At 35.4% G+C, this 144,179-nt stretch overlaps 8 protein-coding genes across 14 annotated transcripts in view; 5 read left to right on the top strand and 3 right to left on the bottom strand.

The window, feature by feature from the left end:
• The first annotated feature begins 13,581 nt into the window (after nt 1–13,581).
• LOC127813727 (5-amino-6-(5-phospho-D-ribitylamino)uracil phosphatase, chloroplastic) lies at nt 13,582–15,700 on the top strand. 2 transcript variants are annotated; one of them, XM_052354849.1, is made up of 2 exons: nt 13,582–13,749; nt 14,083–15,700. In XM_052354849.1, the coding sequence occupies exon 2, from the start codon at nt 14,323–14,325 to the stop codon at nt 15,475–15,477; it is 1,155 nt and encodes a 384-aa protein (XP_052210809.1). In that variant the 5' UTR covers nt 13,582–13,749; nt 14,083–14,322; the 3' UTR covers nt 15,478–15,700. The 2 variants fall into 2 exon arrangements, with proteins under 2 accessions (XP_052210809.1, XP_052210810.1); XM_052354850.1 differs by having other exon boundaries at nt 13,583–13,749; nt 14,086–15,700.
• An 18,086-nt stretch (nt 15,701–33,786) lies between these two features.
• LOC127813130 (glutamate--cysteine ligase, chloroplastic) lies at nt 33,787–44,243 on the top strand. Its single transcript, XM_052353910.1, has 16 exons — nt 33,787–33,964; nt 34,759–35,099; nt 36,507–36,657; nt 36,901–37,008; nt 38,157–38,249; nt 39,541–39,624; nt 39,760–39,828; nt 39,906–39,976; nt 40,059–40,127; nt 40,595–40,688; nt 40,837–40,926; nt 41,018–41,098; nt 41,445–41,537; nt 41,965–42,045; nt 42,139–42,208; nt 43,906–44,243. The coding sequence occupies exons 2-16, from the start codon at nt 34,768–34,770 to the stop codon at nt 43,992–43,994; spliced, it is 1,575 nt and encodes a 524-aa protein (XP_052209870.1). The 5' UTR covers nt 33,787–33,964; nt 34,759–34,767; the 3' UTR covers nt 43,995–44,243.
• An 8,080-nt stretch (nt 44,244–52,323) lies between these two features.
• LOC127813131 (tubulin beta chain-like) lies at nt 52,324–55,819 on the top strand. Its single transcript, XM_052353911.1, has 3 exons — nt 52,324–53,428; nt 53,538–53,807; nt 54,866–55,819. Exons 1-3 carry the CDS (start codon nt 53,035–53,037, stop codon nt 55,546–55,548), a joined length of 1,347 nt encoding a protein of 448 aa, XP_052209871.1. The 5' UTR covers nt 52,324–53,034; the 3' UTR covers nt 55,549–55,819.
• A 2,884-nt stretch (nt 55,820–58,703) lies between these two features.
• Nucleotides 58,704–104,097, top strand: LOC127813129 (lysine-specific demethylase JMJ17). 4 transcript variants are annotated; one of them, XM_052353907.1, is made up of 33 exons: nt 58,707–60,268; nt 63,831–63,888; nt 65,807–65,929; nt 71,264–71,321; nt 71,424–71,560; nt 72,046–72,204; nt 72,310–72,396; nt 72,907–73,089; nt 79,558–79,710; nt 79,806–79,997; nt 80,090–80,161; nt 80,332–80,427; nt 81,457–81,543; nt 81,634–81,750; nt 81,869–82,076; nt 82,185–82,249; nt 84,475–84,533; nt 84,632–84,763; nt 84,841–85,000; nt 85,077–85,412; nt 88,323–88,502; nt 88,627–88,688; nt 90,220–90,298; nt 91,857–91,919; nt 92,764–92,897; nt 93,114–93,234; nt 93,318–93,391; nt 101,535–101,679; nt 101,941–102,090; nt 102,750–102,845; nt 102,968–103,063; nt 103,143–103,339; nt 103,697–104,097. In XM_052353907.1, the coding sequence occupies exons 1-33, from the start codon at nt 59,712–59,714 to the stop codon at nt 103,953–103,955; spliced, it is 4,695 nt and encodes a 1,564-aa protein (XP_052209867.1). In that variant the 5' UTR covers nt 58,707–59,711; the 3' UTR covers nt 103,956–104,097. The 4 variants fall into 4 exon arrangements, with proteins under 4 accessions (XP_052209869.1, XP_052209868.1, XP_052209867.1 ...); XM_052353906.1 differs by having other exon boundaries at nt 58,708–60,268; nt 91,817–91,966; XM_052353908.1 differs by lacking the exon at nt 101,941–102,090 and having other exon boundaries at nt 58,706–60,268; nt 91,817–91,966.
• Nucleotides 104,098–106,408: 2,311 nt separating this feature from the next.
• Nucleotides 106,409–113,860, top strand: LOC127813528 (AT-hook motif nuclear-localized protein 5). Its single transcript, XM_052354538.1, has 5 exons — nt 106,409–107,263; nt 108,045–108,112; nt 108,863–108,994; nt 112,758–112,919; nt 113,217–113,860. Exons 1-5 carry the CDS (start codon nt 106,834–106,836, stop codon nt 113,445–113,447), a joined length of 1,023 nt encoding a protein of 340 aa, XP_052210498.1. The 5' UTR covers nt 106,409–106,833; the 3' UTR covers nt 113,448–113,860.
• Nucleotides 113,861–118,213: 4,353 nt separating this feature from the next.
• On the bottom strand, nt 118,214–126,864 carry LOC127813748 (probable glutathione peroxidase 8). The gene is made up of 6 exons (XM_052354881.1): nt 126,698–126,864; nt 120,690–120,766; nt 120,352–120,413; nt 119,911–120,029; nt 118,592–118,759; nt 118,214–118,465 (listed from the first exon to the last, which is right to left on the bottom strand). Exons 1-6 carry the CDS (start codon nt 126,746–126,748, stop codon nt 118,433–118,435), a joined length of 510 nt encoding a protein of 169 aa, XP_052210841.1. The 5' UTR covers nt 126,749–126,864; the 3' UTR covers nt 118,214–118,432.
• A 14,801-nt stretch (nt 126,865–141,665) lies between these two features.
• LOC127813195 (xyloglucan-specific galacturonosyltransferase 1-like) lies at nt 141,666–143,620 on the bottom strand. The gene has a single exon (XM_052354011.1). The coding sequence runs from the start codon at nt 143,441–143,443 to the stop codon at nt 141,794–141,796; it is 1,650 nt and encodes a 549-aa protein (XP_052209971.1). The 5' UTR covers nt 143,444–143,620; the 3' UTR covers nt 141,666–141,793.
• Nucleotides 143,621–143,973: 353 nt separating this feature from the next.
• LOC127813332 (FT-interacting protein 3) overlaps nt 143,974–144,179 on the bottom strand; it is a 4,742-nt gene continuing 4,536 nt past the window's right edge. For all 3 annotated transcript variants that reach the window (XM_052354260.1, XM_052354259.1, XM_052354261.1), the window contains one exon: nt 143,974–144,179. This exon is cut by the window's right edge. The gene's annotated coding sequence lies outside the window, so the exon portion shown is untranslated.

Genomic DNA, 144,179 nt, shown 5'->3' with positions numbered 1-144,179 from the left:
TTTAAGTTTTATTTGATTAAAAAAAATTAGTCGAGAACAATGTTTGTCAGTTATTACTCAACTAAACATTTTCTTACTAGATTAAAATAATAATTATTCTATTAAAATCATACATTAATTGATTAATTTTAAGTTACAACAAATTTTGTTAGGTTTGACATGATTAAAAATAAAAAATTTGTCAAGTATAATAAATATACTCAAAACTAATTATTTTATTAATGTATTTATAAATAAATATACTCAAAATTATAAATAATTTTATTAATACATTTATAAGTAAACTTATTCACGAGCTGCTATTCGAACTAGCTCGCAAACTTATAATCGAGCCAGCTCATGAGTCGCTATTCGAACCAGCTAGCCAGCTTATTGAACTGAACTTTGCTGAGCTCATTAATAAATCGAGGTTCAAATTTAAGTTCAATCTCGATTCATTTACCTTAACGAACGAACCTGAATGAACTTTTATCGAACTGAGTATCGAACCGAGCCCAAACGGCTTGGCTCATTTGCGTTCCTATGAATAGGGTTGCAATCGAGCCAAGCTTGGCAAATTTGAGCTCGAGCTCGATTAACATAGTCCAAACTCGAGTTCAAATTTGTGTATGTTGGCCATACCTTAGAGTAAAAGAGGCGAGGCATCATGCCGACGGCGAGAGGCGAGATGACGCACCAATGGTGAGAAATGCGAGGTGATGGTAGAGATGGAGGATGCAGCGGCGAGGCGAGTCAACAGCGACGATGGGTCTCTATCTAGCTGCTCCAAACCTTCAACAAGCCATTCCTTCGCAAATCTGCAATTATAAATGCTACTTATATCTTCTAGGGTTTACAACATAAACACTATTTATATCATATAAATTATAAATTATATTTTCATGATAATATTATTTTTATATATTAATATAATATTGTATAAATCATAATACTCTCATTTAAAATTAATAATAATTTATAATGATGATTATAATTATTATTAATTTTTAATATAATTATTATGAACTATTATTGATTTTAAATAGAATTATTATAAAATTTAAAGTGTCATGCCAATTAATAAATTTTTTTGTAGATAAAATATTTAAAATATGTATTTAATGATATTTGTAATGATTAATTTTTTAAAATTTAATATAATGTTAGTCGAATAAATTAAGTATTATTTGAGTGAGTAATATATACAGTTATTCGAATAAGTAAAGATACTCGAGTAAATTATAATTTTACTTGATTAATATTTATTTTTAATTGATTAATGGAATAAGTATAGAAACTTGTCATTTTAATATAGATTTATTATTTATTTAAATGTTATAGTTACTCAACTAATGCATAACTTAATCGATTAACTATTTAGTTAATCAATTAATATTATTACATTACGTATTCGAGTAAAACAAGTATATAATCAATTAATCTTTTAAATGTTTAGGTCTTACTTGATTAAAAAAAAAATCAGTTGAGTATAATATTTGTTAATTGTAACTTAACTAAACATTTTCTTACTTGATTAAAACTATAATTACTCTATTAAACTCATACATTAGTTGATTAATTTTTAAGTCACGACATATCTTATTATCAATACATCATATTAATGATATTATTATAATAACTAGTGTCAAACCCGTGCGATGCACGGAAGATGTAATTAAAATAGATTTATAAATTTAAAAATACAAAATTAAACTTGTTATTTTAAATAATCATAACAGAATCGATAAATGTATTTTTTTATTTTAATACTCAACATTTTATCAAAATTAAAGTTTAATTAATTATTCACTATTTAATGTGCTAATAGATAACGTTTTTAAATCAATATACCGCCATTCAATGTGCTAAAGAATAATTAACACATTAAGTAGATTGTCACATTTTTTCACTTGTCATTTCATAAGATTCTTGACACTTAACATTATATTTGTCAATGATCTCTCCAATTATATCTTTAATAAAAATAAAAAAATTGTCAATTATAAATACATAAATAATTATATAATAAACTTTATACTTATCAAATAATTCATGTTCGTCAAGTTCAACTACACTCAAAATATTAGCAAATGACTTAAAGATAAAATTTTGTATTAAAAAACTTTCATCTGTAGCATCTACAACAGTAGTATTTGATATTAAGTTTAGTTTGTACTTGTGATTTGTAGTTTTATATTTCATATTGTTGTATCTAAGTATAAAATTGGACATAAAACATAATTGTCCATCACAAATCAATATTTTGAAAGATCAAACCAACTAACGCTTGATTGTTGTATGAATCATTTCACCTTATAAATTTGATTGTAAAATCTATATAAATAATTAACAATAAATTTATTAGGGAAAAAAAATATGTTCATCCATAAAAATCATCTCAATGGGAATGTTATAAGTTTTTTCCCTATCTTCAAAGCATAAAATCTTCCAAAGTCTCACAACTCGAATATTTAACGTCCATATTTTGAAAAGTTACTTTAAGAAGGCTTTTATTAAATTATACAGTATTATATAAAATGAAAAATCTTGATATAAACATCCTATTTATACGCAAAAGCTATTACATTTGAACAACAAATCATTAAATATTTACATTAAAATAAATGTAGTGATTAATTAATTATTAAAGTAAAATAATTTATTATATTATATATTTATTTATAAATTATAATTATAAATATAAATTAAAACTCCTAAACGTAAGAAAGTAAGTTTTTCAATGCTAATTAAAAATTCTCTTAAAATTTTTAATTTATGCAATGATAACAAAACATTGAAAATATGGATTTTAACTTATTTTTATTTCACAATGCATTAATTTTCTTCCATGGTATTGAAAATATGATATATTAGATCTTAATTAGTATTGAAAAATTCATGCATTATTCTTGAATATGTGATATCTTAAATCTTAATTAGTATTGAAAAACTCATGCATTAAATTAAATGTAATAATTAATTAATTATTAAAGTAAATTTATTTATTATATTATATATTTATTTATAAATTTATAATAAATATAAATATAAATTAAAACTCCTAAATGTGAGGAAGCGTGGGTTTTCCAATGCTAATTAAAAATTCTCTTAAAATTTTTAATTTTTTATCTTAAAATTTAATTTTTGCAATGATAACAAAACTTTAAAAATATAGATTTTGACTTATTTTTCTTTTACTATGCATTAATTGTAAGCACCCCCACCCGGATATCCCAGCCGCCCGGACTACCCGAACGGGAGCGCCTACGGAAGGAGAAAAGAATGAGACACCAGACAAAGACCACCCCGGCATGCATACACAAAAAATAAGAACAGCGGAAGCAAAGGTCAAGACATGCATGCACTATGGGTACCCCGCTAACACAGCGGTCACAACATAAGTAAAAGAATACAAACTCCTGTGCCGACATACACAAGACTCGAGAAAACACCCGGCACAGTACGAAATAATAGAGTAAATTCTACTTAGACATCAGAGTGGATAGGGATTGACGAGACTGCCTGTACACCACACCGACTCTGCCGCAAAAGCTGACTCCCTTGCTCGGACCTACGCTGGCACTACCTGGAATGATGGAAAGCAAAGTGAGTCGAGAGACTCAGCAAGCATAAAGAAGAAAAGGCTGAAGGCTACACAAAACCAGAAATCTCACCCCAGAATAAACCCCCAGGTACACACAAGCCATGAGACGCTACAACACAACAGCTCAACAGCATAACAAAATAAAAGCACATACCGGTCCTTGGGGCCCACATAAGACACTTGGCACCCAAGTCCCATACCAACCTGCCGCTGCCCTGAAAGGCAACAAATGTCTCCACAAACCTGCGCGCGCTGTCCCAGGCCGGTACTCCCGTCACCTGTATCCGTCGGTACTCCCGACAACCGAGCCATAGGCTCCCTCGGAACGGTACTCCCGTCCGAGAACTAAATACTACTAGTATCCATGCAATGCACATAGAAATGCAATGGCGTAATGAGCATCAACGTGATACAAGGCGCCCATACATCCAGGCATCAGGTCATGCTCCGCCCACATAGTAAACCACACGCCATGCATATGCTCGCGGTGGATGCAACCTAACCAAACTAGAATGTTCGTGTCCAAGCATACTCAATAAATGAATATCCCAGCATGCATCCCGTACCCATGTGCATATCAAATCATGAACAGTAATACAAGATATCTAATCATGCAGTAAATCACATACCGGTAGAGCTAGTCAGTAGTGCCCGGCACCGGTCAACGGCCAGTGACTAGGGGTGTCCACCCGACGGTCCACATCAGGGTCGTACCATAGTCTACCCCAACGTCACCAACAACCGACCCCTGCCCCACTGCTCAATAGCTCTAACCGAACCATAAATAAATCTGAGAAAAACTATAAGTAAACCCGCACGACTAGGAACCTAGTTCCCCAACTGGGTTCAGCATCATTCCGAAAGGAATGGGGGCGGTACAAACCCCCTTAGGCTCACAACGAATAAAATTATAGAAACCTCAGATTTAATTTAAATTAAAACAAATGAATAATAGTTCAACCAATAAGGCAATGTGCCGAATTAAAGTAAGGGAAGTGATAAAATACAGGAAATCACGGGGTCTTCCACGGGAATTAAAGATCAGGAAGAGAGGGTTAAGAGCTTGCCTTTACACGGCCGTTTCTTCTCTTTCTTGCACTCCCGCTGCGAAGTAAAACGTTCGCTGGCAATAAATAAAATCGCAGCTTAATTAAATAAATCTACCGTGTAATATAAATAATTTAACCGTCTAAAATCCCTCGTAAGCGCACCACAATTAATATCTCAACGAGTCTCATATTTATTTTAAATTAAATCACGCTAATAAAGCCAGCTTAATAAATTAAATTTAAATCAAACGACTCCAAATTCCATAATTAATAAACGAGTCGAAACAGACGAAGGAAGGGTATAAAATACGATAAATCACAGGGTTTCTCACGGGAATTAAAGAATACGAGGAAAGCATTAGGAACTTGCCTGAAATCAGCTGATTTCGACCTCACTCGAGCTCCCGATGCAAATTAAATCATTTCCTAGCAAATAACACAACCGGGACTCAAATTAATTAATTTTAATCGCGTAAAATTTATAATTAAAACATAACATGCTCCTATTAATTTTTACCCACGTACCTGGTCACTTTCCATGCCGACAAAATCCCAAAATCGCCCCATTTATATTATTTTCTTTTCTTTCCTTTTTCTTTTCTTTTCTCTTCTTCTTCTCATCTTCTTCTTCTTCTTCTTCTTCTTCTTCTTCTCCACGCCCACTGCTCCTGCAACTTCTTCTTCTCCTTTCCTTTCCTTCTTCTTCTTCTTCTTTTCTTCTTCTTTTTCCTTTCTTCTTCTTCTTCTTTCTCTTCTTCCTTTCTTCTTCTCCCTTCCTTCTTCTTCTTCCGCGCTGCCTCCCCTGCACCTGCGCGCGTTGCAGCCATGGCCGACGCTGCCCCAGCCGCTGCCTCGGCTAGCTCCGCCCTCGCCGCTCGCCTCTGGCCGGACACCGGCTGCCACCGCGCCTGGCTTCCTCCACCGCGCCTGCTGCAACCGCCATAGCCGTCGCTGCTGGTTGCTCGGCTGCCATGACCGAGCGAAGCTTGGCCAGCTTCCATGGCCGCCGCTCCCTCTCTCCCTCTCGGCTGAGCTCTCTTTCTCACTCTCTCGGTCTTGATCTCTCCCCCTCAATCTCTCCCTCAGCCGAGCCCTCTCACTTCCTGCTCACTCTCTGCTCCCCCTAATCTCTATCTCTCACTCTCTGCTCCTCTGTTCTTCTCTGTTTTCATTTGACAGAAAAGTGGCCACTTTGCTTAACCCCTACGCACACGCGCACAGCCACAAAATTTTAACAAATTAATTAATTTTAATTAATTAATTAAATTTAATTTCAGTAAATTTAGTTTACACTTTTATTATTTTTATTATTTTTTTTGGGATATTACATTAATTTTATTCCATAGTCTTGAAAATGTAATATCTTACATCATAATTAGTATCGAAAAACCCATGCATTAGTATTGAAAATATGATATATAGATTTTGATTTCTTCCATATTCTTAAAAATGTGATATCTTAAATATTAATTAGCATTGAAAAACCCAAGGTATCATATTTTTAAAACTATAATATACTTATTAAATTAAAATTAATAATTAATTAATCACTACATTTGATTTGATGCAAGTTTTTGAAGGAAAAAAATTCACTATTGATTGCCACTTGACAAAATACTTTGGCTGACTATCCTATTTTAATATATTATATAGGATATATAGGATTTAAAGATAATATTTTATACGAATAAACGATTTTCTATGATTTTATTAAAAGTTTAAGTTGTCTATTCATATTTCACATAAATAATATTTAATTTTGATTGATTGAGGAGATGACGTGACATAAAATATTTATTTTTGATTAATTAATAGTATTGGAAAACCCTTGCAAATTTAATACAAATTTTAGAGACAAAAAATAGTTTGGTAGATTATTTTTTGGAGGGAAAAAATATTTGTAAACTATTATAATTTATTTAATATACTATATAAAAAAATATAAGATTTTATACAAATGGACGATTTTTTATAACTTAATTAATAGTTTAAGTTGTCTATTCATATTTATCAAAAATAATATTTATTTTTGATTGATTGAGGGATTAATTGATGAGAATATATGATATAAAATATTTATTTTTGATTAATTAATAGCATTGGAAAACCCATGTAAATTTAATGCAAATTTTAGAGGCAATTTTTTGGAGGAAAACTATATGTAGGAAGTTTGCTACTTTATATATTAAGATAATTGTAGGAATTTAAAATATTAATTATTAATTATCTAATTAATAATGATAATGAATAATTAATATAATTGCATAGAAGTTGCCCAAATGATTATCCCAAAATGTATGACTGTTTGGAAGTCTGAATGTCACATTGAAAGCTAAATGATGTCTCATTTTAATAACAGTATAAATTTAAAATATTAATTGTCTGATTATTCTAGCTGATTAATAATGATAGTGAATATTTAATGTAATGGTATAGAAGCTACATCTAGCTAATTAGTGATTATCCCCAAAAAATTACGTATACCTTTTAAATGAAGTGTTATTTTAAATAATAACAATAGAAAATTTAAATATTAATTTTTTTTCTTGAAAAAGAAAAAAATCAATAAAAAACAAAAGAGCAAAAAAAAATAAAAATTGTGAAGGTACTGGGCGTGAGAGTTATGGCTGTGTTTACTTTTCTAGTGCTTTAGCTTCATATGGAGCATACTTTTGTTATGTTTTCATTTTAATAACAATAGAAATTTAAAAAATTAATTATTTAATTAATAATGAGAGTGAATAATTAATTTAATTGCATAAAAACTGTAATTAAATTAATTTTATTTGATTATCCCAAAATGTGTGACTCTTAAAAAGTGTGAAGGTCATATTAAAAAGTAAATAATGTCTTATTTTAATAACAACATAAATTTAAAATATTAATTGTCTAATTATTCTTTCTAATTAATAATGGTAGTGAATAATTAATGTAATAGCATAGAAACTGCTATTACATTAATTATTATTCTAGCTGATTAGTGATTATTCCAAAAAAAATATGTATACCTTTTAAATACTAATTTATTTCTTAAAAAGAAAAAAAAAAACTGATTTTAGGCGGGAAAGTTTTGTGCAGCTACTCTTCTACTTTAATATATATTAAGATGTAAAGTTTGATAAATTTATGTTAACTAATATTTTTATAAAATTATAAATAAATTTATTAATGTATTCATAAACAAGCTATTCACGAGCTACTCAGGAACCAATAATTGAGTCTACTCTCGAACCTCTAAACGTTCTAACTCGTGAAAGTCTAATCGAACCAACTTGCTAGCCTTTATTCAAGCTAGCTTGTGAGCTACTGATCTAAGTTTTACTGAGTTGAAATTCGGTACGTTTACAAATTAGGTTTTAAGATCAAGTTCAAACTCAACCAAATCTTAAGAGCCTATGCCTAGGACCCCCAAAAAGATAGGGGCTCCAAACAAATTTCAGAAACTGTCGGCCTTGCTGCCCAGAAAAAAAACACTTGCCACTGACAATTGACTAATTAATCGTCAACCCCCATAAATGGGGCCCCAAAGAATTTGCAAAGGTCATCAGCGGCCAGCCTTGCCCATAAGTAAGCCACCAATAGCCAACCAGTCGACCACCCAAGAGCTAAGACCAGGAAGAGGCGGAGCAGACAAAGAAATGGTGAGACACCAACTAGACTGGATGAGACCTTTGGATTTTCTTTACAACACTACCTCAACAACACCTTTGGATTCATGGATTCGAAAAATCCAACCATTTGATCTTTGATCCGATTGCATTTTCACACTAAAAGTGGCCTAGAACTAGAATGAGTTAAGTATTTCAGTTTTATTAGCAACTTTTACAACAAAATCCATTGATATATATATATACATGTGTGTGTATATACGGGCATTTGGGTATTTGGCCGGAAAGTTTAATCTAGATCTACGAAGATTCGGCCATTGGATCTTGCTGGTTTTTGGATATGTTGGTCGTTGGGAGTAAGAGTGTCGGGTGGTTGCATCTGATCGCCAGAGACCACTGGCTGTAGTGGTTTGTGGCGATTGATAGTGCGTTTTTCGTTTTGGTCGAAAACTTAAAAGCCAGGTCTATAAAAATTCGACCATCAAATCTTGTTAGTTTTTGGATATGTTGGTCATTGGGAATAAAAATATCGGAGGGTTGCCTTTGATTGCTAGAAACCACGGGCTACATTGGTCCATGGTAACTGGTAGTGCGTTTTTCATTTTGGCAAAAAACTTAAAAGCCATATCCATGAAGATCTAGGTGTCAAATCTTACTAGTTTTTGGATATGTTAGTCGTTGGTGGTAAGAGTGTCGAGTGGTTGACTCTAATAACTAGAAACCACCGACCGCAATAGCATGTGGCCATTAGCAGTGTGCTTGTCGTTTAACTATATCACATGAAATATTAAGTAATTTGACTATATTATCAATCAACAAATATTTACTTGACAAATTAGAATATAAAAATTTAACTATACAAAAAAAATAAGACAAATAAATTTTTAATAATTATTATTATTATTTTTAAAAAAATTCCCTAAATTAGCTATCACATAGGACGTCACACTCCCTTGAGTTGACGCTGAGCTTAGTTCGCTTAACCAACAAACTTTTAACAAATTGAATACCAAATAACTCACGAACAGCTCGGATTATTTGCAACTCTACCATTTACAGTTGGATCTACCCTGACGGTTCAAATTAACGGTCGGGTCAGAAGCCAACCAACGGGTTAGGGTTAACTTACCTGCAGGGTGCACAGAAGTTTGATATTTTGTAGCCTCAACAAGCCACAATTCTGCCACGTAAACGACTTAGATTCCAGAAAGTGGCAGAGCCACGTGGATTGGGCAAAGAAGAATCTTGCTTTGGCTTTGGCTGGCTGCCTAAAAATGCGGAAGAAATTGAATAATTGGCAGCCGATTCCACGTTGGGGCCCGTCTTCTGTTGGAACTGCCTGTGGTTGCGTCTACCGTTGTCACTTTCTCTAACCGCACGAGGGAACACAAGATAAGAGTAAAATTTTAATTAAATCGAAATAAATGAATATAAATTGATAATTTAATTTAGTTTAATTTATAAAATGATTTGAATTAGTCTTTAATTTTGGGTTTTTTTATTATTTTAGTTTAATTTAATTTTTAATTAAAATAATTAAACTGATCGACATATAAAAAATACTATTATTTTTTATCAAATTAAGAATTAGAGAATTGAGATATTCGATTTAAGAAGAAACTGTTTAAAAGAAGGCAAGGACGAGTTCTTGATCAACCCCGACTCTTTTCCTCCCTCTTTGCCTTTGGTCCTCTACCTTCTAATTTTGATTGATCGATCGTCGACAACAACATTGTCTATCTCGTCGTTTGCCTCTACCAACGCCTTCTTCGATTTTCGTTTCGTTTCCTCCATCTTGCCTTGACTCACCGCTAGAAACCCATGCGACTCATCATGACACTAGCCATCATCTACGATGCTCATTGCCATAATTGACAATCATTTTTTTTGTCTTCTTTTGTTTTTTTATCTTTTTCCTTTACAACTTACAATCGTCGACTAACCCAACCTAGCCTTTGCAACTGAATGCTGATAAACTTTCATCTACAAGTCATCTTTTTCATCCGCGCCTAGCTTCAATTGTCAAACATATGTGAGTTTGTAATTCTTGTATTCAGTTTTAATTATTTAATTAAGGAATTTCAATTATTTTAGTATGGATTTTTAGTTAACCGAATTGATCTTCTTTTTTTTTGATTTGAGCAACTATGTGATCAATTTGGTTCCATTTTTGAAAAATGCTCTATCTATTTGGTTTGAAAAATTTGTTACCGAATTGACCAAATGCTCACCCCTAATTACAACATTACATAATTTTTAATTATTTAATATAATTTTAAATTAATTAACAAATTATTACTATTCATCTCGTCACAATTTTTTGCTACAAATAAAGTTTCAACAAAAAATTCAAGTGAACATAATTCGTTATTGATATTAGCAAGTTCTAAGACTTGTTCAATGCGAATTTCTTAAAGGCAACACATTAAACAAATAAATAAAATTTGACAAAGTGTGTGGCTCTATAAAGTTTTGTTTGCATGAATTTCATGTTGGAATCACGGAATGACCTTTTTAATGTGAAATAGCGATGTAGATGTAACATATCGAGTCATTTTTTAAAACACATCGAGTCAACCCTAAAGTCATCCTAAACCCATTACATACCTTATCCAAGTATGTGATTAATATCAAGACAATATTAAAATAAGAATGGTTTATAATATCGAATTAAGACATCTATACTTAGGATTGAAACATAAAAAAGTAGAAATTAAAAAAAACAATTAACTCAACTTGGTAAGTTTGATCTTGTGTTAAGATAAATTCAACTACATATGTATTAAAAACAAGGTATGTGATAAAGTTATAAACTTTTTAGCTTGACTTATGTTACCGGCCCAAACTCAACTTAAGTATCTTAATAAGTTAGATAAGTTTAGTTTTCAAGATATAGGTCGAGTGGTTGGACAAACGATATATTCGATTCACATCAATGGATCATAAATTCGATCATTACCTTACGTAATAAGACATCTGCAATTTACCTCATCTGTCAAAATCGAGGACGAGGGCACGAAAATGGTCATCCCAAATTAAATGAGTTTAGATATCTTACTAAATAATTATAATTGAAGTTCAACTTGACTTATCTAATCTACAAAATATATTTATATAATCAAATCCACTTCACCCATATTATTTTATCTCAATTCCAAACAGGGTATAAAATCAATTATTACCTTTTTTATTTTTAACTAAAAAATAAGAAATTAATTAAGGTCACCTTTTTAGGACTCTTAGGTAAATGGGTAGGGCACCAATGCCTTTCTTTACTTGTTAATGTCCCCCACTTTGGTTCTTCTAATTGGATGGCAGCCCTAAAAGATGCTATGGTTTGTACATTTATTATGCATAAAATCTCATGGAAGAATAACTGTCATTAAATAACATTATTTTGATATATTTATTTCTAAGTTGGTAATAGAATATATTCGAGTTCACAATTAAAGTTTTGTCCAATTATTTAGTAATGTGGACAAGAAAGACGTAATTGTGTTCTGCAAAAGATATTGTTATTAATGATGGACGATATCAATAATCAAAATTTATCTCAATATAAGTATTTGCATGAGATGGCGGATTGACAATTTTGATTTTTACCATAATTTTTGGTAACGTTTACCATAAATCTGTCTTTAACTCAAAATTCTTAATTTTTACCATAATTTGTTTGCGAAATTTTATTTGAATGCATTATGAAATATATATATATTTTAGATTGAATAATTATTTTTTATACTTTTCTATTTTAAATATTATATTTAACAAAAGATTCATGTATTTTTTTATTTATGATTTTTTTTGCATTTTCTTTTTTTACTTTTTTGAAAAATGTATTTTTTTTGTTTCTGTTTTATATCGTTTCCATTTTCGTACGGCCTAGACTATTGTTAATTTTTAAATAATACTATTATAAATTTATGTATAATACGTTTATTTTTATAAATTAACTACATTTATTTGTGAATATAACACCATTTAACTCAAAAATTTAGAGGAAGTAGACGAAATAACGTCTAGATTCATCATTGTCTAGATTCACCATTAAGGCTGTTCTAAACTATGTGGTTAGAAAAGTAAATTTGTTGCCTTGTAATTATTAATAATAAAAAATGCATGTTTGACTTGCCCTATGTAATGACTTTTTTTTTCAGAATTATATAGTTTTGTTTTTAACATCCTTAATTAAATTATATAAAATTACACTTAATTAAAAAAATCATATGATGAAAAAAAAAAATCACCAATCGAAAATCATTTTCGATCGACAACTCTTCCAATTTTCTTCTTCTTTTGTCTCTATATCACTAAAGCATAAGTCATCGCACATGGGTTTGATTTAGATTTAAAACAAATTCAAATAAGCTCAATTCTCAAATCCATTATATTGAGAAAAAAAAAAAAGAGACAAGAAAGAGAGGAAGAATTAGACATTATTATGGGTTCATTATGTCGAATCAAACCTTCGCTGTCACTCATTATTGATTAAAATCGAAATCAAATTGATCCCAAATATTGGGTTCAATGAGAATGCCAAAGCCCACATGGATTCAATCTAAAATAAATTTCATACCAAACAAACAAAGTTGTGGTAAATATTATGGGCATTGATATATTTTATATAATGTGAAAAATATAATTGATGGGAGATCTCATATTTATTAAAATAATATTATATTTTTTATAAGAATTAATCATAACTCGATACGTGTCTCGTCAATTGGTAGGTGTCACGTGATATACTCTTCTCTATTTTATTAGAGAAATTGTTCACATATCAGATAATCCTTAACCCAATCTGAGAAGCTATGTATGGTTATCGTTGGAATCTCACTCAGAACTTATAGAAGATAATTTCATCAAGAATTTCACTCGTCTGTTAAAGTATTAGACTATATAAACAATATAATTTTCAGAAGATAGATACGGATACAGTTTTACTTATTATTCTAATGTTCGATCTTTTAATACCGAGTATTAACTTGATTATTGAAGTTCACATGGAAAAACAAAAACTTCACTTTTACAAGGATTTTTAACATTTTGTGATTTGAATTCTAATTCTTTAGCAACATTAATAATATATAATATGAATGACATATTAAACAACACATTATATATACATATACAAATATTATATAATATACTCTTAATATTACACGGTACAAGAACATAGATTGGGGAAGAAGCCAAAAAAGATAGAAACTTTGAGAGATAAATGAAAGGCCCAAAAAAGCAATTAGGGGCAGCCATGGATGAGGAGGAGGAGGAAGCATTGCCAATGACGTCACTACATGTGGACACGTGTACCTGTGGCCGGTGGCTTTTCCTGCAAAACGTGACCGTAAAGGAATGACCCTTCTCTCGCGCTCTCTCTCTATGAACCACAAAAAAATTCAGTCCAAACAAACAAGAATCGAATATCTATTCTCTCCAATCTATTCAGCTTTACAAATTTGCTGTCCCAATCTTCAATCAGCGCTTGGTTCAGGGTTCCCCCCCAAAGGTTATTCCTCTTCACGCTTATTCTTCCTCTTCTCTCTTTAGAAAACGCGTCTATTTTCCCCTTTCTTAGCTCCCCTCTGATGCCATGATTGTCTGGAATTTGGCGCCTATTTGCTGTTATCTTGTTGGTTTTTTGCCCTTTTGATTGAATTTGCTTGTTCTGGGTTTAGGCATTTAGAGGGTTTCGATTAGGGCTTCTATTTATTGGCGTCTTTGGTCTATGGCTTAGCTTAATTTGGGGGTTGAGCTTATACTTTGATGGGTATTGAATAAAGTTTGGGTTCTTTCTTCCAGAAAAATTGGTTCCTTATTCTCTCCCCTTTTGTTTGTTCAGCAGTGTTGTTGGAGGAAGAGGGTCTCTCTACTATCTTGGATTAGGCCTAGATTGGGTCCATTTGGTGGTTGACTTCAATAATTAGGGTTTTGAATCCCTGTTTGGTTAGGATTGGGAGATACTTGTCGCGTTCAATCTGGGTGGTTTTGTGGGGGGATCCATTCAAAGTTTTGGTCCACTCAAGAAGGGTTGCTTTCCAAGGTAGAGATCTGTTTGGAATAAGCTGTTTTAGTGGTAAAGATGGTGGAATCCATTGCTGCAACATCCTTTTTGGGGCACCGACCTGTATTTGGAGGGCACAATTCCAAGGAAATCTCAATTAGGAGGAGGCTATTCGATGTGCCCCAGACCCCTGTAACACAATTTTTTGGTAAAAAGGTGCTCTGTACACCGCAGCCCCCTCCTCCTTCGAGATTGAGAAGTGATAGTATGGCAGTTCTGTTGATTAAGGCTCAAGCAATGGAACTGACAAAGGAGGCCTATTCACCTCGAGAAGGAGATAGAATAACTAGGGATTTTGGGTATCAGATTGATACTGGTGTAGATAAAAAACCTGGGTTATGGCCACCAGAGAATAAGGCAGATAACCCCTCGCTACACAACCCGTTACTCAGACAAGAAAGGATGGGTAGTGGGTGGTTAGGTGCCATCTTTGAATGGGAAGGAGTTTTAATTGAAGACAATCCTCATATTGAGAAGCAAGCCTGGCTTGCTCTTTCGCAGGAAGAAGGAAAATCTCCTCCCCCAGCTTTTCTACTTCGTAGAATAGAAGGTATGAAGAACGAGCAGGCTATTTCTGAAGTCCTCTGCTGGTCAAGAGACCCAGCTCAGGTGAGAAGAATGGCTTCTAGGAAGGAGGAGATTTACCAAGCTTTACACGGTGGGATATACAGATTTCGGTCTGGATCGCAGGAGTTTGTGAATGTCCTGATGAATTACAAGATACCTATGGCATTGGTTTCAACTCGGCCAAGAAAAATTATTGAAACTGCAATTGGAGTTATTGGAATTGAAGGGGTCTTTACCGTTGTTGTAGGAGCAGAGGACGCCCATCGAGGGAAGCCTGATCCTGAGATGTTCATGTATGCAGCTCAGCTTCTAAAATTCATACCTGAGCGATGTATTGTGTTTGGAAACTCAAACCAGACGGTGGAGGCTGCTCACGATGCACGGATGAAATGCGTGGCTGTTGCTAGCAAGCACCCCATGTATGAACTTAGTGCTGCAGACTTGGTGGTGAGGCACCTAGATGAGCTTTCTGTAGTTGATCTGAAGAACCTTGCTGACATTGAATTGTCCGAGTTCGGATCTGTTGAGCCGGAGCTGGAGATGGAGAAGGAAGAGGATGAGCCCTATCCCTCCTCATCTGTGGCCGTTGATGATGATTTCTGGTAATGTCTCCTCAAATGTACAGTATTTATGCTTCATGCATTAATCTAATTCTTTGTGATGAAAATTAAGTCTATCAGCTATCCTGTGTATAAGAAATAGGTAACATTCAAAAAAGTACAAAAAGAAAATGAAATGGTGGCCTACAACTGACCATCTCAATATCATGTGTATGTTCTATCTGTGCTACTATATATAAATGTATATTTGGGACTTGCTTGCGCGTTTTCTTCTTCTTCTTCTTCTTCTCATTTGATTTGATCCGGTATATAGAAATATACTTAGGTAGCTGGAAATCCTGATGATTGTTATTTGCTGATTTGCATTAGATCCATGAGAGTGAACCTAGCACATAATAACGTAGCTGAATTTGATCAGGATTAAGGCTTGATACATTGTTGTTGTCGTTGGCTTGTCGGTCAGTGATAATGTAGTGTTGACCTATCGCTGCGAACATGACAGTTAGTACGAGTCTCACAAATTTGCTTCTATGAAGTAAAATGAAAAAACATACACCACTGTGATTGGAAGGTATTACTGAGATTTCTGCATTCTTGAAGTGAGTTTCATGCATTGTCATAGATGTTCAACCTGCTTCTCCTCCTTGTACTTGTGAGATGACACTAGGATCTTGAAGCCGATCATAATAAGGCTGTTCTTTTATGATTGAGAAGCCACAATTTTGAGTCATGGAAACTGTTTTTTCTCAAAGTTAATGGTAAGTCTATTTACAAAAGCAACCATTACCGGACCCTTATATACTTCCAGATCCTATACTTCCCATAATAAGGTTACTGAGATATCTGCATTCTTGAAGTGAGTTTCATGCATTGTCATAGTTGTACTTGAGACTCTTTGTACTTGAGAGATGACCCCAGGATCTTGAAGCCGACCATAATAAGGCTGTTCTTTTATGATTGAGAAGCCACCATTACCCGACCCTTTCAGAGGGGGGGATACTTTTTTTTTTTTTTTTTAAGTGAAATGGTTTTTTTGTTTGTAACTCGTTATAAGTTCGTCAAATGTTATCGATGTCTCGAGCAAATAAAGAGCTATTTTAGCCTTTGTTTTGAATTTTTTTTTTTTTGAGAAACTAGTTAAAAAAGTTTGTAACAATGAAATTCAAACTCGATGGGGTTTAAATCTTTTGGTAATGTTGAAACATGGTAGAGATACGTATCGGATATTGATGAAATGGAAAATTTTCAAAATATAGATGAGAAGCTAACAATACATTATTTATATTATACAAAATATCATTTCCTTGTTGTGTGTGTATATATATATATATTTATCAAATGTCAATTTTTAAAACTCACATCAACTTAGCTAATTTATCAAATATTTTTTTATAATTAAATTCACCTTTCTAATCCGACTTTACCTCAATACACTAAACTCAACTCACATTGTCTTGCTCCTCGATGGGCATTAGGTATCACGACTCCTACAAGGGCTAAACTTTTGTCCCACAATATAGTTTTTGACAATCAAATAAGTGTTCGAAAAAAAGTTAGAATAAATACTGAAGGGCTTCTACGAAGAAAAAATGTTAAAAAATCGTTCAATCATCCCTTAAAATTATTAAATGAGATTCTCAACAATTAAATGAGATTTTTAGCATAATCATTTCTCAAAATTGTCAAACAAAATTCTCAACAATATCCGTCTTCAAGATTTTCGAGTTGTAGATTAAAATATCTTATTTGTGAATCTTCTTCCAATAATAAAAAAATACATAAATCTCTCATTACATTGTAATAAACAAACAAGAAGATGAGACATACTAATGATTGATCATTACTTCATTAACAATCATGAATTAAAATATAATTAAAATGATATGATTCACCCACTACATTATTATAGACAACTTATTGTTACTTTATTACTAAATTATTTTGGAGATTATATTAAAAAAATCGCATTGACTACTCAATGGGAATAAAGGCACATGTCAAAAGTTTTTTTTTTATAATTTTAAAATGAATTTTTTATTAGGTATTATAAGATTCCCGGTCAAAAATTTTTCTCTAATTGTTTGTTAGTTTTTTTTTTTTCTTTCATGTTCTTGAGTTGGGTATGTTTATAAAGAGAGTAAAGAGCTTATTTTTAATTAGCAAATTTTGATATTTCTATACTCATGTCGTTAAATTAATATACGTTATAAGATAATATAATTTAATTAAAAATATATCCAAAATTAAATTCCAAGTGCAGATTTATTAGTATAATTTATCTCACTTATTTGATTATTTAAACCTCAATTAACCTGAATTCAACCTTGAATTTCTTTTAATATATCCAAAATTGATTATTTAAACCTCAATTATTTTTCATCATGAGCCACATGATGTAAATCCTGTCACCGGCTTATCATATAATATTTTTTGCGATAAAGTTGTGAGCCACAGAATACTTTTTCAATCACGACTTTTTTACGGAATATTTTTTGCGATAAGACCATAAGTCATAGAAAATAATTCTTACCAACCCGTCAACTTACCACATAATATATATATATATATATGCAACCTGATATAACAATACAACAAATAATATAATATACATATATGCGCGTATATATACAACCATTGCACACGGTAGCCTTAGAAATTAATCCTTCAAGTTCTTCCAATTCCATCCTCTCCGTGCGTAACCAACGCTGGAAGCTCCCACCAGTCTTCTCAGGCTTCTCAATTCCTAAACAATATATTAATATAACTAGTGGTGAACTGTGTGATATACGCGGGAGAGTTTAATTTAAAAATAAAAGATTAAATTTATTATTTTAAATAATTTTAATAAAATTAATAATTATAATTTTTTTTTAATACTAAGTTTTTTTTTATCAAAATTTAAATTTAATTCATTATTTTCTATTCAATATGCTGATAGAGAATACTCTTAATTCAATGTATCGCTATTCTGTTGTGGAAACTTTACAAAACAGTGAGTCAGTATTCAATCGAAATCAAACTAAAACAACTGAATGTAAGAACAAATCAAGGCAGAAAAATAAACTCCATGTTTCGGCAATAATAGTAGTCACAAAAACTGCTCCAAGGCTCAGATATGGGCTCGTTCAATCACCACTTAAGTAACAACCAACGAATAGGGACACCAAGCCACAAAAGCAACCCACACGCCCAAGGATTCGAAACCCCCCTTCAAATTGAAAGCCCAAAAAAGACCCCAACACCTCTCGGTCGAACTCAACCGAAGTACTTTCCCACCCCAATCGATCAAAGCCACACCAAGTAGGTCACCGCCAAGGTAGATCAATCACCAAGATGAAGGGTCAAAAGCACAAAGCTAAGAGATAAACTTCCTCAAAAAGGAAGACCTTAACCTCGGATATGTAGAGGTTTCAAACGACAGTGAAGGACTGCATTTCGCACACAAGGAAATGCGACTAAACACATGGAAGGATGGATTAACCACAGAAGGCAAAAAGATCCCATCACAATCGGTTGAACAAGGAAGGAGGGAGAGAACAATCGGCCACGAAGGAAACAAGAGAGAAAGGATCGACCGCCACATAGGGACAAGATGGGCTAAGGAACGGGCTCAGGCTTGGGCTTGCTCCCTTTCTCTTGAGCAAATGGGCCAAGGCCCATTTCTTCTCCAAAACGAGGGTTAAGGGCTTATGACCCAACTTCTATAAATGGGTTGCCAGTAAGTGGGTTGAACCGTTGTTTCAATCCCGGGTTGAAGCCTATAAAACTAACCCGAACCATCATCATCGCCTTGGACCTCATTAGGAAACACAAACCCAACACATTCAATATGTTAAAGAATAAATGTAAAGATCCAAAAAAAAAAATGAATTAATTTAATTAAATTATATATATAATAATTAATTAAATAAAAAAATGAAAAATATAAAAAGAAAAGGGGGAGGCACTCGGCAGCCCCCCCCCCAAAAAAAAACAGAATCAACTCTCTCTCTTTCTCTCTCTTTTATTTTCTCTCTTGCTCCCTCTCGGATTTTCTTCGATTCCAAGCGATCCGGCAGTTTGATCTTCGATCCGACTTCATTTTTACCGTTAAAGTGCCCCCGATCTACAAGAAGGTAAGTATTTTGACTTCATCTTTTCTGTTTTTCTTGTTGTTTTCGTGGAATGTGGGTTGAGACGCGATGGGGCTTTTTGGCCGAATGTTTGAGGTTAGATCTATGAAGATCCAACCGTTGGATTTTTGTGATTTTTGGATATGATGGTCGGTTTGCTTGAGGGAGTTGGGTGGCGGTCTTGGATTGCCGGAAATCGCCGGCCACGGTGGCCGGCGACGTTGGCAGTATTTTGTCCCATTTTGGCCGAGAGTTTGACTCTAGATCTACAAAGATCTAGCCGTCCGATCTTTCTCATTTTTGGGTATGTTACTCTCCTTGGTGTTGCGCACCTCGGGGTAGTCTCCGATCGTCGAAAAATGGCCGGCGGCCGACGAACGGCAATGGCCAGATTTCGCCCCTATTTTGGCCAAAAATTAATTCTCGTATCTATTAAGATCTGACCATCCGATGGGTTTCATTTTAAGATATGTTGTTATTCGTGGCGAGGTCTTCGTATCGGTATATTGATCGGTCGTTTTTGGCCGGCCGGCGGTGGTCGCTGGCAGTGGTAATTTGCTGGGAAGGAAAAGAAAGAAAAGAAAAGGAAAGAAAGAAAAGAAAAGAAAAGAAAAAAAGAATAAAAGGAAAGAAAATAAAAAAAATAAAATATAAGGAAAAAGGAAATGAGGGCTTTTGGGGTTGGGCATGTTGGGTTAGGTTTTGGCCTAGGATGGCGGGGCCCGATTGGGTTTTAGGATGGCCCAATGTGTTGGGCATGACTGACCCAGTTGTGGCAGCCCTTGGGCTAGCCCACTCGGCTTGTTCTCCCTTGTCGCTTGTCTGTGGACCTAGGATGACTTGGTTAGGTTGGTCTTACTCAGGATATCGAGGTTGGTCTAATTTGGGTTCTCTTTAGGTCTCCTAGAATTGGCGATATGATTGGCGAGTCATTTTGTTGATCGGAGTTCTAAGGACGAAGCCCTATTAGATGACTCGAGATCGAGTAAGACTGACCCCGAGTGCGTTCTAGGCTAGCCTATGATGACGACGTGGGTTTATTTCGAATCCTGATTTCTGATGGATTCCTTTTATTTTGAGGCTAGAATATTGCAATTTATTCCTTTTAAACCATTTATTAAATTATTAATTAATTATTAAGTTTTTAAGAAAATTTATCAATTTAGTTATAAATATAAATTTATGTATGTATTTTTGATAAAGGAGGAAGTTAGATAAAAAAATATATTATCTATATTAAAAGAAAACTAGTTTATGGATAAATATATATATAGATATATTATGATATTGCCGCCTATAAGTGGGTGTGTAGTTCCACGATACACTTACGCGTAGCATGCAAGGCGAGGCATGATGACGTAGACGATAGCTTAGCTCGACGAATTCCATGACGTCAGATTTGAATATTGCGCGGGCCAAGGTATAAAATAATCAATTCAGGGTGTTAGGTAATGGTTAGGGTTTTCGGTAATTTCATTTCATCGTTATTCTTATTACCTAAATGTGACCACCCCATTCTATTTATTGTAGGATCAGATTTTCAGGATTTTGTTCGATTTTCTCCCTAGACTCAGACTTGAGTCATCGTTTTCCAGGCGAGTAGACAGGATATGTTATGTTTACCATATTTTTATGCACGTATATAAATTGTTCTATGCATATCTTGTAAATGATTTCTATATGCGAATCATTGAAAATATTCTCTTTTAAATGTTCCTAAATTGCATGAAATGTTTTCATCCTACTAGGAGAGACATAACAGAAATATACCCTAACTGAATTCTTATCTTGAGCATGTGAAGTATATGATGATATGGTGTATTTTAGGTACCACTTAAATTGATAAATGGTTATGACTTGTGCATAAAATAGGGTATCATTTGCATTATTATTAGAGGACTATCTAGTAGATTCCCTGGTGACTCATAGCAGGAAAAGATCATGGTACTGTGAGGCTTGGCATGCCAATGCCATGAGAGACACGGATAGTATGTTTTAGCACTGCTATCACGTGGGCCTTTATGATGATATTGTGTGATGATGATGTATGTGCCGATATATATACTTGTGTGCATGTGTATATAAGCGTTAGGCCAGTTTCTACTAGTGTGTCCTCAGAATCAGTGCATGCATCTCATACAAAAGTATAGGGGACTTAGGTGGTTAAGGAACAACTTATGGGGGTTGTCTTTAGGCACCTATTTTTCCTACACTATGTTTTCCTTGAAACCTCAAATTATTTAAACTTATGGTTCATATTTCCACTGTTTATACTGTTATTATGTTGTTATACTCATGATGATCATCGTAGCATTTTATTGTATACTCTCCTAGTGGGCATGACATACTTTATACTCGCGAGTCCACAAGACTCACCTCGTTTTATTAAAAATATTTTCAGGGAATTCTCCTTTTGATTATTGGTCCAACAGATCTTCTGGTATGATATCATACCCTCTTTTTTATTTCGGATGTATTATAGGATGCTCTGTGAAGACATACACGTGTTGTAGAGTCTGATGTTTTGTCTTTTGTTTTTGTTGGCACACAATTGTGCCAAGGGCCCGAGGTACGGGAACAGATATGTATTTATGACAGCAGTGTGATAGATATTTTGTACAGCTGCTGTATATGGAATATTGAGATATTATGTTAGAAGGTGAATTGGTATTTTATTCAGGTTCTATATCTTGTTAGTAGTATCGTTTTATTCAAATCAAGCTAGAGAAGAGGCTTACTAGTCCATTGTGGGGCCGTTGGGCCTAGGGATTAGTGCCGGTCATGACATATCAGATTTTGGGTCGTGACAATTAACATATTAAATATGTCACTTGACAAAATATTTATAAATTTTTTTATTATTATATTATATTATATTTAGAAATAAATATTATAAAATTTATAATATATCCACTCAAAGACGTTCGTTATTTTTTATTTATTATATTATAAATATAAATTAAAATTTTTAAATATGAGTAAGAATAAGTTTTTCAATAATAACAAAACTTTAAAAATATGAAGTTTGATTTCTTCCATAGTCTTAAAAATATGATTTCTTAAATATTAATTAGCATTGAAAAATCCAAGCATTTGCTGACTGCACTCCCACCCTGCAATTAAAACACAAAACAAAACACAATAAAAATTTTATATTTTTTTCTTTGTTTAGGTGAGAGGTTTATACTCGTCGGTGTACGAGTGCAGTTGTAGTCCAAATTTAAATTTATATTTTCTGAATGAGTCCAGGTCGTCCACTGAGAGATTTATTTATGGCAAAATAAAAAGAATGTCACACAAGCACACACGCATTTGGATAAATTGGCAACAAGGTTTTTTATGGTTTTTTAAACAACAGATACTAGGAAATAAATTAAGGCAGTAATTGAAATAAATACTTTAAGTGAGAATATAAAATTGGATAGTACTTGAGTTAAGACAATTTCAGTGCCAACCCGTTGATTCCCAAATTTTAGCATAAAAGATTAGCAACATTAATTTAATTTCAGATATGAGGGTTTGTTATTAAATGCAATTAGAGATGATGATAGTTCTAGGTTAAGCAATCCCCATACATGACATGCGGGATTCTAATTTAAGCAACCACCATAAATTCAATTGCAATTAATACACAAAAGAACTAAATTAATCATCCGGGTTTGGGTATGATAGCGTTTCCAGTTCTAGTAACTCTCATACATGGCATGAAAGCTCTAAGTTAGGCTTACGCTCCAATCCAAACCTAGTGATTTCTCAATAATTAAGATACACTCATACTGAAATTTAAATTAATGTTACTTATTTAAAGCGCAGCTTTCTTTGGGAATCATTGGCGTTGGACACTGTCCTTGCCTTAACCCAATATTAGATTTAGCTACTCATTTCCATTTAAAAGTTAATTGACATGAATTTAAACGACGTAATTTAAATAACAGAATTTAAATGTTACTTATTTAAAGCGCAGCTTTCTTTGGGAATCATTGGCGTTGGACACTGTCCTTGCCTTAACCCAAGATTAGATTTAGCTACTCATTTCCATTTAAAAGTTAATTGACATGAATTTAAACGACGTAATTTAAATAACAGAATTTAAATGACAAGAAATTTTAAAGGCATAAACTAACCGTCAATTTAGGCGGTGGATAATTAAATAACAAGAATTAAAATTGCAGAAATTTAAAGGCACAAATTAACCGGCCATTTAGGCGGTGAATAATAAAGTAATAATAAATGACATAAGAATTTAAAAGAAGAAATGAAGGAAGTAAGATCACAAGAGAGAATACTAAAGAAAAGGGGAAAGAACAAGAACAATTCTCAAAGAGAGAATTATAAGGAAACAACTAAACTTTGATTCAAGAATAATAATCACACTTACAAATGCAATCAAGTGATCTATTTATAGGCCACAAGATGCAATATAAACCACATAATTTCAATTATTCAACTAGACATAATTATATCTAATGGGCACTCACACACTTAAAGTTAAATGGATTTTAGCTATAATACACACCTAATATTAAATGGATTTTAGCTAAAATACATACCTAATAAAGCATTCATAAAGTTAAATGGATTTTAGCTATAATATCCACCTAATAGTTAAATGGATTTTAGCTAAAAAACACACCTAATAAAGCTCTCACATAAAAAATAAAAATAGATTTCTATAAATTGGTTTTTAATCTTCATTAGGATTAAAAATAATCCTTGGACCTTCTCCAAATAATATCTTCCATGGGTTGCTCAAATTGGGCCTTAATTCTTCATGGGCTTGAATTCTTCATGGACTTTAATTTTTCATGGGCTTGATTTTTTCATGGACTTGAATTCTTCATGGGCTTGATTTTTCTATGGGTTTGATTTCTTCATGGACTTGAATTCTTTATGGGCTTGATTTTTCCATGGGTTTGATTTCTTCATGGACTTTAAGTCTTCATGGGCTTGAATTCTTCATGCCTAAAAAAATAAAAATAATTTAATGTTATTAATAAATTATATATTATATATGTATTACACATGGCACATATATATATATATTATATTATATTATATATATATTACATGCATGCATATAATGATGTATATGTATTATATATAATTTTATATATTATTATTATTATTATTAAATTTTACTTTAAAATTTCATTTCATTCATTTTTCAATTTAAACTTGCATATAACCATAAAATATATATTAATATCTAATTTAAACTATTTTTAAGATCAAAAGAAGGGTATAATTATAACAAAATTTTTATAAAATTAACCACTAATCATTTGCCAAGCTTAAATAATTTTTTATGAATTTGATAAGATATCACATTTTCAAAATTATAATATAATTATTAAAGTAAAATTAAAAATTAATTAATCACTACCTTTGATTTAATTCAACTTTTTGAGGGAAAAAATTCACCATTTATTGACATTTGCCAAAATACTTTGCTTGACTATTCTATTTTAATATTATATATAGAGAGAGAATAAATATGTAAAGATAAGATTTTAAATAAATGGACAATTTTTTATGACTTAATTAAAAGTTCAAGTTGTCTATTAATATTTCTAAGAAAATTCATGCAAATTTAATACAAATTTCAGAGGCAAAAACAGCTTGGCAAATTTTTTGAGGGAAAAAAAATTTGTAAACTATTATACTTTAATATAATATATTATATATTATTATATTATATAAAGATAGGATTTTATTTAATGAACAATTTTCTGTGACTTAATCAATACTTTAAGTGTCTATTCATATTCCTCATAAATAATATTTATTTTTTATTGATTGATGAATTAATTAAATATTTAATATTTACAAAATAATATATTGGAAAACCCGTTATTAGAATTGAAAAATCTATGTATTTAAAATTCATTATTAATTTTATAGTAATTAGTATTTATTATTTCAAAATAATTGAAAATTTAAATTATTAATACAATAAGTACTAAATGCAAATTATTAATACAAGTTTTGGGGGAAAATATTTTTTTCAGACTATCCCATTTTTATATATATAAAGATATTATATATTATTATATTATATAAAGATAAGATTTTATTTAATAGACAATTTTTTGTAACTTAATTAATACTTTAAGTGTTTATTCATATTCCTCATAAATATTATTTATTCTTGATTGATTGACGAATTAATTAAATATTTAATATTCACACAATAATGTATTGAAAAAACCCGTGATTAGAATTGAAAAACTCGTATGTTTAAAATTTATTATTAATTTTACAATAAGTAGTACTTATTATTTCAAAGCAATTGAAAAATTTTAATTATTAATGCGAATTACTAAATGCAAATTATTAATACAAGTTTTGGGGGGAATTTATTTTTTTCAGACTATCATACTTATATATATAAAGATATTATCATGTGTTATTACTTGAAATTATCGTTCTTGTGTGGTCTCCCATCACTTGTGCTATTGATTTCGACAAATGAGATAAATTGCAGGTGGAATCTTTACCTTACTGTGTAGAACAAGGAGTTGAACCGTGACCTATTGGTACGAATTTCAATTTATCATGATCCAATCATTTGACTTATTCTCTAAGATTATCATGTGTTATTACTATATTATTATATGTTGACATAATGTACATATTATTTATTTATATGTGTGTTGGAACCTACACAGTGCATTCTTCTAATTCCCTTCTTGATATTAATATAATATTTAATATGTTATTATTATAATATATATCATATATATATATTAAAGTTGGCAAATAGGTTGGGTAGCTTATGTGTAACGGCCCGCCTCCCGGAGCCCCCGAGTACCAAGAGGATCCGTGAGAGGGTCATTACTAAAATGATACCGAACAACACACAACTACAACTCATGAAAAAAATCCTTATTAAAATCATATTCTTTTATCATTTCACACCTCATAATCATTTTTACAAAATCATCCATTACTTGGGCCCACCTGAGCTTACATAACATACGACAAACTTCGAAAACGTAAACATTAACCTTATCAAAGACTCGATGACCGCCAGGATCTAGTTTTGAGAGAGCTCTGCACTTGCTACCATGACTTGACGACCTGGACCCAAATCCCGATGAACGCACCTGCGATCTCAGGATATGCTGACCTAGAATGATGTAAAACAAACATGAGTCGCGAGACTTAGCAAGCTCTAGAAAGAAAGGCTGAGGGTTTAGGATATGACTCTTTCCATAACACTCCATGCAATTCATGCCAATGCAATCACGCCATGTCATGAGCTATACGTACCTTACTTCTACATGCATAACATAAAATTAACTACACATAAGGAACCAGGGGCCCACATAAGTCAAACATTGGCACCCGGGTCCCACATACAAACATGTTGTAACCGAACATAGGCTACCATATCATCATTCTCTTAGACCAGCCTTTTCCTGACATGGTCGGCTTTTCCTGACATTCAACATTTGTCTTTTCCTGATACTTGTTACATACTTTTCCTGATTCCCATCATATTTCCATATGTTCATCATGTCATACATCACATAATCATACTTCCCTCGGGCCAATCCCGAGCTAACATCTAAGCCGAGCCGAAGCTCACATGAGTCGATACTCCCGACACCTGGCACGGTACTCCCGTCCAGAATAACAGTAACTTTAGAACCATGCAATGCAACACATAAAAAATGCAAGGACTTCTGTAGCATAAACATGATGACAATGCCCCCATAAACCAAGCATCAGGCCTTGCTACGCCCACACATAAGAATTCACACATGCAGCATGCTCTAAATGCATATGCTTACCTAGGGTACCCAAATTGGCTCTTAGACCAACCGGGTCATGCAAATGCTCATACAACCCATCACATACAAAGCATGTCCCCACGTGAATGCAACACAGCCCTTTGTAGCACACACATCATGAAATGCACAAACCAAGGCGGGAATCTGGAGTACCAGCTCTTCTGGCCGTTTAGCGCTTATCGTAACAACCGATGACTAGCGCCCATACATCCAGCCATCAACTGCCACGACCCACGGTCAACAGTCAGTGGCTTTGTATCCATACCCTTAGACACACTTACTGACCCTATTAACTTTAGATTCTCTAAACTTAACATTACACAACATTTCTCCATAACTTTTCATGTACATAATCACATAGCATCATGACATCATTCTCATTCTTCCTTATTCATAGAAAACCATCTCAACATACATAATAAACTCTTTAACACATTTTCCTAATTCTGACCATAACCAATTTCTCTAAGAACCTAACCCCAACGAGTTCGGCATCATTCCCAAGGAAAGCGGAGCGATACGAAGCTCCGTGACGGTTGAAATAAAAGACGCCATGACATCCTTACTTAGCTTATCTCATTAACAATAAACTCATTAATAAAATAAAAGTCATAAAATGGTTACTATGCGGATTATTATTATTTGTGCGTAGAACCGAGTCACGGTGAGGAAGGGTTTAGAGTACAAGAAACCTCAAAGACTTTCACGGGAAATAAATAGCGTGAGAAGAGGGTTAAGAGCTTGCCTGAAAATGGTTGATTTCAGCCTTTATTGTGCTCCCGATGCGAATTAACTCATTTCCTAACAAATAACACAACTGGAACGTAAATTAATTATTTCTAATCGCGCAAAATTTATAATTTACACATATCACGCTTCTACAAATTTTTACCCACATACCTGATCACTTCCTATGCCAAAAATTTTAAAATCCTTTTATTTTTCATTATTTCCTTTTCTTTCCTCTCTTTTCTTTTCTTTCTTTCCTTCATTTTCTTCTTCTTCTTTCTTCCTTTCTTCTCCTCTTCCCCGCGCCCGCTGCTCCCTGCGCGCTACTTCTTCCTCCTCCTTTCCTTCTTCTCCTCCCTTTCTTCTTCTTCCTCTTCCTCTTCTTCTTCTTCTTCTTCTTTCTTTCCTTCCCCGCGCGCTGCTCTTCCCACCTTGCTGCCCAAGCTTATCTCATTTGCACACAACTCAATGGCATTAAAGCCATAAAAAGACATGGCCAAGACAAGGCCACGCCATGCATACACACATATAAATATATATATATATTAAGTAATTAATTTAATTTAAGTTAATTTGATTTACTTTCTTATTATTACTATTATTATTATTGTTATTACTATATTTTATTTTATTATTTTCATAACTACTTTCAATTAATTTAATTAATCACCTTAATTTCCTATTTCTTTAAAATATCATAAATAAATATTTCTCAAAAATTCTTAAATATTCTAAGATATCCACAACATCCAAATTAATTATTTTTACTTGTTTCCAAATTTTTGAGATGCTACATTATGGGCCCTGCCAGTCGGCTCGCCTCCCAACCTAACCCGGCCTGACCCGATACTATAGCAAATAGGTCAGGCTGGGCTAGTGCTTTGTGGCTCGCGGCTTGGCCCGACCCACTTAAAAATGGGGGTGGTAACCAAAATTAGGGTTGTCTACCAAAATGGCTCGACTCGACTATTTTATTAAAGGCCGTGTCGGGCCCCTATTTTTCATTGCCCAACCCAACTCACCTTCCTCGTGGGCCAGATTCGGCCCAGCCCATGAAATGAGTGGGCCAGACGGGAGACGGGTCGACTTGCCCATTTTCCAACTCTAATACATATGCATACATTTATGCACGACCACCCCATTCCAAATCACTTTCTTATTTTGGATGATTGTCCTTGCATGGCCTTCGGTACTTGTGCCTTTGAGTACGTCAGGAAAGGTAAATCGCAAGTTGGATCTTTGGCCTTTGCGTATGACAATGATCGAACTGTCAAATCACTTTCTTACTTTATTTTTATTATTATTTAATACATCACATATTACACATTAACTATTATATTAATATTTTTTTCACTAACTATAAACATTTAACACAGATGTGATTCCCTTTTTAATCGGAATTGAAAACAAAACTTAACTAACTCGATTTTTATTCGCTTGGGTTAGTTTGTTTTTGTATATGAACTAATTCAATTTTAGATTAATTTTATAAATCCAATGGAGATCAATTTGATTTTGGGTTAGTGTCAAACCTGAACCAAAGCCACCCAAAACTCACTAATCGATTAAATTGAATTGATAAGAAAAATTGAACCGAACCGAATAAATGCAAAAAAATCAAAAAAATCAATAAAAAATACACAAAATTAAAGAAAATGACGTCATTTTATAAATATTAAAATAAAATCATTTTAAAGTTTGGTCAATTTGATTAGTTCAATTATTTCAACCAAAAATCGAACCGACAACCAAATTTTTGAGAAAAATTAATTGAACCAAATCAATCTTATGTAAGAAAAAAATTTAACTGAACCGACAAGTTCGATGTTCGATTGATTCAATTTGGTTAGTTTTGGTAAATCCAACTTTTGCTCTCACCTAACAACCCATAAATACACCTACAAAATACTTTTAGATAGTTTTGTTAACCAATATATAGGGTGAAAAATGTCAAATATAGGAAGTATTCTAGATATTTGTTATTTTTAACATGTTTGTTAAATTTATCTGATGATCATTGAAAAAAAAGTCATGTGACTTCTTATATTGATTTTTCAATATATGGTTATCTCTGTCCCCCTCAGATAAGCATATTTTGATATTTACAAATAAGAAAAAAATGACATTTGTGTTCTCTAATGTATTTCAAAAAATTTAACAAACAGTTTGATAAAAATATTAAAATATTTTCCCATCTTATTTTAATTATTCATATTTTGGTTCGGAAAGCATTTCGACATTATCTTGATACTCTCTTATTTTACTTATTTTAACAAAAACTACTGCAGTGGTAGAATATATGTGGAAATGACATTATAGCTAAAAATAAAAACAGTTGAACATAATGGTAAACATTTGTATAAAGAAAAATATGTACCCTTTCCAATGTTTATTTATATTAAATTTTCTAAAAAACTATAATCTCTTATCATCATTCAACTAATTTTTAGGTGTTAAAAGAATGAATGTTATGTATAATTATTTAATAATTTAATTAGATATGATGTGATGGTAATCCATAATTAAAATTAATAACAAAATTTGACGTTATTTTAATTTGGAAGTAGTGCTAAGACTAAGGTGGTGTTCTTTTCGTGTTTCAGTTTTAAATTTATTTTCAGTTTTATGTTTTGAGCTTCTATTTTGAAATTTTTGAAAACGCGTTCTTTTTATCATTCTGAAAAATTGTTTGTCAAAATAAAAAACTAAAAAACGCGTTTGTTTTGTTATTTTAAAAAATTGTTTTTATAATATTTTATTCAATAAATTTGATTCAAAGTAAATTGTAAATATTTATTAATATATTATAAATTTAATTAAAGGACTTTAAACTATAATACAAGAGATATCTAATAATAGAATAACAAAAAAAATCCAAAAATCTTAGAAATATCAACTTTAAACATTAAAATCTATGACATACTTTAAATATTTATTAATAAATTATAAATTACAAAATAACATAACATTAATTGATCATAGGTGTAATTGAAAAATCTTAGAAATATCTTTAAAAAAATTAATATAAAAAAACCATATTACAAATTGAATTTAATATTCAAATAAAATAAAACAAAACAAAACAAAAAAAATTGCATAAGGGTCTGCGATGGGGGCGCTCTACGGCGGTGGTGGCGAAAGCGGTAGACAGTAGTGGTGGCAAAAATGATCGCAGGGGTGATGGCGATGGTGGTGGCAGTGGCTGGCCAAAAGAGAAGATAGGAGAATGAGACGGGGGGTGATCGACGACGAACGCAATGCAAGGGTTTGCGATGGGGGCAGTCGACGACGGTGGCGGCGGCGTAAGCGATCGACGGCGGTGATGGCAATGGCGGTGGGATGCCATAAGAGAAGATAAGAGGAATGAGACAGAGGGCGATCGACGGCAGTGGTTGCAGTGGCGGTGGCGGAAGCAGTTGCCAACGATGATGGCGATGGCTGTGGCGGTCGACAGTCAGAAGAAAATAGAGGAGAAATAGGAGAAGATAGGAAAAAGATGAGAGATGTGGGTCTGTGCAGTGGGGGCGCAACTGTTTTTCGTATTTTTGAGTTTTCAGTGTGTTTTCGCTAAAAACACTCAAAATAACATTTTTTTTTTTGTTAACAAAATTTTCAATTGTTTTCAAAAATGCATTTTTGAAAATAACAAATAAAACACGTTTTCAATGTTTTGAAAAATTAAAAACTAAAAACACGCTAAAAATGACAAAGAGAATAGGTCTTAAATAATTTGATTCAAACTAAATTAGATTGGCCTTAGATTAGATTGGTGACTATATTGGACCAAGATTTGGATTCTTAAAATTTTTGGACTAATTCGATCCGATCGTGAATATTTGTTTTTCTATTTTTCAATATAAAATCTTTGAAAAATATGAATATATTATATGCATATAATAGGAGAGTAAACTCATAGTAGTTAAATTTCAATAAATATATTTTTAATTGTAATTTTTTTTATTAATTAATAAAATATTACAAAATATGATATATTTATTATCAATTAATAAATTTATTTCGAAACTAAAAACGATGCGCTTTGTCCAAAACAAGGTGGATTTATTAAAATTTAAGACAAGGGTCAGCATTATACATAATATATATTTAAATTTATAAAATTTAATATACTATATATTATTAATAAATAAAAATATAATATTCATTACAATCAAATTTTAAAATTAATTAAATCTTATAAGAACTAAAATTTGAAAACCCATTTCAAATTTTGATCTCATTCAATCAAAATTTAGACACCCAATTCAAAATTTCAATCAAATAATGAGGCGGTTACTGCTCCATTCAATGTACCATTCAAAGTTCAATTTCAAGCTTCTCTCTCTCTGCCCCAATCATGTCTTATTCATACTTTCTTATTTCGTAGTTATGATAATTGGTGTTCATGGACAAAAGTTCACTACAAAACAAAATAAAAAGAATTTTTTTTTTAAAGATCAAAGTATTATTTTGGACTAAAAATGTTATACGAAAAATTAAACGCCTCTTGTATATGCAAAATGTCTTCGAGAGATTATCCGAAGAAATTGAGAGATCATTATAGTCTCTTTGGGACTTTTAACCAAGTTCCGGGAAGTTGTAACGTCACGGATCTTGTCTAGTAAATTTCTCATTTTTTGAAAGAGGTCCTGAATAAATAACAAATAAGATAACTTGTATGAGAATTTAATTAAAAAAAATATATTATCCATAATAATCATAAATTTTATGTTTCTCTATAAATAAATATATTAGTATTCAGAGGAATGCTATGTTGCCCATTGGCGGGCAACATAACATTTGCCTGCTAACGAGGGGGGCGTGGGCCCATGCACGTGATCACTGTTAGTATTCATTCTAAAAATATGATACACTTATAATACCCATTTTAATATTGCATTCAAGTCTTCATTGAAATTTAGTATATAACTTAAGCATCAGAGTGTTTGTGTGGGAACTGTTATGTGCCATTTAATCACTCCAATGGTTAAGTTAAACACTAAATTTCACCGAATACTTGAATGCAGTATTAAAATTAGTATCAAAGGCGTGCTATTTTTTGAATGAGAGCTTATCTATTTATTGAGGAGCAAACGCTTTCTGATAAGTATCATTGGTATTTTGATATCCACTCATAAATAATGTCTTATCATTTTCACAACTCTAAGAAAGATTTTCGGATGCCAAGGTTATCCTATTTGCGCTTTATTCCCAACTCCTCTCCCCAAAAAAGATAAAATTTACGAGATAAATCTTGGATTTAGAGTTTGATTATAGTCTATTGTCTCTCCTGGAGACGTCTCTCGAATATATTCAATTTTTTGGATATTATTTTTAGTCCAAAATGATATACCGAGCTTTTAAACTTTTTTATCTTTAAGTGAACTTTTTACTTATGAAACATTAATTTGAGTTCGAGTACATGTACATTTAGAGATAAAATTTAAATTTTGTATTAAAATTATTTACTTAATAATAAAGAATTAAAACTAATTTTCAAAAATATGGAAGTACTTTTTACGATTAATTCAAATATTAAAATTTGGGAATAATAGTTAGGGCCGCCACAGAAACAAATTCCATTACAACACTTCGAATCTCCAGATCATTGCTGACGTGTGAGCACCAGGGATAGGGACCACAGCGGAAAAGTTTGGATAGGGCCACACTTTATAATCCCTCGATTCGCACAACGCCACCTCTCTCTATTTCTCACATCAGCGGCGAAGGCAAGCACACAGAAGGGAAGTGTGAAGAAGAAGAAGAAGGGGTTGAATCTTTCTCTCCCTCTCTCTCTGCACATTGATTTCTTCCATTTCTGGAGGAGAAAGTAAGGCTGAAGAGAAAGGCGCAGTCGACGCCGAACAAAAGCGCCGAACCCTAAAATTCTTGCGCTCAGGTCAGGTGGCGCATTCGTCGAATACGCGTGTTTGTTTATGGCTTTGAGTGCATGTTAATGTTGATGGCCTTCTGATTTTCGAGTGTTTCTGGACGCTCTATTGGTTTTTGTTTGGTTCCCGATAGTGTTAGCTCCGTTAGATAGATCTAGTCTGCAGTAGATTGGGATAACCTACCACGTGGCTTTGTTCTTATGATGATAAATTAGATTTGTTGCTCATCAGCCAGGCGACGAATGATTAGGGACGTATCTGGGAGTGGAAGGTGTGGGAGTGAAATGAAACAGAAAAGAGAGGAGGGAAATTGGTGGAAAAGAGAATTGAGGCAAGATAAATTATATATATATATATATTTATTTATTTATATTTTGTTTGAGCTTGGAAAATGAGAAGTAAGTGAATAGATTGTTGGTAATTGCGAGCAAGTTAAATTTTTGATTGCTTATTGGAAGTCCTAGTTCCCAACAAATATAGTGCAAATCGGTTGGGGATTTTAAAATTTCTGGGTAATTGGAAAAGGTTCGGAAGGTAAGTTAATGGCTGGGGAGTTCATGTTATTGTTTTATTTACTATAGATCTGGTTTAAGATTGATTTGGTGGTTTATCTCGCTACACTAATCATTTGATGTGGATCAAAGTTAAAGCCAGACTCACGGAGAATGAGTTCTGTGAGCGTTCTGTTAATGTTATCATGGATTGCTGAAAAGAGTTGTCAACTTTATTTGTTCATGAACTGACTGGCTAGTTTTGGGTAACTTTATTTTGTAACTGAGAAGTTGCATGTATGACTTTGCAGGGGCGCATCATGGCGCTTCTGTCCCAGGTGGATCCATCTTGCTATATCATTTCCAAGAATTTAAGATGTAAAACAAGTTATGATACTGTTTTCAGCAAAGGAAACATTATGGAGTCCTCCAAAATAAAGGGAGCTTTCATAAGTTTTCCGTCCTTTCCATCCAATTCTAGAAAATCAATACAAAGGTTTCATTTATACGGTGCGGGTTACAAAGGGAGATACAATACCATTGTTGCAGCAAGTCCTCCTACAGATGATGCTGTTGTTGTTACAGAGCCACTGACAAAAGAAGATCTCGTGGCATACCTTGCTTCTGGGTGCAAGTCTAAGGAGAAATGGAGGTCCAACTTCTGGCTCTTGTTTGTACTTAGGTTTCTGTGGCATCTCTTGTTAATAATTTATGTGCAGATACTTGCATGTTTTGTTTGTTTATCTTATCTTGTAGCAAATCGCTCGTGCAGTTAATTTGATTATATTCTTGATTAGCATCATTTAAACTCTAAATTGCAACAATAAGTACATGGTGGGTTCATCTTAGTGGATTCTGTATGTTTTACTTTTTAATTATTTGAATTGTTGCTCATGAGACCATTGTGAGAGTTATTGTGTCTGCCTTTTCATTTCAAACGTCTCATTGCTGATAAGTAGGTTATTTTGTCGGTATTGTAATCTTGTTTTCATTTCAAGCATCTCATTGTTGGTAAATAGGCTACTTTGTCGGTATTGTAATATTGTTATTCATTTCAAGCGTCTCATTGCTGATAAGTTGGTTGTTTTGTCGGTGTTGTAATCTCATTGATCATTTCAAACATCTCATCACTGATAAGTAGGTTATTTTGTCGGTTCTTGTCATTAATTTTAATAGACAGACAAAATTCAATTCCTTTCCACTTTAATACAATTGAAATGTATTTTGGATGCATTGGCTGTCAAACTCTTGGGTGTTTCAGTATTGCCATTGACTTAGCCTTGAATTCTGCTGGTTTTGTCAAGTTTATGACTTTATGTTTCTTTTGCTCTGGCTCCTAAATTTCAATTTTATTGTTTTGTTGTACAAAACAAATCCATAATTTGTTTGCTGTTATGAGCTAAAAATTTCCCGCTACCCAGTGTTTTTAGAGGCTCTTAGCGCACTCAAGCGCAAAGGCCTTCTAGAGCTTATGCGTGAGGGGCAAAGTGCAAGCGCATACTCAATTGGAAAGGCACATATATGTTAGAAAAATTAAAGAGTTAATATAAAACTACTAAATTACTAGATAATATTGTCAAGCTGAAAATTATTGCTAAAAGAGAATAAAAGAGGGCTTTCAATTACTAGATAATATTGTCAAGATAAAAAATCTTGCTAAAGAGAATAAAAGAGGGCTTTTAATTCATTTTCATTGATTTAGTCAGGATTAAGAAAGTCATTTTCATCATTACCGTTATAATGCTCCTCATCTTCCCCATCAAAGCCATCTAATTGACAACTTCAACCAAAACTGGCCATGAATTAGAAGTTGAAGCTGGTGTTCCAGTTGTTGCTTTGCCTCATTTGCTTCTAATATTTTCTAGACTAGCTATACTAGGAACAGCACCCCATGTCGAAAAGTCATTGCCAAATACTGGATCAGTTTCTTCTACACGATAATTGCGCTTTGCGCATAAGCGCACTTTTAATAATACTGTCTCAGTCTTCTTTAAATTGTTAATTTTTGTTCTTTTGGCAAGTCTGTTAACTTTTAAACTTAATCATGTTCCTTTTGCAGAATAGGTACAGAACATGAAAAGTTTGGCTTTGAGATAGAAACTTTAAGGCCTATGAAGTATGAACAGATAGCAGAGCTACTTAATGGTATTGCTGAAAGATTTGAATGGGAAAAAGTAATGGAGGGTGACCATATTATTGGACTCAAACAGGTAAATCTTCTATCATTTTTTAATTTCTGAAATGGGAGAATAAAAATTTGAGTTATCTGAATTCATGGCAAGTTTTGACCTTGTATGGTTTATACTTTATTAAGGATGATATGCTTGACATCAGACCAATAAACATTTTCCATTTTGGTTCTCATGGAATGCCTTCTCTTTGAAGTAGAATACAATAATCTGCTTTTTTCTTTTGGTGTATCTTGAAGGGGACTTCATATTAATCTTCTGCAGGGAAAGCAAAGCATATCACTAGAACCTGGAGGGCAGTTTGAGCTCAGTGGTGCCCCTTTAGAGACATTACATCAAACCTGTGCTGAGGTTAATTCACACCTGTACCAGGTTTGTGTAAAATGTTTAATTTGACATAGATGGAGATACGTAGTTATTTCATTATGAAATGTTCGATCAAGCTATGCTAGAGTTATGCCATTCTCGATCATATATGATCACCTTTTTAGGTACATAAATTACGGATGACTGACAGGTCTGATTCGTAGTTTTGTTTCCATGTTGTACAAGTTAGTTTCACAATATCACAATGTGATGGAAAATGACCATGTTGATTCTCACCATTCACTGCTATCTGACGAAATTTTCCCATATGAAGATGGTGGTTGAACTTTATCTCATCATTCTCTCGCAAGAGGGGGATGTATTAGGAAGGGCATTTGACGTAAAATTCTGCCACAATGTTCTTTCTCATGGATTTGCATTGTCAATGCGACTTTTAGAAGTCAATTGATATTTTGAATGTCATGCCACTGACCCTAACTTGGTTAGGATAAGGCGCAGTTGGTGATGATGAGGCAGGTCTGATTCTAAGTCTTATGTATGACAATAAGGACTTTTGGTAGATACTAGATTCATATTGCACTTGATATGGAGGAAGACTAAAGTATTATAGTTGAGATTTAGGACACAATCATATATGAATGTATATAATCATATGTTCTTGGGGAAAATGTTTTAGGATTTGTTCATTAGTCAAGATGCAATGCCATGTACAAGCCTGGATGTTTGGGCCCTGATATTTGTCTCGAGGCTTTTTGCATGTGGAAATTTTCTGAACAAATTGAAGTTCGAAGTGAGTGGCTAGTGCTGGAAAGGATACAGATGCCTGTCAGCATTCACTTACCAAATTTGACCCTAAATATCAAGGTCCATATTCCAGTTTTGAGTAGGTTGTTCACCCTACTCACTACTGTTAAAAAATGCTGGACTTTTGTCACATGTTTCAGATTTGTAAGAATCACGCTTAGTAGCTGTTTTTCTTCTTTTATTGTTCTATTTTCAAGTTGATCATTGAAATTTGTTGTTCTTGTTCAGAAAACAAGTTTTTTTTTTTTTTCTTCTTGTTTTATGATAATGCTCTCCCACTCTCTTCTTTCCAATTATTAAGGAATGCATGTACTAATTTGCTCGAGATAAAAATTTGTAATAAATCCTGTAGAAGTCAATGCTTGACTTTATATTATATTGGTAATCAGGTCAAAGCTGTTGCAGAGGAAATGGGAATTGGATTCTTAGGAATTGGTTTCCAGCCCAAATGGGGCCTAAAGGACATACCTATAATGCCCAAGGTATTATCTATTCCACCTTAAATCTATTGGATTGAGTTGGATATACATGCGAATCTATTAGGTGACTTTGATCAGTGGAGTTGGTATATGTTCTCATATATTTCACAGATTGAAAGTTTGATATATTTAGAAGCAGTGGAAACAGAACTCTGGCGCAACTTATGAATTTTGATGGACTTTGTAGTTTGGGCTGCCAAATTCAATTACTTCCTCTTATTATATCTACTCTTCAAAGCATTTTCTGCTCTGTATTAGTCATTTTTTTCGAAGGATGCTTGTAGAGAAATTTGAAAATGAGACACACATCACTCAGCACAAATTTTCCCTTTCTGTTTTATCATTGTCAAATGTTTGATGCTACAGCACTTGCTTCACCCCCTTTTTATAATGAGTTTGGTGCTAGAGAATATTTGCCACCTATATTTATATGGAGGCTTGCACTAGTTTGAATTTATTTGTTGTTTACCACTCAATTCTTTTAAGATTCTCTAAGAAGGGTATCGCTGGAGTCATATGCACCATTTGAAAATTATAAGTGCTATTCTCTACTAGAAATTTGAGTACATTTTTTGTTCAGATAAGGAGGCTGTGCTTTTATTTATTTATTTTATATTTATTGAAGCAAGAAATAGAGGAGAAAGATAACTTAGAAGAGTGACACACTATCTTCCAAGCTTTCTTCCTTGAGAAAAGAGAGGGAGAAGAAAAACTCTTCTATATCCTTTCAAAGATTACTCCCTTCAAGAGGATCTTGTAAAAATTATTCACCTTCAGATGCAACCCATTTCCTGATAATGGACTTCTTGTAAGGCTTGTAAAATAATGAAACTTATCTTAGCCATTATGTTTTAATCAGTGATCTGAGAACTGAACCGGACTGGATGAACCGAGAACAGGCTAGAAAACTGGTCTGGCTCAGGGCATAAAACCAGACAATTTACTTGCCAAACCACAGTTGAACCAGTGAACTGGCCAAACCGGGTCAGTTCACCAGCTTAGGGCATTTTCTAAAATTTCCGCATTGATCGTTTAAACTCTCGGATTATATCCCTACATTAGGAATGCCATCAGACTTCGGTTTCTTCACCATTTGCTTATATGTTCATTTTGATTATTAGATGTTTATTGAATTCCCATATTTTTTCTTCCCTACAAAACATATTTTGTTTACTGCTTGATCTGTTAGTTACATACTTGAAATAATGTAGCCTTCTTGTACTGTTAATCCATCGTGAGTTGCGACTATTTGAAGACTTCAATTACATCCACCCTAACAGAAATCTTGGCTCAGGGAAGATATGAGATTATGAGGAATTACATGCCCAAAGTTGGTTCCCTTGGACTTGATATGATGTTTCGGACGTGCACTGTTCAGGTGTGAGAAATGTCATATTTATTTATATTTCAGTCAGCTCATTCGAAGGTTGTTAAGGCAGTAAACATGTGACATGTAAATCTATGATTCATGCTCTAAATGACATGGATTTAATGTCATCTTTTGCTTAAATAGGTCAATTTGGACTTCAGTTCTGAAGCTGACATGATCAGAAAATTTCGTGCTGGTCTTGCTTTGCAACCTGTATGAAACTCGCTCCTTATTCTTCTTATTAGAGTTTCTTTCTGTCTGGATCCTAACCAGCCTAATACATGAAACAGATTGCAACGGCGCTCTTTTCTAATTCACCTTTCACTGAAGGAAAGCCGAATGGTTATCTTAGTATGAGAAGGTTTCTACAAATTACCATATACTTTTTATGTTTTCTACTATTTCAATAAGTTTGATGTATCACACCTTGAATGTTTCACCAGCCACATTTGGACAGATACAGATAACAACCGAGCTGGCATGCTCCCCTTTGTTTTTGATGACTCCTTCAGGTAAGTTCATGTATTCTTTAGCTGAATGCATCCAAAGAATATATATGTGCTAATATTTTCTAAGTTCTCTTGTAAAATGGTTTTCTAACATTTGGATGATGAATAACAAAAAACATATCTAGACATGCTGGACAAATTATTATATGAACGAATGCAACTTTTTTCTTCTCTTTATAGTTTATAAGGTATCTTTTGGTTCATGAGCAGTATTTGGATGTATAGATATTTTAGAAACATAAATGTCTATCTAGTTTATGTCTAGGAAAGAAGAAATTTGCATAAAAAGTCATATTACTCTTGCATAAAATTTTAGGTTCATTAATTTCTTACGGACCAGAATCTCATGGCTTTTAGGTTGATTTTTCTTCAGTACTGTAGTCAGATTTTTAATGCCGTTTTTGTTTCTCCCTAGTTCATATAATTTGATTGATGTAATGATAATCCCCGTTGTCTTTTTCTGGGCACAGTTTTGAGCAGTATGTAGATTATGCACTTGATGTGCCAATGTATTTTGTCTATCGGAAAAAGCAGTACATTGATTGTTCTGGGATGTCCTTCAGGGTAACCATCTATCCTTTTTAGGTTCTTTTCTGTCTTAAGGCTTCTTTATGGCTTTCTTGGCTTTGCTTCCATCTATTTTCTTCCTTGATTTTTTGTCTCATGTCTAGTTTATTTTATATTTGATGTTTTTCATATGATATTGGTGCAGGACTTTCTGGCAGGAAAGCTTCCACCACTTCCGGGTGAATTGCCAACCCTCAATGATTGGGAAAATCATTTGACAACAATATTCCCTGAGGTTTGAGCTTCTTTTTGGAGTTTAATTGTAGAAAAGTTTTTTTTTGTCTGTTATTGCTTGCTAAAAGTCATACTGCACTTATTCCACTCAGGTCAGGTTAAAGAGATACTTGGAGATGAGAGGTGCTGATGGGGGGCCTTGGAGGAGGTTATGTGCATTGCCTGCATTTTGGGTATCTTGTCTCTCTGATCTCTGTATATATAGTCAACCAATTTATGCCAAACTGTCTGGGGAGAATAAGCATTACCCTTTGAGGATTCTCTTTGATTAGGCCATGATACACCTTTGTTTCTGTTTCTATTCACGTTTGAGTAACTTTTGCTGATTACATAGGAAAACAGATAATGAAATACATTGATTTATGACTACCTTTTGCAAGTTTCCTGCCACTTCATTTGTAGATTGTCAGTCTTATGTGATAATTGATGCCTGTGTTTGTTAGTTTCTATTGGTAATATAATTTAATTGATTTCCTATTTCAGATATAGTTATTTATGGCATGGAATTTCAAATTTTAGGTGGGTATATTGTATGACGAGGTCTCTCTGCAAAATGTGATAGACATGACATCTGATTGGACCCCTGAAGAAAGACAGATGCTGAGAAATAAGGTAAGATTTTAAATGAACATATGGCAGTGCTAACTTATGACTAATCTTCCCTTTATGTACTTTTAGTAGTTGGTAGATAAAATAGAATTCCCTATCACAAACTGACATCAGCCTTTATTTTGATATTTTATTTATTGTTGGCTTGTGCAAACTTCTAGTTAAATGTTCTATTTGTTTGTTAAAACAACTGACCGCAAAGACATTTATAAGGGACAAATCAGCTATTTGTTTCTATATGCTTGTTCAGCCATTTTCACTTGCCAACATATATATAATTAGTCAGCTAGTTAATTGCTATTTGTTGGTCCAATAATTTAACGTTTTTGAAAGATAATCTCTGGATTGAATTAATACTTAGCTTACATTCTTGTATAGAATCTTGTTATCGATCAAGATAAGAAAACTAATCCCAAAAAATATATGATAGGTGCCAAGGAGTGGTCTTAAGACGCCATTTCGAGATGGATTTCTGAGGCATGTAGCAGAAGATGTAATAAAATTCGCAAAGGTAATTCAATTAAATTTCTTGTACTGTTGTCTTCATTGCTGATCATGATGTTGATGATATGAAAAATTTATGATTTTCTGCGTTCTTTTGTAGGATGGCTTGGAAAGGAGAGGCTTCAAGGAAATGGGATTTTTGAATGAAGTGGCCGAAGTGGTTAGAACAGGTAGCTCATCTAGTTCTCATGTTTTTACCAGTTCTTCTTTCACTTATTTCTATGCATGTTGTGACCATGAGGCAACAGGAAGCTGTCAATCATTCATTTGTTGAGGTCTAAGATGTGGCCTGAACTGATGCACTAGATCTGTTATTTCATTCTCAGATTAAGAAATGGGCACCAGATGTGTGCTTTTGGTAACCAGTGGTGTTGCTATATGCTATAGTGACTCAGTTGAAACTGTTATATAACTATAAGTAGTCATATAATGATATTCTAGTGGTAGTGATATTTTGATGATTATATATATAAATAAGAGTAAAATGTAATGTGAACATTATAATGTTAATAATAATAAATTAGTTTTAGAATCACTACATTTTTATATATCATTAAATTCTATTATCAATATCATTAATTATTATGGTATATTGCATTATTGTCAACGCCATGGATATTATATTAGTAGTGTTAACAATATTTCTATTAATATTTTAATTGATAAGGTGATAGTGATACTACATAATGTAAAATATCAAGAAGTTATTGTAGTATTGATTTTATAGTATTAATAGCAATGGTAGTACAGGAACTCATTTTTCAAATAATAAAAATATTATTTTGAAAACAAGAGGAACACTTTTTTCTTGGGTGATACTCTCCACATGACATCTGGAGCATTTTTTAGCATGATGTCCCCATTTTGGAACACCTGGGTCTTACTCCAGCATATTATGCTCTTGCAGTGGCTTTGATAAACCTGCAAATTTTCACTGCTTGTCTAATGCACTCTGGCTCCATTGGCTTGAGATTATTAGTAACCTGACTCTTTAAAACTAGCCTTGCCAAAGAAATTGCTATTTCAACCGGATTCACTATCTGAACCCCATAGGTGAAGGGCCGAGGGGGCCCAGAGAGATGGGGATAATGTTTGTGCCTAGTCTTTATGATGGTCTTCCAGAGTTCTGCTCATATATTTTAGTAGGGTTTTGTCAATTGTTTCAGTCAAAACAGAAGTTTTATTGAACTATGAGACCAGTTTTGAACTTCGTTACAGGACATGGAATGTTGGGTAGTTCAAATACCAAATGTGCAAGATGCGACTGTAACTAAGTTTGAGAATGTTTGATGAATATGTGGCTATACAAGAAAAAACAAAACTAAAAACATGATAATATAAATTAAAAACAATTGAAAAAGTAACTTGTTTAAAAAGCAAAGATAACAGAGGAAATTTGAAGTTATTTTGAAATAAGAAATCTTATTTAGTGTATATTAATGAGTTAAACCTCAAAACTACAGGGTTCTTTTAGTTCAAAACCTTAAAGAACCTTTTGGTGCCTATGAGGTAGCTCTTCAAAAAGAGATCTCAGGAATGTTTGCCTATAAAGCCACCTATATTCAGTGCCTAAAATGGTAAATAATCGGATTTCTTGTCAAATGAGAAAAATCTGATATGAGACATAATTACTAATTAAAACAAAACAATTGCTTAGTTGGCTTTTCCCACATAGTGGGATAAAGGCTGGATATGTTGTTTGTTGTTGTTTAATTGCTTAGTTGGCTTTTAGGTAGACGACTGGCATACTAGGATCATGTAGCAGTTCTCACTCAATGGGATTAAAGCTTAGTGGTGGTGGTTTCTGGGTTATGATTGCACCGAATTCCCTATTAATCTTTCTTTTCTTATTTGTATTTTTCCACAGGCGTAACACCTGCAGAGAAGCTTTTGGAGATGTACCATGGGAAGTGGGGACAATCCGTAGACCCTGTTTTTCAGGAGCTTCTATATTGAGGTGATTTGCATATCTTGGTGCAAGTCACCAATATAGTCTTCTGTTTTGTAATCTCCTCCTTATGTTGGCTGTAATTTAAGTTGGTTTCATCCTCAACTGAATAGATTCAAGGCCCATGACTACCATTTTAGTGGGATAAAACTATGATCTGTCTGCTTGGATGAAGCTTTTCATGCAACTCTATGTAATGTACAATGTATGAGGTGAATTAGTAACTATCAAAATCTTGCAAGTTAACCCAAAGTTAACTCCCACACTCTCTTTTAACACTCGTAGAACTAGGCCATTATTGTTCCAAGGCGTTTGCATTGAATTCCTTTGTTTGAAACATTTGACTGTTTAGCTACATGTTGGAATTGCAGTGGTCAACATCTTGGTACAGTGAGGCATTTGGAGCCTTCCAACTCCAGTTCATTATCATGCAATCTCTTGAAGGTATTTTCCATAACACCATAAACATATGAAGTGAGGATATGTTTTGTTCAGTTGTGTTGCTTTTGTTGTAGTTTTTCTATATCTCTAAGTCCGTACCCAAGGCCATGAGGTTCACAATGTGTGGATGTGCTGTCCTTATCCAAAATAGGTGGCTAGTTTTCCTGTCAGCCAGTGTTCTAAAACTTGGCCTAGGCGCTAGGCGAACACAGACCGCCGCGATTATGGCCTAATCGGCCCCCTTAGGCACTGGCCCGGCTAATCGGTACCGGGCGGCTGCCTAGTCGCGTGAACCGCTTGGCCGATTAGGGTTTTTGTTACCCCTTATCTCTCTTGCACACCACCGCCGATTGTCTCTTGTCGAGTCGTAGTCGCCGCTTGCCCTTTTTGTCAAAGCCTCTCTCGTCACACGCTGCTGCCGTCTCTTGCGGAGTCGCCGTCGCCGTTTTCCATTTCTAGTAGCCTCTTCGTCTCATTGCCACTGCCATCAACCTTCATTTCATTTTGTTTTCCGCTCTCTCTCGTCTTCCTCACTCCTCATCCTGTGGTAAGCAATAAGCAAGAATGCTTGCCTGTTTTTTTGTTATTTAATTTATTATTTATGTTAATATTTATTAATGTGTGAATTTGTTATTTAAATATTTATTATTATTTTAAATATTTTAATATTTGTAACTTGTGAGCAAACAAGTTAAATGTTATTTATATTTTAATATTTGTTAATGTTATTTAATATTTATAACAACTTCTTGTTGCATCTTGCTATTGTTGGCTCTTAGCAAACAATAATTTATTTTCTCAAGTTTAATTTCATTATTTCACTTGTTGTTTCAACTTTAATTTACTTAAAAATAACATCAAAATGTTTAAAAATAAAAATAAAAACAAGTTTTTTAAGCCCTGCCTAGACGTTAGGCCCCAGTCGGGCACTCGACTAGCGCCTAACGTGTTTTAGAACACTACTACCAGCAAAAGCTAAGAATTGTATGATGTGGTCTCTTGTATATGTTGCCAAGGGAGTAGTTTGTAGGCATTGCCTAGTGTTGTGACATTTTAATTGAAGGAGTGACTGGTGGAGGAAAAATTTTTAGATTTCTGAAATTATTAGGTTGAGAATTTATATTTTCATGTTTGGTATAATTGTTTTAAAAAAGAATCATGAAACAATAGCATTCTAGGATTTATTTTTAATTAATTTTTTCACAAAAATATTTTTATGGGAGAGTTGGGAATCTTGGATTTTTATAAATCAGGAAAAGTTTTTAACAAATAAAAAGATTAAAACACTTCTTATTCTCTTATAACTCCATTGTTATTTCACAATTATTTTTATCATAGTTTCCTTTTTATTGTGCTCTTCACATGTCGAAGTTTTCACAACTTACTTTGTATATATATATTTTTTAGAAATAATTAAAGTTAATATTTATATAAACATATATATTATATATATACACATATAATGCGTAAAAAAATGATATTTTTTGACTTCTTAAAGACATTGTGGATCTTAATATTTTATATGTTAGAAGGAATTTATTATTTTTAAACAAAAATCAAATAGGAGTATTTTTGAAAAAGGAACATAATTTTTAAAAAATGATGTATTTAAATCAAACATAAGAGTTAAAAGAATATTTAAAATTTCTTAAAATGTTTAAAGCTAATCAAACGTAAAGTTGTATAAAATTTGAAAATTAAATATTTTTAAAAACATTCTCATAAAATTATAAATCTTAAAAATAAAAAAAAAATTATTGTATCAATCATTCGTAAAGGATAAATTTCATATATCACCTTTGAAATCTGCCTGAATTGCATTGAGCATCCTTGTGTTTTTAAAAATAACATTAACATTTCTTGAGGTTAATTATCTCGTGGCGCATAACTTCGTGTTTTCAAAAGTAGTTCATTTTGTAAAAATTTTCAAAATACTCTTCCTTATATTGTATGATGATATGATCTCTTGTAATGTTGTTTATATATTAATTTCAAATACTCAATTTTGAGTATTTTTTTTTAAGGAATCAACAGCATTCTTTATAAATTATTAACAATTTTTTTAAATTATAAATGAAAATATTTATAATTTTGAAAAAATAGTTTGTTTATAATTTAAGAAGAAATGTTATTAATTTGAAGAAATTCTTATAATTTTGTAAGTGTTAAAATTGAGCTTGCAAATAGAATTATTGTATAAGTTATGTTAACCATTGAGTTACAGATAATGGTTAAAAGTATAACAAATGTATTTTATTTTTAGATAAAGTATAGTTATTCCACCTTATTTTTAACTCAAAAATAATTAATAAAATATAATATTTTTATCATCAATCAATATGAGTGTTATTGATTGTTTTGACTCTTGTTGTTGCTTGATTATAATAAATATTTTTTTTTATTTTTTGTGAAAGGCTGTCTTGTTAAAGTATGCGTGTGACCCTGTATTGCATGACTTGGTGATGTGAGTGTGTCTTGGTGGCAAGGGAGTCTCATCAGGACTTATGTCTCTTAGATACACGGAGATTGTAATTTTTAATATGGTATGTGAGAGTCTGAAAATGTCGTAAGAGTGAGTCATCTAAACTAAATGACTCCCAAAATGACAAATGAGTCTCGGGATGATGAATGACCTTTTAAGAAAGAAAAAAGTAAGTTAGGGGCGAGAGTGAGATCACTAAGAAATTCTTTGATACTTAAGTCAATTTTAGCCCAAAAATAAATCAGAACTCAAATGAGATAGTTAACATACCTAAATTAGGATGCAACCCTCCCATTTATAAAGGAGGAGGCGGGCATCTGGGAGGTGTCTTTGGAGTTAACTTGGCCCAGGAGTTTGAGGCCTCCAGATAGGGTCTCTTGGTGAAGTGTGGAGAGAGGCTCCCGGGAGTGATTCGATCGTGTAGTCATTGGGCCATGGCTTGGCTTGCACACACTCGAACACCCAAATTGGCCATATATATGCCAACACCTCACTCACTCAATTGTCGGCCACCAATGATTCCAATTGATTAATCAACTCCACAACTCCAATTAATTGATTTTCAGGGCCATCATCACTTGCTTCTCACAGCCATGCTTACTTCCACTTACTCCAATTTCTGGCCTTCACGTGCATCTCTCAACTGTTGCTTTGCCTTCATTTCTTTCATATTAATTATTAATATATGTATATATCTAACATACATTGTCCCCAAAAAGGTGAATGCTTGTCCCAGACGCCCCCACACCCGGCCCAACAGAATGTGAGGGGGTTAATCATGGTAACTCAGTCGGGCATAGTAGTTAGACCAGTGCTCATTGCGCACAAGGAGTCCCCCTCATTTTGAGAGATTGCTCCCACACTACTCTTGGCGTGACTCGATCTTTGGTCCTTGTCCCAAACTTTACTTTAGAGGCATTTTGTGCCTCCAGCTGAGCTGCCCATGCAGGTTACATCTAACATACCTGGACTGGAGTCTGGTGTGTCTTGAGGAGAAAAATACTAATAAATAAATTAATAAATAGATCAATCCAAATTAATCGAAACAATCCGATGACAGAAGAGGATAGATATCTATAGTAAGTGGTCGACATGACTCACAGGCAGACAAAATAGACCGCAAAGGGTCTCTGCAAAAGACACCCCTACTACTCGGCTAGGTTGTTGCAAAGGGCCAACCTGCAACCAAGCTCTGCAGCCTCAAGAGGCACGTAGAGGATCCTACGACCCTAAGGGCACGTGGGTGAACCCACAGCCTCATAAGACATTTGAGAGCCCCACGGCCCTTCGACCTATCAATGCCCATGAGAAACTCCCATGACACCTCATATTCTTTAAAATAGTGACACTGTCGCTGTTGCATTTTCCTGAATAAATGGGGTCTCACACTAGTAAGTTAGATAATTCTGACATTCAAAAATTCTTACAATAAAAAGATAGATAATCATCCATAAGGAATTTTATTTTATGCGAAAAGAGTAAGATAAACATCATCTATAAGAATTCTAATCTGGATAGGAAAAGTCAAGATAGATGTTATCTATAAGAGTTCTAATTTTGAACTATTTCAGATTATTTCATATTTCTCTATAAATAGATAGTCACTCATTCCAAAAAATTATGCTCTATAGTTTTTAACATCTACAGTATTTGATTTACGTATCGGAGTGTTTGCGTAAAGGCATTTTCGTGCTCTCTGATTGATAAATATACACATTATAAAATTAAAAAAAAAAACAAAAATTAGAGACTATAAATAAGTAGTATGTCTTATGCATGTGCAAATAAAAAATAAAATACTTTAAATATAGATTTATTAGGTGGTAATTGGTAGCTATGGTCTAATTTTTTTTTATTCCTTTAAGACAAAGTTTAATGAAGGTTAAAATTAGCAAAATAATAAAATTATATAATTTATACTTGTAAGGTCATAAGATTAAAATTTGACGATTAAGTTTCATCTTTATTTTTTATAAAAAATATTTTAGAATTTACTTTTTTTTTCTTATAATTAAGAATATATTAATAAAAAAAATCTACAGATTATCCTTTTATAATCAATTGTTAGGCTGCATCTGGTGAATAAGGGGCAAAGCTAATATCAAAGTGTTTGATAGAGCTAGGTGGAGGGATGGACCTAAGCAGTGTGGTGTGGGGTCAAAGCCTTGCATCCAGACAGCTTAACTCAAAATTTTCTCCCATTACACTCACTACCAATGATGACCTCTCCTTCCTATAACCCATTTTTTTGACAACAATCTTCCAACATTATCACTGTTTCAATCCTATTTGTGACATGCCCTCTCAATCTGATGCTATCTTCTTCTTGTCCCACCAAAACAAATAGTAGGAAATGAGTTCAAAAAATTTAAATTCGAGTTTTTACGAGTTTTGAGTGTTTTTTTTTTTTTGGATTTTGACGCCATCTCCTGTTAAAGTGATTTGGGTTTAAATGATTATGTTATTATGAAAAGAGTGTCGTTTGACTCATGAATGATATCGTTAGGCCACTCCTTTAATCATTTGTAATTTAATATATAAGACGTGCCAATCCTTTAGTCATAAGACGTGCCAACCGTTTAGTCATATATAACCTAATAGATGGAGTTACGAATCGATGAACACACACAATATTTCTTGAACATCTCATCTTATTGTCAAGACTTATTCTATTTAAATCTTATCTTAAAAAATCAAAAAAAAAAAATTATAATTGAAAAATACCACCCAATGAACTTTCATTTAAGTTTTTTGTCGAGCCAACCTTTTAGTTATATATAGCTTGATGGAGTAGTGAGTTGGGAATGATTGATTAATGCATACAATATAACTTGAACATTCTATCTTAAAATTAAGACTTATTTTGTTTACAATTTGCCTAAAAAATTAAAAAGTAAGTTTATAATTAACAAACACTATCCAATGAACTTTTATTTAAAATTTTTGTTATTCTTATTAGTAGAAAGCATAAGTCATCCCTTTAGTCATATATAACCTAATAAATTGAGTAACAGGTTGGGAATAATCGATCAATGCACACAATATTTCTTAAACATTCCGTTTTACTATCAAGACTTATTTTATTTAAATTTATTATAAAAAATTAAAAGGTAAATTTATAATTAACAAATACCACCTAAGAACTTTTATTTAAAATTTTTTATTATTTTTTCTTGCGCATAACATGAGACATCCCTCCAATCATATATAACTTAAAATATAGAGTAGTGAGTTGGGAGTGATCCATCAACACACAATATTTCTTAAACATCCCATCTTATCATCACGGCTCGTTCTATTTAAACTTTACTTAAAAAAATTTAAAAAATACAAATTTATAATTGTCAAATACCTCTTAATGAATTTATATTTTCTAGGAAATTTGGTTTTTGGTTCGATTTTTTTTTCCAGAATAACTGAACTAACTGAAGTATAACACAATATTATCTTTTTAAATCTTTTCTTGAGTTGGTGCTTAAAGTTTACAATCGGTTTTTGTTTTTGTTTTTTTTCTGTCAATCGGTTAGTTCGGTTTCTTCGGTCTATTGGAAAGTTCAATTTTTTATGTTATCGATTTTCAATTTATATTCAGTTAGTTCGGTTATTTGATTTAATCGATCAGTTCGATTCAGTTTTATCTCCCGATTTGATTAATTTAGTTAGTTGATTAACGAACAAATCATTTGCACACCCCCCTCTCTCCCTATATATATAACCTATAGATGGAGTAGCAAGTTAGAAATAAAATAATTGAGCAAAAAAAAACTAAAAAACAAATTAATAACCATCAAATACCACTAAGTGAACTTTTATTTAAAATTCTTTATTATGCTTGCATGTGCATGATGGGACCACCTGTCTAGTCTTATATTACCTAATAGTTGTAGGAGTGAGTTGGAATAAAATAGAGAATAAAATTGAGATATATATTTATTATCGTAGAAATGCTATTTGTATATTTAATTATGATATTTTTTAATAATATTTGTATATTATTATATTATATTTTATATCATATTAATGTAAATATATAATGCATCAATGCACGAGTATTCACAAAAATGTCATAACGTAGGGTTCAAATAACTAAGAGTAATGGTCAGAACAATAGTTAAGTGTAATAAATATATATTATTTTTAAGTAAAATATATTTAATTTTATTTTTAGTTTCTAAATAATCTTATTGGTTGATTAAATAATTCAAAACATGATATATTTCTCTTCAACTGATAAAATAGTTTAGAAATTAAAAATAAATCACAATTAATAAATACATTGTATCTAAAATAAAATATATTTATTATCGCTGAATCATTATTAGGGGTGAGCATTTGGTCAGTTCGACTAAATTATTCAAACCGAATAGATAATTATTTTTTTCAAAAATCAAACTGAATTAATTGAAAAAATCAAAAAATATTGACAAAATCGAACTGACCAAAAATTAAAAAAAAAACTAAAAAAATAATGGCATTTTTTATATTTTAATCAATTTAATTATTTAATTTTTTTTTTCAATCGGAGACCGAACTAAATAGAATCAAAATAATTGAAACACTCAAATTTGAAAATCGAACTAAACTGAAATACATATTAATTTGAATAGAATCACTAATTTTAATCATTACTATCGAGACAATTACTAACATTATTCTATTATTATTATTATTTATATAAAAAAAAAAGAGATTGTGGGAAGAGACAAAGGATGACAGCTCCAATCTCTTGCTTTCAATTATTGAAAGATTCCCACTCCATTCCTTTCCATTCCATTCCACACTGATCCACTGTCCCATTTTGACTCTAATCCCCCACCAACCCAAATCAAACTCCTAATCTTTAAGATTAGTGCCTTAGACCAACCCCATCCTTCCCTTTCTCCAAAACACCCCCCACTAATTACGTCCAAATGTCACACGAACACCAAATTTTAACACTTATAGTGATTTTCTATATTAATAGTTAATTATTCATAGATAAATATATATCTGATCGTCAACATATAATGTTATCGTAAATGTCAAAATTAAGTTTTTGCATAATATTTTTTAAAACAAAATGCCCAAAGAGTACGTACTTACAAACTTAATTAATTGAAGTTTCTTTTGTCTTTTTAGCTATTTTTTGGAAGGAAATTCTAATATTAATTTGATGGATGGGAAGGGTAGATTGGTAATTGCAGAATGATTGGAGCCATGTAACCTGATATGCACCTAGTTGTCTCCTTCTGTATCCAGCTCACTGGCCCTGTTGGCCTTCTCATTCCCTTCCCCCAAACACAGCCTTATCAACATTATTGCCCCCCACCGACCCTCTCTTAATTATTTTTCTCTCTCCTCCCTCACTGAGAAAATATGAAAAAAAATAAAAATAAATAAATAAATAATATTTATTTAATTATAAAAATAACTTTTTACGATGATATCGAATGAGTGATAATGTAGAGGTCAAATAAATTTTGTGTTTGTTTTTTCTATTAGTTTGGTCCAACCGTCAAATCAAATGATAAGACTTATTTGGTGTTATTATGCCGTATCGAGATTACTTTTTTAAAGAGGTAAATAAAAACTTGTTGTGTTTCAAAAATACACCCAATATTATAATTCTGTTTCGGACACGAGATTGATTTAAGTATTAAAAGGTTCGCATGTGATCTCACTCGCGCCTCTAAGCAATTTCTTCTTTGCATATCTCCCGAAGAATATACCTGTGACACTCTCTTACATAAATAAATTTATTGTTATATTTTAATAATAATAATAATAGCAATACAAAAGAGGTCGACAACATCTTAGTTTTATAATTCTTTGGAAGAATTTTAGTTTTCAATTTTTATAAAAAGTTCAAAATTACATTCAAAGTTAATTTCTAATCCTGAAATTTGAACAATATATATGTTCAAAATGGTAAATAGGGTTTCTCAAATCTCCATTTTTCAAATCTCTAATTTTCTCAGCCGAGAAAGTGAGAGAAAATAGAAAGAAAGAAATGTCAGTGTCTCGATCAAATTCAAATCCCATCCCCACTGCCCCTACAAAAGCCGCTTCCACATTCACTCCTTCATGCAAATGCTCTCCCCTTCTCCCCTGCGATTTCCCCAATTTCCCGCATTTTCGATCCCAAAATGAGAGAGATTCTTCACATCCAGGCCGGACAATGCGGCAACCAGATCGGCGGCAAGTTCTGGGAGGTGATGTGCGACGAGCACGGCATCGACGCCGCCGGCAACTACGTCGGCAGCTCCCACCTCCAGCTGGAGAGAGTGAACGTCTACTACAACGAGGCCAGCGGCGGCCGGTACGTTCCTCGGGCCGTACTCCTGGACCTGGAGCCCGGCACCATGGACAGCCTCCGAACGGGGCCGTACGGCAAGATCTTCCGGCCGGACAACTTCGTCTTCGGCCAGAACGGCGCCGGCAACAATTGGGCCAAGGGGCACTACACGGAGGGCGCGGAGCTGATCGATTCGGTTCTCGACGTGGTTCGCAAGGAGGCCGAGAATTGCGATTGCTTGCAAGGTACTATTAATTGAATTGAATTGAATCGATCTTGATCGAGTTGTACGTAGCAGCAGCAGAAGTAGTAGTAGTAGTTGAACTGATTGATTGGGAATGGCGGTGGAATTAGGGTTTCAGATATGCCATTCGCTCGGGGGAGGGACGGGATCGGGGATGGGGACGCTGCTGATATCGAAGATAAGGGAGGAGTATCCGGACCGGATGATGCTGACGTTCTCGGTGTTTCCGTCGCCGAAGGTGTCGGACACGGTGGTGGAGCCGTACAACGCGACGCTGTCGGTGCACCAGCTGGTGGAGAACGCCGACGAGTGCATGGTTCTGGACAACGAAGCCCTCTACGACATCTGCTTCCGTACTCTCAAACTCACCAATCCCAGCTGTAAGTTCCCAACTAACCCTAAAAGATAAAAATAATAATAATTAAAACTACTTTTTAGTTTTACTTTTTAACAGAAAGGTAAAATAAAGTTGGAAAGTTACAATTTTGAAGTCATGGGATTGGTGAGTACTATTTGTTCGGTTTAATTAAAAATTGACTGAATTGTTTAAGTTGAATAAATTAAATATATGTTAAAACTTGAATCAAATTGATTGAATAAATCAAAAAAATTGAACCAAATAACTAAAATAATAAAGTGCAAAAATGAAATCGTTACTTGACATTTCAATCAGCTTAATTATTTGAATTTTTTTTAAATAGAGATCAAATCAAACAAAATTAATCGAAATTACCAAATTTAAAAATTAAACTGAACCAAGTTATAGTTTGAATCGAATCGAACCGACAATTTTGACCAGTTCAATTTAGTTATTTCAATTTAAGCAAAATGTTACTCCTACTTAAATATGTAAGAGTGTGGGCCCATCCTTATGTTTAATGGCTAAGATTTTGCCACTTAATTTAAAAATTTTAAATTTGGCCAAATGTTAAAATAAGGTGAAATAAGAATTAGCCAAATAGAGGGTATTTTTTGAGGATAAGAATAGAAAATATGGTGTTCGTCAATTGTTCTAGATGAAATAAAAAGATGATTATTAATTAGTTTTGTATCAAAAGAATTCAAGGGAATTAATGTCATCTATTGTGATTTAAATACAATAATAAATTTATTAACTAAATATGTTATTGTCAAATTGATTAGACTCTTTAAGTAAGAGAACGATCAAAAGACATGATAATTTTTTCGTAAACATTTTATAATATTTAAATTAGATATCGAAAACTTAAGTATTGGAATATTCGCGTGAAAATTGTCATGTGTTCTCTAGTGGGTTTTTTTTTTTTTTTTTGTAGATTTTAAGTGGTTTGAAGATAATATTTTTAATTAATAAATTTATTATTATATTGAAAGGAAAATTATTGGATAGAGTGTATAGTACTTGACACCTCAATAATTTTTATTAACTATATATATTTATACTGTTTCCTTGTTGTAGTCGGTGACTTGAACCATCTGATCTCCACCACCATGAGCGGCGTAACCTGCTGCCTTCGGTTCCCCGGCCAACTAAACTCCGACCTCCGGAAGCTCGCCGTAAACCTGATCCCTTTCCCTCGCCTCCACTTCTTCATGGTGGGTTTCGCCCCGTTAACCTCCCGCGGCTCCCAGCAGTACCGGGCCCTGACCATCCCGGAACTCACCCAGCAAATGTGGGACGCCAAGAACATGATGTGCGCCGCCGACCCCCGCCACGGCCGCTACCTCACCGCCTCCGCCATGTTCCGGGGCAAGATGAGCACCAAGGAGGTGGACGAGCAGATGATCAACGTCCAGAACAAGAACTCCTCCTACTTTGTTGAGTGGATCCCCAACAATGTCAAGTCCAGCGTCTGCGACATCCCCCCCGTCGGCCTCTCCATGTCCTCCACCTTCATGGGCAACTCCACGTCCATCCAGGAGATGTTCCGACGGGTCTCCGACCAGTTCACTGTCATGTTCCGGAGGAAGGCTTTCTTGCATTGGTACACCGGCGAGGGGATGGACGAGATGGAGTTCACCGAGGCCGAGAGCAACATGAATGATCTGGTGTCTGAGTATCAGCAGTATCAGGAGGCTGTAGCTAATGATGATGAGGAAGACGATGGGTACGATGAGCATGAAGTTGATCGTGCAACTTAACCATGATCATCAATTTCAAGTATATATATATATATATATATGATTTTGTTGTCGTTATTGTGGTTGTGAGTCTCGAGTGTGAATAAGAAGGGCGGCCGAACATTATTCCTTCCTTCTTGTCGGTGTAAGTTCTTTGTGTCATTGTTTCATTCATTTGGATATCTATGTGGTTATATTGTGTGTTTGTAAATATATACTGTTTGATTGTTATGTATGTACGTATGATATATATATATATATAGTAAATGAATATGGTTTACTTTTGATTTTATAGTTTTAGTTACTTTGGTAGCTCATAAATGGAAGATCCTCACTTCAATGGGTATATATATGGTTTTGGATTTTCAATTTTCAGATCTTATTTCTAAATTATTATTGTTTCAATGCAATAATAAATTTGTACGTTGAGAATGTTGTGTTTAAGTCGTTTTAGAGTTTGCAACAAGGAGAAAAATTAGATGGCACATATGATAGTTTCCGAGTGAATATTTTGATACTCAAATTTGATGAAGACTTGGGTGAAGTATTGAAATTAATAAGAAGTGTAATGTTTTTGGAATGAGAACTTATCTATTTATAAATAAGTATAGAGGTTTGTGATGAGCATACCTGATATTTCAAGATTAATAAAAATTATAATTTTTGTTGATCATGTCTATTCTTTACAGAATTCTCGAATAAATTTTTGAATATCAAAGTTATCACTTTCACATTTTATTGTGGGATTTCCTTGGGAAGGGTTTATAGATTAGTTTTCAGGAGAATCCAGTCCCCTCGAACCAATTACCGTCTCTAAGAGATTGAAATCTTTTTAGAATCATTTATGATCTCCCAAAGACACAAGTTTGAATTTATAGGAAATGTTTTAGTCTCTCGAACTATACCTAATTGTATTTGGGTTGCTTTTGGTTTGGATTTTTTGCTTTTTAGTGGGTTTTTGCTCGTAACACATTACAAATATTTAGACATTATATTTAAATTAGCAAAATACACAAAGTAAATTATTTTGACTTTGAAACCTAGATCTCATCACTATGATTGTATTAACAATTTTCAAAACTATTAAAGAAACTAAAATAGATTTTGACCTAGTGAAATAGATTATTAAAAAAATAAAAAAATTTGATGCAAAACTCTTGAGGTTCAGTAAAAACAAATTGACGAACTTTTATTTTTAGGAATATTGTAAACATCTATTGATTTTATTGTTTACATATCACTTAATTTTCTCTTATTGTTTCGTTATTCACAATATTCTTTTATCTCTCTTTTCTCTACCTTATCAAAATAAAGTCGACCAAAAAGTTATGGGCAAAGCCATGGTGTGCCCTCTCTTTTGAACCCATTGTTGCCCATACGTTTTGATTGAAACCATGGAGAACAAATGGAAAAAGCGATTGAAAAAAATCTAGAGTCGATAAACAATAAAAAAAAAAATTAAAGCTCTCAAAATTCAAAATCAAAAACCCATCATGAATAGGTTCCCAAAACCCAGTGAGAAATAGAGAAATTAAGAAGAAAAAAAATAATAATCACCTTTGACTAGTGGCATCGTGAACTTTTTCTCCTCATAGTTTCACCTAAATAAGGATATATGGGTGTGTAATTATTCCCCCTTTTAACTTCTAAAATTGGCTCTTAACCTTTTGGTGTTGTGCATATAAATTATTATGTTATTTGATATTTGTTTATCTTTTAAATAAAAAATATGGGGACAATTAAGTAATGACAACAAAATTTAGTATATATACAGATTTGAGATTTTTACTTCTCTCAAACCAAGATCTTAATTTTGCTACTAGATAATGGTATCACTATTATCGATTGTAAATGTTTTGCATCGCTTCCCTATCCATTATCTCTTTCTATCGACGATTAACCACTAGCCATATCCAATAACATTTCTCTTCCTGAATACCTTAAGTCACTCACTTTTTCACCAACCTAGAATCTATTTATTTCTTTATCCTATTTTTATCATCATTTTTCTTTTTCTATGAAATTCATATATCCTAAAAAATCATAAGAACCACAAATAGTAGCTCGCAAAGCCATGGTTTAATGGTACGAATGCTATTATGATGACTAGGTGGGTTTAAGAGCCTATTAATGTGTCAGATCTTGATTGGTCCATTATATATATATATATATAAATTAATATTTAATAAGCATTGAGCCAATTAAGAAATAACATGTCATAAAGTTCACAAACTTGATAGTCACCATAGCAACATCCAAAAATTAGGTTGCATGATAATTAATGGTGGTTTAAGTATAAAATCGTCCCAAATCAACCTAAGATTGTATTTCTCTCAATTCTCAACTAAAAACCATTTAGTGCTATTTATTTTTTTTTTTTATTTGGACAGTCAAAATCATGTACTATTATTTATCATCCGTTGAATTCTTAATCTCATTAATAAGGTTATCTTATTTATCTGTCGCATAACTATTGGGTCCTTGTCACATGTCCCTCAAAACAAGTAAGTATAGACTTCATATCTCAAATTCAAATATTTGTTGCAAACATATTCCGCATCACTAGTTGATGACCACGTGGACTTCCCACGCATGCGTATCTCCATTACTAGACAATCACAATCGAAAGACATTTTTTTTAACTTAATAAATTAAACTAAATTAGTAGAAAAATAATCAAAAAGTCAATTATATCCCTCAATCACCACTCATTTTGCAAGAAAGACAAAGAAAGTTTCAATTTCTTATAAGGATAAAATAGGATTTAGGTAAATGAGTAGACACTTTTTCATTTAATTTGTTTATAATGATATTCTGTAGTTTAAGAATATCTTCACAAATTTTTATAATTTATTTTTTGCTCGAATACTTTATTTAAACATATTTCAAATTTCGTTGATTTAAACACATCTCTAGAGACATTTTCAAATTAACGAATAGGTGTCTGGGTGAAAAAGTAAATTACAATTTTTTTTGTAAAAATAAATCTAAATCAGAACAGACCTATATGCAATTTCTTAAAGTAAAAGGACTTTTTTAACCTAATTTTCCCAGCAATTAAGAGTCAAATGAGGAGGAAAGGGACAGGAACGAAAGGCTGTGTTTGACAATTTGGTAATTTTTTCCATTTTCGGGCCCCAAAATCTAAGCCCCCAAACAAACTTTGTCCAAAAATCTCCCAGAAATATCACAGGCAGGACTCTCTCACAGTCTCACTAGAAAGAAAGAAACAAAGATAGAAAGAAAGAAGGAAGAATCAAACGATAGAGCCGAATTGAGAAAGGTACGCTTCAAAACCCTAGAAGTAGAATTCCAATTTAAGGGCTCTGTGTAGCTCAAAAACAGGTAGTGTTACATATAGATATGAACATGATTGCATGCGTGTGCTAGTGAGGTGTTTGATTGAATGGGGAAAGGAAGACCCAGGGCTGTAGAGAAAGGGGTATTAGGGCAGAGTTCAACAGTGGCTTCGTCAGGGTGGTTCATTGAGTATTCCATCGGCGCCAGTGTATTACCCAACCGAGGAGGAATTCAAGGACCCTTTGGAGTTTATAGATAAGATCAGGGCAGAAGCTGAGCCGTATGGGATTTGTAGGGTTGTTCCGCCCAAGAGTTGGAAGCCCCCCTTTGCGCTTGATTTGGATTCTTTTGCATTTCCGACGAAAACCCAGGCCATTCACCAGTTGCAGGTGAGGCCTGCGGCTTGTGATCCCAAGACATTTGAATTGGAGTATAATAGGTTTCTGGAGGGCCATTGTGTCAGGAAGTCGAAGAGGAAGATAGTATTTGAAGGGGAGGATTTGGATTTGTGTAGATTGTTCAATGGCGTGAAACGGTATGGTGGTTATGATAAGGTTGTGACAGAAAAGAAGTGGGGGGAGGTTTCTCGGTTTGTGCGGCCAGTAGGAAAGATTTCGGAGTGCTCAAAGCATGTATTGTGTCAGTTGTATAGAGAACATTTGTATGATTATGAGAATTATTATAGTCATTTGAACCAAGAGAAAGCTAATGGTTGCAAGAGAGGAACGCTTGGTCCTAGGAGAAACCAACAGAGCTGTGATCTTTTGAATTCTAAACGGAGGAGAAAGAATCTTGAGGGGGAAAAAGTCAAAGCATGTAAGGCAGAGAAGGAAGAGCTTGATCAGATTTGCGAACAATGCAGGAGTGGGTTGCATGGGGAAGTAATGCTGTTGTGTGATAGATGCAATAAAGGCTGGCACATACATTGTTTGTCGCCACCTTTGAAGCAGGTTCCCCCTGGGAATTGGTATTGCTTAGAGTGCTTGAATTCAGATAAGGATAGCTTTGGTTTTGTGCCTGGTAAGAAATTCTCATTGGAATCTTTCAGGCGCCTGGCTGATCGGGCCAAGAGAAAATGGTTTGGATCTGCACCAGCTTCGAGGGTGCAGTTGGAGAAAAAGTTTTGGGAAATTGTAGAAGGATCAACAGGGGAGGTTGAAGTTATGTATGGCAGTGACCTGGATACGTCTGTGTATGGAAGTGGTTTTCCACGCATAAATGATCAAAAACCAGTTTCCATTGATGTTGAGAAATGGAATGAATATTGTGGTAGCCCCTGGAATCTCAATAACTTGCCCAAGCTACGGGGGTCAATGCTTCAAGCTGTTCATCATAATATTGCTGGTGTCATGGTGCCTTGGCTTTACATTGGGATGCTCTTCTCATCATTCTGCTGGCATTTTGAAGACCACTGTTTCTACTCAATGAATTACCTCCACTGGTATGTCTCTGTATTTGAGCTTGAAATACGGGTCCTTGCCCTTTCTCTTTTTGTTTACTATTATTTATTTGCAAAATAGCATAATGTCAAAAGTAGCATACTACAAGATTCAGACTGAAATTTTTTCCTCCGATGGATTAGATTTAGACTAATTTCTTACAGAGTTCACGACTTGAGAACCTTTAATAGTATTATATTTTTGTTGTTTCTCGCTCTAGAAACAGAAGATTGTGTATTTGGCATGTGAACCAGCATCCTTACTTGGCCTTTAGGTGCCACATACTGGAAGCCACTTGCTTGGCCCTTATATGGTATGTGTTTGCTTATTACCTACATAATTGGGGTGATGAGTTGTCACATAGTTGTCGACATGTATGCCCCTTCTTCCTTGACCACTTTCTTAACATTTTTAAGGATCCTTATTTGATTAGGCCATAAATGGTTGGAATTTTTAATGCTTATTGAGCTTAATTTTGTCAAATAATAATTTTATTTTTTGCTTCTTCTGCTATATAACAGAAGCCCCAAATTCTTGCTTCTGCTATATGGCAGAAAAATTGCTTTTTCTGTCATTTAAAAGAACTTTTCAAATTTGGCCAAACACTAGAAATAATGCATAAAAATGAGTTTGTTAAATAAAAAGAGCTTTTTCCTTTTGCCACTGCATGACTAAACAAGCAAGTAATTTGTTTTTATGAGAAAGCCGAAAGACAACTAGATAACTTATAATCTGGGTCCAGCTGTATTCAAATAAGGTACTAAGCATTAATCCATGCTCTCACTAGAATAAATGCAAGTAATCCAACTTGCATAATTGGTTGGACCAAAGGTCAAATGATTAGGGTGAGATAAACTCGACCTCATCGAATCTAGAATGTGGGCTCACTCTTGAGGTAGGTGACACACCCCTTCTTGTGGGAAGCATGACACCCCAAGTTGAAACTCAAGGAACATGAAACCTAATTTTCACCCATCACTATAGTCGATGAAAATCAACAATGTTTTGTAGCTATAAAAAAAAACAAGTTACAATCTGCTTAATGCTACGTGTCAAAATAAATAAACAGGATGGTTTTAAAGACAGCCCCCTCTGTGATCTGAGTCCGTTTCTGGGCAGCCTGTTGATCACCTAAAAAATTTTAGGTGGAGTGGTGAGCTCACAACCTAGTGATAGACACTCTGCATGCAATAAATCATATAAAAAAAATATTGCATTTTCATATGCGTACAATAAAAAAAATTTCTTTCCAAAATATTCCCAATGAAGTAATTTAAATCATATTCACATGGTGTAGCAATAAGAGTGTGACATGTGTCCATTTCAGTGTATAAACACTTAAACAACACAGAGAACCATTAGATGCATCAATCAATAAACCATCATCAATGTTATAGTTATCTCAATGGGGGTTTCTGTCTAGCCTGTGGATCAACAATGTACAAGGGGGCCACAGGATCATGCCTGGGTCCTACCCTGCAAGTACTTGGTGGAGTCCCAAGGATGCACTTGTTCTTTTTCCCTACACTTGAGCACAATGGTCCCATTATATCACGTTACCACATGCTATCACCATTAAATATCTTTCATGTTTTTCAATGTAACATTGTTTCATTCCATGTTTGCACAATTCATCATTTAATATATTAATTAACAATTGAGAGCATACAATATCATGTAAAAAACATTTCACAGTCATGCATGGGAATAACTTTTCAAGAAATTCATATCTTAGAATAACCACTCACCTGGTCCTTATGCTCCACAATATCCCCTTAACTTGAATCATTTTAAGTCTGTGTCAATATAATTCTTATTTTGTAAAAGTTATCCTAAAGGCATCCTAAGGGTCTTTCTGCTATTTTCAAAAGCTTAAGGGCCTTTTCCGTCATTTTTGGAACTTCAGGGGTGTTCTGTTATTTTCAGAAACTTTGGGGTTTTTGGAATTTCCAGAAACTTGGGAGATTTTTCTCTAATTCAAGAAACTTGTCAGGTTAAAGAATAAATCCTCCAAAGTTCCAAACTAGGGGTGAGAATGTAACTGACGGAAACTTTCTTTGGGAATCGGTAAAATCCTGACCCAATTGGATCAGTTTTGATCCTAAATTGTGAGTTTTTTACAAAATTAGGACTCTTCATTAAAATTTTTCTAAACTAAAACTCCAATCAAACTATTTCTCAAAATAAAACTCCTCCATCATGTCACAAAGTCACATGTAACAGAAGACACCACTTAGGGTGAGAAGAGCGGGGAGAGAACCTCTGGCTGAGGGAGTTGTTCCCAAGAAAATGGGAATTGCTGTTCCCATTTAGCGTTTCCTAATGGGAGACTGCTGGCCCAGTCAGTCATACGAGACCGCTGGCCAGCGGCAGTTTCCATTGTAGACCGCTGGTTGAGCCAGCGGCTCTTTCTAACTCTTTGGGCTTCAAGGGTGCCATTGTGGTGGAGTGTGTTCTAGTTTGGGAAATGGTTTGGTTGGAGTTTAGTTTAGATTTTTTTTTGGGGGGGAGGGGGGAAGAAGTTTCAACATTTCTCAAAATGAACCAGCTAATTAAAATCCTCAAACATTGTGAATCTTGCTAAAAGAACCCACTGGTACTTGGAGTTTATCCCTTTTCAAGCAATTTATTGCCTCTACCGCTTCCTTGTTTGTAAAGAGGCCTTTCTTAAAGAATCGCTAACACTTCCAGTCTACGAGTTTTTGGTCATCTGAAGTAAGATTAAAATGCACTTCAGGGAGGGCCAGCCTCCATGTCTCGTCCTCCCACTAAAGAGCTTTAGAAAAACTTCTCACACTGGAAGATGCACCTTCCTCAGGAGTCAGAACTACTTAGACTTTTCTAATTCCAGAATGCTATTTTCTGACATCACTTATTTCAAGGATTTGCTGCATCATGCATTATGTGTAAGTTGTTGAATATTAAAACATTGGGATGTGTCTATGTTTGAAGAAAATGAGTTAGTGATGTATGAACTGAAGCAGGTAATGCATAATCAATCATTTTTTTTTTTTTGGAGAGAATTTTCCCGTTTTATTTCTTTTGTTGGTTTTTGGGGGAGATTTATTCTTTGTTTGGAGGTGCTGTTGGGTGCTTTGAATGCTCCATGTGTGCTTGGTTGATTGCCCCTTTAGCACTCATTCAAAATGTCTTTTACCTATAAAAAAGAACTAAGTTAAAAACAGGAATTTGATTATCCAGTCTCAGACATCTCTGTTTTCCATTAGCCTTGATTTGAGAAAAATCTCAATGCTTAACGTGAAAGACATGATTTGGCCCATTGGTGGGAAATAAATTTGTTCTTGGATAACAGATGATCGTTCGGTTACCTCTCTTCAAGGATATCTGCTATGTTTCTGATGAGAGAAATGCACGCATGTATGCATGTGCACACACTCACCCCTCTCAATGGCCAAAAGATGAATCCTTTTGGTTGTTCAATTGGTCTCTGTTGGTCTATGTGTCTGGCTATTTTGCTATCTTCTTAGGGCAGGGAAGTACAATTCTATTATTATTATTATTATTTTTCATAAACAATTTTGCTCACATCTGTTATGCTTGCAGGGGAGAGCCAAAGTGTTGGTACAGTGTCCCTGGAAACGAAGCCAGTGCTTTTGAGACGGTAGTTCATCAATGAATATAGTGTTGTATTTGTTTTTATTTTTGAGTTTTATTCCTATTTTGAGTATTTGACTATGATATGCTTTAAAAACTGGTATTTTGAATTGCCTGTAGTAAATGGTTATGCCATTTCTTTTTTATGTTTTCCATTTGTGCACTAGTGATGCCTTTTCATTGGTTTGAAACCATTGGAGATCCCATCTTTTATGAAATGGTCTGTTGGTTCTTTTAGGGTTTACATCTCTGAAGGGAATTAACAGTCAAATTGGGATCAAGGAATGTAAAGGTGATTTGGATATCTGTGGTTTTGATATAAAAAGAAAAAATCTTACATCATAAAATTCTTGAAATTTTAATCCAATTTGTGGTTGCTTGTAGGCAACTTCTAGTTGCTAGATTGTTGGTACTTCCTCTTCCAGGTGTAAAATTCTTGAAATGCGTGATCCAGCTTGTCATTTGCTTTGTGATGGTGGATCCGTTTAATATCGTACATGATTGTGTTAAGATGTTGAGTGACATTGTCTTTTTGTTTAGTTTATTCTTTGTGATTTGGCTTTGCCTTTGGTACCTCTATGCTTTTCTAACTTTACTTATCAATAATACAATTTAGAAATTTTTTGGACGCAGTTGTAGAATTTCCTAATGCTTGCACTTGATGCTAGGTTATATAATTTGGACATCTATTCATGGTTCATACTGTATTTCATTGGGATTTAGAAAATTAATGTATAATTTGTAAAAGAGGGGATAACTTTCCAAGGAAATGTGGAAATGGTAATGAGCATGTCAAACAAGGGACTAGGAATGAGGCATTAAATGGGCATTCCACTCCAACTCCAGCCCATTTCCTTGGAATGTAGCCTTCCTGAAAAGCAAGGAAATAGACCCCATTGCATGAGGTATTGTCCAGACCCTGAGGAGGTCCGTATTCTTTCGTAGCCACCAGTTACTCAACTATATTTTTGCTTTGTGACAAGCTATAACTAGATGCTTGAGAAACATAAAGACCCACCAGAACATCTTGATTCTATAATATTCAAAAGCCGATGTTAGCTGCTTTTTAAGTTGTTCCATAATCTGCTTCTATCTTGTTTGTCTCTCCTGCTTCATACTTTTTGTATAAGCTTTAATCCACTTGCTGACAGCTCAAAAGGATATGGGGTTTGTGGGACCACATGGAAAAGAGTGCAAATCAGAAAAAAGGTAGTGTCTTTTTGTGAAAGACATTGTTCCTTGGGCCTATGGCTAACCTCACTGGCAGAGGTTTTTTATGAGTTCAAACTCAAAACCAAGAAGAGGATGATTATTGATAAACAATTCCTTTCCCACTCTATCGAAGAGAGAAATGACTTGTACAATTCCAGTTCCTGAAGAACCCAGCCATAGGGCAGTATTATGTCACTATTCCAGAGGAAACCCTGAAACCTTGAAATTGTTTCACCCTGTTTACCCTATTAACTCCATTTTCTTGTCCCAACTACTACTCCATTTTCTACTGAAAGGGAATTGCTTAGAATCGTCACAAGGAACTAAAATCTCCTTCCGTCTCTTTCTATTTGTTTCTCTCTCTATAAAATAATATTTTCTGGGGGAAATTTTTGAGAAAGAAAAAAGAAAATTTTAGTGACTCTCTCTCTCTCTCAGAGTATCATATTTGGTTTGATACAGAGAGGGTGCTACTGAATGGCCAGAAAAAAAGAACTGTTTCTCTGTATGGAAATGGTTTTGTTTCTAGTTAACATGGGTTGAGTAAATTTCCCTGTTTATTGATCTATGCTTATCTGCCTAGATTTTACTATTTGTTTGTCAATCTGTCTGGGACTGTCTGCATGTAGAATTGCATAGACAATTTGTGGTATTGTTTTTTTTTGTCATCATAAAAATGTTCTCATGAATGGTTATCTAATTTCTTTTTGTAGGTAATGCGGAACAGTCTTCCTGATTTATTTGATGCGCAACCAGATTTGCTTTTTCAGCTTGTAACTATGCTGAATCCATCTGTCCTAGTAGAAAATGGTGTTCCAGTTTATAGTGTACTGCAGGTTCTTAACACATAAACTCCATATCTTCTATTGCAGCATTTCTTTCCTAATGAATAATTTTTTCTGTCTAATAAATAGCCTTGCAAGTAAGAACTTGTTTTTTGATGGAAAGTTCTCATTTGCAGTTTGATTCTAGAGGCACCTTATACATGTATGTAAATGGAACTTACTAAATTTTTATTTTCTTGTATTAATGTGTAACTAAATTGGGATTTAGTTGAATCTTTCTTCTTTCTTAAGTGCATTCAAATTTGCTCTTTATCTTGGTAGTCTTCTATGTGTAACCTTGATAACTAGACTTTTGGAGTTTCATTCAGATAAAGTCATCATTCTTCTTCCATAGCTGACGCAGGCGTTTAGCAAAGGCATCAATCGTTCAAGTTCTTACCTCCAAAGCCTTCCTTTTGTGCTCTAATATCTTATCTGGGACAAGCACACGATGACACTGACTGAATCTTGTATCTATCACTGCCAACTATATGGTGATAGAGTCCAAACGTATTTCCCATAGGGATTGATTAACTGTGTAGGGTGGGGTAGTAATAGGTGTGGAAGATAAAGAAGAATTCAAAAGAGGACTGCCTTGAAGACTCCTAAATTATAGGAGATAAGATTTATAAAGATAAGATTATCTAGTTCTAATTATTCTCCTAAATTTTAGAGATAGATTATTTGTATTTTAGATAGCATAAATATCTTGTAAAGTAGATTAGATTAGACTCCTACGTCATGTAGATGTCTTGTGTATATATTGATATCATATCCAAGGGAAATGACATAACTATTATTCTCCCTAGAATTGATTTTCTGCAATAGGTTATCTTTAGCAGCTTGCTGTGGTTGGGGTTGACTCTCAGTTTTGAGGTGTAACTGTCCTCACAGTTTTTGCATAGAAGTGGTCACTGAAGTTAAATGTGATTTCTCTCTAGTGTTTTTGTTATGTTTTTATATTGGTCTTTGCCTTTAAAACCAAAATGACAACTAAATTTAACTTTGGAACTCAACTTTCTAAACTCGCTTCCATGATGTTTGGTAGATCTTTTGTTTTCAAAATTTTGAAAAGAAAAATAGAAAATTATTTTTTGGTTGTCTATTTTTATTTCCAATCATTGTTGTTAAAATCCCGATTCAACTCGTGCGTACGATTTTAAAATTTTATGCGTCAGAGACCCCCTAAATGATTCAAATCGCGTGCAAAATCGGAATTGGGGTAAAATCGCAAAATCAGAATTGTTGTTTTTATTAATATTAAATTATGACTTATGAGAATTTACAGTATATGAACTAATATTTGGAGTTTTGATTATGGATGGATGAATAATGATAAATGATGGACTTTAATATTTAGAAATTTCATATTATTTAGTATTTTTGAAATTGATAGATGAAGTAATTTGAAATAGGTACATGCATTTCATTTATAATAAGTAATAATTAGGTTATTAAATAATATTAATTCATTTTTTATAAAATTATGTTATTATAAACATATATTACAAAAATTAAAGGGTATTTTTAATTGTCTCTAAAATCTTATGATTTTGAGATTTGATTTTATAAACCCTTTTTCGATTCCGCTTAAAATCCCAATTTTAACTACCTTGTTTTCAATAACATTAAAACTTTTAATTTCCTTTTGAAAAGATTAACATAGCCAAAAGGGTGTTTCCTTTTTTCCATTGTTGGTACCTTAGTTTGTAACATTTGACTCAAGCGGGGTGAATTTAATCAATGACAAACTTTCTAATAATCTTAATTTCTTTTTGTCTATTCAATTTGTTGTATGTAAACTGGAGTATTAAATAATGAATCAAGACACAACAACACACAAGGGAATTTATAGTGGTTCCGTGCCAATTGCACCTATGTCCACTAGAAGGGACAATCATTCTTTCATTCTGCTACCAAAACACTGAGGTTTTCCCTTACAAGTTCACCTCAGGAACTTGTTGCAATCCTCCTAGATTTGATCAGCCTCTAGGTAGTGAACCACAACAATGTCAATTTTCTACTGCCCTACTACACAACACTTTTTTTTTTTTTGGCTAACCCTACTACACAACAATTTGAATATATGTATACATATATTACACATTTTGACTGGAGACAAATAATAAAATTTTGAAGTTTCACTAACAAATATTCAAAACAATGAATGATACTTTACAATTCAATGACAAGAAGCTCTTATCTAATCTGATTACCTAACAAATGGCATTAGGGCCAATCACCTATCAAAGGTGAGGCCTATCCAGGATGGCATTTGGTTTCCCTAAGATTCCATTCTTGCTTCCTCTTGAATTGCTTGCTTAAGTCAACCTGGCAGCCAACTGTCCAATCCAACAGCCGACTATTGGGCTATAATGGCTAGAATGCTTACTTGAAAAATTATTGAAGTAAGAATAATTTTTCAATAATGGAATAATCAAACACAAAAATAAATTGTCACACCCACGTAGGATCAAAATTAGACGTCCACAAATTTAACGTGGTTCAACAAATTGCTTAGATCCACTTGCTAAGAAGGAACACAATTTACTATTTAAATAACAGGTTTACAAAAGAGAGAAACTAACTCACACTCAACCTGATAACCCTGATACACCCAAACTCATAATCTTGCCCGCACCCTGATTAGAGTGCCCTGCTGCCATCTGATAATAAGATATGTGACTATTTATGGAGATAATAAGATAAGTTACATATCATAGGTGAACTTTCTGAGTTTTGGATTGATTATAAAAAGCCTATTTTTATCATACTCTGTGTTGGGCCATCTAAATCCAAATTCAAGCCAAACTCAACAACCTCAACTGCTGAAGCCTAAATGAAGCAACCTTTACCTGTAAGGTCAACTGAAACATCTCACAATCAACTGTCAATTCCGGCGACCAATTTACCTCGACTGAATTTGAATATCAATTTACCAATTCTGGTGACCATTTTTGGTTTGACTGTACTTGTGATGCACCTGGGGGTCCTCTAGAACATTAACTGTGATATGCAGACAGTTGACTGCAAATCAATTCCCAAAGATTGCAAGCAGATTGGGTCAATTAGTTCTTCACAAAATTGACTGCATCATCAACTGTTGGAACTGATGACCAAAATAGGCCTACTGGCTTTCTAAACAGCTGACTGTTGGAACTGGTGACCAAAATGATGTCAGGAACCCAAGCCTGACTTGTGATTTTCTTGAAAACAGAATTGAGAGAATAGGAGAAATAGAGAGAGATGGGGGATCAGATAGAATGAGGGAGGAAAATAGAGAAAGATGAAGGAGAAATAGGCAGGAAGTAGGGAGAAATAGAGAGAAACTGAGAGAGGGGGGGGGGGGAATAGAGAGATTTGAGAGGAAGAAGGGAGAATTGCAAAGAGAAGGAATACTTTTTAATTCATCCAAAAACATAAAATTGGCCAAGAGGTGTACAGCTTTATATATAAGCTATCCACACCTTTTACAGGGCAGTTTTCAATCCTCCACTAGAGGTAACTGCTCCTAAACACCACACAGCTGTCAATAATCTGTAAATAACTTACTCTTTTGCAGACTAAATACAATTTGCAAAAATAAAAATAAAAATGACTAGCCTAAATCATGACAAATGATTCGACTGGGTTCCCAGACAATCGATTGAAGGTTGACTGTTGGAACCAGTAACCAGTAACCAGGATTAGTTGACAGTTCCATCGAACAGTCCATTGCAAGATTGGTTGCTGGAACTAGTACTGGAAATCCTTAACTGTCAATATGGCAGTCGGTTGTTAAAGTCAACTGGGGCTTAGGAAAGAAACTAAATGGCTGAGAACAATCAATTTTAATTTTGAAAACATTTGTTGAATCTTTGAAAGCAATTTTATCAAGGCTGGATGGCAATGGACCAGCCAGTTTGACTGGAAAACTGGGAACCTGCTGCTGGCTCAGTTCAGTTTGTTTTGAAAAACAGACCTCTTTTTGGTTGGGGCAGTTCAACTATTGCATGACTTTAATGAAAAAAGAGATGCAAGTGGGAGGCCTTCATACATTGAAGAAGTAGGCCATTTTTTCTATCCCACTCATGCCACTGAAAGAAAACAGACAGAAGTTAGCTAGAGTGAAGCTAGATGTGTTGAGCTTATGGGTGGCAATGGAGGAAGCTCTCTCATGAGCTATGAAGCTACACTCTTGCAGATTTAGCGATGACCTTGGTTTTCTATCACTGCAATTGAAGCCATGTTTTTAGCAGATTTCGAGAAGACCTTGGTTTATCTTTTTGATTAAGGATGATTGCATGTTGAAATTCAAGCGACTGATATTTATTTTATCATTTTCTCTATTTCTGGCTGGGTGCATGCCAATTAAGATGGTCTTGACACGTGAGAAGAGGACCAATAGACATATCTATGAGGTGAGTTTATGGAATGGAAGATGTTTGTAGCAAAACATATAGGAAAAGACAACAAACCCCCCCCCCCCCACACCCCCCCAAAAAAAAAAAAAGTTGGTGAGAAATCCTTAAACATGACATAGGGTATAATGGCCTTACAAAAGATGTGGTCATGGATGAGATGGTTGAAAAGCTAGAATCATGTTGCTGACCTTGTTGAAAAGCTAGAATCATGTTGCTGACCTTGTTGAAAAGCTAGAATCATGTTGCTGACCTTGTGTAGTGGGATTAAGGTTTGGGATTATTGTTATGGCTGTTTGTATGCATTGAGACCCTGGATTGCATTTCATTCCTGTCCACCCAAATCCATCCAGTTGTCTCCATCTATATATGTATGTAAAAGTGTAATTTTGTGACTGAGACCCTGTGTTTGTTGTTGCTTGTAATGTTGTGTAGCTCGTGGTAATGATGCAGTCTCAAGCTTGTGGTAGCTGTAAGGCAATCAAAATACGAGCAACTATAGAGAAGAGCTAAATTTTATTTTCAGTGTGTATAAAGTTTGCTTTTATTTCTTAACAATTTCTTTTCAAACATTCATCTGACATGGTGAATGTGGTTATTCTGGGAAAAACCATTGCTCCTGTCTGATGGATTCATTTTTTTATAGATTATGGCAGTAGAGATATGAACTTTCTTTCTGTCCTTTTTTTGTAACTTTTCTTGTCTTTGTTAAACATTTGTCACCCTAATTATATCTAGAACTCAGAACCAGTTATCTTTTTGGTGTCTGGATTATCTCTTTAGCTCTAGAATTGGAACTATAGTTATTGCCAATCAAATTCCAATTGTATGGTGGAGATGACTTCTTAAAACCACTATTTATATGTTATTGGATATTTTAAAGGAAATTTTGTATACTTCTTCGGTTTTCTGGTCAATAATTTATGACTTGCTAACTTGATTCCAGGAGCCTGGGAGCTTTGTGATCACTTTTCCCAGATCTTACCATGGAGGTTTTAATTTTGGTGAGTGGCAATTTACCAAGGAGTTTTAGGACTAGTCTACTATATAATCCATCTTATGTCGGGTGTATTCTTCTGAGCTGATATTTTATATTGTCTTTGCAGGCCTAAATTGTGCTGAGGCAGTCAATTTTGCTCCTGCTGATTGGCTTCCACATGGTGGATCTGGAGCAGAACTATACCGGCTGTATCATAAAGCTGCTGTTTTATCTCATGATGAGCTTCTTTGTGTGGTTGTCAAGGTCATAAGTTTGTTTAGTTATTCAAATTTCTTCTTAAAGAAAAAATCTCTTAAGATGAAAACTTATATATTATACAAGGCCTATGATAAAAGCAAGTTAAATCTGACCCTGTGAAGTTCTGTCCATGGATATCAAACTCCCCCGTCCCCCAACTCCAAGGAAAAAAAAAAAGAGAACTATTAAAAACCTTATAATGCAAACATCATACAGATTATTGTAAGTTACACAGGCTCTTCTATGTATCTAGTTTAGCCTTTTGGGTTTTCAATACTATCATCTACCATAAACAGTGCTAGAGCATAATTAAGATAACCATTCACATGTTTAGTTGGTAGTTTTCAGCGCTATTACCTTGATCTGTTAGGTCAATTGGTATCCATTTGGTGTGCTACAAAATCCACCATGTGATTCTTTTTTATGCTGGTTCTTGTTGTAAAAACCGCTGACAGTTGATTTCATCCCTTCATTCCTGTTATATTTTGCAGAGTGACTTTGATAGCAAAGCATCACCTTACATAAAAAAAGAACTGCAAAGAATATATGATAAAGAGAAATCTTGTAGGGAGACTCTTTGGAAAAATGGCATTGTTAATTCATCTTTGATGAAACCAAGAAATCACCCTGAATATGTGGGTACTGAAGAGGTATTTCCTGAATTGTGCTACTGTTATTTGATTTTGACATTTTATTGTTATTGAGATTATGACTGAGATTATAGCCCCTACTGATGTGTGTCTCCTCATTTTAAGGATCCTACATGCATCATATGCCAACAATATCTGTATCTTTCTGCTGTTGTTTGCCGCTGTAGGCCATCTGCTTTTGTTTGTCTGGAGGTAAATGATCTTTTAAGTTCTTGGCAAATTATTCACACAGTTGTCCTTACCGTTTTTAATTGCTACCAAATCTATTTTATTCTTTTTTTTTTTGTTTGCCCCTGAATCCAAGGCTGGGCGACATTTGGTGATTATTTCTTCTAACAAAAAAAGAAAAAAGAAAAAATTTAACATTGTCTTTTCTCCTTGATTATTGCCTTATTGATTGATAGCATACTTTTGCTTTTGGTTCTGGGAAAATAATTTATTATTCATCATCCCCATATTTCCTATCTTATGCCCCTATTATATTTTTCTTCTTTAGTTTTATGCGCAACAGTGGAACTCCAGAGTAGGTCAATTTATTTCATGTTGAAACATGAAGATTTGGTCAGAAAATTCTTCTGGGAACTTTCTAACCATGTTTGCTTATTATGAATCTATGATGCACTGGAAGCACCTCTGTAAACATAAAGATTTGGTCCAAAAGTTCATATCAGGGCTTACAGATTATGTTTGCTTGTTATGCAGCATTGGGAGCACCTTTGTGAATGCAAGCCCAACAAACATCGGCTTCTTTATCGTCATACACTTACAGATTTGAAGGATTTGGTAATAATGACTGATAAACATATTTCTGGGGAAACAGAGCAAGTTAGAAATTTGAGAAGGCAAACTCTTTCTTTCGATGGAATGGGTGCTTTGACAAAAAAGGTATTTACATAATTTTTCCCTATTATATTAATGGGAATTTCTTGTTAGACATAATTCTGCTTTAGGAAGTTCTTGAGTTGTTTGTTTGCAATTTATTAGGGCCACACATGCACTTTGCCCGACCTATACTGGAATGTTTGGATGCCTTTTGCATCTGCTAGCTCTGTTTGAATTAAGAATATATTTTTTTATTTCCTATTAATTTTACATGTGATTCTGTAAAGTTGTTTCTGGACTAAATTTTTGAAACCTTGTTCTCTTTCTCTGTGCTCTCAGACTTGACTTGATCCTTCTAGTTCCCATCTTTCTCCTCTGGGAAAACCTTCATTTTGAAGTTAATGTTTGGGGTTTTCATGTTTCATATCAGATCAAGCAGGCAATTTTGAAACCTTGTTTTCTATATGTTTATGCTTGGTCCCAATTCTGCTCCTGTTTGTTGCCATCTTTCTAGTATTACTGAACCTTCACTTTTGAAGTTTTCATGGACCAGATTGTCTAAAAGATAGATAGGATGGAAAGTAATAGTGTTTTATGTACCAACAATCTACTTCAAGAAAGAAGAGAACCTGTTTATTTATTTAGGACCATATTTGTCTCTTAATTGTCATGGGTCAGATGCTCAAATGGAAGCTATATACCTTGGATTGAGTTGTTCAGGAATTTACTTTTTATTGTTTATTTTGAATATAATGAAAGAAAGAACAGAATCTGATAGTTTGTTTGGCTCTAAATTTATTCTTCCTTCGTATGGCTCAGATGTTCAGCTGGAAGCTAGACAAATACAAGATTTTAATCCGATTCCTTATTTTTATGCACCTCAAATGCGATTAGTCTGATTTGATATAGAACCACTATCCCAAATGTTAAAATCCTTTCAGTGTCCATAGAAAGGATATGTTGAATCTAGGACCGGTTTCCTCACAAGAATAACCACCCTCTCACACCCAACCCTCATCCGATAGGAATAGAAATAGAGTAATAGAAAACAGAACAAATCAAAGCAATAACAGAACAGTAAAAGAGGCAAGAACTTATCCTAGTTCAGGCATGAAATGCCCTACGTCCAGACTGCCGAAGCCTTTGAGAGAGCCCACTAGAAACACAATCAAGATTGCAGCACTCCTTCCCTTGCACACACTTAGACTATGAACAACAGCCTATCTCTCGAGAATACAAGGACCGAGCATATGCTCTCTCTCAATTCTCTAAAACCCGCACACAATAGAAACTGAATGAATGCTGAAAATCATATTCCCTGAGAACCTACCTGCCTCTATTTATAAGTGATAGAGGCGGTTACAAAGCCAGGGACTTAAATGCAATTAGAAAAGAAATAAAGCACTGTTGGTACTAAATCTAAGAGTTAGTTACCGATACATATTTTAAATTCATAAAATATAAGATACAGGATTATTTCTCAACTATATTCAAATCCCTCTTCTGAGACTTAACAACTAAACTAATACAAATTCTACTAGGATCCTTTTGACTTGAGTCAAATAAGGACCATCATCTTCTGTCTAAGATAGTTAAGTCCTCTAAGAAAGTTCAACAACAACAAAAATCCCAAGCCTTAATCCTACTAGGTAGGATTGACTACATGAATTCTAAACCTCCTTCCATCTCTATCCATGGTATGTCCTTTGTGAGGCCGTTATATCTAAGAGTTTCCCACAGAGTTTTATAATTTATTTGGTCTTCCTTTCCCTCTTTTGCTACAAATTTCGTCCATTTCATCCACTCCCCTTATTGGAGTTTCAATTGAACTTCTTCTCACATCTCCAAACCGTCTTAATTGTGATTTCCAGTCTTATGGAGTGTCTAATCCTGTATACAAGTATATATCCCAAAATGGCATGAGTAATGTGAATAACAAGAGATAAGTGAAAGAAGGTGTTGATGCAAAGCATTAGCCTACAACCACGGATCAACTCTTGCCCTCTTAAAGGAAAAGAGCCCCATCGCACTTATAAGCTCAGTGGTTGTCCTCTGGGCAACCGATGTGGGATTGAACCCGGTGCTACAACACCACCACCAGAGCTTCCCCTCCTAAGTGTGGTGGCGCTCTTGGGCACGACCATCTCAGGGGTGGCAGAGGGTGGTTTGGCCAAGGCCTTTGGCCCAGGGGTTCCCACAAACGACGCCAAATGTTGATGCAAAGCATCAACATCAGCTTACAACCACGGATCAGCTCTCGCCCTCAAAAGGACAAGAGCCCCACTGCACTTATAAGCTTAGTGGTTGCCCTCTGGACAACTGATGTGGGATTGAACCCGGTGCTACAGCACCACCACCAGAGCCTCCCCCCTAAGTGTGGTGGCGCTCTTGGGCGCGGACCATCTCGGGGGTGACAGAGGGTGGTTCGGCCAAGGCCTTTGGCCTAGGGGTTCCCACAGACGACGCCAAATGTTGATGTAAAGTATCAGCATCAACCTACAGCCACGGATCAGCTCTCGCCTTCAAAAGGACAAGAGCCCCACCGCACTTATAAACTCAGTGGTTGCTCTTTGGGCAACCGATGTGGGATTGAACCCGGTGCTACAGCACCACCACCAGAGCCTCCCCCCCTGAGTGTGGTGGCGCTCTTGGGCACGGACCATCTCGGGGGTGACAGAGGGTGGTTCGGCCAAGGCCTCTGGCCCAGGGGTTCCACAGACGACGCCAAATGTTGATGCAAAGCATCAGCATTAGCCTACAGCCACGGATCAGCTTTCACCCTCTTAAAGGACAAGAGCCCCACCACACTTATAAGCTCATTGGTTGCCCTTTGGGCAACTGATGTGGGATTGAGCCAAAATGTGGGATCAGCATCAGCCAAAATGTCGACGTTCAAATTTAGCCGACCATGATTCGTAGGCTCGCAATGAGGTAAATAAGCCCAAATGCAAGGAGGAAGAACAAAATAGAAAGGACACAAGGAATTTTTACATGGTTCGGCTAGAAGGATGCCTATTCCACAACTGTCCTTTGGGTATTTTGGCAGAGTAACAATGTGTTATTATGGTTGCGTCCCCCTTACAATGGTATTTTTGACCCCTATTTAAAGTGAGGGGTGTTTACAAATGCATAAGATATAAAAGTATAAAGATGATATGATGGGGGACAAACTGTCCTTATCATCTGCATAAAACTGGGAGTGGGATCCTCATTACGAGGGATTCGGCTTGCCTCAGATAAAGTGAGTGGGTCCCTGCCTCTGGTTATTCAGCAGTAATGTTGTTATGCGAGCTGAATAGTTTAACCGACGAGCTAAACTGTTGGTCAGCGAGCTAGAGGAATCGCTGAGAGCTTATTGGGTATATCGTCGAGAGCTCGCTGGAAGCTTTGCTGGGAGCTTGCTTGGATTCGCGACCTGAGCTCGGGTTTTAGTGATGCGTGAGCTTGCTTTGACGAGCTTGGCTTTGGGCCTGTTGAGCCTCGGGAGATTGGGCCGGCATATTGGACTGAGTCTAGCCCATAAAAAGTGGTGCGAGAAATATGTATAACAAAAGGGAAACCTTTTTAATTACACTTAACAATCGTATCTAGTTTGTATGTGTGCTGTTGCACTCTGTATGTAGTTTGGATTATAATGACATAAAGTAGATGTTATTAGTCTCCCCCTTTTAAAGTTTGCTTTGAAATATTTCATTTTGAATTGTGCTAGATATCTTTTTGGCATTCAGACACTATGTTGTTCTTACATTTAACAAAACTCCCTTCCCATGAGATTTTACTCAAAGCTATAGATGGAAATGGGTTGCAGGTTGCATTACTTACTAATAGAATTCCCTCCCATAAGATTTTGCTCTAAATTTAGGCACGATCGAAAGATGGCAATGGGGATGGGCTGAGTTGTCCCACTCCTCGCCAGTGACTTGTTTAATCAATCCCTCCTCCCAAGTGTACTTTTCTTGCTTGTAATCATCCATTCACTGAGCTATTATTCCCTTTTGGTTGCTCTAACAAGTTTGCATTTGTTCTCACTCATTTTTCTCTCTATTTCAATATCTAAGCTATTGAGCCTCTTAAGAACTTGAATTTATCTCTATGAACCTGGTAGTGACACCATCTAGTGGAGCTAGTGATGCGCAATGGCCTGGATCTAGTAAAAATATTCAGAATATTGATGTTTGTATTTTTGCTGGTGGGTGTATCTAATCCATGAATTGATTTGGTCAAGAGTTCAATCATTTTTGCTTCAATGAATGTAGAATTTGAGTTCTCTAGGCTATAGGATTGGTTATGTACTTTTGTAGTTCCCTAGGGGCTTCCTTTTTTGAGCAATGCCTGATTAGAGAGTCAAGATATTTGAGATGGCCTTTTGGAAGAGGCAATATGTTTTGAATGGATAGGGTGACTCATTAAGAGTAGTCTCTAGTCCATACTGCTTCTATGGTCAATAGGGACTAGAAGTTTTGGAGTGGTTTCGGGTTTCACAAGCGATGGTATATTTCGTCCTGTTTTCTCTAACTAATGTCTTGTTAGTTGGGGGAGTACCTCTCTGTGGAAGCAGTCCTTGAGGATTAGAAACCTTAGCCTATTCAAAACAGAGCCTATCTTTGTAATGTTTGCTTCCAAGAGAGATAACTTTGGGTGTTGATGTTTTGCATTGAGAAATCTGTCTAGAAGATTAAGAGATCAGAAGACCCTCGAATGAATGGAAGCGGTTGAAAATTCTAAGTTAGGGAGAAGCTAGCTTAGGTGTTTTATTATAAGGGTTAGTTTAGTCTTTGTGTAGGCTAAAATAAAAGGCCTTGTAATTCCTGCCCAACCCACTATAAATAGAAAGATAGGTGGACTGGAATGATTCATTCTGATCATTTGATTTCTACTCTTTCTGAATACGAGAATTGCTATGAGAGGAAAGGCTTGAAGAAAGGAAGTTCTTTGTAATCTTGGGTTGAAGGCAGTATACTCGTGTGATAGAGAGAGGAGAGGGTTTCTGTGGGTTTCTTTTGTATTGATTCTCGATTGGAATTCTAGTGGATTGCTCTCGGACCAAGGCTGATGTTGGATTGCTTACTGCAATCTGAACCAGGATAAATCCTTGTCTCTTCTTGTGATTTGGTTGTCTCTGTCCTTATTATCTTACTATTTTCAATTACAGTTTTTCAAATTTCTGTTGTTTGGTTTTCGGGTGAGGAGTGTGAGAGAATTGGCAATATAAAGTATTGATTGAGTAAACAAAAGTGCTCCTAATCTTAACATTGGGTTTCAGGGAAGAATGGAACACCCTCACACACACACACACACACTGAGTTGAGCTGGGGAGGGGTATTAACCATATTTTGCAAGTATGGGATAAATTTTATGGTTATTGAGTTCCAGGTGTGTCATGAATACTGCAGTTTTGGTTGGATAATTTGGTGTTCTAGTGCAAATATCCTGTCTTTTTCACTGGAGAGGGGTGAGGATATGCTGCACGGGCTTGTTTCTTTTTTAGTTTTTTTTTTTTTTTTTGGGGGGGGGGGGGGGGGGGGGTGTTGTTGCTTTGTCACGGGAGGGTGTTGACAATTTAGAAGAAACCTCCAACACTTCACAATAGCTTTCTATTATTATCCAATAATTGGATAGGGAACAACAAATGAATATGATCCTTATCAAGAGAAAATATTTTTTTATTCTCTCGTTGCCCACTTACAATTTTCACTGTCTTCTTATTCATTTCCTTTATGTTATGTTGTCATGTCTTTATTTACTTTATGTATTTGTGTTGGTTTGGATATTACAGCCCGGGGGGGGGGGGGGGTGTTGTTAGAGATATTCTATAGGGGAGGCCATGTGTAAAGATGCTTGGGAAAAAGACAAAATAGTTTATTATTGGGGTGAGAATCTGCTGTGGCAGCACCCAGGCTAGAGGTATAAATATCCTCTAGAATCTGCTTGTAGAGGCATGTGAAAATCCAGAAGAAATCCTATCTTTTCTCTCTGTTTTCATCTCTCTCTCTCTGTTTTCTCTTCTCTCCCTCTAATTCCAATCTCTCTTTACCTTCTTCTTCTTCTTCATAATCCCTACTGCACTCTCTAATTCACACCGAATTAGAAGGTGGTTCTCATTGTCACATTGGAGTTGTGACATTACCTATTGCTCAAACATATTCTGACCTGAACCATACCACATCTATTGCTTGTTGCCAAATTTTAGGATTACGTTGGGTTGGGAATTGGGATCCAATTGACTGGGGCTTTAGCCTTTACTAGTTGCACCTTTCTATTTGATATTTCAATTGTGTAAGAAATATTTTGCTTAAGGATCTAATTGTTTTGGGAAGAAAAAGAAGGGATGGGATGGTGGTGAAGGTGGTGTTCTTACAATTTTTTTGATTAAACTGTACAATTGAAAGTGAATTTCCGTGTGATTTGAATTTCTTACTGTAGTTTCTTGTCTGTTATATGAAGTTATAGTGGCCTATAGTAAGTGGTAAACTATTTCATTACTGGGTGGTGTTGTACAACTATTATGCGCTTTGACTTTTTAATGTTTAGGTAAAAGGTGGCCATGTCACTCTGGGTCAGCTTGCAAAAAAATGGTTTCTGAGCTCTCGTAAGATTCTTCAGATTCCATATTCCAGGGAATCTTATTTGAAAGCATTGAAGGAAGCTGAGCAATTTCTTTGGGCTGGTTCAGAAATGGATCCGGTGGGTTGAAGATTTCTCTTAATATTCCAGTTTGTATATGTTCTTAATAGTTATGGTTCCTTAATGTAATATTTCCCTCCTACTTGTGAATGTAGGTGCGAGAAATGACAAAAAACTTGGTTAAGGGTCAAAAATGGGCTGAAGATGTTAGGGATTGCCTTTCTAAAGTTGAAAAGTTGTCATGTGATCACAGACATGATACTGAAAAAGTGAAACTGGAGCATGTTACAAATTTACTCACTTTTGATCCAGCACCTTGTAATGAGCCTGCAATTCTTAAACTGAAGGTTGAGACAATTAATAAGTGCTTACCATTTTTTATATCAACATACATCATTTGCCAATCTGGCTCTTACAGACATTTGACCTTTATGTGCAGGATTATGAAGTAGAAGCTAGAGTGTTGTGTCGAGAAATTAATTCTGCCCTCTCAACATCCTCAAGTGTTTCTGTAAATAATTTCTTGTGCTTGGTGCTCCTTTTTTGAACATAGAAATTGTGAATAACTAATTTTTCTCAAGCAGAAATGATTATTTGGGTTTTCTCCTTTTCTATTTTTCTGTTTGTCCATTCCCTTTTGTTTTCTTAGTTCTGTTATAATATTTGGTTATATTTCTTCAGACTGCAGATTTAGAAATCTTGTACACCAGGGTTTGTGACTCACCAATATACATCAGTGAAAGTGAAAAATTATCAGAGAGGTTATCTTCTGCAAAGGTATATTGCTTTAATATTTTATAATGGTTTGGCTGTATAATCTTTTCATCAGAACAATTTTTGGTTATGATTTGTGCTCATCCTTACTGATTAGATTTCACACTCTCGACTTGATTAAAACCAGTAGGGCTGCAAATGAGCCAAACTGAGCCCATAAAGGCCCAGGCTTGTTTGTTTAGAACTTTATCAAGCTTGGGCTTGAGCTTGAGCTTGAGCCTGAGCTTGTGTCAAACTCAAAAATGAGGCTTGAGCTTGTTTATTTAGAAGCTTGTCGAGCTCGAGCTCAGCTCATTTATATTATATGAGTTTCACAAGAGTTTTGAGCTATTTCATACAAGCCTTTCCTTAAGTTCTAATTCTAAAAGCTATTATAAGCTTGATCTCAAGCTCGTTTTTGTAGAACATATAATACAACCGTATATCAATATATTTTTAAATCTAGAATCATTTAAATAACATGGCAAAAAAACTGTCAATTATAACACATGTTCCAAACAAGCCCATAAACGAGATTGTTCATGAACCGAAGCAAGCTAGGCAGTAGGCACCTTAAAGCTCAAGCTCTGTCATTTATAAATGAGCATAAAAATCAAGTTCAATCTTGTTTGTTTAACTAAATCAAGGAGCTTGAACAAGCCCTAATCAAGCTGAGCTTTGAGCTGTTTGTGAGCTGCTCTGTCCACTTGAAGCTCTAAAAACCATTTTACTAGTCATTCTAAAGAGAAATTTCATCATGAACCATTTTTTTGGAAAATAACACCAAGTAAATAATTGATTCTACGATTTTGTTCTATCTTTTGGTTATATGTGATTTGGCTGCCTTGCAATTTGGTGATCCTTTTTCTTCCATTTTTCTGTATCCCCTGAAGAAATGCAAGATAAGGTGATTTTTATGCAAATTCGCTTAAGGGAAAAATGTTTGTAGTTCTAATTGAAGCTCGTAGCATCCTAGTTGCTGTACTTTCGGTGTTATTATTCCCTTTCTACTTACTTTTTCCTGATTTTAGTTCATTGTTGAGGGTGCTTCAGGTGTGGAGAGAGAGTGTCAGAAAGTGCATCTCAGAGAAATTACCTGCTGCAATTGAAACAAACATGCTCTACAAGTTACAGTCAGAGGTGAGTTAGATTCCTTTTGCATGTAGTTGCTGTGTCACTCCGTTGATATTTTTCTCTCAGGTTTTTATTTCCTGCTATTCTTTGTTATAGATTTCGGAACTTCCTGTTCAGCTTCCTGAAGTCAAAATGCTGTTGGGCTTAATAAGGCAAGTTGAATCATGTGTGGCTCGATGCAATGAAATGTTGAAGGGTCCCATAAATCTAAAGGTTATTCCCTGTTGATGATTTAAATTTGTACCTGGAGAAAATCAATGGAAGTGAAAATATCAGCATTTATGGCATAGATTTTTTTTTTTCCAACCTTTTTTGTGTATATATTTTGCAGAAACTTGAGGCATTTCTTCAAGAATACAGCGATTTCATTGTTAACATTCCACAGTTAAAACTTTTGGGGCAATATCATAGTGATGCCATCTCATGGATTTCTCATTTTAATGATGTTTTAATAAACATTCATGAACGGGAGGATCAAGTGAATGTTGTAAATGAGTTGACTTGCATTCAAAGAGATGGAGCATTGTTGAAAATTCAAGGTCTGCTCCCTGCTATTCTTTGTCAAAACTCTACTTTTTGGTTGATATTTTTCTCTTTTTTGTTTTTGGTTTTACATGATCTTTATGTTTGGTTAATGTTTCTTACAGTTGATGAGTTGTCTCATGTTGAGATTGAGTTGAAGAAAGCCCATTGCAGGGTAAAGGCCCTCAAGGTAACACAAGTGTTATTAATATTTACATTTTTTTGTCACAGAATTTCTAAAACATTTTTGATCTTGTATGGTGATCTTTTTGTAATACCTTGTATTTGACTTGAGGACAGAAGGAAAGCTGCAAAGGATGAAAGGAGAACCAGGAGTCTACCTACTGTAAACTTAAGAAAATAAGTTGTAGGAGGAGGAAGTGGCCTATGATAGCTAACAGTTGACCATATGTTGATATAGGGGCTCATTGTCTATTGGTAAATTTGACCATTGACCATGAGTTGATTGCGCAGATCAATCATCTGGGGAAATGTATTGCTGGAGCTGACAGTCAATAGGAAAGTCTTAACTGTTACATCAATTGTTGAAGTAGGTGAATTAATCTAAGCAGCTGACTTTCAGCTTGATTTTAGGGGATTAAGTAGATGGATATTAAACTGGATTTTGGTTATGTTTTAGGGCATAATGAGAGGATTCTAGAATCATAAATTTTGTGGAAATTGGTTGAGATTTGTTAAGGTGGTGATTCAGAGGTAATGAGGTAATTAGACTATAAGTAGGACTAGTGAGGCCCCTAGCTCTTCTGCAATATGGAGGCTTTGGGGGTGTTTCTAATTGCTGAAGTAGGTGGCTAGGTGTTAAGATGAGGGAGTGCCACCAAGCTATGGCCAAGTGGCAGCAGTTGGAGCTGCCACCCATCAAGCTGCTTTAGCTACTTGGAGTGATATGAATAAGCCTCAACTCATTTGTTCAAGCACAGGGAGTATAAGCAGGGAGAGAGGGATGGCCAAGGAAGGAGGTTCTGCTGGAAAGCTTAGTTCGCTTGCATTAGTTGAGATAAGAAGCATTTTATGGCTTTCTTATGTGTGGCATGTTGCATGAACTTTTTGTGGCTGCATGGCATGATTCTTCATGTGCATTGTGTGTGTGTGTATTGGGGGGGGGGGGGGGGGGGTAGGCTAGGAGTGTGAATATGATTCTCCCCTTAGGTTGAGCCATGGTTACCTAGTGAGAGGCATTGGAAGGACAAGGGTGTGAATCTGAGGCCTGAGCCTATGGGTGCACCTGAGAGTAAAATGAATTGGGGAAAGAATTGTGCTTTTGCTGTATGTGTGCATACCTTAATGTGCTCATGTTGAGTAGTAGGCTAATGCCATGTGCATCTCAATATTTCAGAATAAGGTGGACCCTAGTGAGCAAGGAAGACTTGCAGAGAGTTAGGGAGCTACTAGCATATTTTGAAGACCTGCTCATTTTGAAGAAAAGCGTCAAAATCTGTAGTCTTTTGATAATGGTCATGCTACTAGTTTTGAGATCAACCATACATATGATGTACCATAAAGCATTTGATAAATGAATGGAAGTATGTTATAGTAATGAACTTAAATTGTGATTTATGATTTTATATGAAGATATCGTGTTATTACCTTGCTTTGAAGACTCAGGTGGTTATGTTAGGCAAAAAAGGAATTAGCATAAATAAGGGGTGAGATGGAATTAGGATAAAGTCACTGTGAGCCGATAGTGAGTCTAGGGGGTCGATTGGGGACAAGGAATGTTCGAACTAAGCAAGGGGACCTCAACTGAGAAGAAAGACTGTCACCTGGAAGATTGATGAGGAAGGGTGATAGTTGACTAAAGGTCGATTGTCAACAACATAATGCAGAGTATATTGCCTGTTGATGGGAAAGTTGAGTGTTAGGTCAGCTGAGTCAAGGTGATTAAGTCGGAAGGGGTATGGCTGAGTCCTAGATGTGTAGGGATGATCATTCTGAAGAAGAGTTCATGATAAACCAGGCGGAGTCCCTGATTTGCAACCTGAGGGCTATCCTATAACCTGTTAAAGCTCAGATACAGGTCCTGAGGAAGGTCACTTGGACCTCATGTCCCATGCAGGTCTCATGGGTATGGGTGGTCCTAACTATATTGGACTGCTCTAGGGACAGAGAGGCGAGGCAACACAGTTGTGATATCAAAGCAAGAATTCTTTAGGATGATAAAAATGGCTGTTAAAGGATAGGCATTACTTTTTTCATGAATTTTCTTCTCTTCTTTATATACTTTACTGGTTTCTGGTATCTGATATGAGGATATTTTCTTTTAGCTATCTCCTTTCCTTAATTTATTTGTATCTTATCTTCTCTGATGAATTTACTATATTTGCACTCCCCCAATTAATAATTCTTTTGATGATTTTGATTTGGCATTAAGCAATTTTTGTAGCATTTTTGCAGGCTCTTGGTAGTAGGATGCCTTTGGAGTTCATCCGTGAAGTAATAATGGAGTCAAACATGTACATCATTGCTTTGATACCTCTTACAAATTAACCATTTCTACAATTCTCCTTAATGTTCTGTTGGTGTTAAAAATTTGCGTGGTGACTTTTTTCAGACTGCAGATTGAAAAGGAGAGATTGTTTGGTAATATTTCTAGAATACGGACTGCTGCTGTGAATTGGGAAGAAAGAGCATTATATATTCTTGCTAGTAAAGCTCAGAAGTCAGATTTTGAGGATGCTATAAGGTACTTCTTCAACCTTAGCATCCTGCATTTTGTTGCTTGTGTCTGCCTGTAATAATTTTTTTAATGAAATATTTTAGGGCTTCTGAGGACATTTGTGCTTTGCTACCTTCTCTTGGTGTTGTCAAGGAAGCATTGTCATTGGCCAACTTGTGGCTAGAGAAAGCTGAGCCATTTTTGGTGTCAAATATATCTGTTCGAGCTGCATCAAATTCTCTGCTGAAATTTGAGGATCTTAAGGTTCTTATTGTCTTCGCCATGTCTGCTCCTTTACATCTGTTGGCCTCGGTATAACACTATTAGCAAAATCTTGCAGGAGTTAGTTTCACAGTCGAAGCTTCTGAAGATATCTCTGAGACAATTACCAATGCTTCAAAGAGTTTTGGATAATTGCATTAAATGGGAGAATGATGCTCGCTCATCACTCTATGCTGTAGAGCACTTCCTAAGAAATGATAATATTGATGATGGAATTACCAGTGGTCTTGTGTCAAAAATTGAACAGCAAGTTACCGCAATGGAATCCATCATCAAAGCCGGCTTGTCTCTTGGTTTAGACTTTGGCGAGATTCCAAAACTTCAAGATGCTTGTTCTACTCTAAATTGGTGCTTGAAGACTCTTTCTTTCTGTTCTGCTGTTCCCCTGCTTGAGGTAACTGATTTTCCTTGGAACATGTTCTTTTCAGATTGGCATTGATGCTTCTCTTTTTCTCTTTGGCATTGAGTTTTCTTTTATTTGTGATGGATGTGATTACATTTGTTTTGCTTTTCTCTTAGTCTGTGTTCTTTAGGTACTTGTATTGGTGTTTGGGATCTGGAAGTCCCAAGTGCGTGACAACTGACAAGCAGTCTGTTCTTTGAGAAAAGTAATTAGAAGCTGCACAACTTGCACACATATCTTTGTTGTGTACAATTCTTTGAGTATTAAACTGTTTTTAATGTGTATTAGGAATTTTCTCTTCCGTATTTCTTTTTCATTGATATGTAATTTTCTTAGAGCTTACAAATTATTTTTGACACCCAAAGAGAGCTTATAAACTGAGTTCATGAGTCAAAGCAACATTGAGTACTTGATCTTTATTTTGTGGAATGTACTACACATTCTCCGCAGGTAACTAAAACTTTATATATTGATATATATTATCCCATTCTATGTGTTCTGCCCATAGGTGTATTGTAAGGATAAAATCTCCATAAATTTCCTGGTTGATCATCCATGATACTGCATCTGATCAAAATCATCTGATTGTTGGTGTAGGTTGCAACAATTATTCTTGGAACTAGTTTCAGCCTATTTTACTGATGTTTGATGTTTGTTTGGTTTCATGAAAGATGGATTCTGGAATGATTTGCACTCCTCTCATCTTCCACATAAATCTATCGTTTACCAAATTTGAAGTTGTCCTTACTTTCCACCCCTTTTGAGTAGCAATTGTAAGCCTGCACTGACTCTAGTTTATATGTGTGCACACCCTCAAACACGTGGCCCTTTCATTTCTTGTTATGTACATATAATATGGAGCTACAATTTGCTCCACTAGTCCAGAGTGTGGCTGACCTTATTCTTAGGAGGTTGTAACAGCACAAAACTCTTGGTTTTATAGTACACTAAGTATGGTATAGGAAGTTCTTAGAAGCTGTTTCTTGGTTATGTTGATGTGGAAGGTGAACAAAGATTTGGGTTTAAGACCTCTAGCAACACATGAAGGAGAAGTTGGACCTTTTTTTTGGTAGAAAAAAGAAGACAATGGGAACCCCTAAACAAGAGACTCCAAGATAAAAGAAATACTACCAATGCTTTCAAAACTGGACCAGACACCGGCTGGTCTGACCAATTCAACCGCAGACCGTTCCTTTTGGCCGGTTCAGCATCCCTCTCTTTCTCTTCTACACGAAAGCCCTAGACCGATTTTGCTTCTTCTCTGCCAGATTTTGCTCCTCTGTTGCTGCTATTCCCTCAACAAACTCAGGTATTTTGGTTGTCTTATTCCATTGTTCCTCTTCCATAGCTGCAATCAGTATTATATACCAGAATGGAAAAATGTGTATATATTTTATATATAATGTTCCTCTCCAGTGCTATTATATTCAATGTATATATATTCTGCTATATTGCTACAGCTATCATGGCTATTGTGTATATATGTACACACGGATGACAATATTGTCAATTTGACTTATAATCATAAGGTGTATATATATCAGTTTTGATTCTTTTGAAGCTATGTTTCAATTATTAATAAATTTTTTCATATCATCTTTTTTATAAAAAAACATAATTTGTTATAGATTTTAATTGCCATGAAGATATGTACTAAAAATGACTAATATTTAAGATAAATTCATAACTTGTCATGAAAATAAGTTATGAATTTTGATTTTTTTTATTTTTATATAATAGTTTTTTTATTTTTATATAATAATTTTAATTATTATATGTTTATTATTTAATAAAAAATAAAAAGGTCTGATCTTGGTTCAACCACTGAACTGTGAACCTCTCCCGTTTCCCAGTTCGATATCCGGTTTGGTTTTGAAAACATTGATACCTTCAAAAAAGCTCACCCACTTGAAAAAAAAAAAAAAAAAAGGCTGCCACAGAGAAAAAACATGTGTTTGAGGAATTCCATGGATCATTTTGTTTTATACTGTGCTGTGGTTAGAGATATCTAGAGTTTGTTTCTCTTCCTTTTTGGCATTGAGTTGGTGAGGTCCTCCTCTGTGATTGAGTTATGGTTTCATGAAACCAAGCTTGTTCTAGCAGGTGACTGCATGGAATTTGGTGACTTCTTTTTGTTTCATGGGAACAGTGGGCTTTGTGACTGTTTGGGGTGCTGTGGCTACTTATGTGGCTACTTATACTAGCTAGGTTTGGGGGTATTGAAGGACAAAGGCTTTGGCCTGTAGAGTAGGCTTAATGGTAAACTGAGACCACACAGTCCTGGTCCTTACTGTGAATGGCTTTGAAAGTTTATGAAATTTTTAGAAGTAAAGGAAACAGTAGAAATTGTCAGAATCACTCAAGGCTGGGTGAATGCTGGTTGGTAGAAAAGGTGTTTTAGATCAAATTGAAGAGTTGCAAGTCTGTGTGAGTGTGTAGACTTTAGACTATCAAACAATCTTAGTATTCTAGCATTTAAATTTCCACTTGCCTATCAACAACGAAAAAACCAAAAAAGGATTTCAAATTATGATGTGAGTGCTATGAGTTCTTGAAATTAAAATACATGTCAATCATTGAGATGACTTGGCTTGTGCTATAATCCATTGTGACTTGGCTTGGCTTTTGACTTGGCTTTGCCTTGGCTTCTCCTTGGGCTTTGAGCAGATTCTGTCACTATTTATACATGTCATTTGGTAGATTTTACTTGACTCCACTATTTGGTTCACTTCATGTTTATGAAGATGGGAGGCTCTATAATATTGATTGAGCATCCTTATTGTGTTTATCAATTGATTGTGTTTGATTTTGTTCCCTTGCTGGTTTCATTTTTGCTGTGCGTCTCTTTCTGATTTTATGTTGGCCTGTATCATGGATATTATGTTGTGTGTGTTTTCACAGGAAGTTGAGATGTTGATGGAGGTTGCAAGCAATGTTCCTGTTACATATGCATCTAGTTCTTTGTTTGGCTTGTTAATTGATGGGGTACATTGGCTCAAGGAAGCTGCTGAAATTTCTTTACCATGCCGAACTAGAAACTTCAAGTTGTCTGATGCTGAATATGTTCTTGGCCAATCTAAGGTATTTTTTGCATTTTGTTTCTTCTTAACTCGGCCTTGCTTGTTATACAGTTCCTGCTTACTGATGTTACATTGCTATTATTTAACTCATAGAAAGGGACACTAACGGTACTTTCTTATTGCAGGAAATTAAGGTGTCCTTTCCTTCAATGGTCAGTCAACTTGCCAATGTTATCAAGAAACATAAGTGAGTTTATTTGCATCTATAAATTATTGTTTTTGTTCCTTTTTGTTTTCTCAATTCTAGATTGGAATCCACTATTTTAATGTGATTGAATAAATTTTGAGATGAAGAGAGGCATTACATAAAAAAGATATTGTCTAACCAGTGGCCCTGTAAAACTCATTGGACTGGTCCTCCACATTGGAACAGGCAGGATAGAGGCATCTAATCTATAGATAAGCGTGGTTGGAGGTTTTCTGGGGATCAATTAGGCTTTGCAGCGTTGCTTGTTATGCATTATGCATATGATATTCTTCCTGTGCAGTGTGTCCCTTATTTTTTTTTAACCCTTCAATCAAACATATTATTGATCTTTGTTTAATTATGGGTTTTTTTAATCACATAATTATCAGTTCTAATTAAAATTACATATCTTACCCATATAATTAAGGTCTGACATTTTATGAAAGATATTACGATTTTGTTAAAGGTAAAAAGAAAATTTTATAAGGTAGTTAAAAGACCAATTTTGTTGTATGACACAAAATGTTGGGCAATAAGGTACCAACATGTGCAAAATATGAGCATGACCATGATGAGGATGTTACAGTGAGATGGAGCCATACAAAAAAAAAAAAAAAAAAAAAGAAGAAGAAGAAGAAGAAGAAGAAGATCAAACTAGAAATGAGGTTATTCTTATTAAGGTTGGAGTGGCTCCTATTGAAGGTATAATGCGTGGGACTCAATTAAGATGGTTGGTTATGTAAGAAGATGATCTATAGAGGCTCTTGTGAAGAGAGTGGATTGAATGGAACTAGGTCTTTAGCAAAGGAGGTTACAGAAGATGATAGAAACTTTCCAAAGTTTAGGGTTCTATCAAGTAAAACCTACTATAGTATAGGTCAGTGATCAGCTCTGGGAATATGAGGAATGTGTCCGTTAGTTAAGAACAATGGAAGGCATTCGATTAATCAGATAGCATGAAGTCAAAAGGGCAGCATCCCAGAAAAGAAGAGGAACATGTAAATGGCTCAATTAGATCTAGTTCAATTGACTGCCACAATAAAGAAACAAGCTGCGTATCAACTTTATCCCAGATCTAAAAATCATATTGCACCAGATCTCCAGAGAAATCAGATTGCACCAGATCTAGATCTGAGATGCAATGGATTACAAAATCCTCAAACCAAGAGGATGCAGATCATAGCTATCTCCTAGACAATATTTGATTGTTGAATTACATCAAATCTGCTCCAATTCTCCAGATTTACCTCTCGATGGCTCTGATACCATGTGAAATGATTACTGAACTGGGAGAAAAGAAGAGAGGGGAAGGAGAGATTGGAGAGAAAAACTGATTCAATTATATTGATATAGGGTTACAAGTATTTATACTAAAATACTGTAACTGCTATGTACAAGTTACATAAGCTAGGTATATGTACTGCACCTAATACATTCAATCTAATATGAATTCTCAACAGTCTTCAACTTTCTTCTCTATTTTTTTTAATTTCAGTTAATTAAATCTTGACATCTTAACTGTAAAATGTAGTTTGTGGCGAGAGCAAGTGCATCAATTCCTCAGCCTAGAGCCTGGCAATCGGACATGGAGTTTGTTGCTAGAGCTGAAGGTATACAATTCTATGTGTTGATTATATATTACTTAACTTGTAATTTCTTTTTGTTGAATGGTGCCAGAACTTCAATATTGTGGTGTTAGTCTCCAAAAGTATTGCATTTTTATTTTCCTTGCTGTCTTTTAATAAAAAAAAAGGGTGAGTGGATGGACAATCCATTCTACTATGGAAATACGCTTGTTTATTAGAAAACAAGCTTATAGGTTTTGTAAATGTGGTGTTTTTGGAATCAACTACATTTTTTTCCATTTATGCTTGATATATTGGGAGAATGATGGCTTGAACTAATCAGCAACTTATTCTGGTGAACTAAACCTTATTCATGTAGGAATGTGCTGTATGCCTTTTCTAGATCGACTAGCTTTTACATTCTGGATGTAACTAGCATCAGTACCCCATCACTCATCTTTTTTCCTCGTTCTTGGCAGTTCATGGAGCAGGGTTTGTATATGAGTTGAAATGTTTCAAGTCCTAAATAAGGGTTCTTTCTTGAACTAAGTCCTTGTTAATGTGCTTATAGACACATACTGGTATTATGGGCACTTGATGGCGCGTAATTGCTTTGAGTATCTTTCAGCCAAGATACTTAACGTATTTATGAGCCTTACCTTACGAGATAAGGACTATGAGTACAGCATTAAAGTTGTAGAGTTAATCTCCTGTGTATATTTACCTTGGTCTGGATCTGGTCTCCCTGAAACCATCTTACTGATTTTGTTTCCCCATATTTATTTAAGCTCTCAGCAGCTTAAGGCTACAAAACTTGTTTCGTGGACTTCTTTTCCCTGTTAAGTAAATTCTAGTGTACTAATAAGACCACCTAAGGGGTCACAATCTCTGTAAAATAGGGGCAAAACCAAATGCTGTTAAAACATGCTATCCTAAGTATCACAGGAATAACAAAAAAATCACATAACATCATTTAACTGTCCACACAAAATGTACGAGGCAATGTAATTTTCAATCTAAATGCATAGCAAGGGGGCCATCACCAATCTGTCTTACTGCTTGAATGAGGAGTGCAAACCACATGGTTCTCTTATCTTTTTCTTTTCTTTTTGTTTTGAGCTCCATGTTTATTTGATTTCTTCTCATTTTCAGTTGACCAGTTCCAACAAAACTAAATTCTCCAAAAATATCAATGAATCAATGAAGCAAATTGATGTATTTTAAGAGTCAACCATGAAATATTTCTAGCAATGCCATTTTTTATCCATCTATTTCCAGCTTTGCATCATCAGATGAGGTTCCTTCTGCTCCCAAGTACAATATCCTCCCCCTCCCGAACCAAGAGGTGCATTTGGATAGGGCAGGCTGGCTTTGCCTTATGAAGATTTGCCAGATGCCAGTATTAATGAGATAGGGGTAACCATCCAAGCTACTGGCTTGATGAAAAGCTCATCCTGAAGTTTCATGGCTACTTCATAGCATTGTCAAAAAAAAATTGTTGGCACCATATCTGTTTAGTTTCTTTACTGTTTTCCTTCCGCTAATACTTTTGGTCACATTCAGGGGCTTGGGAGCACTGATGCCTTTAATTGCTCTGAACTAGATATGGTTTCTTCTAAAGTCCAAAAGGTTGAGAAATGGAAGCAATGCTGTGAGAACATTGCTGGTACGCCAATTGTAGATGCTCAAACTCTCTCCCATGCTTTATTACAGGTTTGGTTCAGATTATGTCTGTTTAAAATTCTGTATGTTTCTTATGGTTAAATTACACTAATATCACCTTAGGTTTCTTGTAGTTTTAAGGGCATCCTTGGAAGTCTTAGAATGGCAATTACACTTGTATTGTTGGAAAACAGATATGCAACTATTAAACTTTCAACCTAAAAACATTTCTTCTTTTTTCTTTATTACCCTTTTAGGTTCATTCAACCAAATGAACTTGCCCCACACGTCATCTGTTCACTTCCTTCATTTCATTCTATGAATGTAAAGATCTCAAAATGCATAGCTCTTTCGAAAATTATGCTTTTCTTTGGCGGGACGTGTTATTGTTAGAGGAAGATGATAGAAAGTATATAGATTGTGAGTGTACTTAAACAGTTAGACCTAGAGACAGACTATGCCATCCTCACCTATCAGTGTAACTCCCTTAGTATCCATAACTGTTATCATCTGCAATCATTTATCCACATCGAAGTTTTGCAATTATTGAAGTAACTAGTGTATATGATGTTTTGTCAAAATGGTCATATCATTTTGTTATTATTATGACCTAGTATTTTGTTAACAAAGTTGATTGACCAGCTATAGAGCAGATGCCCTTATATATTGCTGAGTAAAGGGTTCTTATTGCAAATTTACGAACCTAACTAATTCCAGGGTCTTGCAATTTTAGACAGTTCATTTAACTTTTTTTTTTTTTTTTTTTAATGTTAGTTTTTCTTTTCTGCAATTTTGATTTATAAGTTACTGTTTTAAATGGATACATTTAGTAGCTTTCTGTCATGCAGATAAAAGGTACTCTTGATAGATCCTTGTCCATATGTGGTGCTTCTAAGGGACAAAAGGCAACAGAACTATCTGTGTGCTGCTCCAATAACTTTGATAATCAGGATATTCTGGCTTGTTCAGTTTGCAAGGACTGGTAAGTTATCAAGGTCCAAAGTCTGTTTTCAGGGCCTTACTTTTCACTTTTTTGGTTTAAGGAGAAAAATTGATAAAGATCATGGTTTGAGTTTTTAACGAAAAATTTTGATGTGTTAATGTTATGTGCTAGAACATAACCCTTTCATTGTCTACATGTTATAAGTGTTCTATATGTCACGACTATTCTGGTAATCCCATTCATTCATATGCGCAGCTACCATCTTCAATGCCATGGACCATCGCTGGCTGACAGAAAAGTTGCCACATCATTCATTTGTCATTATTGCCACTTTGTGGGGAGTGGAAGATTATCTCAAAATGGAGTCGATAAACTGGTATCCATTGTTCTCTCAAAGGTATCTGTCTGTAGATTTCTGACTTATAGTCTCTCTTTAATTTTTTTATTTTTTTCATGCAGAGATTTGGAAGGACGCGTACTGAACTGAGTAAGCTTGTGGAACTTCTAACTGATGCTGATAATCTCTCTATATGGTAATATTGCCTGTTGAATCATTTTAGACAGTAGATTGACTTCATTGCTTTCTTGGATGTCAAAGACATGGTTTTGTCGATATTCTTCTTCCCAATCTTTTAATTTGTCTTGCTTTTCATGGTTATTCGATATCTGAGATAGCAAGGAACAGTGTTTACTCAATGTCTTGAAAGAGTTTGACATCACTTTTGGGGCTAGGATGGGCTATTGTTGTCATGTTTGATTCAAGAATAGATTTATAATTCATGATCTCCTGATATTTATTGATTGATTGTCTTTTTAATAACTAAAAAAGACGACAAATGTGGCGGCTGCATCTTTTTACAAGCCACAAAGAAATCAAGATCCCTTCTCCAAAATGAAGGTACCTGACATGTATCAAAGCTGCGTAAGATTCAAAACAAAGTACTATTGACCACATACAAAATGTGTTAAATGATGATATTGGGATTCATTCCTGGACTAGGAAAATTGTTTCACCAAACATTCTATTCTGCTCCCTAAACAAACAGCCTGCGTAATTCACAGCTTTAGGGAGCAGAATAGAATGTTTGGTAACTCTTGTAATTCCCATCAATATATCCTCTTTTCCAAGATTCTACAAATGAAATCATAGAAACGGGCTCATGTTGGTTGAAATTAAGCAGAAGAAGTGTTTATGTTTGTGAGATGGCATGCATATGTGATTGCCACTTGCGAAGGACATAATTTGAGATGATGGGGGCACCAATATCATCTTCTTTGTTGCTAGTGCTATCATAATGGTAGTATGATATGACAATTATCACAGTTGATCATATATTCTGTGAGGAATAATTTATGTCATGTATCCTGGATCTATGATTGAAGTAGTATTATATTCTAAGGAAATTGAAAATATACAAGTCCTACTCTGATATATTGAACATATTATTTGACACTGGCATTGCTGCCCATGTGGCAGGGTTTTTTTAAAGTACTGTGTTAATATAATTGTATTTCATGATATGAGGTACACAAGACATAAAGGGGTTGTTATAGTTGAGGAAAATAGCCATGGCTTTCATGAAAATTACTCTGCAGAAAATGGAAAATAGAAAACTTGTTCAAATACCGAAATTTTCTAAATAGAAAATGGAGTTTGGAAAATGCCATTCTCCAAAATTGAACTGAACTTGGAGATTAGTTTTTTGTACTTCTAACATTTGAATGCGTTTCTAAATTTTCTATAGAAAATGAGAACTGATTTTATAGAAAATTGTAGATAAAAAATTGTAAAGCATTTCCTCAACTAAACAACCCTGTAGTACATGGACACCATTCTTATTTGAGGAAAGCAAACTTGTTTTCTCAAAACTCAGCTCTCATAACATTAAGAATCTTATCTCAGCAGTGTAATACCCACTAATGTGATTTTTATTGTGATTTTATGGCTCGCCAAAGTTTCTTGTGATTGATGGTTTTTTCTTCCTTTTGTTCTTATTTCCATTGCATTATCTTTTCTTTTATTTATATTAGTATTGGAATTGAACTTGTCAGAAATGGAAATTGAGACTTATGAGTTACTTTGCCATGCAGTAATTACTTATATACAGATTAAATATACTTGACCATTGGAATGTACTGATGACATGAAGCGTCATCTCTTTCTTATACTTGTGCAATCTGGATATGAAGACAAAATATTCAGTCTTCACATGTTCTATGTTCTAACATATATTCAATATTGATGACTTCTCAAAAGATATGCGTGTATGTATACTCATTACTGATGCATGCATATTTTTGCTTTTAAGTCTTTGTACTTTAGTCATGTTATTGTATATATTTTCACTCAATTACTTTTATGTTTTATGCTCTTTTATTTTTCCTTCTAAATCTGTGGGTAGGGTTATGTTTTATTATTCTTTAAGATACTGAAAAATCTTTGATTACACGATATGACAGTGATATGTAATGTGAAGAATAGAAAACTGATAGGTTGTAAGTTGAAGAATTGAATGGTATGATAACCAACAACTCAGCATAATTTAGACTACATAATAATAGCAGTATTAGCCTGAATTTGGGAATCTATTACAATAAAATTAATATTGTGCATCCATGAATTTTCTCTTCTTTGTTCTAGAGGAACACAATGCAGCGAGAAAAATTACGAGCACCATTTATTAGTTGACGGTGATGAATCAATATCTGTTCCAGCAACTCTCTAGGGAGCACAAACTTTGTAGGCTGCAGCGGTGATGTATTTGTCTGATACTTGTGGGATAGGAATATTTAGGACACATGTTGCTCACCACGTGCACATGGGTGGATGTGGAAAGTAAGTTTTAGAACTTTTTAACTGGGCTTGATTTGTAGAATTTATTTAATTTTAAAAGAAACTATGACAAAGGGGACATTAGAAGTCTCTGTTAAATCTCTGACACACACACACACACACACACAGAGATCTTTTCCTTTTTATTCAAGCATGCAAACACGTATACCCCTAATTGGCCTAACATTGGCTGAAGTCATGATTTTTATTTATATTCCATTATGCTGTCAGATTATTGATCTGACAAGGGAAATTCTCAATGGTTTGAGAATTATGGTCGCGGAAACTGAGAGTCATAGGGGGAAAGAATTGAGAAACAGAGGAAGGGATAAGAAAAGCTGAGGGGGACAGAGAATTGAGAGAGAATTGGGAGGGAAACTAATTTCCAATTTCATTCAACATATCCAGCTTGGCGCGGATCAGCATTGTTTATACTGATCTGAGCTGAGTTTAAGCGCCAAAAACGGTTGCCTCAACTTGCCCACTTGCGCCCACTTGCACTTATAATTTTTCTAACAGCATCTGGAATATTCCTCCAGCTATGCCAAACAAGGTTTAAGTATTATAAGCTACCATATAAGCAAGGGTAACCTAATTACGACGACTACTTGGCTAGCTACCGTAACAATCCCAGCCCCTTAAAAGTGTTTCTTGCCTGCAAGAAATGTGTAGCAAGATCGCTGCATTAGGAAATTGGTGGAGAAATTTTGGCAAGTATTCCTAGGTGTTATTGTCTGAGTGGAGAGAGGACCACTGAACCAACACCTAAATAAGGGGGACTCCATTTCGGTGGATCACCCTTCTGTCAATAATAGTTGTTGGTTCAACATTTGCTGGTACTTCTCCCATCATAGGAGGCAATGTGGGGGTCGATCTCTGTGTTCCCATAGCCCTCTTGAGAAGGGATATGTGGATTACGGGTTGTATCCTGGCATGTTCGGGTAGTTGTAGTCGGTAGGCCACAACACCTATTTTCTCCAGAATCAGAAAGGGTCCATAATACTTGGGATTCAGTTTGGATATGGGTTGCTTGGTCAATGCCTTGAGGTGCTGTTGGCTGAGCTTCAAATACGCTTCTTCACCCACTGAGAATTTCTGTTCACTCCTCTTTTGCTCTGCAAGTTGCTTTATCTTGTTCTTGGCCTTGGCCAATTTTGCTTTAACCATTCTCATCACATCTTGCCTTTGTTGTAAGCCTCCACTGTTACCACTGTAGTGTGTCCTCCAAAAGCTAGCAGTAAGTCTAGTTTGTAGCCATAGAGAGCCTCGAAGGGTGTCATCTTGATAGAGCTATGGTAGCTCGAATTGTACCACCATTGTGCTATTGCTAGCCACTTGTACCGTCCTCTAGGCTGTAAGAAGCTCAAGCACCTTAGCTATCCTTCCAAGCACTGATTAACTCGCTCCGTTTGCGCATCCGTTTTCGGGTGGTAGGCAATAGACATTAGGAGCTTGGTGCCTAATATTCTCATGAGTTTCTTCTAAAAGAGACTAGTGAATACCTTGTCTCGGTCTGATACAATAGACTATGAAATTCCATGCAACTTTACTACATTCTCCAAGTAGGCCCTAGCCATTTCCTGTGCTGTAAATGGGTGGGACAACCCTATGAAGTGGCTGAATTTAGTGAATCTGTCTACTACCACCAGAATGCAATCCTTCCCTTAAGATTTCGGTAGGCCCTCTATGAAGTCCATTGTCACGTTGGTCCATGTGCGATCTGGAATGTCCAAGGGTTATAGGAGCCCGGGGTATGCTACCGTCTCATGTTTGCACCTTCTACATACATCACATTTCAAGATATAATCCCATATATATTTCCTTAATTTGAGTCAAAAGAATACCTGTTTAACCTTGTGGTAGGTATTTTGGATGCCCGAGTGCCCTGCTACTAGTGATCCATGCAGTGCATGCATTATTTTGGCCTTCAGCTCCTCACAGTCTCCAATAACCATCCGACCCTTGTACCTTATCACTTTGTTGGCCAAGGTGTAGCTTGGTCTGCTGTTTGCCTTAACACTTAGTTGCTCTAGTAGTTCCTTGGTCCATTCCCCCTTTTGGTAGCTATCAGTGACCTCTTGGAGCCAATCGGTAACCACAGTAGAGACAACCGCAATCATTCCTTCTTCATGGTAGCAAGATAGAGCGTCTGTTGCCATGTTTTCTTTACCCTTCCTGAAATGAATCACTTAGTCCAGACCCATGAGTTTTGCCATACCTTTCTTTTGTAATTGAGTGTGCAGTCTTTGTTGCAACAAGAATTTCAAACTTTCGTGATCTGTTTTGATCACAAACGTTCCCCCTTCTAAGTAATGATGCCACTTCTCCACCACCATTAGCACTGTCATAAGCTCATTTTCATAAATGCTAAGGCCTTGGTGTCTAGGTGCTAGGACTTTACTAAGAAATGCCAAGGGCCTTCTCTCTTGGGATAGTATTGCCCCTATTCCAACATTGCTGGCATCTGTCTCTAGTGTGAATGGCTTACTAAAGTCTGGTAAGCCAAGGGTGGGAATATTACTCAGTGCTCTCTTCAGTTGCTCAAAAGCCTCTTTCGCCTTGGGGTTCCATTTAAAACCTTCTTTCTTCAGCAACTCAATCAAAGGCTTGCTATTATTCCACGATTCTTCACAAATATTTGATAGTAACCAGTAAGCCCTAGGAATCCCCTTAAAGCCTTGATATTTGCGGGTTTAGGCCATGATACAATTGCCTCTATCTTCTTGGGATCTATCCCCACTCTAGCCCATATGATGTGACCGAGGTACTCTACCTGTGTTTGTGCAAAGGCACACTTTGACCACTTGATGCATGACTAATTGAATCGTAGGATCTCAAATGTAGCCCTAAGGTGGGTTAGGTGTTAATTGAAAGTGGGGCTATAGATTAGGATATCATCCAAGATGACCAGCATGAATTTTCTGAGGTAAGACTAAAAAATGTGGTTCATAAGGGCTTGGAATGTGGCAAGGGCATTGGTGAGGCCAAGAGGCATCACTATGAATTCAAAATGTCCATGGTGTATTCTGAATGCTGTCTTTGGAATGTCATTGGGGTCTATCCTAATTTGATGGTACCCTGAACAAAGGTCCAACTTGGTAAATACGATTGCATGTTTGAGTTCATCTAGTAAATCTTCAATGATTGGAATAGAAAATTTGTCCTTAACGGTGATGGCATTGAGTTGTCTGTAATCAACACAGAAGCGCCAAGTGCCATCCCTCTTTTTAACCAATAGGACAGGGGAAGCAAAGGGGCTGGGGCGTATAATAGTTTGGTTTAGCATTTCTCTGACCATCTTTTTGATTTCAAATTTGAGTTTGGGTGGGTATTGATCTGACCGAATGTTTACTGGTCCAACATTGAACAATAGGTGTATAATATGGTATAGCGGTCTTTTGGGGGGTAATGTCTTAGGCTCTACAAAGAGATCTTGATATTCAATCAATAAAGAATCAAGGAGGGTCAATTCATGTAGGAGCCTCCTCTTCCTGATTCTTCCTCTTGCTGCTCAGTGGCTTCGATTGAGAATAACTAAACCACTTGTGCCATTTTCTTCCTGAATAATTGCTGCAATTTCTTCCCCTTCATCATTTTGCAAGTTCCCACCTCCATGTTTCCCTGCAACACCACCCTTCTTCCCTCCTTCTCGAGTGTCACTTCCAAATTGTTGAAATCAAAACTAAGAGGACTCTCCTCTCGCATCCAATCTACCCCGAGGACAGTATGACATCCCCCCAATTTGAGCAACCTTAGGTCAGCCTAGAATTCCTCCCCTTGCATCTCCCAACAAAATCCTAGGCAAGTTGATGTGCTGACTACTTTGTCCCCGTTCGATATTGTCACGAACAGGGGTTGAGTACTAGCCACCTCATCTTCTTGGCCTTCACCTCATCAATAAAACTGTGGGTGCTTCCACTATATCAAGACCATAGGGAAATTGTCCTGTACCTTCCCTTCAACCTTAATGATCTTGCTATTAGCTACCCCTTTAATGGCATGCTAGGATATGGCTCCACTGCCTTCCTCCTCATCTTCTTCTGTCATGTCCATTTCTTCCTCTTCTTCTTCATCTCCTCCCTCTAACAAAAGGAGTTGCTTCCTACACTGGTGTCCCAGTGTGTATTTCTCTCCACACTTGAAACATAATCCAGCTGGCCTCCTTTATTCTATCAACTTATCCCTATTATGCATACTTTGGGAAGCTGGGGGTAATGTTGGATACCTATTTTCGACACCAAATCTTATAAGTTCCTTCCCCATAGGTTGGCTCCCATATTGCATAGCTCCATCCTGTACTCCCCTGTTCTGTCCCCCTCTGCTTCTTTAGTAATGCTTCAAACGTCATATCCTGCAAGACGGCCCCCTCTATTGCCTCTTGTGTCGTTTTAGGTCGGAGGACTTGTATTGCTGACCTCAACTCATCATTTAATCCTCCTATGAAACTAGATACAAAGTACCCTTCGTTTAGGTAGGGGTTCCTGTTCAACATCATGAATTTAAGCTCCTTGAACTTTGCTTGATATTCCAACATCATCCTTTCTTGTCTTAAGCGGTTGAATTCCTGCACCACATCCCATCTGCCTCACTCCCCAAACCTCTCGAGCCCTTGTGCGAAGTTGTCCCAATTATAACTCCCCCTCACCCTGGACCATCCTTGGAACCATATGTCCCCTGCATCATGGAGGTACGCTGCAGCTATGGCCACCCTCTCGTTTTTTGTTACATGATGGATCTCAAACAATTTCTCGCATCGCCTTAACCACCACCATAGTTTCACAACTTCGAACACCGGTAATTCCAACTTAGGTATTGGAAATTCGGTTTGATGCGAGCAACTTGGCATCTCTTCGACGTTGACTCTTCCACCGTAGCCAGTTCTCCCTCCAATACTGACAATTCCACATTATGGTTACTGGCACCAATTCCTAGTAGAATTGATTTTGATCGTTCCTTGGGTGGAAAATTAGGGGAGATCCTCACTTGCGGTTGACTCACAAACATCCTCATGAATTGTTGCAGTTGATCACGCAACAGGTTCCCTTGATCCCTTACTTCTTGCATTTCATCCCTGATTTGTATACGCATATCTCCCCTAAGCCTATTGGCCAATGCGTCCAACTTCTGATCCACCGTCAATCCGACTCCATCGTATCCATTTTGCCTTGCATCTCAGCCACTGATGTCGAGACTTGCTGCAATTGTGCCTCCATTTGTCACATCCTGGTACCATCAGCCATTACTCGATCACTTCGTAAATTCCGGGCAAGACCTTGCTTTGATATCAATTTCTCAGATTATTGATCTGATAAGGGAAGTTCTCAATGATTTGAGAATTATGGTCACGGAAACTGAGAGTTGTAGGGGGAAACAATTGAGAAACAGAGGAAGGGATAAGAAAAGCTGAGGGGGAAAGAGAATTGGGAGGGAAACTAATTTCCAATTTCATCCAACAATATCCAGCTTGGCGCGGATCAACATTATTTATACTGATCTAAGTTGAGTTTAGGCGCCAAAAACGGTTGTCTCAACTTGCCCACTTGCGCTTATAACCTTCTAACAGTATGCTGGAACATTCCTCCAGCTATGCCAAACAATATCTAAGTATTATAAGCTACCATATAAGCAAGGGTAGCCTAATTACAACAACTACTTGGCTAGCTACAATGACAAATACTTTTTTGATTGTTGTTTCTGAAGTTATGTATTGAATTACTGTCCTTTAGGCATCAACTGTAGCTTACCCTGCATAGTGGGATAAAGGTTTGGTTTGTTGTTTTACACATCAATGGAAAGAGAAGATATACTGTTTCATTGTCAAAGTGATGTAATTGCTATGACAGGATTGAAGAGATAAATGTACTTAAGCAACTTGTGGAGAAAGCTATTGAGTGGAAAGCTTGCTTAACCGAAGTGTTGGATTCTGCACTAGCTTGTCATGGTGAAGATCTCTTCATTGCTGCTGGAAAACTATCCACTGCTATGAAGGTAGTTTGCATCCTTGTCTTGTTTTATATGATATACTGGTTTTCATGGTCTAGTATACTTTAGAAGCCGTCATTTCTACTTCTTTCCCTAGATAATAAATCTTCTATATGCTTGTCTTTCTTACATGTTCTTTTCTCCTTGAGTTTCCTCTTCCTAGAATTTTGTCAACCTCTCTTAAGCTGCACTGTGTTCTCCTTCTGTCTCCCTTGTTTTTCTCCCCTCACTCTTCCCTTGATTGTAACTAATTGTCATTGTATTTAGGTAGTAGAATTGGCTGGCATTTATGATTATCAGGTTAATTGCAAATTTGACCTAGCATTAGCAAGAAACTCATGGAGAGTCCGAGCCAATAAACTGCTAGGAGGTCTAAAAAGGCCCACAATCCAACACATCCAGCAACATTTGAAAGAGGTATTAATCTTGGCTCTGCAATGGCTTACTGGGATATTGATCTTTTTCTTACTGTTAATTGCAGTAGGGTACTCTAGCAAATTTCTTGAGTAAAATTATAATATAGGAAAAGGGATAGAAAGTAATCTGCCAAAAGTTTGTATTGGATACTCTTGACAGACTTCTTTTCTTTTTTTTACCAAATAACTGATCATGGATAATTATCAAAGGAGAAAGAAACCATCCTCTTACTTGTGCATCCTGAACAAAGTAACAATGTTTAGAATAAACTCGTAAGTTCTTGAAAGGACAATTTGTTAGATACATGTCCATTTGGCATGTGGAACACAGTCAGATAAAAATTCTAGTCTCAAGATACATAGACATGGCTTTAAGACTCAACTTGACGTGTGATCATAGGGAGAATACCTTGGGTGGGTAGGCGGGGTACAGACTTGACCTTTGCTTTTAGTTGCACGAGTGACCACCCTTGGATATGCTTGCTTGATGGTCTGTTTTCTCAGTAAACAGCTTGGATTATTTAACTTACAATTTTCTTGGGGAAAATGAGAATGGAGGAAAAAGATATGAAGAGCACTTTGTAAGATTGCATTAGAAATTTATTTTCATACTTATAGTTTTATCCCATATTTGATCTCATCTAGTAAGTTATCTTGCAGGGCCTGACTATAAGCATCCCTTCGGAGGATCACTTCTGGCAGAAACTCACTGGAGTGAAACATAATTGTATACAGTGGATAGAAAAGGCCAAGGAGGTTGAGGATATTCTAATACAGTCCATTTAATCTAGAAGAATGTCTATTGCTTACTCTTCCTTTCTAGTTCAACACTATTGATTCCCACCTCCAAAACTTTCTTTTCTCCCTCCGTCATGCAGGTTTCAACAGACTGTGGAGCTCTTGGATTGGATAAAGTTTTTGAATTGATTGCAGAGGGTAAAAATTTGCCTGTTAACGTTGAGAGGGAACTGAAGGTAAGAAGAGCAGCATCAAACAAATACAAGGAGGAATCCTTCTTTCCTATCTAACCGACCTTGTGTTTGATAAATGCAGTTATTAAGAGATCGAAGCATGCTTTACTGCATTTGTCGGAAGCCTGATGATCAGAAACCAATGATTGCTTGTGATAAGTGTGACGAATGGTATCACTTTGCCTGCATTAAACTAACTTCAGCACCAAAGATTTTTATATGTCCCGCATGTAACCTTCATCCGGAGGACTTGTATTCATTACCAATGACGCAAGACAGGTAAGCCTGGTATATTAACTACATAACTGTTATCCTCTGTGCCCTTTCCTCCTGAAACACCATTCTGGCGCACAAGTTATTCATTGCAATTGTAATTTAGTCTTAGAATCATAGCAAAATGTTTTTGAGGCCTCTGACAGAACCAATTGGTATTCAGTCACACTTGCGTCAGTCAAATGTTTATTTGCTTCATTTACGGAGTAACCAGCAATCTAAAGGTTTTAGCTTTCAGGAACATCCAGCATCCATAACTTGTATTTCACGGTTGCAGAGCCATTATCAGTTCATCGTCATTTTTCACTTTATCTATGGATGTCTGTATGTAATCGTTGCTTTCTTCCTTCGTCACTCTGACAGATTGATTGGCTCGAGATGCGAAGAGCCTCAAACACCGTCTCCCCGGCATAGAGAGTTGAGATTCAAGTCCCAAAAACCCAACTCCAGGACAAAGCTAAAGTTGCCGGTAGCCGGTGATGATGGTAGTGATGAGGTGAGGCATTATAGAGGGACTGAATTTTTGTTCTGGAGAAACCGCAAGCGGTTTAGAAGAGCAGCTAGGAAACGTTCACAGCTTGATAGTCTTTCTCCATTTATTCATATTCAAGATCACGAATGATTAGCAAACATATAGATGTACAACAGTCATTCAATTCATTCAATTGATTCTTATCTTTTGATCTGTCTTCCTCCTCCTCCCCAAGCGGGGCCTGAGTCTGCATTTTACCCATTAAAGAGAATGATAATCCGATTGTTGTTTCCTCCTTTATGATCTCATAAAAATAGGGGTACTTTGATGTTGTTGATGGAAGAACCTGCCCGACCCTTGCAAATACAATCCTTCTTTATTTTTTGATTTCTGGTAAAGTAACATCAAATCCAAGCCCCCGCCAAAAGTGATTGCCAGTCTTTGTGGGTCTAGCAAGTCTAAGTAAGCATTGGTTTTTTGCCTTTGTCTTGCCTTTTGGATAACTAATGGTCAGTATCTTTTGCTATAAGTGTTAGTAAAGACAAGTTAGTGAGACCTATTAGTTGGACTGCCCTGTCTTTGTCTGACCCAAGTCTGGAAAATAATTTTGGGGCTATTTTGATTAAAAAATAATATTAATTTAGTAAAAGAAGGGTAAGTAAAGAATGAGCAATGTAATGTTGTGATGGGATGATGTAACTTGGTAAGTTCTTATTTTTGCTTTGGACTATTCTTATTTTTATTAAATTTGAGAAATGAGAATAAGTCTGATTGCAATACGAGTTTATGGCATTTATTTCTATTTATGCCATTTATTCTTTCATTTAAATGTTAAAATAGTTAGAAATATTTTTCTGCTCGTGTTGAGTTTGTTCGACGCAGGCATACATGGGAAGGTCACGCTCTCCTTCTAATTAGTCAGAGATAAATAACATATGTTATGTTATGTTAACAATTTTGTAAAATAGTTAGCTATTATATTGTTTGACTTGTAGCTGACATGTCACTGTCTTATTTATTACAGTGAATGGGAATGCACTATAGTGATTTACCAAACTATAGACCAATTAGTACCCTCCTTTCCTTCTGCAGGGTTCCAAACCGACATAGGTTTGAGTTGGTTTAATAAACGAGTCGAATTTAATTTATAGGTGGGTGGGAGTATGGTCTCATTTTTTGGACATATGACTTTGGACTTTGTTTTTTGAGTAAATGATTATTATCCTTTCCTTGTTAAAACTTAAGGTTCAGGTTTTGATTTATAATTTACTTGTCTAATCTACCTTGGAGTGCGGAAGATTATAGATTTTCGAGAAGGCGAGATAATTTTTGTCAAAGATTGTGCATTGATCGACAAGTTAAATTTTCACATCACATATGAATAATTGCAAAGAGGTACTATGATAATACAATTCAATAGCTAGGTGCTAAAAATTTCTTTTTACTTGTACATTAATTTTTTGGCTCCCAACAATAATTGTCACCCTCCACTTATGAATTTTTCAAAGTCTAGTCACCAAAAAATTATGTTAAAAGTAACATAACTTTTAACCAATTGAGTAAAAATTATCTCATAAATTGATTCAACTTATGTTCAATTTAAAGAACTTGTAATCACTTAATTCTATATAAGATACTAACATTTAAATTCAAAACGAAACTCTCATTGTCACCTCAATTGACAATTAAACTAAACTCATAAAATACTTTAGCAGAATTAAAATAAAATAGTTGGGTAATTATGAAAATTATTTTTTATCTTAAAAACTAAAAAAAAATGTTCCAACTTTGCAATTTCTATTGACATGTTATAATAAATAGAAATAACAATACACACATTTCTATTTGAAAAAGGAAGGAAACTTTCCATTCTTTCTTTTTTTTTTTTTTTTGGATAAAAGGGAGAACATATGCTAAATTTTTTTTCTAATAGTCAACATATATTAAGAGATTTTCTCATTTAAATATAATTTTCAATTTTATATTCTCTATAAAAGAATTTTTCAAAAAACTAAGTCTATTTTACACTAAACAACCCCCCTATAATACCTAAATCAAAGTTTAATTAAGTTTGTTGAAAAATGAAAAAAAAAAAAAGATTATAAGAAATCATTTTGTATTTTTCACACATCACACCACGTGAAGTACAAATTTTTTATACTCTAATCATGTGTTAGTAACGAAGATAAATTTATAAATATGTTTAAGTAATTATTTTTTAGTTAAAAGTCTTTTATAAATGTAATGTATCAAAAATACAAAATAATTTATTATAACCCATGCAAAGAAAGCTGAAGGCTGTGAACAGTGCTGACAACACGAGGGCCATTTTTCCTTGGCAATAATGGCTGACTTGAAGAGTCCATAAAGTAAAAGGCAGACCCGCCTGCCTGTGGATCATAAATTCATTGGACTTTGGTGGTAAGAGAGAGAAGAAGAAGGGCGGGGCTCTCTGTCCTAAGAATTGGTACTCTTTGACTGATTAGGACAGGTGGGTACTTTGGTAGGGCACCACAATGCCCCTCCAATGGCCTCCTAAGCACTCACAGCCACAGACCATCCTTTTCTCCACCCACAGTCAGCAACTTAGCAGCCCTGAATTCCAATTCAAGCATATGTGTAAATATTATAAAGAATTAAAAAAAACAGAAAAGCGTCTTCCTCCTCGTTGCTTTAATTCAAAAGCTCAGATTTTTTATTTGCTTTCACTTTTGTCTTTACCCTTCCCTCTCCCTCTTTCCCAACACACTTCCCTTTCCTTCGTCTTGATTTCAAATCTAGGGTTCCTTTTGCTTTTCTTGGCGTGTTTGTATAATGCACACTCCAAATCCAACGACAGCTGCTGCCTTGTTGAACTCCTCTCTGGTTTGAGTGCCTTAAAAGTTTAGAGCTTTAGCCCTTTGAACTGTCTCTGCCAATGATCAGTGATAAGCTTTGTTCCTCTCTTCTGGGTTTTCCTTCTTGTTAATTCTTGATTCAGCGCTCTAGTCTTTCGATTTTGGGAGGGGGGTTTGTAGCAAGTAAATGCATGGATGGGAGGGAAAGCATGGCATTATCTGGGTCTTCTTCTTCTTACTACCTCCATAGAGGGGTTGGTGGGTCTGGCTCTGCGTCTGGGTCACATGCCCCACCAAGTGTCAGGCCAAACACAAACCCTAACATTTCAGTTCAGTCCAGTGGGAGGGATGGCACTATAGGGCCAGCATTCCCTTTTCAGAGCACATCACCCAGTTTTCCTCATGGCCTTAACGTGGCTGTGGTGCCCTCTGCTGTGGGGGAGCCTGCCAAGAAGAAGAAGAGAGGGAGACCCAGGAAATATGGCCCGGATGGGACCAACGTGTCTTTGGGACTCTCTCCAATGTCAGCTACACCTCCGGCTGGCGAGATCACGCCGACCCCGAAAAGGTCTCGGGGCCGGCCACCTGGCAGTGGGTGGAAGCAACAATTGGCTCCCCTTGGTGAGTTTTCTGGTTGGAAATTTAGTTAGGTTTCTTTACTTATGCTAGATTGTAAGCAGTTTGATTGGCTCTCTGTGCATTGTGGTAGCTTGTTATGGATGCTTCACGGTGTCACACTGCATTTTAACTTAGTAATGTGCATAATCCTTGGCCAAGAGAAACTGTGGGACATGCTTAGATTTGATACTAATTATGTGAGCCTTACAGAAGATAGTGCCATAGATAGAAATGAACAGAAAGCTAGAATTCATATAGCTGGCCCCATATAGTGGGATAAAGATAGAATTCTCTTGCTTAGTATTTTAAGGAAAAATTGGTGAGTCCCAGTGAGATATTGTGATGCATTTGTGCAATTTCTTGTAAAGACTGGTGTTTAATCCATGCCATTCGCATTTATTCTCTGAAACATCTCCATGTTATAATGACTGTTATGATGCCTTCCTTGTAATTCCTGATTGATGAATACAATGGCAGAGTGCAATATTCACGAACATGCTACAAATTGGTTAACTTGAGGTGGTTTTCAGAGTCCAAAGGCCTTCAATTTTGGATTCAACCTTGCTTCAAATTGTAAAATACCAGTCTCTGATTTCAGGAACAAGAATTCTGATCCACGTTCTCTATTTTTGAAAGTAGCAGAGTTATTAACTCTGGCTACTACTTATTGCTATTTGTTCTGTTTTGACATGTAATTTAGATTGTGTGGATTTTGTTTTCCTGTTCTTTTTTCCTTCCTGGAGGAGTTGGTGTTTCTTCCGGATAATAAATGGCTTTTCACCAGGTGAATGGATGAACAGCTCAGCTGGACTGGCTTTTACACCACATGTCATCGATATTGCAGCGGGAGAGGTATGCTATATCCCACCTGCTATTTTGAGCTCTACATGTTAGTGTTTTGCAAGTGTTATTTCACTTGACTGCTTTATTTCTATTGAACTCAGGCAGTTGATTGTTCCTTTGTAACTGGAATGTAATGAGTTTTGAGTTGTGAAAACGACTTTTTAACAAAGCAAGGGTAAGGAAGGTCTCATATAAAAGCAATACCTTTTTGACCCTTGCAGGGTGGAGCACCTCATGCTCTGGGGGAACCCTTTTCATTTTGCCTCTTAGAGCAGATGATTTACCCATGGGCATGTCCTATCCATGATCCTACATACACTGGGCAATTACCAGCATAAATTTTTGACTGGTTCTCAAATTAGAAAACTGGCTAGGCAGGTCTTTGATGGAAAAGGACCTCATTTAACTAGACTAAATAAATTTGTTCCATATAATAACCTGGTTTATAAAGCACAAGGTTTTGACTTATTGAAAAATAAATTACATTAATTAGTTAGGTTTTCTTTGCTTTTATTGTTGAAAAAGATTGGCACAGGGATAAAAAAGATGACGTTGGGGAGAAAACTATTGTAGACCTGATAAGTAATGCATCTTTATTATATGCCATGTTGATCATTAATTTGTACTTTCCATTTGTATGCTTAGGTTATATAATGGTATGTGATGATAATAATTAAGGCTTTTGTTATTAACTTTCTATCAAAATATATGTGGATTTTGGCTGAGGAAATTACGTAATCTTAGTCTGATATTCTGCAGGACATTGCCTCAAAAATATTATCATTTTCACAACAAAGGCCAAGGGCTGTGTGCATTTTGTCAGCTAATGGTGCAGTTTCATCAGTCACACTGCGACAACCCACATCCTCTTGCAATACCATGAGATTTGAGGTTGAAGCAATTTAATCCATTCCTGCACCTTCCCAGATGTTATTGTATCTGTTGCTTTTTAGCTGAATTCTCCTGCCAGCAAGGTTTTAGGTACTATAATTTGGTATAAGGAAGTCATAGCTATTAAATTGACTATATAATTGATATGAGCCCTAAATTTGTACAATTCTACCAGTTATAGTTTATGTTCCTGTTTACATGGTCTTAAAAGTGTTCTTGAAATCATTACACATGTTTTATGCTCTTTCAAAAAGGTAAAGGGGAAATAGATTTAAATTTATTTGTATGTTGTTTACATTTAATGATTATTTGTCCTTATTTTGTATCTGTATACTGTTTCCTTGTACTCCTCTTAATTAGATGGGATTTCTTGTTTTACATAAACAAGAGACATACATCATTATCAATTAGGATTTCTTCAACCCCAAAACAGAAGTAGAAAGGAAGATCATGTCAAAACTTCCTGTTCATCAGGCATACTTGTGGTTGTTCTCAAGTAACAGAAAGATGATTTTGTAGGGCACCTTTTGAAACTTATGGTGTATTGCATCGTTTTTCTTTATTTTTTTTGGAAAATCTTGATTGATGACTCTCCAGTAGTAGTTGTGCTACCGTGTAACTCTGCATCCATGTCCCAGACCCATTTTGGCAGCCTGTGTTAATTTTGTAGGATCCAGGTAAGGTGGGTTTCGGGACTCCTTGTATTCTGTTTCTCTTTGTTATGCTGAATGAGTTTGGTGTGGGAACTCAAATTTCATCCATCTAGGGCTCTAGGAAGAGTAAAATGCGTGTTTGTGAAGTAGAATAACAAGAATACAATTTTGAAGTTCAAATCTGTCTGTGAGTAATGCAAAGTTCTGTGCTATTTTTTTTTGTAAATTAATGTTACCAAAATTGGTCTATATAGTTTATGGATATTTTAATGAAAAAAGGGAGTGTTATAGTAAGATATACATGCTTTTTTCAAGAATTTAGATCTCTAAGTTCTGCGAACTGATGCTCAAAATGGAATCTTGCACAAATTTTAGAGTCTAGTTGTGGTTCTACCATTTTTCTTTTTCTTTTTCTGCTTTATTCCCTTTTCCCCTTAAATTTGCAAAAACGTTTTAGGATTTCTTACAACTAAAAGTCATTGTTAAATGCAAAAATGAAAAACTGTAATACAGACAAAATAATGATGTGTCATATCTCAATTAAGTTGTCCAAAATTTGAAAGGGTGTGAAGTTGTCAAAACGTCCTCCATATATGTTACTTATTGTTCATTTCTTTTTACAAACAAAATATATTCCAACTTTGTCGACCTAGACACCAATGAGAGAAAATGTGTGCCTGCTGTTGATTGCATAGATTCTAGAACCGCCTGATCAATGCAAGCGTGTTAGAAATATATGATGCCTCATATTTGTGATTTTCTTCTTCTTTTCTTGTTCTTTTTTTTTTGGAAGTAATCTATCTAGCATGGGGGCCTTCACCTCTGAGGAGATATGTGACTTTAAAAGAAAAGTGGTGGATTGGGTATAGTTTTTCCTTTAGCAACAACGAGCTTCAACACATTAAGCTGAATGCATAAAAATACTCCAAGTTGACCACTTGACTTGTAAATGATTTCTGGTATTCTGCTTTCTTGCCTAACCATGTCTCGAAATTCTACTTTTTGGTCGCACATATAACCATGCTAACTGATACTTCCAGCCCTAAAATTACATTTATTGGGTGTTGCTGTGTTATAATTTTTGTTTACTGCTACTGGGAGTGTTAATCAGCTTTCCGATTGACAAATGGACAAGTTTGGGAGTGTGTTAATCAGCTAAGATAAATGGTAATGTATTGTATTCTGTATTATCCTCAAAAATGCTTTACTATTAATATGGATATTACTAAATTTGGGCTTCCAACCTTAGAACATGCTGTTCAGGTGTACCACAAAGAGAATTAAGTATTCAGCTATTGAGTTGACTCTTTACTATGCTGCTTCCTAACATGTAGCTTGTCAATGCCTATAGAAAAGAGTCATTTTTAAGGTATTTGTACAAATGGAATTCTTTTTGCTTGCTTCTTACTTGGGATTGCCCATTGGACAGTTCATTCTCATTTACTAGGGGCATTTTCCTTCACTCTCTTGTCCTTGTTGAGAAAATTAGGGGTGTCAAAAAATATCCGAAAACCGGTGAACCGGATTGAACCGTGCCTTTTGGATTGGTTCTATGGTTCAAAGGTTAGGTTAGGTTTTGGTTCTAAAAAATTAAGAACTGATATATTTAGTTTGGTTACTGGTTTTTTTTTTTTTTTTTTCAAACCATGGTTTGAACTGAACCAGAACCAATATTATACTTATATATATTATAATTTTTTGAGTATATATATATATATATACTCTATTGCTTGCTGGTGGTAGTGGGAACTTTGTTTTGATTATGTTGTTTAATTTTAATTTGCTAGTTTTTGTTTATTTCTTTTTTGTTGTTGGTTATTGTTATTCATGAACTCTTTTATTTCTAGACTTTTATGCGCTATTGCTATACTAAATGGTCGATGTAATCTCATTTGATGAGGTAGTCTATGAATTATGTTGTTCTACTTTTACTTCAAAACTTGCAGCATTAATAAAGTCGTGGGTTTATTTTAATTAATAAATTTGTTTGTAATTTCATATTTTGCGAAAATGTTTAGAAGCTAAATGTTAATTGGATAAAATCGAAACCGGTCCGGTGTGACGGATTGGTTATGGTTTGGTTTTATATATGTAATGGTTCGGTTACGATTCTTATTTTTTCAAAACCGTTAAAAATGGTTCGGTTATTGGATTTTTATAGAACCAAACCAATCCGAACCGTTGACACCCCTATGAGAAATACAACGCAGAAATAAAAAGCTGTCGTTTCATCACCTCTTTGCCCTTCCCTTCCCTTGACCTAACTTTCCATTTATGAACTCTCAACCAGTATGGGATGAGGTATTTTTTAACAGTCGTTGGCAGATATTTTGTTCTGAGGTTTGGGCTTATACTTGTGCATGGCCAAGCTCTGACTGGAGTTGTTATCATGCTACCATCGGAAGTTTTTAAGAATGGGTGTTGATTTTATCCCCCTAAAAATTTGTTAGCATTGGCAGACATCCTAATTTGCACGAGTCTTCTGCCTTACGATGAAGTCATCTAAGTGATGGAACACAACTATATCAATTATCTTCATTCACCACCATCTCATGAAACTTCTCCATATGAAGATGGTGTTGAAACTTCATTTCATTATTACTCCGCTAGGGGATGTTATCCACTGTCCGTCCCAAGTCCAGATAAAGGAGGAGGGTTGTGTTAGATAGCCGACAGTTAGTGTAAAACCTAGTCGGATCCAAATATGAATTCTAGACAAACTATTTGTTGGGGCGTAACTTACATAGAAATCTAGAATTCATGTAGCCGACTCCACATAGTTGGATAAAGGTTGGATATGTTGTTGTTGTTGTTTATGTTGATAAATATTGTAAGCATGCTTCCATACTAGCATTGGGGACACTTTCATATTTTCAATGTAGCTTGTCGTCATTGCTAATACTTGGTTGAAAGTCCATTGCTATTTTTTAGGATATCGCATTTTTCTCTAGAACCATATCATATAGAAAGAGTTGTTATTGTTGACACGCACGTGGTTGGAGATTTTAGTCATTGCCTTGTTGAATTCATTTTTTCTCCATTTTTAACATGTTTTCGTTTCTGCGCTCTTAAGCTGACATAATAAATCAATTGATTTTGAACTTTCATAGGGGCGTTTCCAGATATTATGCCTCTCAGGCTCATATTTAGTTGCCGAAACTGGTGGTCCTCACAATCGAACAGGTGGTTTGAGTGTTTCCCTTTGTAGCCACGATGGCCATGTTATTGGAGGTGGAGTTGGTGGTATGCTTATTGCAGCAAGCCCAGTTCAGGTATGTTCATCCATCATGTCATGCCCTTTGTTCCCGTGTTCTGGACATTTTGGGTTTTTTCCTTTTCCTTTAGAGATGATAGGTGCTTTGTCAACACTTCTTGGGCATATGGCCATTGTAGCCTCTGCTTGTGGAACTTTGAACGAAGGTGGAGCTCCAAATGCCCCACTAGAAATTAGCAGAATAGAAGGCCCTTTCCAGTTGCAATCATCCCTTGTGGTTGTGGTTGTTACTGGCATGCTCTATTTTCCTCTATCATTCCAACAAATGCATGACAAATATCAATCGATTCCTCAGGTGGTAGTGTGCAGCTTCGTATATGGTGGTTCCAAGTCCAAGGAAAAGGCAGTCGATGGTACAAGAAGCGAACAGAATTCTGCAGCAGCCAAGCCTTCTGAAAACTCACCTCCACCAGCTACTGCTACTTCCAGCCAAAAGATCAGCCTGCATTCATCACCTGGGTTTTGGCCTGGTTCGAGGCAGGATACGAGGAATCCCCACCCCGAGATTGACCTGACGCGTGGATGATAACCGAAAAGCACATGACAACTGCTGTATATATGTGTTTGTTGTAAATGAACCGCGTCGAGGATATCTGCAAACTCTTTACTGCACCCTTTCTTACCGGTAGGCGATGGTTGTGCTAACATGTTCCTAACAGTCACCACTTGACTTTCTTTGATGAGCATTGCAGAAATCTCTGGTGATCTGTAATTTCCTTGCCCTATTATTATTACCATTTGTAGGACCTGAAAATGTTTATTCTCAGATTGAACCCTAGTCTCTGCCATTGATGAGGGATTCTCTTCTTTGGGCTTATTAGCTGAGGCTGCCATTGAAACCCAGCTAGATCTTATTCTTCATTACAAGTGTTCAACCAAATATTGATGCTTATCTGCTTATTGAAGAGAATCAGGTTTCTCACTTGATCTTTTCTTGAAGGATTGTGCTATGCAAGCAATTTTTTGTCAATTGATGGTAAATATGGGGCCAGCTCATGCAAATTAATATCTTATAGATCATAATCTTGAATTACTAAGGACCTCCTTGCTAAGTTTGGAGGTGGTGTTTTTTATACGTAATTTTATTCTTGATATCCAATAAAAGGTTGTTTTTATCACCTAAGGAGATAAAGGTGTATTTGATCGTATTTAGATGGAAAGAAAAGTATTTTTCAATTAGATGGAATTTTTTATGGAAAAGAGGTAAAAATATGTTTTAATGATTGTATTATGAAATTTAATTTTTTGGAAGTGATATTTTTTATGTAGTTTTTATGCTATTAAACACATCTTAAGTTCGTTGGTAATATCTATTTTAGGTTTGATTTTGAGTCTCATGCCCAATAATTACTTGAGCGGTCATGTTATATGGTTGGGTTTAAGGATACGAAGTTAATAACAATATGCTACCTTTGATGGCTCTTAGAAGGGGTTTTTTTATGTATGTTTGGGATGAGGTTAGTATTTGACTCGTATCAAGTTAACTTGTATCCTATATCTAGTTAGTATTTTTCCTTTTTATAAAACTAACAAAAAAAATTAAAAGACACGAGGCGAATTACCCATTAAATGAAAATTATAAATTTTAAGTTAAAATTTGGTAGTTGATGAATGCATAAATATGCTAGTTGATAATGCCATCTTAGATGTTTTTTAGGCCTAATAGAGGTTTTCTCAAACATCTTAAATGATTAAGTTTTAATAATTATTAATAAGTTAGACCATACTTATTAGGTTTCTTTATTTATCAAACTAAACAAAATGAGATTTGTTCCACCTTAATGAAACCAAAGAAGCAACCTTGAACACAAAATTGAATGAAATTTGTTGTCATCACCTATATGGAGAAAGGGATATATATAAATTAGCTAAAGCAAGAGAAAGAAAAACACGAGATTTAAATCAAGTGAAATGCATAAAAGATGACAATCAAAATATTTTAGTAAATGAGGGAGCGATTAAGGAAAGATGGAAGGAGTATTTTACAAAATTATTCAATGATGGTGGTGACACAAGAGTTAGGTTGGGACATCTTAGTAACTCCGAAGGAAATGTGAGCTACACATTCTATCGACGCATAAGTTCAAATGAAATAAGGTAAGCATTAAAAAAGATGAAAAATCATAAGGCAATGGGACCAGATAATATACCAATAGAAGCATGGAAATGCATGAGAGAAGAGGGCATCTCCTGGCTAACGCAACTATTTAACGCCATCCTAAAATCAAAAAAGATGCCAGATGAGTGGAGGAAGAGTACTTTGGTTCCTATATACAAGAACAAAGGAGATGTTCAAAATTGTGAAAATTATAGAGGAATTAAGTTAATGAGTCATACCATGAAACTTTGGGAGAGAGTAATAGAGTAGAGGATCAAAAAGGAAACAAATGTGTCAAAAAATCAATTTGGTTTCATGCCTGGTAGGTCAACAATAGAAGCTATATATTTACTGAGGTGTCTAATGGAAAGGTTTCGAGATCATCAGAAGGACCTACATATGGTGTTTATAGATCTAGAAAAGGCTTATGATAGGGTCCCTAGAGAAGTATTATGGAGGGTTTTAGAGAAGAAAGGAGTCAAAATAGCTTATATACAAGCCCTTAAGGACATGTATCATGCTGTAGAGACAAAGGTCAGAACATGCGGAGGGGATACTGAACTATTTACAACTACAATAGGACTGCATCAAGGTTCTGCACTAAGTCCATACTTATTTACCCTAGTAATGGATGAACTCACTAAAGATATTCAGACAGATGTGCCATGGTATATGCTATTTACAGACGACATAGTGTTGGTGGATGAAACAAAAGAATGAGTGAACACTAAACTTGAGTTGTGGAGAAACAATTTAGAATCTAAGGGATTTAAATTAAGTAGAAAGAAAACAGAATATATGGAATGCAAATTTAGTAAAAATGCAAGAGTGGATGATGTTATAATAAAATTAGAAGACCAAATCTTACAAAGAAAAAACCATTTTCGATATTTGGGATCAGTGATTCAAAAAGATGGAGAAATCCACGAGGATGTCGCACATAGAATTAAGGCAGGTTGGCTAAAATGGAGAAATGCATCGGGGGTGTTATGTGATGGTAAAATCCCATTAAAATTGAAAAGAAAATTTTATAGGACAGCTATAAGACCAGTCTTGCTGTATGGTTCAGAATGTTAGGCAGTCAAATACCAGTATGAGCAAAAGACGAGTGTAGCGGAGATGAGGATGTTAAGATGGATGTACGAACATACAAGAAAGGATGAAATTAGAAATGAAGTTATTCGTAATAAGGTAGAAGTAGTGCCAATCGAGGAGAAGATGAGAGAGACTAGACTAAGATGGTTTGGTCATGTGAGAAGGAGACTAAGAGACGCTCCTGTGAGGAGAGTTGATGAAATGGAACAATTAGTCACAAAAAGAGGTAGAGGTAGACCCAATAAGACTTTGTGAGAGATATTAAAATTTGATATGAAATATATGGATCTAAATGAGGATATGACAAAAGACAGAAATACATAGAAGTCTAGAATTCATGTAGTCGACCCCATATAGTGGGATAAAGGCTGAATATGTTGTTATTGTATATATATATATAATGTCTTATTTTTTATATGATGGAGAGTAATTAAATTTATCAAAAGTCAAAAGGACATATGACCTATTTTTTTAGTGACATGTCTCTTCTAATAAATGATCATGCATTACCATATTTATCTATGCCTCTGTTGGAAACATAGACTCGAATATGGTCAAACATCAACTAATATTATATTCATGAATTTACATCATAAGAAATGGTTTAGCAAAAATTATATTAGAACTATCTCAGATCAAACTATAAAACTTTAAATTCTAGAGGTAAGAGAGGAGGATTTTAAGATTTTAATGTATTTATTATTATCTTAAAAAATTTAAAAACAAACTAAATAAATTATTTTAAAAAATAAAAATTTCATGCTTATAAGAGTCAGTCGTGGGTTCGATTCCTTATCTTATACAGTAAGATAAAATTTTTATTTATGATTTATCTCTTTTTTTGAAATCAAGAATACGAAACAATACGAGATCACAAAGACAATAATTTTAAGAGTTAGTAAATGATCCTTGGGTCCAATTTTTCATATCATCATTATATATTTTGTAAGAAAAAACACTCCAAAAGCATTCATTTTTTTACTATCATTAATTTTTTGACTTTTCCTCTATTGTGACATCAATGGGGTGTCCTCTCAATAGCAACTTTCTGTGTAAGGTACCAACCATACCATGTGATTGTACTGCCCAAAATAAGGGTACTGCATCAGTGTCACAGGCACCCCCCCACCCCCAATGGTTCAATGATTGATCATCTTCGTACTTGTTTGAGAAAATTTTCAACTTTTAATTTTAATTTTATTATTTTTCAATCTTCTGTTCTCATTTTCAATTAGAAAATAAAATTTCTACATATTGTTTTGATAATTTTCTTTGTCTTAAATTTTCAATTTTAATCTTTTAAACCTCTAGCAAGAAAATTAAAAACTTAATTTTCGAATTTTTAGTTATATATTATGAAATGGAAAATATAAAAAAATTAAAATTTTAAAATTGAATGTTAGTGTCTTCTAAAAACATAAAATATTAATGCACATTAGTTATGAAATAAAATATAAAAATTAAAAAAATATTTTCACAACTGAAAACTAACTCAAGCACTCACGCATCTCGAATTTTGTTCTCATTAGGTATCCTGCAAGCAAGGCTTTCTTCATGCAGCTAGGGATCTCTGATCGTAGTTTTGTGGTGGTCAACTTAGTGGCCTTAAGCATAATGGAGGCCCCTTCTATTTCCTTAATCACTTGATTAATCATCCTCTGTTTTTGGACATAGTGGCCAAGAGTTGGGATATGCGAGTGAGGGGGTCCCCTATGATCCAGCTGGTGCGAAAGCTTACGGCGGTAGAAGGCACCATAAAGCAAAACAGTAGCACCAGAGGTCATGTTTATGAGAGAGTCAAGGATTTTTGGTGTAGACTGGCTATTGTGCAGCAAGGTATTCTAGATTTTTTGTGAAACTCAGGGATATGCCCTAAGTTGAAGCTGTAAACGCTTTTTGATTGTTTTCAATGAAATTCTTATTTATAAAAAAAAAAAATTGTTCTTGTTTTCTAAATCTTAAAAAGTAAAAAAGTAAAAACTTAGAAAGGGAAGTGCAACCAACAATAGGAAGAAGTGCAGGAAACTCACATATTTGGGCTCAGAAGCAACCTTGGTGCAATGAATAACTACCCACAAAGTCTCCTAAAATGGCTAATCTTAAAACAAGTTATCAACCTTAATTTTACTATAAGAAGTCGGTTACCAGTTATGAACTCGCTAATCATTTCTATCTGTAGAGAATAAATTAGTTCGCAAATGTTTCTCAGCACCACATGCAGATATCAGAAGCACAACTTTGATGCATCTCAAAAGAGTATGAAACATGGGTTCAGACTACAAGACTATCCAACAAAGCATCCATATGCAGCTCTGCACTTATGAAATCCCCAGCAGCTTCTTTATGTCTCTCTGCAATGATTTTGTTAATGTGAAGAGTAATAGTCGCAACATGTAAATTCTAGCAAGTTTGAAGCACAGATAAGAAGCATATAAATGAGTTGACAGGATCTGGTCAACTGGAAAAGTCAGTTTTACCTCGATGGTAAGGGGGGAAGTTGTGGGATAATAGCGATCGACAGGCTGCCCGTTGCTGTCAACAAGAAACTTGGCAAAGTTCCATTGAACATCATCTCCAAATATTCCCCATTTGCCTAACTTCAGGAACTTGTATAGAGGAGCTGCATTATCGCCATTCACTTCAATCTGGAACGACAATAGCAAGCAACAGTCGATGAAAGCATACATGTGACTTGAATAGTTTTTCATGATTTCAAGACTTTACAGTTCAAATACAAAAAATGAATTCGTCATTATGTTTTCCATAGCAGGAAGAATTTTCATTACCCTTTAACCAAGTGACTATACTATGGTTCAAATCTGACTCAAGGTAGAAAAGAACAACTTAAAAACTGTAAATTAACTGGTTGATCAGCCAGCATTGAGTTTAAGGAATCCCCAGCGCTCAAGCCTCCCTGCATTGCAAGAGTCAGGGGAACGTCGTATTTTTATGCAGCCTTCCCCTTGTTCTTTTTTTTTTTCTCTTTTGCAAAGAGGCAGCATTGAGTTTAAAATGGTGGGGAAAAGGAAGACAACAGTTAGCTCAGTAGTGAATGTGCCCCATCCGTGCCTTTGGTGATGGGTTTAACTCGCTGCCCCCTTCCCTATGGACTGGTCCTCCATTGTACAGCAAAGACACGAACAATGCCAAAGAGAACGGTAAGAAAATCTTGCTTGTATATTTAATAGTGTCAATATCTTCAAATTCTTATGAATAATTTAATAAGCTCAGGGTCTTACTCAAGGTGAATGAACTTTTACACTACTTGTTCCATCTAATTATAAGTTACTTCTAGATTCCAGCAAAGCAAAAGTGGATAATCGGCACAAGTCAATCAAAAGGCAAATAAGCTACTGGCAGCATTTCCTCGTTTTTTCACTATCAGTGAAACATGATTAAGCAAAGAGTAGTTGTAAACAAACAGAACAAAATGCATAAACTGTTTTTATCAGAATGATGCAGGAGCTAGACTTCCATCATTTCAAAATAAAGTAACTTGTCAAAGAAGCTTTTATTTTTCCACATGCCACACAGTTTTTTATCTTAATGATGTAGGAGACTAGAATTCCACAAATTTGAAGTAAGTAACCCATCAAAGAGGCTTCTATTTCAAAATATCACTATTGTACCACTCTGTTGAGTATTTGCATCTATTAGATCTGGAAGAATCAACATTTCGATGAGTAAAATTTCATAATAACAGACAAGATAAGCTGTCATTTTGAACCTGGAATTATTGCGGCCATAATTAGGAGTAAGTTGCAGGATGAAGACTGTAGAATATTGCTTGGATTACCTTGCCAAAAATAGGAAATTCAGATTTAAAACGAGTGCAGACAAATTGTGTGATCTGATCATTACTTCCTGGCTCTTCCTCACCGAATTGATTGCAAGGAAATGCTAGTATCTCCAGGCCTTCATTGAACAAGAAAAGGTCGAAGTCTGAGCTTAGGAGTTCAAGAAAAAGTGAAGATTATTTAAGAAAAAGTGAAGCCTAAGTAGGTAGTCTGATCAACAGCGGGTCATTCACTTTTCAACTGGCCATTATTCCACTGAATTCTAACCTCCTCTGGACTGGTTCGGTCTCTCTCCACCTCCATAACCTTTGGCGGCTCCACGTCAGTGACCAGTTGCATCCCAAATTCTCACTCCCTCTCCAAGAACAAACTTCTCAACACAGATTATGACTATTTATGATGAAAGGACAAGCAACTGAAAATATATCAAGAAAACAAACCTTGATCTTTGTACTTCACATATAACTGATTCAGCTCTGTGTAGTTTGAATTAGTCATTCCACTGACATAACAGCCCAAGAGTTAAAAAGCCAAGAAGGTCATGAGGATACTAAGCACACACACACCCAAAAAAGAAGACAACAACAAGCAGATGAATTGGAATCATGGGAAAGTTAATAGGGAAGATCAAACAAGAATTTTCAGCAGCACCAAGTTGATTCAACCTAAAAAGTATCAGAACCTGATTTGTTTAATCCACAGAAAGGCTTCTCAAATAGATAAAGACCATAAATGATATAATGATTGAAAATTATAGAGGAAAAATAAAGGAATGTACCATTTGGAGGCAACATTGACGATCAAAAGGACCTTGCCCTTGTAAGTGTTCAGGGCCACATCATTTCCACCAGCATCCTGCACATGGAAGTAGACACAGCATGAATAACAACAACAACAACAATTCATCATAATGAATATGTTTCAATTCACGGATGCACTGTGAGGAAGGAAGCTAGGGGAAAGGGGAAAGGGGAAAATCATAAAAACATGGAGAAACAAATTGGACAAACAAAAAAATATAAAAATAATATTGTTTGATGTAGAATTGCATAACCTAGTTTAACTTTGTCTAATTTTGCAAAAAAAAAAAAAAAAAAAAAGAAGAAAGAAATTAACATTGTCTGTTCTTTTAAGAAAAATGTCCTCGCTAAATTTCTTTCATTAAATCTTTACCCACAACAGTCAGGTTCTTTATTTTTTAAATTTGTAGCAGGACCAGATAATATTTTGCATCTACTGCACTTTTAGTGACATTAAGAGTACATATCAAGCCAACTTCCTCTTCAATACACATTAAGTTATTCCTTCCTCTTCTGAGTTCTGAGCATTGGAGATTGTTAATGCTTTAGTTGCAATTTTGAATAACTACATCACATAGTTCAGACAACTTCTGGATGCAATAACTGCATTCTCAGCAAATCATTCACAGTAAGTTTTAGAACAAATTTTGTTACAGTTAACTGCAGTCCTCTCTGTGGTCATCACCCTTGGACATTTGCACACAACCAACCAAATCATGTGGGGTAAATTACATTCAACACCCCTGAGGTTTGGTATAAATACAAGGACCCCTCTCTTTTTAGTAATTACACTAACCCTAGCATTCAAAAGTTATATCAGATTATGCCCTAAGTTAGGTGTATGTTACAAAAGGTACCCTTAATTACAAAAATTTCTTAACAAATGCTTAACTGAGGGGAAGTCGGTATGATTTTCAGAATGGGGGGGGGGGGGGGGGGGGGGGAATTTAGTGAAATCTTAGGGATGTTGGTGTGATTCACCATCTATGACCCTCCGATAAATTTTTTTCCAGATATTTAATCATCTTTACTCCAGTCATACTAATGGATTGATAACCCTCATGTTGTGTTAGGTAGCCGACAACTAACGTAAAACCTAGTCAGATCCAAAACATGAACTCTAGACAAACTATGAAAACCGTTGAGGTGTAACCCTTTATATCGACACGCTACACTGCTCGCGTGTAATGTCAAGTGAGCTAGGGCCACTGCATCAGCATCCGGATGTAGTGACAAATGAGTAAGGGTCCCTGCATTTTCTTGGACAGATGTGGATAAAGAAACTAGTCCAAAATCAAAACCAAAATAAAAAACAAAATCAAATTCAAAGTCAAAGCCAAAACCAAAATCATAGATTAAGAATTGGGTCATGAAACATAGGAACATTAACAGGCAAAGCTATGGAAGTGGTAGATGTGATGATTAGGAGAAAGATTAATATTATGTGCCTTCAAGAGATGAGATGGGTAGGGAAAAAAGCAAAAACTTTATCAAAAACTGGATATAAAATATGGTACACAAGAAATTATAGAGCGAAAAATAGAGTGAGGATTATTATGGATAAAAACTTAATAGATGAAGTAGTGGATGTAAAGAGAATAGGGGATATGATTATTATGGTGAAGGTTGGTCTAGGAAGAATGACTATGAAAATCTTTAGTACATATGCACCACAAGCGGGGTTAAGAAAGGAGATAAAAACAAAATTCTGGGAGGACCTAGAGGGACTCATACAAATGATACCAAAAGGAGAGAGAGTGATTATAAGAGGTGACTTAAATGGTCATGTGGGTAGAGACGAAAACGGCTATAGAAAGGTACATGGAGGGTATGGATTCGGGGAAATTAATAATGAGAGTAAGTCTATTCTAGATTTTGCTATGACATATGGGCTCATCATAACCAATACTAGGTTCAAAAAACGGGATGAACACTTAATCATATATAAAAATGTCACATCAAGCACTCAAATAGATTACTTCCTCATGAGACAAGAGGATCGGTTATGTTATAGGGATTGTAAGGAGATACTAGGGGAGTGTTTGACTACTCAACATAAACTTTTGGTACTTGACGTCCAAGTAAGAAATTGGAAGAGAAAAAATCACATAAAACAAAATCCAAGAATTAGGTGGTGGGATTTAAAAGGGGAGAAACAATTAATCTTCAAAGAAAAATTAAGAGGTAGAAGGGAATGGAATGGAGAAGGACAGGCAAACCAAATGTGGAGGGAAATGGCTACTGCCCTAAAAAACACGACAAAGGTAGTCCTTGAAGAAACAAATGGTAAAGCCCCAAACCTTAAGGAGTCTTGGTGGTGGAATGAAAAAGTATAATTGAAAATTAGAAATAAGAAAATTTGCTATAAGGTTGTATATCAATACAACAATAAAGAAAACCTAAAAAATTATAAATAAGCGAAAAAGGCAACAAAAAGAGCTATTAGTGAAGCAAGGTCAAAAGTATATGAGAATTTATATAAACGACTTGATACAAAAGATGGAGAAAGGAATATATATAAATTAGCTAAAGCAAAAGAAAGAAAAACAAGGGATTTAAACCAAGTGAAATGCATAAAAGATGAAAACCAAAATGTATTAGTGAATGAGAGAGCAATTAAGGAGAGATAAAAGGAGTATTTCACAAAATTATTCAATGATGGTGGGGACACAAGAGTTAGGTTAGAACATCTTAGTAACTCCGAAGAGAACGTGAGTTATACATTTTATCAACGCATAAGTTCAAATGAAATAAGGCAAGCATTAAAAAAGATGAAAAATCATAAGGTGGTGGGACCGGATAATATACCAATAGAAGCATGAAAATGCATGGGAGAAGAGGGCATCTCTTGGCTAACGAAATTATTTAACACGATCATTAAATCAAAAAAGATGTTAGATGAGTGGAGGAAAAGTATTTTGGTTCCTATATACAAGAACAAATGAGATGTTCAAAATTGTGAAAATTACAGAGGAATTAAATTAATGAGCCATACCATGAAACTCTGAGAGAGAGTAATAGAGTAGAGGCTCAGAAAATAAACAAATGTCACGGAAAATCAGTTTGGTTTCATGCCTGGTAGTCAACAATGGAAGCTATATACCTACTGAGACGCCTAATGGAAAGGTATCGGGATCATTAGAAGGACCTGCATACGGTGTTTATAGATCTAGAAAAGGCCTATGATAGGGTTCCTAGAGAAGTAGTTCGAATAGCCTATATACAAGCCCTTAAGGACATGTATTACAGTGCTGAGACAAGAGTCAGAACATGCGGATGGGATACTGAACCGTTTAAAATTACAATGGGACCGCATTAAGGTTCTACACCAAGTTCACACTTATTTGCTTTAGTAATGGATGAACTCACTAAACACATTCAGACAGAGGTGCCATATTGTATACTATTTGTAGATGACAAAGTGTTGGTGGATGAAACAAAAGGAGTGAACACTAAGCTTGAGTTGTGGAGAAACAATTTAGAATATAAGGGATTTAAATTAAGTAGAAGGAAAACAAAATATATGGAATGTAAATTTAGTAAGAATGCAAGAGTGGAGGATATTATAATAAAATTGGAAGACCAAATCTTACAAAGAAAAGACCATTTTCGATATTTGGGATCAATGATTCAAAAAAATGGAGAAATTCACGAGGATTTCACGCATAGAATTAAGGCAGGTTGGCTAAAATGGAGAAATGCATCGGGGGTGTTATGTGATGGTAAAATCCCATTAAAGTTGAAAGGAATATTCTATAAGATAGCTATAAGACCAGTCTTGTTGTATGGCTCAGAATGTTGGGTAGTCAAATACCAGCATGAGCAAAAGATGAACGTAGCGGAGATGAGGATGTTAAGATGGATGTGCAGCCATACAAGAAAAGATAAAATTAGAAATGAAGTTATTCGTAATAAAGTAGGAGTAGTGCAAATTGAGGAGAAGATGAGAGAGACTAGACTAAGATAGTTTGGTCATGTGAGAAGGAGACCAAGAGATGTTCCTATGAGGAGAGTTGATAAAATGAAACAATTAGTCAAAAAAAGAGGTAGAGACAGATCCAAAAAGACTTTGAAAAATACATTAAAGTTTGATATGAAGTGTATGGACCTAAATGAAGATATGACAAAAAACATAAATACATGGAAGTTTAGAATTCATGTAGCCAACCCCACACAGTGGGATAAAGGTTGGATATGTTGTTGTTGTTGTTGTTTTAAGTTCTCAGCCACACTTGTTGCTTTATGCATCCCATGTCACAACTGCCATATCTATTCTGACAAACTAGCTTCTTCTTCTTCTTATTTCAGTTGCTTCATATACATTACAAAATAGAGCCAAAAAAATCTTATTCTTGCTTTAGAGAACACATCTGATGAAAAAGTTTTTAAGTTTTAGGTTAGAAGTAGAATTATTTATATTAAAAAAAATTCAATATGGCACAATTGAAGTGTTCATAGCATTATTCTGGAACTTGGGAATGAAGTCCAAAAAAAAGGATCAGTCGTGATATTGTGGATAACTTGTTCAAAAAGAAGGGGAGCTTATAGAGGATTTTACCCATAGGATCAAGGTAGGATGGTTAAAGTGGAGAAGTGCATTCAACATTTTATGCAGTCATAAAATTTCTTTAAGGCTAAAAGGAGAACCACAGCGGTTGCCCCCAAATGTTTGATGTGCAAATTTGATCTTGCAGCCCCTGGCGGTTTGCCAATGAATTAAGCTACATGGATTAAGACTGGCTAGCCTTATAGCAAAACTATACCATTTTCCTTTAAAGGTTACTCCATCTGTGCTTCAAAGCAACAGAGGGGGTGTACAAGCAACAGGGTCTTGGGGCAATTTACCCTAAAAACAACAATCGCAGGCCTTAATTCCTCTACATGAACTTCTCACTATAAGGTCTTTACAAGCTTTCGGCTACTCAATGCGATCCTCCTCCTTTATCTGAGCTTGGGACCAGTAAGTGAGTGGGAGGAACACTTTCAACAGTAAAATTGTTGAGGAGACTACTCAAACTATAGGCAGAGTTTATTTAAAAATAATATAACATGTTTAAGTGGTTATCTAACATGTGTTCGGAAGTGTCCAATAACAGTTGGTGCTGAACACAAACATGACATCTCCTGGAAGTGCTTGTGCTCCTCTAGCATTCAATCTTCCTTAAAACATCTATTGGAGCACTTTGATAAGCATTTTACAAGAGGGGTAGGCATTGCTACAATTGGTGCCTTCTATGCAGAATGACGATCTAGACAGCGAAATCATTTGCCTATCCACCATAAAGTAAAAGGGGAGTCGTGCTCTTCTGCCGTCTTGCCCGTTATAGAGCACACCAAATGATGCCCACATTATTTGTTGAGTTATTCTGTCCCTTTTCTTGGCATAAGAGAAAAAGGATGATTGTGAAGGGAGGCTTCCATGGACCCGCTCAACTCTCCTCATGGAAAGGAATTATGAGCATCTGCGACGCACTCTTCAGATTCATCTATTTTCAAGTAGGTGACATGGGTAGGGTAGGGTAGGGTTGGATTCTGGCTGGATCATTGGTGGGATAGTTCTCTCCTCTGTTCCAACCTTTCCCTAATTTGTATCAAATAGCAAGTCATAAGTTGACCCTTCTTTTCAGGCATAATCTTTAATCCATCCCAAATTTTTGTTTTTTGAGTCTTTTCATGCCAATACCTTGGTGCAAGGGATGGGTCAGAAATCTCTCATATTAGAGGTTATTCATGGTTCAATGTCTTTATGGAGCTCTTTGCTTTGCTGTGACAAAGGTAAATTGAATTTCCCTTGAAAAATTTCACAAATACAGTAAATCGCAAAACTAAATTAGTCTTCTTCACCAGTAGAAAGCTCTAAACATCCAACCAACACAATCTTGTACTCATCCATCTGGTCTCAGAAACTTGAACACTACTATCACTCCAAGTGAAAAAGGCATCTGTTGTCAACGGGTAAATCACAAATTCAGAATAAGAAACTAACCTCGACAGTGAAGTCATAGACTGATTCTGGGTCCTTCGACTGGGTTTCCATTGCCAAAGAGAAGATCCAGACCAAGAGCGAAGATCAACCGTCAAACCACAGAGAGAAGAACCAAACATGCAAGTACTTAATTTAAACTCGAATTGTCAAATTAGTCACTAAAATTTTTAAAAAAATTAAATAAGTTATTGAATTTTATGTTAGTCAATCATCAACTTTTAGTTTTAATGTCATCAAGTGACAGTAACGCAATTAACAGTCTATATAGTTGGCTAACTTTTATTCGGTTCTAATTTGACCCTAAGTTAAAAGTATAGAGGTTGTAATGATTCATTTTTTTTAAATTCCTTATAATAGTATAATTGGCCACCACACAAATTCAAAAGCTTAGAATATCACAAGGTCATGTATTTAATTTTGCCTCCTTACGGGATTGTGTATCTAGTTATGTCTCTTCGTGGGGTAGAGCCTTTAGGCTCTAATCCCTAACTTACATATTCGTTCACCTTGGATTAAAGAGAGCTTAGATTGATTTGATATAAATTTTTGAAATTGAAAAACGAGCTCTTAGTGATCTTTTCTATCTAATGAATAGGGAGTCTATTTAAAACTGTTTGTCATATACCCACCTCCTAAGTATATGCTTTAACATGACTCACATAAAGATATATTAGAAATCTTTAAAAAATGTCTACTCTTAACTTAGCAAATAAGGTACATAATTTGTTTTAGGAATTGACAATTTACTCATTCAGTAACTTTAGCACTGGGCATTTACCAAATGGGTACTATTGACTGGGGTGAATTCACTAATAGACATCTGCTGATATTTCAGTCTTCATTCTCCTTTTAGGCCCTATTCAAAAAAGAATCGAATATTTTTTTATTGTGAATATTTAAACTGATTGTTCACTATTCAAGATTTCTAATTTAAGTAATTCATACCATTCATATATAGTGCTTTAGAAAATGTAAATCATAAGTCTTAGAAAGGATGAGATGAGTTGAGCCGAAAGCTAACTTTGATCTGAAAACCTCTCGAGTCTTTCACGATTAAAAAAAAAATTGATCCCTTTTTATCAAAAAAAAATTTAAAAAGATAAAATGTTAAATTGGTCATTGTATTTTGATACAAAAGTTAAATTGATCACTAAACTTTGAAATAGGTCAAATAGATGACTGAATTTTAAAAAACGGTGTTGTTCCTTGTTTTTCTTTTCTAAATTTAAGAATGTTCAGCTTCTTGTGAAATCAAAAATTAATTTTACTTTGAAAAAAAAGAAGAAAAAAACCCAATTGAGAATTCATAAGTGATGAACACTTGAAACACATCAAGCCAGTAATTTTAGAATATAAACCACAAGAATTCCATAGAGTTTTATGGATAAAAATAATATTTTTTTTTTATCATCGGTCTTCTTATACGAAAAATTGATTGTTGGTTAATATGACCCTGTTTTAGAAAGTCCAGTAACTTATTTACTTAATTTTAAATTTTAATAATTAATTCAACACTTATTTTTTAATAATAATTTATTACTATCAATAATTCCTCAAATGTTTTTTTTTTTTTTGAGTTATCACCTCAAATTACAGAAGGATTTGACTAATTTAAAAACAATATTTTTATTTTTATAGTAGAAATTTCAAATTTTTGTCTTTCATAATAAAAAAAATAATTTTTATGGTCATATAAAACCTTTAATTTTATTATCTAAATAATTTGGTAAAATTAACTTAAACTATGATTTGAGGTCCCAAAAGCTTGACAATGAATTTCTACAATTATTTATTGGAGGATTTATAAAACCTTTTTTTTCAAAGTAAAAATAAAATTATATATAACAACAACTATATTTGGCCTCAGAAAAGAAATGCAAAGGAAGTTTAATTTCCTTTAAATAATTAAAAACATTTTTCTGATTTCTTCTATGAGTATGGGTAAAATATTATATTATTCGCGTCGAACGATATAATGACACAAACAAATTCAAAGAGAGGCATGGAACCCCTTTCTCCCCCACACTCACCCCTTCTACGTGGATCCTAAATGTTGCCCGACGCAGATAATAGATCACATTTGTACGACTAGATTGCATGAAAACAAAAACAAAAAAGTATCATTTTAAAAAAAAATAAGAAACAAAAATATAGGAGAAAAACGTAAATAAAAAAATATAAAAATCTCTTTATAAATATAATTTTTAATATAAAAAATAATTATTCGATATAAAAATAGACATAAATTCTATAACGTATTCAAATAAATTTTGAAAACAAATTTTAAAACAAATTAAAAAATTTGAATTAGAGATGAAAAAATATTTTAATTTTCAAATCGAAAATATATTTCTAATATTACAAAACGGTGATAAAAACTTTTTAAAATTGTAAAAATAGATTAGAAACATTTCTTGGTATTTGAAAAACTAAAATATTTCAAAAACGTCGAAATGAAGTCCCAAAAAATTTTCGTACATCATAGGATAACAAGTTCAAATTATAAAAACTTCTTTCCATCACCTTTTCACATGTTATGAAGTTTGAACATTCATTGCAATAGAAGAAAGGCATAAGTATAAAACTACCATCTTCTCTAGCCATTGCATTTGTTATGCTTTCCAGTTTCCACAAAGAGACATTCATTGCCTTCACTTAGCAGCAGCCTGTACAAGCCAAGCTTCTTCAGAAAAGATCACAGATTATGCAGCTGAACTTCAGTCCACAACCACCAGAACTGGCTGCACAAAGTGACAGATAGCACAATATACCCGCAATCCCGGTCATACAAGCCTTAATCGCACTAGATCGGGTCAGCTACACGAGTATCTGTACCCCAGACACCGTCCTCTATCGTTAAGAAAACTCTTAACAAGTTTCAGTAATCAGGCGCTCCTACAAGGCTCGACTCAATAGAATACAGCTGGTAATATTACAGAAGAAGCCACTTTGTTCCAAAGTTCAGTTGCTCGAAGAGAAATACATTCAGTCAGTAATTCAACATTCGGAGCCTCAGACGCGATAGAAAATAGCATGCGCATTGAGATTCAAGCTTTACAAACTACCAACGGTTTCAACATAAAGGCGTAAAAGTGTAATTGTTACCAGCAGGAGGGGGAAACAGTGACATATAACTCGGCACTTATGCTATTCCCAGTAATTTCTTTATGTCACTCTGCAAACAAAAATGAAATATACAACAATTTTAAGTCAGCTCTGAGCATCATTAAGTAAATTTCTACTTACATAAGCAGGCGTTACCTCAATGCTAAGAGGAGAGGTAGTGGAAGCATAGCGATCAACAACATTTCCTTCCTTATCAACCAAGAACTTAGTGAAATTCCACTTAATGCTGTCCCCAAAAAGTCCACCTTTGCTCGACTTCAGGAACTTGTATAGTGGAGTGGCATTGCCACCGTTCACATCAACCTACAAATAAAATGGGAGTCAGCATTCCACCGATAAGGACGACTACAATCCCTGTAATTTGCTGGACACTATTCTAAACTAATACCTTGGTATTTTATGTTTTCACTTATCATATGTGAGAAGTCGATATGAATTCATCTTGAGGATGAAACAGGAAACTAAAATACAAATGTCACACACATATTATGCCACCGATCCAATATATAACACTAAGTCTCTACTACTTTTCTTGAAGTGAATTTGTCAATAAACGAAGTAATGACTCAATAATATGCAGCTAAATAATGTTAAATTAACTGAATATCTTTAAGCCAGAATATACTAAATTTAAATGAATAAGCTTCACATACAGAAATAAGGACCTTAATGAATGAAGTTAAACCTCAGGACTTCCATAATATTGAAAGCAGGACTGCTCGTTTGGCTACTTTACAAAAGGCTTTGTTTTTCAAGGCCGTATATGGAGGAATTTACCTGCATTAACTAAATGTCTATTAAACATGGATATTAACATTGCCTAGAATTTATAATTTATCAAAATAGTACAAAGCTATTTAGTCATTGTTTTCTATTCAGTTAGTAGATTTTAGTTGAGAAAGACCATATAGTAAACCTTAATCCCTCATTGGAAGAACAAATAGACAGATTTATACAGCGGGAAGTCTAAACCGCATACTCAGGCCTTAGCCTAGACTTTCCTCAATCAACACTGAAAGCTTGGAGAGTGGTAATGGTATGTATGAGTTCCGAAAGTAATAGATGCAGGCATACAACATAAGTTGAATAGCATTTGTCAGGAGAGCCTCAGACAACAGATCCACCCAATAAATAATATAAGATTTGGAATGTGAAACATTAACCTTTAGGACTTTGAAAGAACCGTAAGAAAAACTTAAGACCATAAATGGAAAAAAGCAAAATTTTACTCATCATTTAACTTTTCTTTCAACTGAAGTGCACCGTTTGGACACCTACCTTATCAAATATAGGGTATTCAGCCTTAAAGTGAGAACAAGCGAACTCCACAATCTGCTCGTTAGTCCCTGGTTCCTGGCTTCCAAATTGGTTGCATGGGAAAGCCAGAATCTCCAGACCTGCATATGTATACATGCTTCAGTGAGCCACTAAAATATGGAGAGGAAAACAAGAGTCTATCTTTTACTTTCCCTAATGTTTTCCTAGAGAATCAAGACGTTATAACGTAAGAGCAACAATTGTTCAATTCATTATAACCCATTCAACACAGTAATTTGATTGATCAAGATCCCAAAACCAACTGTATTGCCATGTTCATAAGAGTGATTGAAGTATCCAACTGGAAAAAAAAAAAAGTGAAGCCAACCTTGATTTTTGTACTTATTATACAACTCACCCAACTCCATGTAGTTTGAATTGGTGAAGGTGCTGCATGAGAAATATTAAATGTTAGATAACATCCCTGTCCCCTCTCTTCTGAATAAGTTACAGGACTTTTTTTTTTCTTTGACAAGAGTGAAATTCTTTCATGTTCTTTGTTCATTCAAGGGTTGAGATAAAGGGAAACTGTCTTGACTGGATCAACACATCTGGAGAAACAGCTAGCACTGGTCTTTGTTTGTTTGTTTGTTTTTTTTTTTTTTACTAGTATTATCTGACTAAAACAGCCCTATTTTGCCGCCATTAGTGGCTATTTAAAGAGAGTTAACAAAAAAGGTATGCATTCTACCAAACTTTGATTTAGACTGAGCAACAGAGCAAGTAAACAAAAATCAAACTTGATTGCCGCATGTCAAATGAACTAAATTAATCGAGACAAAGAACTACAGAAGGCAGTGCTAGGAACTATGCTATACCATTTTGATGCAACATTCACAATCAACAGGACTTTCCCTTTGTACATGCTAAGATCCACAGCATTTCCCTTGGTATCCTGCATGCGATGAACACAAAATACATGAAATTGTGAAAGGAAGAACACCCCCAAGATGCTGCCACTGAAATTGTAGTGCATACTGTCTAGGCATGCACTTACAGGAAAATTATTTAGTCTCATCTTCCAAAACCTGATTATCAGATTCCCCATTTTAAGGCCAACAATTGATGATTGTGGAAAGCGAAATCAGATATTTGTTTGGTTTGGTGGCATTGAAGCCCAAAAATGTTATTGTTCTATCTTCATATCATAGGAGTGTTGATGATTTATTTGTGTCTAATGTGAGAAGTTCCAATGGTTTGAGTATTCACATAGGATTTCTATTTTTTAAGGTATTTTGCTTTAGCACAGTTCATCCCAACTCTGATAAACGAGAAGGGTTGCAGTAGTGGGTGACACAGCCAGTGTCAACATGAATTCCAGACAATATTAAAAGCTAAAAGTGATCTAGACTTGTAGAAACTTTTAAAGGATCATGCACAAAATTAGAACACAAAAATAAAATGAATGAAAGAAAACCTGAATCAAAAGTAAAGCGCATACCTGAATGAGCTTATCAATCAATCTTTCTTTTGTGGGATGAGAATTACAGTTAGGTCTTCTTCTCCTTGCTCTATGAAATCAAAAACACTAAATAGGATAAGCAACTAAAGCTAGAGAGGTAGGGGTCCACACTAGGCATATGAGATCTGCCCAGCACAGCAAAGGCTACAGGCCTATATATCATGGACCAAACACTTCAGCCATTTTGTCAAAACCAAAATTATTTTACAATTAATGGCAGCCAACTAAATAAGAATTTTGGCATTCTCCCACTTGGACAACATTAATTGTAAAATAATTTTGTGTTAATCTAGATCTCACCTCTCACTATGATCTCTCAATCACCCAAACACTCCCTGACAATCTCTCTGATCCACAACACAACAATAGAGCAGAAAACAAACAAGAAATAATCAAGAACAACAAACAGAAAATTTATCCTGGTTCAGTCTCGAATGAGACCTACATCCAAATTGGCTTTGCCCTTAGCTTTCTCCACTATCTTTAAATATCAATACACGATTACATGTGCCACAAAACCCAACTCTCTCCCAGCCCATAAACCTGAAAGCTATACAGTGTAAACCGGAAAGATATCCCCTCTTTCACACAACACATACTCGCACAAGATAGATTGAAAAAGACAACTGAAAGCTATATCTAAAAGTCTACCTCCCGGCCCCTATTTATAAGCTATAGGGGCGGAAGTTACAGCCTGACCGACTGCCCCAAGATGGCAGTTTAAAACTAACCCAGTCAGCCTTCTAGAAACATACCCTTCTAGAAGAACTAGAACAGAAAATAAAACATGACACCTGTCTTACATTACAAGTCCTAATCTAGTACAAATGTATTTTAACATTTTGGTTTTGATAAAATAGGTTCAAGCATTTGATCCATGATAGATAGGCTTCTTGTCTTTTTGTTGTGCTTGGCACACATCTTTGTCCTAGTGTAGAAAACAGTGGTTGTAGGCCTGTTGGGTCTATCAATGGCCAACAATGGAAGGGCCTATCAGACAACTATTTAAGTAGGATATGTCCCCACTCCTCTCTAACCCTAGTTACACATCCCATTGAGTATTACTGATTTTGTAGGGCAAAGAGAGGAAGACCTTGTTATACAGTGTACAGTAAAAGGGAATTTGTGTAAATATTCCATTCTTGTATTATTTGACCTAGTATATATATCATTCTCAGAGGTGTACAGTCAATTCGGCTAACACATCTCCATAGAGCTAATTGTAAATCTTAATCCAACAAAAATAATTATTCACATATGGCAAAAAGTATGATCACAAGATTCCGAAAAACATATTCAACCACAAGCACCAATAAAACATGGGTCAATAAAATATAATCGCATTGTACTCCCAAATCTGTGTATAAGCTTACTCTGATACCACATGTAGAAAATTTTAGATGGTCATGCACATATTTAGAATATACAAGAATAAAATGAATGAAAGAATGTGAACCGAGCAAAAAGCGCATACCTAAATGAGCCATTAATTGATCTTTCTTTATGGATTGAGATTTATGAGTTATGTTTTCCTCTCATTACTCTACAAAATCAGCAACACTCAATAAGATATGCAACTAGAGAGGAGAGGGGGCATAGCCAACTTAAATAGTTGTTTGATGGGCCCTCCCATCTGCTGTCTGCACCAGGCTTATGAGGTGTGTTAAGCCTAACAAAACGGCAACAAGCCTATTACTTAGAAATTATCAAAGACAATGTCTTGATTGAATAATGAATGAATGAACACAATATCCTCTTATAAGGAGAGATTATTAGCAAAGAAGGAAAGAAAAAATAGACAGCATCCTACCATCCTAATTTACATTATTGCCTTTCTATATTTACACAATATTTATATAAAACACTGATCCTAGAGATCAGCCTTAATTGAGCATAATTCCAGCACTCCCCCTCAAGCTGGTTTGTAGATATCGTCCATAGCCAGCTTGCCAATAAGTTTATCAAACTGCTTCTTGTGAAGACCCTTAGTTAGAACATCAGCAATTTGTTCAGTCGTTGGAAGGTATGGCATGCATATTACTCCAACATTGATCTTCTCCTTGATAAAATGTTTGTCCACCTCTATATGTTTTGTACGGTCATGCAACACTGGATTATGAGCTATAGAGATGGCAGTCTTGTTGTCACAATAGACTTTTATAGGTACTGAATGAGAAAACTTCAGTTCTTCAAGTATTCGTTTGATCCACATTCCCTCACAAATTCCATGAGCAACAGCTCTAAACTCTGCTTCTGCACTACTTCTAGCCACTACATTTTGTTTTTTGCTTCGCCAGGTGACTAGATTACCCCCAACAAAAGAACAGTAGCCCAAGGTAGATCTCCTATCATCAACACTTCTTGCCCAATCTGCATCAATGTAAATCTCAACTTGCAGGTGACCATGTTTCTTGAACATTAACCCTTTGCCAGGTGTCCCTTTTGGATACCTTAGGATTCTATAGACCACCTCGAAATGCTCTGGCCCTAGTGAGTGCATAAACTGACTTGCCATACTAACTGCAAAAGCAATATCAGGCCGCGTATGAGACAAATAGATTAACCTTCCCACAAGTCTCTGATATTGTTCTCTGTCCTTCACTTCATCAGCTTTAGCAGCCTGTAGTTTCACATTAGGCTCAATGGGAGTCTCCAACATCCTGCAACCGAGCAAACCTGTTTCTCCAAGAAGATCAAGAACATATTTTCTTTGATTGACAAAAATACCTTCTTTGGATCTTGCAAACTCCATCCCAAGAAAGTATTTTAGACTTCCCAGGTCCTTAATTTGGAACTCCTTTGCAAGTTTCTGCTTAAGGGTTGCTAACTCTGTCTCATCATCACCAGTTAAAATAATGTCATCAACATAAACAATCAAAATTGCAACTTTACCAACTTTTGAGTGTTTATAAAATATAGTGTGATCTGCCTAACTCTGAAGAAAGCCATAACTGATAACTGCCTTTCCAAAGCATTCAAACCATGCTCTTGATGACTGTTTGAGACCGTACAAGGATTTCTTCAGCCTACATACTTTGTCACTCCCAAGTTTCTTTTCGAATCCCAGAGGCAAACTCATGAAGACCTCCTCTTCAAGATCACCATTAAGAAACGCATTTTTGACATCAAATTAGTGTAGAGGCCAATCTGAATTTACTACAAGAGACAATAGGACTCTAATAGAGTTTATTTTAGCAACAGGAGCAAAGGTCTCCCGGTAGTCAATTCCATAAGTCTGGGTGAAGCCCTTAGCCACAATTCTGGCTTTGTACCTATCAACACTTGTCTTTGGGCAAATAAACTATCTCCCAAGTGCCACTTCGCCTTAGAGCATTCATCTCCTCTATGATTGCTAATTTTCAATTCGGATCATCCAAAGCTTCCTGTATATTCCTTGGAACAAACAAGTGTGAAATCCTAGATATGAAAGCTTTATGATTTTTTGATAGTCTATGGTAAGAGAGATATTTAGCAATAGGATGCTTAGTGCAACTTCTGACACATTTCCTAATGGCTATAGGAACATCGAGATCAGGAATAGTAGAAGAATCAACTGGGGAACTATTGGACACAGTTGAAGAAAGTAAACTAGAAGTTGAAATGGGATTTCTTTAACTTACAGTGCCATTGCTCGGGTTTTCAAACTGGTTTTGTGCAGAGTTGATATTCAAGTCTTTGTTCCTTTGATGAAATCTTTGCCTAGTATAAACCTGAAACTCAGAATTCAAATCATGATGATCAGTCAATAGTACTTCTCCCCCTGCACGAGAAACCTTTTCACTGGGCACCAAAGAACTAGAACCAGAATTTCCTAAGTGACCATTATTAGAACCATGTGGCTCTTGAGTAGGACAAATTGCGTTTGGAAGTGGGACAGAAACATTCCAAAAATTATCTTCAACTCCATGTTTCTCCCCCTGAAGAAAATTTTGGAAAAAATAGGGTTGTTTTTCAAAAAATGAAACATCCATACTGGTAAAAAATTTTTTTTGTGTGAGGATCATAACACTTATAGCCTTTTTGATGTGAGGCATAACCCAAAAAAACACATTTGACAACCCTAGGGTCAAGTTTGGAACGAAAGTGATTAGGTATATGAACATACACAGTACATCCAAAAACTTTGATAGGAAGATCCGAATGTAATCGAGTATGGGGAAACACTTCTTTCAAGCACTCAAGACGGGTTTTGTACTTTAATACTTTAGTGGGCATCCTGTTTATCAAATAGGACGCCGTCAAAACAGCTTCACCCCATAAATATTTTGGAATATGCATAGAAAACATTATGGCACAGGCGACTTCAAGTAAATGTTTGTTTTTACGTTCAGCAATGCCATTCTGTTGAGGAGTATTCCTACAAGTAGATGTGTGGTGAATACCTTTTGTTTTCAAAAAATCCCCCAAGTGCTCGTTAAAATACTCAGTGCCATTGTCAAAGTGTAAAATACCAATTTTGGTTTGAAATTGATTTTCAATCATAATGTAAAAATTTTTGAATAAGTATTCCACTTCAGATTTTTTTTGCATCAAATAAATCCAGTACAAACGTGTATGATCATCAATAAAGGTAACATACCACGGTTTTCCAAAAAGAGTAGAAATTTTGGATGGACCCCAAACATCACTATGAATTATATAAAAAGGTTTGAAAGCATGATAAGGTCTTGGTAAATATGTAGAACGATGATTTTTTGCCAAAATGCAACTGTCACATTGAAAAAGTGAATAATCTATTCCTTTAAACAAATCAGGAAATAAATGTTTCAAATAGGCAAAGCTAGGATGGCCAAGTCTAAGATGCCATAGCATAATTGTGTCTGGAACAGGAATTGAACTAGTACTACTCAAGCCCTGAGCTTGTTTATTACCAACAGAGATATCATCAAAGTAGTAAAGATCTTTAATCATCCTAGCACGCCCAATCATCGTCCCCAAGGTTTGGTCCTGAAATTCACAATGAGAGTCAAAGAAAGTAACACGACAATTAGAATCTTTGCACAGTTTACTAACAGACAAAAGATTGCAGGCTAAGTTAGGAACATGAAGGACAAAGGTGAGATTAATATTCTCAGTTAGTTTAATAAGCCATTTGCCTGCAATGGGGGAAAGACTACCATCAGCAATTATAATTTTTTTCATTGCCAGAGCTAGGAGAATAGGCATTAAAAAAATTAGAAGAACTAGTCATATGATCGGAGGCTTCGGAATCTATAACCCATGGAGAGAAATGAAGACAAGAAAGGGCATTAGGTTTTCTACCTGTGTGCCAAGGAAACACTAGGAATACCATATGAGGAATTGGATTTTAACAGCTGCAAGAGTTGATCGATTTTATCTTTGTTGAAGGGACCAGTATCAACCCCATTGGTAGTAGGGACCCCACGATGGCTCTTTTCTCCTTACTTACTGCGCTTCCAATTAGTCGGTTTGCCATGAAGTTTCCAACAAGTCTCACGAGTATGGTGTGGCTTGTTGCAATGGTCACAACAGACTCGAGGTGGTTCATCACTCCTACGTTGATAATTTTCAACCTTGTAGGCAGTAATTAGGGCAAAATTTTCAAGGGACTCACCAGCGGTCTTTTTTCCTAGCATGACACTCCTTTGACTTTATTCTCTTCTAACTTCAGCAAAGACGTCACCAATAGGGGGAAGAGGAGACCGGCCAATGATCCTTCCACGCACTTCATCGAATTCGATATTGAGGTCAACAAGAAACTTGTAAATACAACTATCTTCAACCAGTTTTTTGTGGTGGTTGCAATCATCTGTAGATTTCCACTCATACGTGTTGAAGAGATTTCCACTCATACGTGTTGAAGAGATCAAGATCTTGCCACAATCGCTTTAAAGAGTGAAAGTACTTAGTGACAAAATCATCTCCTTGTCGGACCTCTCCCAGTTTCAGAGTCAATTCAAAAATCTGATATTGGTTCCCCAAGTCTGAGTACATTTGATTTACATTATCCCACAACTCCTTTGCAGTAGGATAACACATATAATTGGAACTGATATCTTCATCCATGGAATTGACCAACCATGTCATTACCATAGAGTTTTCAACATCCCAAATGGGGTGCAATGGATCATCTGCTGCAGGTTATTTCTTCTCCCCTGTGATGTAGCCAATTTTCCCTTGCCAGCGAATATACATCCGGACAGATTGAGACCAACGAAGAAAATTATCACCATTTAAACAAATGGTGGTGATTTGAACAGAATGGGTCATTGGAATTTTGGTCTGGATGGCAACAACAGGATTTGGGATGGATTCAGATGTAACTTCTGACATAACAGAACTAGTTGGAAGCAGAAGAACAGGAGGAGAGACACAGTGAACAAAACCTGGGAGGTGGCTGCTGATGTAAGGACAACAACAGCTCTAGGATGCAGCAGCGACTTTGGGTTGTGGTGGCTGGTGGTCGGATGGTCGACTGAAATGGCCGCGCTGGGTGTGGCGGTAGACAGTGGTCAACGGCGTGAGAACCAACCGCGTTGACAAGCTCTAAAGAGGCCGCGACCAATGACTATGGAAGACCGATGGCTATGCGCGACCAGTGGCTATGGAAGACCGATGGCTATGCGTGACCACTAGCTATGGAAGACCAATGGCTTCAGAAACGGTCGCGATGATGAGAATCAAACCTGAGGTCGGCGGCGGCTAGGGTGGCCGATAGCAGCGACGATTGGAAGGGCCGATGACGTCAGCTAGGGATGGCCGTATGCTGATGGGCATTGGATCTGATGGATGAAAAAAGCAGCGTAGGGTTTCACAAGAAATGGAAGGTTGTGATTAAAAGGCTGCTTAGGGTTTTTCACGGTGTATGGCTCTGATACCAACTTAGAAATTATCAAAGATAATGCCTTGATTGAAATGAATGAATGAATACAATATCCTCTTATAAGGAGAGGATTATTAGCAAAGAAGGAAAGAAAAAATAGACAGCATCCTACCATCCTAATTTACATTATTGCCTTTCTATATTTACACAATATTTACATAAAACACTGATCCTAGAGATCAGCCTTAATTTAGCATACAACTCTAAATGTTTCCCAGTTGAATCATGTTTACCATAACATCCATGTCCACCATCAGACCTAACAATTGTGATGACTTTCCTAAGTAGTTTTTCAACCTCAGTTGAATTATGATAAATAGGCATGTTGCCTTGTAGTTGGGCTTGACACACCTATGTTTGGGAGAGTGGGAAGTAATGGAATTGGATGGAATGGTGAAGGATGGAAATAGATTCTCTTTGCTCGGGAGACTTTTAAGTAATAGAATGGAAAGGATTGGATGAAAACTCTTGGCATTCAATCTTTTTAAAATGAGCACTTTTAGTCGCCCCCAAATTGGAGGAGATTGGATGGAAAGGAGACTAAAAGTCCTCATCCTATCCATTACTTCCCTCCAATTCCATTACTTTTCATCCTATCCTCTCCCAAACAAGGAGAAAGAACCTCCATTCTATTTTCTTTATTTCTTCATTCCACTCCATTACATTTCTAAATAAATCTCTCTTGAACACAACCTAAGCTTGGTGTGCACAACATCTAGCCAATTAGGTTGCCAGTAGGCCATAACGGGAGGCTCATTATAAAACTATTTAAGTAGGCTAGGTCCCCCGTCATCTCTAACTCTAGTTACATATCACATTGAGTGTTGTTGATTTTGTAGAGTAAGGAGGAAGAGCTAATCGTAGATCTCAACTCATTAAATGAAAGATTGATCAATGGCTCATTTAGGTAGGTGTTTTATGTTCGATTCACATTTTCTTTCATTCATTTTATTTTGTATGTTCTAAATGTGTACAATCCTTTAAAATATACGGTATCAAATCAGGGTTATACATAGATTTAAGGCCACTATGACAATTATATTAGATTAAACTGTATTTATTAGCACTCATGCTAAATATGTTTTTGTGAATCTTATGATTGTACTTTCTTCCATATAATCGTCATTAATCAATCTTTCTTTTGTGGGATCAGATTTATGTGTAGGTCTTCTTCTCCATATTCCACAAAATCAATAACACCCAATGGGATATGCAACTATGGTTAGAGAGGAGAGGGGGCTTAATCTACTTAACTAGTTGTCTAATGGCCAAAAGCTGCTGTCCACGCCAGGCATACGAGGCATGTCAAGCCCGTCAAAAAGGCAACAGGCGTATCTATCATGAACCGAACGCTTCAGCCTATTTTCTCAAAAGCTGAAATTATCTTATAATTAATGGCAGCCCATTAAATAAGAATTCCAACAAGCCTAACCCAACTAGATGATCAAGCCCTGTAACATTTGATGTGACAAAATGTGCATCCATCCAATGGTTAGAGGAAACAAAATAAAAAAACAAGATATGGGATTATAATAATGCAAAAAAACAAGAACACAGATCTTTACCCAAAAAGAGAAGAAGATAAAAGACCTTGACAGTGAAATCATGGACAGATTTGGTATTCTGGGACTCGCTTGCCATCGAACGGAACGATCTCAAGTAACTCAGAACAAGCCCCAGGGCGGCGTGGCGGCGATACACAGAAAATGATGAAGACGACGACGACCCAGAAGGCAATTCCGATATCGATGGCGGAAAGAGCAAAGAATTTCGCAGAGATTCGAAATGGGTTTGCCTAAGAACGCAAGAAAATTGCCTTTTCAGGCTTAGGTTTCTTCGGATCAACACGCGGCCTGCCGAACAGAGCATGGAGAAACGATAACAGAGAGCTCCGTGAAATCTTGAATTAGATTAATTCCACCAAGGGCTCGTTGATTCTACGCAGATATGAACATTTGGGTGTTTGTAGACGTGGCTGGTGTAGTTCTTGGACGCGTGGCTGAACAGATTTTTTTACCTTAATTGTGAAATCTTGAATTAGATTAATTGTGGAATGAGCACCTTTTTTGTATCTTTATTTGTTAGAAAAAGCAAATTTTCTAGGAAAATGAGAGCATGAGAAATGGCAGAATTTTCTTGGAACCCAAACGTATTTGGGCCAACACTCAGAGGGCTGCACATCAGCTCTTAGACCATTTGCTGATCAATTTTCCATTTAGAAACTTGTGTATCAATTTCATTTTTCCAGCATTTTATCCTTTCCACTTGAAAGAAAGAACAATATACAAATATATTATATATATATATATCAAATCAAAAAGAAAGAAAGGAGGAATCTTAGTAAATCTTACAATCTGCTAACCCTCTCAAGTAGATTGTTCATGGCTATGGAGAACGCATCCTGAAAGTTCTCAAGCTCCGAATTAGAGTCTCCATAAACCAAACCAGGCAACAGTTCATACGCTATGAATCTCCTCATAGCCTCCCTCTCCAAAGCCGAAATCTTCATCAGCCTGTCCACAACGTTCACCTTCATCTCCTTCACCTCGTCTTGACCCACAAACACTGAATATTTTCCATGATCTTCCGGCAAGTGCCATGCATACTGATAGTAAGCCGTAAACGGATCGAACAGCACAGGGATGCAGCCGGCGACCAGGGAGTCGAACACCGACTTCCTCGTCGGGCTGTCGCCGGGAGGCTGCAGGCAGAATTCGGATTCCATGAACAGCTCAATCACCGAGCCGGGTTGATCGCACCCGCCCCGGCTGCAATTCAGGAACATGCAGTGTTCACTGTCAGTGCACTGGTTAATGAGCACTGACCTTATGCTGTCAGGGGAGCCCGGCCGGGCCGCCCCGGCAAAGCTGACGAGGCTTCGCCGGCTGGACCGGGCGACCCTCAGCTGCCAGGCAAGGAGATCGGCGTCGGAGCGGGGGTGGAAATGAGTTGGATGAGGAATTCCAATCTCATTGACATGCCATGGATTTCTCTCAATCAAGAGCTTGATTGGGTTCTGCATTTGCTGGAGCTCTAGCAATCTAGAGCCCCAAGAAGAAGCGGAAACTCTCCTGAAATCCCAGGAAATTTTTCCCAGAACAAGAACATGGTCTTTTCCAGAATTCCTAGTCCATGGCCTCTGTGATTCCAGCCACTTGACAAGGTCTAATCCCAAACCATCCTTAACTTCATCAGAAACATTCTTGAAATGCCATCTCAGGATGTCTAATCCTCCATAATAAGGCACGTAGAAGAGCTTGGCTTCATCTTCATTGTACACTCTACATGGATGCTTCAGAACCCTTGAGTGGAAGATTGGCTCCAGAGAGTACTGATGAGTCTGATACCATCCTTTGCCCAGCTCGGGGATCGGCTCCCCCAGTGCCTGATTGCTCAGAAATTTGCACAAATCAGACCATGGAATCATGTCACTGCATTGGCTCATCAAATCTTTGTTGAACTTTGGCGGCAGTTCATACACGTATATTCCTCGCCCGCCGGTGCAGGTGGTAGTAGCCGGAGCCTGGTTGGAATTCGATGCCCAGGACCGGTGTAATTTCAGCTGTTCTTCCACGATCTTAACAGCATCGGCCAGCCCCCCTTCATCCGTGTCTTTGGAAACGCCTTTTTCGACCAAATGATCGACAGGTTGTTCGAGCACAGGATCTTCGACAACCTGCTTGATACGAGCGGTACTGGTTATCTGGGGATCGGCAGAAGTGTTTTTGACGGGAGGAATTGGGATTTCGAGGTTGGGTTGGGTGCCTGCCGAGAGGCAGTAGAGGTTGCCAACCTTGCGAGAGGACACGCAGAGATGAACTATGTTGCTGGAAATGATGGTGGCGGAGGAGGACCAGAGGAAGAGCAGGATCAGCAGAAGCAGCAAGGACGGCAGTCGGTGCAGCAACTTGACCAGGATCGAGTGCAAAAAGACCACTTCTCTGGGTTCTGATCTTCTGGGTAGCCTAGATTTCTTCTTGGACACAGAAACAGCCATTGTTTCTGGAGCCTGGAAAGCTTTGACCGATCCTCCATCTCTCCCTCCATCTGGTTCTGGTTTTCTATTGAGGGTGGTGGTAGTTGAAGATTTGCAGATTGGCCTTTGCCAAAGAATGCTAGCTAGCTATCCTATGAACATGGAAGCACGTACGTAGTAGCTCTAAGAGGCGCTCCTAATTTGCAGGCACGTTTGGCTCATTCAATGAACCATGCGCATATAATTAAGCGATGATTTACCAACTAATCAAGTTAATTAAACAAGGAAGGTTCTGTAATTGTATCCAAATAGCAGCTTTTATATAATACGTTAATGACAAGGTCAAACAGGAGAACAATTCGTGGTTCGAAGAGAATTACAAGCAAGAAGAAGATTGGATGTAAGCAAAGAAGACCAAGAAAGACCAAAAAGACTGCAAACTGAAAAATATGACAGTTAGAAAAATAGAAAAGGGTTTTTTAATGAACAACGCACACATTTTATTGAATCCAAAGAAGATTTAAATACAACCAAAATGTAACCATCAAAGTAAAAAAAACTACCGATGATCCCATAAACTGAGATTACATTAGATAAAAAATAAACTACCCATGATCTCATGAACTGAGATTACATTAGCTAAAAATAACAACAACTAAGATTCAATAACAGAAACCTAAAAACCAGGTCAAAACCAGAAAACGTGGCATGTCTAACATCCATTCCAGCTCATCTTTCATTCTGAATATTCCACCTC

This window comes from Diospyros lotus, chromosome 11 (genome assembly GCF_014633365.1).
Source record: "Diospyros lotus cultivar Yz01 chromosome 11, ASM1463336v1, whole genome shotgun sequence".
NCBI classification, from domain to species: Eukaryota; Viridiplantae; Streptophyta; class Magnoliopsida; order Ericales; family Ebenaceae; genus Diospyros; species Diospyros lotus.
This window is presented reverse-complemented; position numbering and strand designations above follow the sequence as displayed.

Excerpts from the sequence above, each read along its gene's own strand:
- LOC127813727 (XM_052354849.1), top strand. The coding sequence starts at position 14,323 with ATGGTGGAATCCATTGCTGCAACATCCTTTTTGGGGCACCGACCTGTA.
- LOC127813130 (XM_052353910.1), top strand. The coding sequence starts at position 34,768 with ATGGCGCTTCTGTCCCAGGTGGATCCATCTTGCTATATCATTTCCAAG. Across the intron at positions 39,829-39,905 it reads CTGGTCTTGCTTTGCAACCT|ATTGCAACGGCGCTCTTTTC; the intron begins GTATGAAACTCG and ends TACATGAAACAG. Across the intron at positions 42,209-43,905 it reads GGCCGAAGTGGTTAGAACAG|GCGTAACACCTGCAGAGAAG; the intron begins GTAGCTCATCTA and ends ATTTTTCCACAG.
- LOC127813131 (XM_052353911.1), top strand. The coding sequence starts at position 53,035 with ATGAGAGAGATTCTTCACATCCAGGCCGGACAATGCGGCAACCAGATC. Across the intron at positions 53,429-53,537 it reads GAATTGCGATTGCTTGCAAG|GGTTTCAGATATGCCATTCG; the intron begins GTACTATTAATT and ends CGGTGGAATTAG. Across the intron at positions 53,808-54,865 it reads CAAACTCACCAATCCCAGCT|TCGGTGACTTGAACCATCTG; the intron begins GTAAGTTCCCAA and ends TCCTTGTTGTAG.
- LOC127813129 (XM_052353906.1), top strand. The coding sequence starts at position 59,712 with ATGCTGTTGTGTGATAGATGCAATAAAGGCTGGCACATACATTGTTTG. Across the intron at positions 63,889-65,806 it reads AAGCCAGTGCTTTTGAGACG|GTAATGCGGAACAGTCTTCC; the intron begins GTAGTTCATCAA and ends TTCTTTTTGTAG. Across the intron at positions 85,001-85,076 it reads TGAAATTTGAGGATCTTAAG|GAGTTAGTTTCACAGTCGAA; the intron begins GTTCTTATTGTC and ends AAAATCTTGCAG.
- LOC127813528 (XM_052354538.1), top strand. The coding sequence starts at position 106,834 with ATGGATGGGAGGGAAAGCATGGCATTATCTGGGTCTTCTTCTTCTTAC. Across the intron at positions 107,264-108,044 it reads GCAACAATTGGCTCCCCTTG|GTGAATGGATGAACAGCTCA; the intron begins GTGAGTTTTCTG and ends GCTTTTCACCAG. Across the intron at positions 108,995-112,757 it reads GCAATACCATGAGATTTGAG|GGGCGTTTCCAGATATTATG; the intron begins GTTGAAGCAATT and ends GAACTTTCATAG.
- LOC127813748 (XM_052354881.1), bottom strand. The coding sequence starts at position 126,748 with ATGGAAACCCAGTCGAAGGACCCAGAATCAGTCTATGACTTCACTGTC. Across the intron at positions 120,414-120,689 it reads GTCAATGTTGCCTCCAAATG|TGGAATGACTAATTCAAACT; the intron begins GTACATTCCTTT and ends CTGTTATGTCAG. Across the intron at positions 118,466-118,591 it reads CTTCCCCCCTTACCATCGAG|AGAGACATAAAGAAGCTGCT; the intron begins GTAAAACTGACT and ends AAATCATTGCAG.
- LOC127813195 (XM_052354011.1), bottom strand. The coding sequence starts at position 143,443 with ATGGCTGTTTCTGTGTCCAAGAAGAAATCTAGGCTACCCAGAAGATCA.